The sequence below is a fragment of the Pelophylax lessonae genome (assembly GCF_965119305.1).
Source record: "Pelophylax lessonae genome assembly, chromosome: 9".
In the NCBI taxonomy this organism is placed as follows: domain Eukaryota; kingdom Metazoa; phylum Chordata; class Amphibia; order Anura; family Ranidae; genus Pelophylax; species Pelophylax lessonae.
The window spans coordinates 203,244,030-203,388,208 of NC_138776.1; the positions used below are offsets into that span (position 1 = coordinate 203,244,030).

At 44.5% G+C, this 144,179-nt stretch overlaps 1 protein-coding gene across 1 annotated transcript; it reads left to right on the plus strand.

Annotated features, from left to right (window-relative positions):
• The first annotated feature begins 14,605 nt into the window (after positions 1-14,605).
• On the plus strand, positions 14,606-104,884 carry PRXL2A (peroxiredoxin like 2A). Its single transcript, XM_082268022.1, has 6 exons — positions 14,606-14,690; positions 51,382-51,561; positions 70,861-70,952; positions 79,247-79,387; positions 100,691-100,855; positions 104,387-104,884. Exons 2-6 carry the CDS (start codon positions 51,384-51,386, stop codon positions 104,486-104,488), a joined length of 678 nt encoding a protein of 225 aa, XP_082124148.1. The 5' UTR covers positions 14,606-14,690; positions 51,382-51,383; the 3' UTR covers positions 104,489-104,884.
• The last annotated feature ends 39,295 nt before the right edge of the window (positions 104,885-144,179 follow it).

Below are 144,179 nucleotides of genomic sequence, written 5' to 3' on the forward strand. Positions count from 1 at the left end.
TGGACATACCGTATACTTAAAGGAATTTGCCTTGTTACTTCTTTTTTTACCTATCCTGTACAAAATCCACTAAAAAACCGAAAATAATTCAGCAACCAAAAAAAGCAGCTTTATCAACAAACTATTCTGTGTAGAAATATGGACCTTGATGTTAGCATAAAAAGCTTAACACCTGAAATTATACCTAGAAAATGAACACTGCAGGAAAGTATCAAAGCATACCTTAAGGCAAAAATGCAAGTGCTTCATTTAGGCAATGAGTCACAGCATGTAAGTCATGTAATGATACCTACACCCATCATTACATTGCAAAAAAATGACAGTATTCGTAAAAATTCGATTTTGGAAACAGTTGAGATTTGTAGTCAAAACAACTACAGTTTAGAATTAAATACATAGGTGTAATTGAATAAACTGATTTTCAATAATGCTCTTCTTTATATTCTACGAAGTGCATTAGTCATGTTTCATTCTTGAGTATTGGTACCTCCAAAGGAGCTGCTGAGTATTATGGTTCCTCCTAGCTTGTTTAGGGGTAAATGTTCAACAAATGCTCTACAACACTCAATGACCATCCAGCAGCAACCAATATATGGATCTCCACTCCATTCATCCTCACTCAATCAAAACTTTATTTACACAACTCTGGAGGGAGCAAAGATTAGGGTGTAATGGATAATCAGTAGGTTCAAGAAGAAATCCTTCCATGACTAAAGCCCCGTACACACGATAAGAAATTCGGCTGGGAAATTTCGTCCGACGACCGATCTGCCGATTTTCGGATTGTTAGTATGGTGCTTTCGACAGCCGACTCCGACTTTTCGGCTGACAAAATCCTGATGTGCAGGCATTAGAATTTTTGTCCTCCGTCAACACACATCCGATTTTCGTCTCATTAGTACAGATTTCGACGAGGAAAAATCTTATGAGCAAGACTAGGCTTGCTCAGAGATGAAAGAACACATAGAAAGCAATCCAACACATGACATCACTTCTAAAATAGAATTCTGTCGTACGGGAAAATTTGTGTGCAGTCTAGAGCACATTCCAACCAACAGACACCACTCTGGACAAAAGATGGATGACCGGTCGGTGGAAATTCGTTGCGTGTGTACGAGGCTTAAGACTGGCCATAGAACAGATGATACAATTTTCTTTGGCGGAAGGAAAGAAAATCACTCGATTCCCCCATCAACACAGAATGCCACCCACTGCGCTATTATATTCTGCATGCGGGGGGCATAAAGAGCATTCCTGGCTGGTAGAATACAATGGTTACTGCTAGTGGCTATAGTCGCTGGCAGTAACCGTTTGTAGAAAAATCTGACATGCTGCTATCCAAGTTGATTGATCAGCCTGCCCATACATGGTTTGAATCTTTGCCAGTCCTTGCTGAACCAGCCGAGAATCAAATCAACTATGGCTGGCTTAACTCAAGTGCAGTAAACAACTCCAGTCCTCTCACACGCTGGAAGATGACCTCAACGTCCCTTGCAGACTGGTTTGTTGTGCCTTGAAAAAAAATTGTACGAAAAATCAAGAGGTGTTGGCAGCATTTTGCCATTTTGGCAAAATACATTAGTCAATGGGGCAAGCAGAATTAGGGTGTTTTGTTTGTTTTTTTTAGAGATAGAATGGGCTTTAAATTCTTCATGGGGTTTGTAGAAGCTCATTTCAACTTTTCTTGACCTGTTCCAAGGACCTGGTGATTGTGCCGATTCACAGGCCTTCCTCTCACAGGGTGGCAATGGAATTAGGCCTTCAATGAAATCACTACAGTGTTGTCCCCCCGTACTGCTCCGTCACTATGCACACTGAGTCATTCCTAATAACCCCCCTTTCAACCAATGAAGGACATGTATCCATTGGGATACCCTGCTTTTGGAAATTAGCCCACCAAGATTTGGTTTGGTTTATTTGCTCCTACAGCTCAGAAAGTAAAAAAATGAATAGCTATTAAAGCAAAACATGGGGCTTCCTGAGCACCTCCTATAATGAGAAAGTACAATATATTTGCACTTCCCCAGAGCTGTGTTCATCCTTGCTGCTGTTGCCATCTCCTCTGCTGCTTCTTACAAATCCAATGTCTTCCTTCATGAAGGTCCAATATCCAAGCACCTGGCTTCACTCTCTGCATCATCCCATGTCAAACTGGATTATTCAAGTCAATGGGGCCGCACCGCAACCATGAGCCAAGTGTCAGGATCACCTCCTGACTGCATGACAGCGGCTGCTTAGCCACATTCCACATTCAATTGCAGAATGCTAGATAGAGATTAAGCAGGTGTGAAGTCCGATCAAAACCTAACTAAGCTTAAACTTCCTCCCACCCCCATTCTAAACCCTATAATAACTACTCTGGAAAGGAAAGATGTGTAAAGGCGCTCCTGTCTGGTCACATGATCAGTTCCCAGCGCTGGCTGCAGGAGAGAGGGGGGACAGTGTAGGCAGGGCCAGATTAATGTAGGGGCTATTGGAGCTGCAGGTCCAGGCCCCTACCTTTATATAGGCCCCGGGTTGGCCATATTCACTGTTACCGCTCTTCTGTCACTTGTAAACACAGAAGTCTGGCTTCTATGCTCGCTTCCCCAGGCAGCTCCCTCAGAACCTCCCCACACAGCACGAAGGCCGGACAAGGAGGGACAGTTGCCGATGCATGGATGTGTTTATGGGCTTCAGAGACAGCATCCCATGTGGAATTAGGCATGCATGGCTGCACCCTTCCTCCTCTGGGTGCATGGCAAGGCACGGCCCTTAAGGCCCTTCAAAATCCTCAGCACCAAGCCCATGATGCTCTTAATCCGGCCCTGAGTGTAGGACCCATAGTAAGTTTATGGGTGACGTCACTGCCCAGGCTCTGTAGCCATTGTTGCTGCTTTCTCCTCTCCCCTGAAGCTGGCCACTGGGGAGATCACATGACCGGACCGAACAGAAAAGATATACAAAGGGACTGATTTACTAAAAGGTGAAAAAAAAGATTCAATGAATTCATCCAATCACGTGAAAAGCATATTATGGCTTACTTAGAATACCCAATAGTGTGTAGATGTTTCACATGATTTGATCAGCAAGGAATTTTTCCACTGTTTATTGGATTATTGCTGGGGTTTTTACCTTCCTCTGGATCAACTATGGGTATAGGATTGTGTATATAAGATTCTATAATTCTTATTTTTTTTCCGTTTTATTGGTTGAACTGGATGGACTTTTTTCAGCCAGTAACTACTGTATGTAGCACCCTCCTAGGTAGGTGCTAGGTAAAGTATAGTTTGCTTTGCTTGCTTCACAGGGGAGCCTGATCAGTAGTTAAGCCTGTTGCATGTGTCCATGTGTGATTCACTTGGTCTGAGGGAGTGTCCCCACTGTGTCCAATAGGGGAGCCTGTTGGACAGTGGAGGAAACCCAGCCAGTGACACACAGGCTTTTATGAATGCCCCAGTGGGTAGGCACAAACAGTGGTGCATCCTGGGATACGTTATAAAAGCCACGGGCACATGTGACAGGGTGTCTTTGGGCGGCAAGCCAGGTCCCAAGAGGAGGGTGATGGCTGTCTCTCCTCCTGCTGAGGAAGGTGGTCACATGTGGTCGGCCTAGTGGACCAGAAGTGTGGTGCTGAACGAAGAGGTCCGGTGGATACTGACAGTGGAGCAAGTGGCAGAGCGACCTGAGGAAAAACAGTGTCCGTGAGTACCAGGAAGCTTGCCAGGGGTCTGCCCAGAACGGAACCACTCCAGGAAGGTGTCAGTGGACAGAAGGTCAGCACACACAGTCAGTGAGAAAGGGGGTGCCAAGTTAGACTCTGAAGAGTAATTAAAGTGAGAGTCCATATTCTTTATCTTCACTTCAGTGGCAAGGTGAAGCAGCAGCCTTGTCGCATTCAGCAGTCAGTTGTCCTCAGGAATTGTGCATAGTTCAAGTAGGAGTATCCCACTCATTCCCTTCTCCCATCCAAGTTCTAAAATAAAATACCAAAAACCACATCCCCTGGACTACAAAGAAGCAAAAATAATGTTCCAAAGATGGCCTTACTAACAACCCACAGTGGGGAATTTTAACAGATCCCTAAATGTTAATGGTAATAAAGTCTCGCACAGTGACCGTTGGACAGACCCAATGCATATCAAAAAAAGAAGTGAGATGAAAGACCGTAGTCGATCAACCACACAAGAGACCAACTAAGGGCACTGAGGACACAAAATTATATAAAAGAATAAATTTTATTAGGCACGTATGACTGAAAAGGGGGACAGGGTGATGCAGATGACACTAGGCGGCACAACAAATTAAAAAACAGTAAAATTCACAAATACACATGTGCTAGATAGCTAAGGACTAAATACCCATGAACACTGAAGGGTGTCAATGTGTGCAGATAGGGCTAGACCGGTCTATAGCATAAGGTCTCCAAGCACAGCTGATTGCACAGTGACCCAGTGTATGGAGAATTGTGTCTAATGACCAATCATGCACAGACACAAAATAGTGAGCTAATTGCCGTGCTAGGTGATACACAAGAACCTCCAAATGGTACTTATTGCTCAATGTCCCGATAAATGATGAAATGTAGCTGCTTCCTAGATCAATGCTCATGAATAGTATATGAACTGATGAAAATAACTCCGGTTAAGGGAACATTGTATTGCTCAGTCCTGATGGAAAAGAACATATAATGTGGATATGAACATAATGTCACAATGGTAATTAGCTGTGGTATACGGACCCGTATATTCAGATCATGGAACAGAATGGGGAACGAAGTTCCTGTTCAAGACCTCAGGAAAGATGATGTGGCTGCAGTATAATCATCAAATAAAATAAATCCGATACTCGCCGTGCTTCAGATCGCAAGCTGGATATCCAGTATGGAGACAATAGTAGTCGTTATGGTTGTTCTCAGCAAGGTTGTTGAAGTCACGGATTACCGCTGCATGCCGCAATGGTCACAGGGTGAAGCAATTGGATCCAGCTACTAGATCAGGGACAGAGGCTGTGTGTGTGTCCCTAGCTCCGTCTGGTTGCCTAGATCTGCAGGTCGGTGGTATCTCTAGTGTGGCGTTCGACCCATGCACTTACTTCGCCGGTATCCTGTGGCGGACGTACAGGTCAGAGGTATCGGCCTGACGTCATGTCCGGTTCACCGAGTGCATAAGCACCATATAGAGATCCATGGGTTGCGGAGCAGGCAATTGCACAGTGTATAGATGGTAGACGCTAACGCTGTTCATTGTCTGAGCCAAGAACTGTTAATGCCGTGTATCTGCTATCAGTTGCCAATGGTAACCCAGGGGACCCATGAAAGTGTAATTCTCAGCAGCTACCTAGGGGGCAGTGCTACATGTATGTAAATGAATAGTCACACAATACATTCAGTGAAAAATCTCAACTCCTTTAGTAATGTAGCCTCATTGTCTCCTCCAGGCTAGGTGCACACACATCTGCATCTTGATGCATTTTTATGTGTATTTTAACAAGTGTTAACGGGTTTTCATTAGGTTAGTTAGACTGGGTTCACACTTATGCAATGCCAGACATTGCACGTGATTCGCACCGCATTGCTGTGCACATCACATTCGATGTCTATGCAATGCATATTTAGCCAGACAGTTTGCATTGTTGAAATTGCATTGCAATTGCACCAAAATGGTGCAGGACCTTTTTTCTGGTCTGCACTGGAATCAGATCTCATGAGTGTTCACACCCATGCAAACCAATTTCATCCGATTTCACAGTTTGCAATGTGTTCTGCAAACCAATTTAGTTTCACTAACTTTACATTGACACCCGCAGTGGTTCGCAGAGAGCAGTGTGAACTGCCTGCGAGTCAGATGCGATGCAGGATCCTGCACAGGAATTACGCTGGTTCCCAGATCGCACCAGTGTGAAACTAGACTAAATGTCGAATAGAATAGGGGGGGGGGGGGGCTGGTATGCTATGGGGGTGGAGGCTTGTTGTCATCTTCTAAAATGCACAAATGCACCATGCGTTTTTAGTGCATTGCCATAGGGCAAAAACAGGTGCTGAAGTAAAAAACAAAGCACCTGTACTTCTTATTCCAGTGCACAGCAGTGCAGTGTACAGCTGTTAATGGGCCCCATAGAAAAGAATGACAATCTCTTAACAAGCAATGCATGTTAAACCGCACAGGTCTGAATGGGGCTTTACCGATCAATTTTTCCTCCTGGCCAGTGGCGGCCTGTCTATAGGGGGCGCAGGGGCGCCGCCCCCCCCCCCCCAAAGAAAAAAGAAAAAAAAAGATTAAAAAAAGAAAAAAAAAAGATTAAAATAAAAATTCAAATTTTAGCCCACTAGGGGCGCCAGACTTAGTGGTGGCTATGGGGGGGGGGGGGGGTTTCCACCTGGCAGAGGCGCCGATTGGTGGCCTTCTGGGGGGTCACCTGGGCGCAGAGCACTGCGCTCCGACACTCCCCACTTTTGTGATGTCCTAGCGGTGATTGGTCCAGACTCCAGCCTGGACCAATCATCATTCAGGATATCCTGACCCTGCTGACTTCGTTGGGGGCGGTGCGGTGTGCCGCCGTCAGCCGAAGAGGAGGAGAGGAGCAGCGCTCACCATCCCGCCGGTTCCCGGCCAGCCGACAGAAGAGAAGAATGGAGAGGAGCAGCGCTCACCTTCCCGCCGCCAGCCGACTCAGCCCAGCCTTCAAGAATGAAGAGGACAAGGAAGAGAGGAGAGGAGCAGCGCTCACCTTCCCGCCGCCAGCCGACTCAGCCCAGCCTTCAAGAATGAAGAGGACAAGGAAGAGAGGAGAGGAGCAGCGCTCACCTTCCCGCCGCCAGCCGACTCAGCCCAGCCTTCAGAAGATGAAGAGGAGGAGAGGAGAGGAGCAGCGCTCACCTTCCCGCCAGTTCCCGGCGCCGTCAGAAGAGGACTCGAGGAGAGAGAGGAGCAGCGCCAGTGTCACGGTCGAGTCAGGAGAGGAGAGCAGGTAAGTGATTGAAGCCGCTGCAGCACGATGCCATGACCTGTGACATGACAGGTGACATGCCTGTGACATGACCTGTGACATGCCTGTACCATGACCTGTGACATGACTTGTGACATGCCTGTGACATGACCTGTGACATGCCTGTACCATGACCTGTGACATAACCTGTGACATGCCTGTGACATGCCTGTACCATGACCTGTGACATGACTTGTGACATGACCTGTGACATGACCTGTGACATGCCTGTGACATGACCTGTGACATGACCTGTGACATGCCTGTGACATGACCTGTGACATGCCTGTGACATGACCTGTGACATGCCTGTGATATGACCTGTGACATGCCTGTGACATGACCTGTGACATGCCTGTTACATGACATGTGACATGCCTGTACATGACATGTGACATGACCTGTGACATGACCTTTGACATGACCTGTGACATGACCTGGGACATGACCTGGGACATGACCTGTGACATGACCTGTGACATGCCTGTGACATGACCTGTGACATAGCCTGTGACATGACCTGTGACATGCCTGTGACATGCCTGTGACATGACCTGTGACATGCCTGTACCATGACCTGTGACATGACATGTGACATGCCTGTGACATGCCTGTACCATGACCTGTGACATGACCTGTGACATGCCTGTGATATGACCTGTGACATGCCTGTACCATGACCTGTGACATGACCTGTGACATGACCTGTGACATGCCTGTGACATGACATGTGACATGCCTGTACCATGACATGTGACATGACCTGTGACATGACCTTTGACATGACCTGTGACATGACCTGTGACATGACCTGTGACATGACCTGTGACATGCCTGTGACATGACCTGTGACATGACCTGTGACATGCCTGTACCATGACCTGTGACATGACCTGTGACATGCCTGTGATATGACCTGTGACATGCCTGTACCATGACCTGTGACATGACCTGTGACATGCCTGTGACATGACCTGTGACATGCCTGTGACATGACTTGTGACATGACCTGTGACATGACCTATGACATGCATGTGACATTAACTGTGACATGACCTGTGACATGACCTGTGACATGCCTGTACCATGACCTGTGACATGGCCTGTGACATGGCCTGTGACATGACCTGTGACATGCCTGTGACATGACCTGTGACATAAATGTGCCATGACCTGTGACATGCCTGTACCATGACCTGTGACATGGCCTGTGACATGACCTGTGACATGGCATGTGACATGCCTGTACCATGACCTGTGACATGACCTGTGACATACATGTGCTATGACCTGTGACATGCCTGTACCATGACCTGTGACATGCCTGTACCATGACCTGTGACATAACCTGTGACATGCCTGTGACATGACCTGTGACATGACCTGTGACATGACCTGTGCCATGGCCTGTGCCATGACCTGTGACATGACCTGTGCCATGGCCTGTAACATGACCTGTGCAATGACCTGTGCCATGACCTGTGACATGACCTGTGCCATGCCTGTACCATGACCTGTGACATGACCTGTGACATGCCTGTGACATGACCTGTGACATGCCTGTACCATGACCTGTGACATGACCTGTGACATGCCTGTGACATGCCTGTGCCATGACCTGTGACATGCCTGTGCCATGACCTGTGACATGCCTGTACCATGGGCACTAAAAGCAGCACTGACTGGCATCACTGGTGGGCACTGATTGGTGTCATTAATAGACACTGCTAGGGCTGCACTGATCATCAGGGCACAGACGATTGGTGCCCTGATTACCTATACAGGTCTCCCCTGCAAGGAGATGCTGCTGATCGGCTCTCCTCGCCCCACACTCTGTCAGTGTGAGGCGAGCAGAACCGATAAATGGCCCCGATTTATCCATGCTAATGTCCCTGACCTGATGGGAGCATTACTTTGAGTATTATTACGCCCCTTAACCCCTGTAGGGGTACCACTTTCTGGTGAGTGTGGTTTCTACAGAGAGGAGAGCACTAGTGATTCCTCACTTGCACCAGTCACCTTTTGGTTTGCTTCAAGATCCACACTAATTTATTCACTATATGGACGTTTTCCTATTGTGCACTTGGTCACTTATGCACCAGTCACTTTAATTTACCTATTGCCTTCCTATTCAGTCACTATATCACATACCATTTGATTTGATTAATATTGTATACTGTATTATTTATTTATATATTTTTATCCGTTGTATTTTTCACAGTGATTTATGTATTGCTCTCTTCTTTATGCACATTGTGTCACTTTTATTATATTTAGTGACACTACACTTTGCACTAGCCACTTTGTTAATCATATGTGCATCTAGTCACTTTAATCTAATTACTGTATCTGGTGATCCTACACCCTTTGTGAAGTTATATGACCTCTATATAATATAGTGTATTTCTGGCAGAGCCACATACCTTCATTTTTCCTTTCATCTATTCTGTATACCCCCTCGGGGGTTATATTCAGAAGGTAGGCCACAGCCAAACTATTTTTATCCTGAGCGCGGATTTCCCTTCTTACAAATGGCACTTCCATGTTTACATGTGATCGCAGATGATCACAAGGGTAAAGAGCCGCGCCATCGGCTCTATGCACCCCCCGCGCTTTGCGCCCCCCGTGGGTGGGCGAGAGTGGTAACACTGGGGTGACATCATATGAAGTCATTTTACTATACAGCGGATGGGAGGTGGTTGATGTGTTTTAGGCTCGATTCACATTTGTGCGATGCTTGAACCAGTGCGATTTCAGTGCAGGTTCCCGCATGGCATCTCACTCACAGGTACTGTAGTTCACACTGCCCTCTTCAAACCGCTGCAAGTGTCAATGTAAAGGTAATGACACCCCCAAATCGGTTCGCAGATCGCAGTGCAAACTGTGAAATCGGACAGGAATCAGATTGCATGGGTGTGAACACCCATGTGATCCAATTCCAGTGCGGACCCAAAAAAGGGTCCTGCACCATTTTGGTCCGAATGCGATGCGAATTCAGCCATACAAACTGTATAGCTGACTTCGCATCGCACCGACATTGCATGTGATGTCCACAGCAATGCAATGCCAATAACATGCGATGTCTGGCATTGCACAGGTGTGAACCACGCCTTAGGGCTCTTTCACACGGGCGGTCCGATCAGATCCGCCTGTCAGTTTTTTAGGTGGATCTGATCGGATCCTCCATGCAGCTCTATGGGGCAGCGGATGTCAGCGGAGACACCTCCACTGACACCCGCTGCCACCCGCATCCGATCCTGTCCGTGAAATCTGGACGGATGGAAACCCTATTTTTCCATCCGTTCAGGGATCGGATCGGATCTGATGAGAGCGGACAGGCATGTCCCCCATAGAGAGCAGCGGGAGCTGTGACACCTCCCTCTCCGCACTGCAAGCGGAGACGGAGCGGATCGATCCTTGCTGAGCAGCACTGATCTGCCTACGGAGGCGGACCGTGTGAAAAGAGCACTTAAAGCGGTAGTATACCGCTTTTTTTTACTTTTAACTACAGGTAAGCCTATAATAAGGCTTACCTGTAGGTACAATTAATATCTCCTAAACCTGCACGGTTTAGGAGATATTACCACTGCATGCAGCCGCTGACGTGTGCGGCGCATGCGCTCTCAAGGTCCGGCGGACCTTCAGAGTTCCTTGCCGGGAATTGCCGGAAAATTACATCATCGCGGCTCCGGCCACTCACAGCGCCGGAGCCGCGGAACCCGGAAGAGACGCCGAGGGATCATGTCCGCTCCCACAGCGGTGTCCGGGGGTCCGTGTCGGGGCTTCGTTCTAAGGTAAGTAATTCATAATAAGCTAGTATGCGATGCATACTGTCACTTCGTGGGACCGCTCATTTGCCCATTCGCCACAGGGGAACCTGATCAGCGGGTCCGGCGGCCGCGATTGCCACAGGGCACCCTCGATCTCCCCGTGGAGACAGAACGGCAGTCTGCTTTTGTAAACATGGCAGACCGCTGTTCTGTCAGTTATGAACACAGGTAACCTGTGTTCCTCTTATTTAGGAACACAGGACAGTGTTCATGCAGCAAGCCCATACCCCCCCACAGTTAGAAAGCACCCCCTAGGGACACATTTATCCCTTTGATTGCCCCTGGTGTTAACCCCTTCCCTGCCAGTATCATTATTACAGTAACAGTGCATATATTTAGCACTGATTAGTGTAGTAATGTCACTGGTCCACCCAAAAATGTCAGTTAGGGATGCGATCTGTCCACCGAAATGTCACAGTTCCACTAAAAATCGCTGATCGCCACCATTACTAGTAAAATAAATAAATAAATAAAAATGACATAAATCTTTTCCCTAGTTTGTAGACGAGATAACTTTTGCGCAAACCAATCAATATACACTTATTGGGATTTTTTTTTTTACCAAAAATATGTAGCAGAATACATATTGGCCAAAAAATGTGATTTTTATTTTTTTTTTATTGGGGATGTTATATAGCAGAAAGTAAAAAATATTGTTTTTTTTTATCAGAACTTTCGCTATTTTTTTGTTCATAGCGCAAAAAATAAAAATCGCAAAGGGGCTCAAATACCACCAAAAGAAAGCTCTATTTGTGCGGGAAAAAAGGACATTGATTGTATTTGGGTACAGTGTCGCACGACCGCGCATTTGTCAGTTAACCGCTTGCCGTCCACCCGCCGCAGTTTTACTGCGGTAGGCTGCCTCGGCTGCGCGAAACGACGTAGGGCTATGTTGGGTGGTCATGCTCCCGCCCCCAATAGGCAGTGGGGATGCCGATCCACGGGACCGGCGGCTGCGATTGCCGCTGGGCACCCGTGATCACTCCCCGCTGAGAGAGGAGTACGGTCAGCCGTTGTAAACACAGCTGATCGTTCTCTCTGAAATTATCACAGAGCTCCTGTGATCCTTCTATATAGGATCACAGATCTCTGTGGTCATTTCACAAGCCCATACAGTTAGAAAACACTCCCCCTAGGCCAGGGATCCTCATACTTCGGCCCTCCAGATGTTGCGGAACTACACATCCCATGAGGCATTGTAAAACTGACATTCATACACATGACTAGGCATGATGGGAATTGTAGTTCCTGAACAACTGGAGGGCCATAGTTTGAAGACCCCTGCCCTAGGCTCACACTTAACCCTTTGAGCACCACTGTGTAAACCCCTTCCCTGCCAATGGCATTATCACAGTAATAGTGCATATTTCTAGCACTGATTACTGTAGTAATGTCACTGGTCCCCCCAAAAGTGTCAAAAATGTCAGTTAGGGGTCCGATCTGTCCATCGTCGTGTCGCAGTCCCGCTAAAAATCGCAGATCGCCGCCATTATTAGTAAAAAAAAAAACAATAAAAGTGACATAAATCTTTCCCGTAGTTAGTAGACACAATAACTTTTGTGCAAACCAATCAAAATACGCTTATTGCGATTTTTTTTTACCAAAAATATGTAGCAGAAAACAAATTGGCCTAAAATGTTAAAAAATTTAGATTTTTACATTTTTTTGTTGAGAATTTTATATAGCAGAATATGAAAAATATTGTTTTTTTTTTCAGCATTGTCGCACTTTTTTGTTTATAGCGCAAAAAATAAAAATTGCACAGGTGATCAAATACCACCAAAAAAAGGTCTATTTGTGGGGAAAAAGGACGTCAATTATATTTGGGTTCAGCGTCGCAGGGCTGCGCAATTGTCAGTTAACTGATTGCCGACCGGCTGGCTCAACTGCGCAATACGACTTAGGGATACGTTGGTCGCCCAAGTGGTGCTAGGGCGCCCAGTTACATCACTAATCTGGTCTCAAAATACCAACCAACTTGTTCTCTTCGTTCCTCCCAGGACCTCCTGCTCTCTAGCTCCCTTGTAACCACTTCCCATGCTCGCCTCCAGGACTTCTCCCGTGCTTCTCCCATCCTCTGGAATGCTCTACCCCCATCTGTCCGATTTTCTCCTACTTTGTCTACTTTCAGACGATCCCTGAAAACACATCTCCTCAGAGAAACCTATCTGGCAACCACCTAACAACTGTACTTTTATTTTCTTTATCAGCCCAATCCCCAGTTATTACCTCTTGACTCTTAGATTGTAAGCTCTAACAAGCAGGGCCCTCTGATTTCTACTGTATTAACCACTTGCCGACCACAGCAAGTACATATACTGCGGCGGTCAGCCCCGGCAAGGCAAAGTGAGGTATCGGTACGTCACTAACCTGTGAGCCAATAGCGGGCGAGCGCGCGCCCCCGAAGGCACGCTCACGCCCAGGCTCGTTCCCTAACAAGTCCGCACGTGTGACCGGCGGACCCGATGTCTGCCGGTCACTCGCGATTGTCCGCTGTGAAGGGAGAAAGGCAGGCGGCTAGTGTAAACAAGCCGCCTGTCATTCACCCCCTGTGTAAAAATGGAGATCATATGGTTCTGCTATGTAGGACCGTTGATCTCTGCTGTTACACACACAGCCACATCCAATCACAGTAAGAAACACGCCTCCAGGGACACACTTAACCCCCCCTTCTCCAATAAAGTTAACCCCTTCCCTGCCAGTGTCATTTTTACAGTAACAGTGTATATGTATAGCACTGATTACTGTAGTAATGTCACTGGTACCCCCAAAAGTGTCAAAAATGTCAGTCAAGGGTCCGATCTGTCCGCTGCAATGTCGCAGTCCCGCAAAAAAAATCGCAGATCGCCGCCATTACTCGTTAAAAAAAAAACCACAAAAATGACAAAAATCTTTCCCTTAGTTAGTAAACGCATTAACTTTTGCGCAAACCAATCAAAATACGCTTATTGCGATTTTTTATTACCAAACATATGTAACAGAGAACAAATTGGCCGAAAATGTTAAAACATTTTGATTTTTACATTTTGGGGGGGGGGGGGGGGATTTCATATAAAAAAATGTGAAAAATATTATTTTTGCAAAATTGTCGCTCTTTTTTTGTTTATAGCGCATGATAAAAAAATCGCACAGGTGATCAAATACCACCAAAAGAAAGCACTGTTTGTGGGAAAAAAAGGACGTCAAATTCGTTTAGGTACAGCGTTGCACGACCGCGCAATTGTCCATTAAAGTCACGCAGTGCCGAATCGCAAAATAGGCCCTGGTCAGGAAGGGGGTAAAATCTTACGGGGCTTAAGTGGTTAAAGTGTATTGTATTTGTACTGTCTACCCTCAAGTTGTAAAGCACTGCGTAAACTGTATATATATATATATACGCTATATAAATACTATATAATAATAATAATTTTATATATATATATTTCATAAATATGGAACATACATATTTATTTTTAATATTGAATACTTAAATAAATATTTGTTTTACTCCAATGGGTTATCTGAGATTATGTGCCAGTAAAGTTCATATTATTTAGTTTCTTTTTTTCCCCTCACATCCACAGTGCACAGTGGATTTGCTTTTAGTAAATAAAGCCCATTGTGTTGTATAAGGGCCACACAGCTCTTATATAAGCAGCTGTGATGGTGTGCAGGGTGACACCGATGTGCTCTCTCTCTCTCCCCTGCACACACCATGTAATGTATACATTTCAATTCATGGAAGGAACTTCCGGATCACGTGAGTGTCAGTGTGGAGTGTGGCCCCGCCCCCTGAATATGCTCTATTAAGTACAGGGAGGGTGCCAGGTGCTGGGAGAGGAAGGTGAACCTCCACACACTGACAGCTCTGATCACAGGACATGCAGCTCTGCTCTTCTACAGAAGATCATTTGTGTAAGTAGATTACATAGGAGGATCTGTTTTCATTGCTGTGTGTTCTCCCCTCTCCCAGGCAGAGGGAGATTGTGTGTTCTATGCACAGGGATCTGCAGTGTGGATGATCCATAGAAATCTCCCCTGATCATCCAGGGGGGTTCAAAGATCACTCTGCTTGTCAGTAATCCTCTATGGAGAGCACTGTACTGTGGATCAGACTATGGATTATGGAGGGGGGGGGGGGGACAGGTCATACAATAATGTCTGGGGGGGGGGGGGACAGATCATACAATAATGTCTGGGGGGGGGGGACAGATCATACAATAATGTCTGGGGGGGGGACAGATCATACAATAATGTCTGGGGGGGGGGGGACAGATCATACAATAATGTCTGGGGGGGGGACAGATCATACAATAATGTCTGGGGGGGGACAAATCATACAATAATGTCTTTTCCTATAGAGGATGAGTGATCTTTACCTCCATAGACACAGAGATCAGCGTTTATATTGTGAAGGAGCGCAGGCAGTCCTAATAATGTGTAGAGGTGAAATCTTAGAGGAAGAATCCAATCTCTGTGTATAGCTGGATTCCAGCCTTGTGATAAAATATGGGGTTTGTGCGTTGATGCTTATTTCTCTGTTTCCCTGCATGTGCTTTCCATGTTCTCATCTGTCTGCAGGTTGTCCGGTTCCATGGTATACTGTGTTAGAGCCGGTTCACACGTATGTGATGTCAGACATCGCATGTGATTCGCAGCGCGCTGCTCTGAAAATCGCATGTGCTGTCGGTATTGTATGGTTGAATTTGCATCGCATTCAAACCAAAGTCGCACAGGACCCTGTTTTGGTCCGCACAAGAATCGGATCTCATGGGTGTTCACATCTGTGCGATCTGATTCATGTCCGAACTGACAGTTCACACTGCGATATGCGAACTGATCTGGGGGGGTGTTGTTAAATTTGTATTGACACCCCCAGCGACTCGCATATGGCAATGTGAACTGCCTGCGAGTCGAGTGCGATGCAGGAACCTGCAGTGGATTCGCAGGGTTCCCGCATTGCATATGTGTGAACTGGCATTAAAGTGTTACTAAACCCACAACAGTAAAATCAGTCTGTATATGCAGTAAAGTGTGCTTGTTATACTCACTTTGGAACCTAAGGGGTTAATTCTTTGCATTGTGTAAAAAGCTGTTTGATCCTGTTTTCTCTGATCCTCCCCTTCTTCCACTGTCCCCAATCTATCTGCATCTAGAACAGGGCAAGCTGCACGCGCTCAGTTTGGTGTGTATTGCTAGGGAGTTTTCTTTATTCCTTGGGAGGGTGCAGGGCATCAGCACAGGGCCAATCAGCACTGTTCAGACAGAGGGTCAGGGGTCATGTAGGCCTCATAGGACAGTCAGAGGAGAATGAAAACTCCTCCTACAAGCTTTACCCAGACACTGATAGAAGTCACAAGGCTGTTATATACTGCTGATGAGAAAAGGTATTTAGCAGTTTATATTTACTATTGCATTTAAAGTGTTACTAAACCCACAACAGTAAACTCAGTCTGTATATGCTGTAAAGCATGCTTGTTATACTCACTGTGGAACCGAAGGAGTTAATCCTCTGCATTGCGTAAAAGGCTGTTTGATCCTGTCTGCTCTGATCCTCCCCTTCTTCCGCTGTCCCCAACCCATCTCCTGATAAGACAGAGCCTTTGGAGTCACTCTGCACACGCTCAGTTTAGTATGTATTGCTAGAGAGTTTTTTTTTTTTCCTTGGGAGGGTGCATGTGATCAGCACAGAGCCAATCAGCACTGTTCAGACAGAGGGTCAGGGGGGTCATGTAGCCTCTGTGGGAGACCAGATATAGTCAATGCAGAGTCCTTGGTTAAGTAACACTTTTTTTTTTAATGAAACATTTTATTGAAAATTTTTATAGGCATACAAGTAAGGTTACATTGAATGGATTTAGTAACACTTTAAGGTGACACTAAACTTTGGTTCAGAAAAAAAAAAAAAGCTGTGTAACTGTGGGTGCAAGAATCGCAGCGATTCCTGAAGCCACCCGTAGTGAAAAGTCACTGCTCTGCGGAATCGAGCGGGGTTGCCATTCATTCTGAATGGCATCAACACGCATGTAAAATCGCAGTGCTAGTGTGGGAACTGCCTGGGAAATTGCTTGGTCATTAAAAAAAAAAACAAAACACATGCGATTTCCCTGTGAGGTGTGTTTTTGAAAAGGTGCGTGCACCTTTTTTTTGGTGGAAATGCAGGCAGGGCAGCCCACAAAAACCCTAACATAGGGTGAACCTAGCATAAGGGCTCATACACTGGGCATTTCCTGGCCTTACACAGTGCAGATTGGTGTAGTTCTACAACAGGTACAGCCAGGTGTTTCTGATTGGCTGTGGACAGTAAGTGTACGTTCACACTGGAGGCGGGTTAGTTCAGCTCAAACCTGCATTTCATTGCAGCTTCACTGCACAGATGTCTATTGAAATCGCCCCCAAAGTCGCCAAAAGGAAATCGGTGCAGTGTCGCACCGATTCGAACGTTGCCGGCAGTAGGCTGCGATTTGGCATGCCATTTGACATGTCAAATCGCATGTAAAATCGCCTCAATGTGAACGGGGGCTTATGCCCCTTTCACACAGGTGGACTGATTGGGTCTGCCTGTCAATTTTTCAGGTGGACCCAATCGGATTATCCATTGCCCTCTATGGAGAAGCAGATGTTAACCACTTGCCAACCAGCCGCCGGCAGGTTCCCGCGAATCGCTGTACCTGTACGGCGGTTCGCGGGAGCGATTCTGTGGGCACGTGCGCGTCGCCGGAGGTGGAAGCCCACGCCCACTCGCCAGTGGGGAAGCCGGGGCATGGAGCCAGCGGTCACCATTGCCGCCAGGCATCTACGATCGTTCCCTGTGAAGAGGGAACAGTGGTCTGCTGTTGTTCTCTCTGTTATCAACACAGAGTGCCTGAGTTCCTGCTATTTAGGATCACAGGTCTCTGTGTTGATATTACAAGCCCATCCCCACACAGTTAGAAAGCACCCCCTAGTCTCACACTTAACCCTTTGATCGCCCCTGGGTTAACCCCTTCCCTGCCGGTGTCATTATTACAGTAACAGTGCATATTTGTGGCACTGATTACTGTAGTAATGTCACTGGTCCCCCCAAAAGTGTCAAAAATGTCAGTTAGGGGTCCGATCTGTCCCCCGCAATGTCGCAGTCCCGCAAAAAATCGCTGATCGCCACCATTACTAGTAAAAAAAAAAATTACAATCTTTCCTGTAGTTAGTAGACGCGATAACTTGTTGAATTTTTAAAATTTTCAAAATTGTCGCTCTTTTGTTTATAGCGCAAAAAATAAAAAATTCACAGGTGATCAAATACCACCAAAAGAAAGCTCTATTAGGGCGAAAAAAAGGACGTCAATTTTATTTGGGTACAGCGTCGCACGACAGCGGAATTATATGTTAAACTAACGCAAAAAATGGCCTGGTCATTAAGGGGGAAAATTTTCCGGTCCTGAAGTGGACATGTGTCCGTTTACACCAAACGACATCCGACCCGTTTCTATTCCACCAAAAACAGACGGGTGGAGGATTCGTTTGCCATCCATCTGGCGGATTGGTTCAGATGACAGTTGGTCTGTTTACATCCGACCGCCCCATAGAGGAAAACTGGCTGTGTCCATGTCTGCTCTGCATAAGTAGAAGGGACATGGACCTGTCATCCACCTGCTCAGCGGGGATCAGCGGACAAATCCCCCCCCCCCCCCCCCCCCGCTGACCAGGGGGATCCTTTGATGGAGTCTGCTTGTGTGAAAGAGCCCGTTGGCCTCTTTCACACAGGTGGACCGTTCAACTCCGCCTGTCCGATTTTTTGGCGGATCTGAACAACCCCCCATGCATCCCTATGGGGCATCGGATGTCAGCGGAGACATGTCTGCTGACATCCGATCCGTCAAATCTGGACGGATGGAAACCCTATTCCGACGGTCCGTTCCCATCCGATTTCCCCCATAGAGATGCATGGGGGACTGACAGCTGTGTCTCCGCACACAGCACAGAGACACAGCTGTCATCCTCCTGCTCAGCGGGGGATCAGCGGATCGATCCCCCGCTAAGAAAAATGGAATCTGTCCGACGGACTCCATGTGTGAAAGAGCCCTTAGGCTGGACAAGTCAGTGACAGGTTCTACAGCTGTCCACATGAGCAATTGTTCAAGAAGTGATTAGACGCGGATACAGACAGATGATTGGCTCTGTTCTTTTCATCCATAGACACTCCTATGTTCCTACCTGCAGGCAGTCGCTCCATGTGCAATTACATGGGGACAGCTGGGGGCTCCACCAGTCTGTCATTAATTTGAAGAAATTGAGCAGTCGCAGCTAATATGGAAACCAGGCCATACCCACCACAGGAAAACTCTGATATGGGGGGGCTACATGAATGAACCGTAAATTAGACCTTTACCAGTCTGCATTATTAACCACTTCAATACCGGCACGTTCACCCTCTTCCTGCCCAGGCCAATTTTTAGCTTTAAGTGCTGTCACACTTTGAATGAAAATTGTGCTGTCATGTAACGCTTTACCCAAATAACATTTTTATCATTTTTTTTTTTTTTTTTTTACACAAATAGAACTTTCTTTTAGTGGTAATTAGTCACTGCTGTTTTTTATTTTTTGCTAAAAAAAAAAAAAAACGAAAAAAAGAAAAAAAGAAATTTTTCCCTAAGTACGTTTTCCTCCTTTACTGATGTGCACTGATGAGACGGCACTTATGGGCACTGATGAGATGGCATGAGACAGCACTTATGGGCACTGATGAGACAGCACTTATGGGCACTGATGAGACGGCACTTATGGGCACTAATGAGATGGCATGCCATATATGGGCACTGATGGGGTGGCACTTATGGGCACTGATGGGACAGTACTTATGGGCACTGATGAGACGGCACTTATGGGGGCACTGATGAGACAGCACTTATGGGGGCACTGATGAGACGCCACTTATGGGCACTGATGGGACGGCACTTATGGGCACTGATGGGACGGCACTTATGGGTACAGATGAGACGGCACTTATGGGTACAGATGAGACGGCACTTATGGGCACTGATGAGACAGCACTTATGGGCACTGATGAGACAGCTCTTATGGGCACTGATGGGGCGGCACTTATGGGCGCTGATGAGACAACACTTATCGGCACTGATGAGACGGCACTTATGGGAACAGATGAGGTGGCACTTATGGGCACAGATGAGACGCCGCTTATGGGCACAGATGAGACGCTGCTTATGGGCACTGATGGGGCGGCACTTATGGGCACTGATGGGACGCCACTTATGGGCACAGATGAGACGCCGCTTATGGGCACTGATGGGGCGGCACTTATGGGCACAGATGAGATGCCACTTATGGGCACAGATGAGACGCCGCTTATGGGCACTGATGGGGCGGCACTTATGGGCATTGATGGGGCGGCACTTATGGGCACTGATGAGACGGCACTTATGGGCACTGATGAGACAGCACTTATGGGCACTGATGGGGCGGCACTTATGGGCAGTGATGAGACGACACTTATGGGCACTGATGAGACGGCACTGATGAGACAGCACTTATGGGCACTAATGAGATGCCATGCCATATATGGGCACTGATGAGACGGCACTTATGGGCACTGATGAGACAGCACTTATGGGCACTAATGAGATGGCATGCCATATATGGGCACTGATGAGACGGCACTTATGGGCACTGATGGGGTGGCACTTATGGGCACTGATGGGACAGTACTTATGGGCACTGATGAGACGGCATTTATGGGGGCACTGATGAGACGGCACTTATGGGGGGCACTGATGAGACGCCACTTATGGGCACTGATGGGACGACACTTATGGGCACTGATGGGACGGCACTTATGGGCACTGATGAGACAGCACTTATGGGTACTGATGAGACGGCACTTATGGGCACTGATGAGACAGCACTTATGGGCACTGATGAGACAGCTCTTATGGGCACTAATGGGGCGGCACTTATGGGCGCTGATGAGACAACACTTATGGGCACTGATGAGACGGCACTTATGGGAACAGATGAGGTGGCACTTATGGGCACCGATGAGACGCCACTTATGGGCACAGATGAGACGCCGCTTATGGGCACTGATGGGGCGGCACTTATGGGCACTGATGAGACGCCACTTATGGGCACAGATGAGACGCCGCTTATGGGCACTGATGGGGCGGCACTTATGGGCACAGATGAGATGCCACTTATGGGCACAGATGAGACGCCGCTTATGGGCACTGATGGGGCGGCACTTATGGGCACTGATGGGGGCGGCACTTATGGGCACTGATGAGACGGCATTTATGGGCACTGATGAGACGGCACTTATGGGCACTGATGATACGGCACTTATGGGGGCACTGATGAGACAGCACTTATGGGGCACTGATGAGACGGCACCTATGGGCACTGATTAAAGACGGCATTTATGGGGGCACTGATGAGACGGCACTTATGGGGGCACTGATGAGACGGCACTTATGGGCACTGATGGGACGGTACTTATGGGCACTGATGAGACGGCACTTATGGGGGCACTGATGAGACGGCACTTATGGGGGCACTGATGAGACGGCACTTATGGGGGCACTGATGAGACGGCACTTATGGGGGCACTAATGAGACGGCACTTATGGGGGCACTGATGAGAAGGCACTGATGGGGCTGCACTGAAAGGCAGCAATTTTGATCACAAATTTGCATCAGATTGGCATCACAAATGGGCATTGTTGGGGCTGCACCTATGATCAGTGCCCTGATTACCTGTACAGGTCTCACCTGCGAGGAGATGCCACTGATTGGCTCTCCTCATACTCTGTCAGTGTGAGGCGAGGAGAGACGATAAACAGCACTTCTGTGTTTACATGTGACCGGCTCTGATTGGACACAGCTGATCACATGTGTAAAGTGCCACCTCATCAGGTCTTTATCGAGAGATACGCATGAGAGGGGTGACACTGGGGCGACGTCATATGACTTTGTCCCAGAATGAGAGGGGGATCCCGCCTGCCTTCATTTCACTAGTGGTTAAAGCTGAACTCAAGGCTAGAGAAAAGCTCCCCATATATTTTTTAATTTAGGAGCTCCAGTCTCCCCCAAAAAAAGACTAAAAATACTGTGTTGGGGGGGGGGGGGGGGGGGAGGGAGGGGGCTACCAAGAGAAAGGCGATTGGAGGAACTGGGAAAACACCAGTGTGCATGAGGCCTTAGATTTCAGCATTCTCTGATTGGACGAGGTGGAGAGCGTGACTTTACCACCCCCCCTGTCCACCTCTTCTAATTTCAGAATTCTTTGCATTTATTGAGAAAAAAAGGTGCCCATTCCTGAAGGCTAGGTTTACACCTACGCACGCTGCGGTCAAATCTTTTTCCCCCGTATGTTTTTTTACACGCGTATTTGACACATTTTTAATTTAGGAAATGTCTGTTTCCTTGGGGGAGAAGCCAGCAAAAACGCAGCAGGAATGTAGAAAAAATGCAAGAACTGCGTTTTTCATGTGTTTCCATTGAAGTCTATGGAATAAAAAATGCAACCTGCTGCGTGTAAGAGTCCCTGACCCTTTCCAAAAAACACACTGGTTAAAAACGCCCAGATGTGAACGTGACCCATCAGAAATCATGCTAAATGGACTGTAGTGTGTTTCTACAAAATTGAAAATGCACTAATAGGTGTGAACCTAGCCGAATGGTATGAATATTGGCAAGCATTAAAAAGGGGATTCCTTCCAGAGATAAAACAATATTTCTCCCAATCTACAAGACTCTGGTCCGGCCACATCTGGAGTATGCTGTCCAGTTCTGGGCACCGGTCCTCAGGAAGGATGTGCTGGAACTGGAGAGAGTCCAAAGAAGGGCAACAAAGCTAATAAAGGGACTGGAGGATCTCCGCTATGAGGAAAGACTACAAGCACTGAACTCTCTCTAGAGAGGAGATGCTTGAGAGGGGATATGATAGCGATGTGCAAATACCATACTGGTGACCTTGGTATAGGGGAGAAAACTTTTCAGTGAAGGGGAGTTTAACCTCTTCCTGCCGCGCTATAGCTGAAAGACGGCTACAGTGTGGTGCCTAAACTGCCGGGGGGGGGGGGGCGTCCATGTATGTCCTCCTGTGCATGTGCTGCCTGCGTGCCTCCTGTGGGGTGCGGGAGGCACGCACTGTCATCAGCGAGTCCAAGAGACTCGGCTGATCAAAGATCGGTGTAAGGGGCCAATCCGGGCCCTGTACCACGTGATCAGCTGTCAGTTCACAGTGTGAGGAGGAAAAAAAAGCCAATTACTAGCTTGTGTAAATGGGACATCGGTCACGCACACAGATACCCACTGCTGCTAAGCTTTGCCTACTACAAGTGCATATCAGTACTGATAAGCAGTGCCCTCTACTAGTGCCCACCAGTGCCATCTATCAATGCCCACCAGCGCCCATCTGTACCACCTATCAGTGTCTATCCAATCCATGCTACCTATCAGTGCAGCCTCATCAGTCCTCATCCGTGCAGCCTCATCAGTGCATCCTGATCAGTGCCCATCAGTGCAGCCTATCCATGAAGGAAAATTTTTTTTAGCAAACTATGAAAACTGTTTTTTTTACCAACATTTTCAGTCTTTTTTTTGTTTGTTTAGCAAAAATAAAAACTCCAGTAGTGATTAAATACCACCAAAGGAAAGCTCTATTTGTGTGAAAAAAATGATAAAAATGTCATATGTGTACAGTGTAGCATAACCGAGCAATTGTCATTCAAAGAGTGACAGCGCTGAAAGCTGAAAATTGGCCTTGGCAGGAACGTGGTTTAAGTGCCGAAAAGGCAAGAGGTATAAAAAGACACATGGCCATTCACTGAAATTGGGGGGGGGAAAGTGGTTTAATCTTGAACTGCGTAGAGGGTTCTTTACTGTCCGAGCAGTAAGGATGTGGAAATCTCTTCCAAAGCAGTGGTATCCGCAGGGAGCGTCAATAGTTTCAAAAAACTTTTAGATGAGCATCTTAATGAGCACAACATACAGGGATATATAATGTACCTTTGACATAAACACCGACACACACACACACACACACACTCACTCTAGGTTGAACTAGATGGACTGATGTATTTTTTCAACCTCACCAACTAATGTAGCTACCCCAATGATCCATATTGGGGTAGCTACAATATGTTCTGGGTCCTGTGCCAAGCGACTGCTCTCACAAATATGGTATATGCAAGCTGGCCCAATGTAACTATGTAAAAAATGCCATTCCTTAAATTCTTCTCTAACATATAGAATTTTATATGAAGTGCGAATACAGCATCCAAATCGGAGAATGCTTGTTGATCCGTATAAACCACAGCAACAAATCTGACACAACCTCCTAAATCTGAGCATTACTGCATACCAACTCATTAAATCCCACTTGTGGTTTAGCCATAAAAGTAAATCCGGTTGGAAGGAAAAGGAAAGTGCTAATTGTCTTATTATTTATTTTGAATGTTACACTCGGCCCCACCAGAAAACTCCCATGGCTGGCAGGTATGGTTGGCACAGCGTCTGATCCACCCACAGCCTTGTCATTACTAGTACTGTGCAGGGAGTGGAAGCTGTGATGATGATAAGGCACAGGGTGTGTCAGACCTGTACACAGACTACTATCATTAGCTGCACGCTCCTGCTGCTCATGGGAGTCTTTTTCTGGGGCTGGGGACATCTAAAGTAAAAGTACAGTTTAGATATTTCACGTCACCTATGCATTAGGTTGCAAGCAGATCTATGAGTCTCATTAGCTTGTGGCTGGCATGCCAAAAACTCCATTGCAGGATGCTGGAGAGGAACACTTGAGCCCTGGTCACAGGTTCACTTTTAGCACATGCAATGTACAGTAAAGCCAAGTAGGGATGCACCGATCCGATATTCGGATCGGATATCTGCGCCGATATGGCCATTTTTGATGGATCGGGGGATCGGTAACATTGACCGATCCACCGGCCGATCCGGTTTTTGCTGAGTAACGGCTCAGCCATCCCTTACTAGGTGCAGTAGTAGTATGGGATGGGAGCCGCTACTTCCTGTATAGGTCCGGCTCACAGGCGGAGTGATATCAGATGCACTCCGCCTGTGAATGGAGGAGCCGCACACATGAAGCAGCGGCTTTGCTCTGTACTGCAGCCGATTGCTTTGTGTGTAGCTCCGGATCGGTTCCGGTATCGGTATCGGCGATTTCACAACGCCAGATATCGATATCGGATCCAAAAAAGTCGGATCGGTGCATCCCTAAAGCCAAGTAACGCGCATGCCTTATCCTCAAAAAACAAAAACAAACCCTGAAGGACAAAGGCATAATGAGCTAATATGCATACTAACTCATTATGAAATACTTACCTTAGAACAAAGCCGCGACACGGTCGCCCGGACACCACTGAGGCAGCCGACATCTTCGCTCAGCGTCTTTTCCAGGTTCGGCGCAGTGAGTGGCCGGAGCCGCGATGACGTCACTCCCGCACATGCGCGCGGGAGTTCACTTTCCGGCAAGGAATCCTAAAGGTCCGCCGGTCCATCAGAGCGCAGTGCAGGTTTAGGAGATAATAATTTTACCTACAGGTAAGCCTTCTTATACACAACCACTTTAAGAAGCAATGTTATTCAATGAGGCTGTTCAGATTTGTGTGGTGCGCCAAGCTGCGGTTTGAAAAAAAGGGGCCACGTTCATTTTCCCTGTACATTTTCACCTGCAAATCCCAATAGAATACTGAAAAAGTGTATAAACACGCTACAACACACTAACGCCTCATACACGCTTTAGGATAATCGGACGACTTATCGTTCGCATTTTGTTGCATGATACTAGTATCGAATTCAACAATGCGTACTAAACGTATGATTTACCGCATTTTTCTGGTACGAAAAGCTTCCTGGTTGCGTAGCTACGTATCAGATGGCAGCCAGGCTTTTTCTGGGTTATTTTCATGTTTCTGATCATGCGTGGTCTTTGTCTATTGATTTTTATTGAACGCATACTGTACTGATTAAACGATTGTTGTTCGCTAGGCTATCATACGACATAAGTTTTCCTGTTTGACCCTTCGGATTTTGTTGGACGAAATGTCGTGATTGGCTGTCGAAAGCTGTGTACTAGTGATCAGGTTATTGTGCAATCAATTGGAAAGCGATTTTTTTTTCGTACGATTATCTGATCGTAAAAATGTACATATATTATGATTGTGTCATTCATTTTGTAGAAATTTACCTAATCCCAAATATCTACTACATGACGGTAAAAATGTATTTCCTGCAACCACGGATTGCAGGAAATAAATTTGCATGACTACCCCATCAACACAGACAGTGCTGACATGGGAATTCCTCCTGCTGAGCAATTGTCGTCTCCCAGCGGGGGGCAGGAGCAGACGGGGGAAGCCGTCCCCACCAGGAGAAGGCAGTAATTATTGCTAGCAGCTAAAGCAGCTGCTAGCAATAATCGCAAGCAAATCCGACAGGCTGGTTGTACCCAAGTTACATAGTTACATAGTAGGTGAGGTTGAATAAAGACCATCCAGTTCAACCTGTGTGGGTGTGTGTGGCTGTAATCATCTCACATACCCCTGAATGTTCTGATCCTTGAGATGTACGTCTAATAGTCTTTTGAAAGCCACCATACTTCCCGCAGAAACCGCCTCTTGTGGTAGAGAATTCCACAATCTTGTAGCCCTTACAGTTAATGCACCCCTTGCGTTGCCTGAGCAATCGAATACAGCGGGAGCGAGCCTCCGGCGGCGCGCGCACCCCGCCGAGAGAGGTGAATGTCTGGTGACGTAAGTCTACGTCGCCAGACGATAACGAACCACTTTGCCGCAGTACAGTCAACGTGACTGGTCGGCAAGTGGTTAATTGTGTTCTGGAGGCAAGGAAGGCATCCCACCAGCAGAGCACAATAATGCTGCAGGAAGAATCCCCCTATCAACACACTCAGTGTTGTCCACCTGTGGTGGAAGGAAAGAAAATGACTTAATTTATGGCCTGCTTCAGTTTTTAGATTGTTGGTGAATACTTGGAACATCTGGAGAGTGGGAAGAATATATAAACTCTGCGTTAAAATTGTCGCATTATAAATATTTATACACAACTGCATTTTTTTATCCACCTGGAGTTCAGTCTGTCTGTACTGTACACATATTATACATAAGGATGTCCTAGCTGCATTCTGTGGACAAGGGAGAAGGACAAGCGCCGCTGAGTGTAGCAAAACTTTTATTACATGACAATATATAATAGTGACTCACATAGAGGTATCCTTGAGTCCATGTTCCATGTCCTGGATCACTTCCTGTATGCAGTCTCTCCGCAACCCGACTGGCCCGCAGCCGGGTGATGACAGAACAGGAAGGATCATGGAGGAGCTGGTTCAAGTGAAGGCAGCGGTGAACCCTCCGTAAGTGACGTAACATGTTTCGGAGCATGCACACTTGGCTCCTTCATCAGACGCCTGTCCTTCGCCCTTGTTGCCAGCGGGATTTCCGTTTTTTTGCCTGCCAGAGCTGCCCTGAGCTACAGCATCATCAGTGAAGCCAAGTTTACAACAGCCCTTGACCACCTGGTTGTTTACACTGGGGTCTTTTCCTTTGGCACAAGCGCCCAACACCCCTCTGCCCTAGCTGCATTCTGTGAGCCTGAGTAGAAGCAGCATGTTGTGCAGTAATGCTGGCCTGAACACCAGATACCTGGAGACCCATTTCTGGTGTGGTGGACATTTGAGTAACATGTCCAGAGAGCTTCCCTATTTGTAGTCAGATTGCAGTGAACATGGACTGCAATCATCCATATCCATACATATCCCTATAAGAGTAAGACTATTGGCCCTAGTCATCAGGCATTACTAGGTAATATGGACTAAAAACACCGAGACACATAGTATGGAGGTCAACTCTTGAAAACGAGCAGAACATGTGCCCACATCTCTGTTCAAAAAATATAGCAAAAGTATAAAAAAAAACTCGTAACATTTCTAAAACTCTGCACCTGGTGGGTTTATATACAATACAGCCTTAGGGAAAAAAACGATACTTCAAACGATTAGTGTGCGTTTCAAGTTTATTATCTTTTCCGAGACAGCAACAGGACAAACATGCTGTAACCTGGATGGGTTACAGTGGGACTGGAAAAGGACATTGGCTTGTTATATTCAGTCTAGAGTAGACCGAGGTCGCGATCTACTTGTTGACCTCGGGCAGGTGACAGGTAGATTGTGAAAATGTCCCTGCTTTGCCGACCTCCGCCATTTTGGTGCCGCTTCTTCCCCCCCCAGCCTCCGCCACCGTCATCCTCATGGCAGAGAGCGGGAGGCAGCACAGCTCAAGATGGAGGGTGGGAGCAGGAGCTGGCCAAGTTAACTTTTAAAGTTAACCAGTAGGTGGTTCAAGGTGACAGGGCTGTCCTAGCAACCAAACACCAGCTTGTTAATATGGGGCCCTGGGGGGAGTGCCCAAGAAAGTGCTGGAGCTGGTCCTGTAGTTCCTGAGCTCTACTTCTGCCCTGGGGATCTGCTTTTCAGGCACATTCCACCTTGCGGTTACTCTTCCACAGGCTCCTGAAACCCCTTCTGACACCCTGGGTGTCTCAGGGTGCTCCTGTAGTGATCTTTCCTGGTAGGCAGAGAGGAACAAACGTTCCTCTGGAGCACAAAACAGAGCCGGCCATATTATTACAGGGCTGCTCTTCCTTTCCTAATACCTGCTTTACAGGCACCCTGAGCTCTTCCTACTGCCTTTCCACTAACTGCCACTGCTCCCCGCTGCCTGGGGATGTCCAAAGGTAGGCTGTCAGCACCACAGAAAGGGCCAAAGGACACTGCTATGGGGGGGCAGAGGACATTGCTATGGTCCGGGCTGGCGCCAGCATAAGGCTGCTTACACAGCTCTGAAGAAAAGGGGATACCCTTGAAACGTGTCAGTTATTTTTGGGGGTCTTCATTCCAGGACTGTCCTTAACCATTAAGACCATGCTGAATGGAGAATTTGGTGGACTTGGACATTTTACCTTTCTTGGTTTGTGAGTATGATGCACATACTTGTTGAATAATAAATTGTTGCAAAGGATAATGCGCTAGACTGATGCACCCTCTATTTTTCCTTTCTTTTTACTGCTTACACAGCCGCCAGAGGCCCATGGATTGGGGGTGTTGGCAGTGAAATCCCACTCCCAAGCTACTTCCTGGGGATTCAGATTTTTAAAATACCGGTCTTACAACTAGTGATCGATCGATATCAGTTTTTTATTGCCGATACCGATATTTTGGTCATCGCATATCAGTATCAGCCAATTGACCGATATTTTTGTACATTAAAAAAATATATATATATTTTTTACAGGTATTGTTGTGGAGGGATCTGGGGGTCTAAAAGACTTCAAACCCCTCCTCTGCACTTAAAAGCATTCAAAACGCCAAGTTTGGCTGTTTTGAATGCTGTATTTTTTTTTTAATTTGGCGCCTAGTACCCGGAAGTGATGTCATGACATCACTTCTGGGTTTTTTACATGGAGACCCGATCAGAATCGAATGCGGCTTTGATTGGGTCTTCTCTTCGGCGGCCGTGCAGGATAGTTGCCGGGTCTCCCGGTGGGACGGGAGACCCGGGCGAGCCGCAGAAGGAGGCGGGAGGGGGGGTTGTCCCCTCCCGTTCCTTGTAATGACAGCCAAGTGGCTTCTCAGCCTCATCGGTTGTCATTACAAGACAGCCGACTGTCGGCTATGGACTCCGATACCGGGGTGATGCCTCTAGCTGCAGGCATCACTCCAGTATAAGCACTTTCCCGAAATATCGGCAATATCGGTAACCTCAGGGGCCGATTCCGATATATCGGGGAAAGTGCAGATCGGCCCTCGATATATCGGCTTTGCCAATAATCGGTCAATCTCTACCTTCAATGATCTCCTGTATTTTCTTCCTGCAGCAGCTGAAAGTCAGCTTCTCCTCCCCTCCCTCTCACCAGCATTCAGCTAATGCAGGAGGAAAATCCAGGGGAGCTGTTTCAGTAAATGTTCCCCTCACTGCCACTCCTGTCCTTGTTCCTTTTTTCTGCTGCCCATCTTCTACGCTATGGACACATCGCACACCTAAGGTCTCATTCACAGAGGGCATATTATAGCATACGGGTCTGCAGGCGCCCATTTACCCGCACCTGTGCATCCCCGTGTGGGTAAGCTGAGCCCTGCAGGTAGTTCTATTAATGTTAATAGGGACGCTGCTCCTAATTTGGCATCTGTGCAGGTGCGATTTCACACCCCCCCATCGCATCCCCACAGATGTCAGATCTGTGTCCGTGCAGCTGCTGTGTTCCAGTTGACATCGATGGGACTGGCTACACGAGGATGCACAGAACACCCGTCCATTCCCCTCCATTCCCGTCCATTCCCGTCTTTGCCAGCATAGCATGGATTCTTGCTTGGAATCTTCTGCGTCTGCTGAGTTGTACATATTAGTGCATACAGAGCCACTAGAAAAGTGAGAAAGCCAAGCACATTGTTGGTTGTGTACACTGACATCACTGATAACGGTGAGATCCATCTGCACATTTTCACAGAACACATGTATATTGTTATATCAGGCTCCTTTGTGTCCAAAGAAATAACATTTGCATATCTATGAATGTAACTTTATTTTCAATTGTGAGTTAGTTGACAGCATGCAAAACTTATTCACAGATGTTCTAACAGAAGTTTGTAATAAATATCTTGTAAACATGACCCGGAAGCCCAAGGCTTTAAAAATAAAAAATAAAAAAAGGGCGTAGATAGTCTTTTTCATGTGGCTCTGAAGAAGAGGAACTCCTCGAAACGCGTCAGCCCACGGGGTCTTTAGTGTCTTTTGTATCTATACATGTTGATGACGTATCGCAAAAAATTACCTGGTCATTAAGGGGGGTTTAAAGCACCAAGAAAGTGACATAGGGCATCATTTTTAACCACTTGCTGACCGCTCACATGGAGCGTACTGCGGCAAAGTGGCTCGATTCCGTCCAGCGACGTAGACCTACGTCGTTGGACTCCTCCCCTTGTGGGCGGCGCGCGCATGCCCACAAGGCATATTCAGACACAGCGGGACTCGGGCCAGGGGAGGAGCAGCGGTGATCACCGCCGCTCTTCCCCGATCGTCGGGGATCAAGTGAGAAGATCCGCCCGCTTGTGTAAACAAAGCGGGTGGATCTCCTCTGTGACAGGCAGGGACAGATTACAGGATTCAGCATAGCTAAACCTGTGATCTGTGTCTGTGTCACATAGTCACCTCCCCCCACATACGTCAGTAAGCACCAGGCATACATTTACCCCTTGATCACCAATAAAGTTAACCCCTTCCCTGCCAGTGTCATTATTACAGTAACAGTGCATATTTATAGCACTGATTACTGTAGTAATGTCACTGGTACCCCCAAAAGTGTCAAAAATGTCAGTTATTGGTCCGATCTGTCCGCCGCAATGTCGCAGTCCCGCAAAAAAATCGCAGATTGCCGCCAGATCGCCGCCATTACTAGTTAAAAAAAACAATAAAAATGACATAAATTTCCCGTAGTTAGCAGCTGCGATAACTTTTGCGCAAACCAATCAAAATATGCTTATTGCGATTTTTTTTTTTTTTTTTTTTTTTTTTTTACCAAACATATGTAGCAGAAAACAAATTGGCCTAAAATGTTAAACAATTTTGATTTTTACATTTTTTTGGGGGGTAATAAAAAAATGTGAAAAATATTGTTATTTTTTCAAAATTGTCGCATTTTTTTTATTATCGCAAAAAATGAAAAGCGCAGAGGTGATCAAATACCACCAAAAGAAAGCTCTGTTTGTGGGGAAAAAAAGACGTAAATTTCGTTTGGGTACGGCGTTGTATGACCGCGCAATTGTCAGTTAAAGTCGCACAGTGCCAAGTTGCAAAAAGTGGCCTGGACGTAAAGCAGGAAAATCCTCCGGGGCTAAAGTGGTTAAAGAAAAGCAAATGCAACATGTGACTAGGAATGTACAATAGGTTTACCATTTTATTTAGTGACAGGTGCAATAAAAACTGAAAGTTGTTCTAATCCCTCTCCACTCTAAAACCCCCAAAAAAATGTTTTGCCTTTAGTTACAGTTTTAGGCTTCATTCACACGGCCGTAAAAAACGCATACAGTATACAGTTGTTGTTGTTTTAATTAAGGATCTGAACACCGTTAAAAAAAAATACCATACTTTTTACCTTCTGCTCTAAAACATTCCCAATAAAAAAATTTAAAAATCCATTTTTTTTTACCAGTTTATGCCAATTTGTATTCTGCTACGTATTTTTGGTAAAACACAATCCCAAAAAAATTTTTTTTTTAATTGGTTTGCACAAAAGTTATTGCGTTTACAAACTACGGGATAGAGTTTTGGACTTTTTTATTTATTTATTTTTATTAGTAATGGCGGCTATCAGCGATTTTTAGCGGGACTGTGACATTGCGGCAGACAGATCGGACCCCTAACTGACATTTTTGACACTTTTTGGGGACCAGTGACATTAATACAGTAATCAGTGCTAAATAATTTGCACTGTTACTGTATAAATGACACTGGCAGGGAAGGGGTTAACACTGGGGGGTGATCAAAGGGGTTAATGTATGCCTGTTGGTGCTTACTAACTGAGGGGGGGGGGGGGGGTTGGGCTCTGTGACAGGCACAGAGATCAGGGTTTCAGCTTAGCTGAAACTCCTGATCTCTCCCTGCCTGTCTGACAGAAGACTCGCCTGCTTTGTTTACATAAGCAGGCAGGTCTTCTGTCAGTTTCTCTGATGATCGCGGGAGGCCAGCGGCAATCTAAACGCAGCGGGAGCGCGGCTCCGGAAGGCGCGTGCGCCGCCGAGACTGTGTGCACAAAATCACGTAGATCTTGATTTTGCGCAGCCGAGCCGCCCTGCCGCAGTATATCTGCGTCAGAAGAAGGGCAGAAGTCACATCGTGGCCTCCGCCTCCCATCAGCCCGCCCAGAAGACACTTAGTGCCATGTCCCTCATCGTCTCCTGCTACCATACTGGGCCCCGTGGTCTCAGTGTGAGTTACACCACTATATTGGATGTCACTACATGTGCTACGGTTTTAACCTCTATGTGAGTTACTACTGTTTAATTTGTTTATATTAAATACGATTGCACTCAGAGGCGCTCTCCTCTCCTTCTTTTATCTGCTTATCCAGAGTTGGCTTCACTCTACCGGGAGAGCTTTTGCCCTTTGCTGCTGATCCTCCACCTGGAACCTTCATGGACCATGCAAATGGACTCTGATACAGTCCCCTAAATATGTCCCTTATTTATGTCCCATATGTATGCACATGGACATTGATACACCCTTTGTTTTATATATGACCACTTCTCATGTCCCTTATGTATTGCCTTGTTCTGATCCATTTTGCATATACCTTAAGCGCCAACACCATGTGTCTTTTTTTACGTCACTTCCTGGTAGGGATGCTAGGACATAATGGCGACGCGTTGCGGAGCATGCGCTCCTTCTTCAGGCTGTAGACTGCCTGCAGCAGGGGTGGACGCTGCACCTGTCTATGCCGGGTGCACTGCAGCTGGATGGCCCCATGTACAAGAGGACTAGGATATCTATCCTCTTTTCAGGGTGTGTAGCAACTGTCAGGCATTCAGGAGATGATCCATCTGACTCCCAACTGCCTTTTTTTTTCTAAATGGCAGTTTTCAATGGAAATAGCTGAAACTACAAATCAACTGCTTGGCTTGTGGTTGCGGTGAGGCCCCATGGACCTGAATGGCCAAGCTTGACAGGTGGTGCCGCTACCTGTCAGCTCTACATGCTGCATTCTATTTGCTGCATATTTTAGTGTGTTAATAGCCCTCTCCAGCTGAATTGTAGGCCTTAGGTGGGTGGGGTAAAACTGCAGCTAAGCTGCATGTTTTGTGGGAGGGGGAAGTTTGCTTTAATATTGGAATATTTCAGCAGTAGCCTATGGTTTTTTTGAGGTAGGTGGCTGCAATGTACAATAGCTTGTGTAACACAAATCTGCGTGTGAGTAGAAGAAAGTTGGTTAGGCCTTCAGATTATTGGCTGTCATCCAACCACCATCCGAAGTCTACCCTGGCAGACACAACGTAACATCTGGAAAGGTGGGTTTTTTGACCGTTGTGTGCATGCCTATTTCTGCTGTAACTGAAGCACATTGCTGGAATTATGATTTGTTGTGTGAGACTTTTCCCACACATTATTGACTGTAACAAGAATGTCCGCATTCTATCAAAGACGTTAATTCATTGGAATGCTCTAGTGACCTGTATTCCAGTGACAGTTGGTAAAGTCTGTACTGTGATCATGACTCATTGCCAGGCCCCTAGAGTTTTGTAGGAATTAATAGGATTAACCACTTTAAAACCGGAAGATTTTGCTTGCTTAATGGCCAGGCCCTATTTTGCGATTTGGCACTGCGTGACTTTAATGGGCAATTGCGCGGTCGTGCGATGCTGTACCCAAACAAAATTGACATCCTTTTTTTCCCACAAATAGAGCTTTCTTTTGGTGGTATTTGATCACCTCTACGATTTTTATTTTTTGCGCTATAAACAAAGAAAAAGCGACAATTTTGAAAAAAAAAACAATATTTTTCACATTCTGCTATATAACCTTCCAAAAAAAAATGTAAAAATCAAAATTATTTAACATTTTAGTCCAATTTGTTTTCTGCTACATATTTTTGGTAAAAAAACCTATGGGAAAGATTTGTGTCATTTTTATTGTTTGATTTTTTTTTTTTTTTTTTTTATACTAGTAGTGGGGGCGATCTGCGATTTTTAGCAGGACTGCGACATTGCGGCCGACAGATCGGACCCCTAACTGACATTTTTGACACTTTTGGGGGTACCAGTGACATTACTACAGTTATCAGTGCTAAAAATATGCACTGTTACTGTAATGACACTGGCAGGGAAGGGGTTAACCCTGTGGGTGATCACGGGTTAAATGTAAGCCTAGGGGATTGATTATAACTGTGGGGGGGGGGGGGGGGGTTGGGCTTGTGAGATGACCATAGAGACATGTGATCCTATATAGCAGGATCACATGAGCTCTGTGATCATCACAGGGAGAAGGACAGACGGCTGTGTTTACATCAGCCGTCCGTCCTCTGTCAGCGGGGAGAGATTGCGAGTGGCCGGCGGCCATCAGAGCCACCTGACAGTCACGCCAGCTTCTACGCTGACGAGCGGGGGCGCGCCACCGCTAGCTCGCCCCCTAGCTCCTCCCAGGCGAGCGCCTTACATGTACTGGACTTTGCCTGTGAGAGCCAGCCTGCCACAGTACATCTGCGGCGGCTGGATGTAAAGTGGTTACGTTTTATTTTTTAATAAATTGCACACCTTTTATCCGGCTTTAAACTTCTCCACAACAGTATCTCGGACCTGCCTGGTGTGTTCCTTGTTCTTCATGATGCTCTCTGCGCTTTAAACGGACCTCTAAGACTATCACAGTGCAGGTGCATTTATACGGAGACTTGATTACACACAGGTGGATTCTATTTATCATCATTAGTCATTTAGGTCAACATTGGATCATTCAGAGATCCTCACTGAACTTCTAGAGAGAGTTTGCTGCACTGAAAGAAAAGGGGCTGAATAATTTTGCACGCCCAATTTTTCAGTTTTTTATTTGTTAAAAAAGTTTGAAATATCCAATAAATTTCATTCCACTCCATGATTGTGTCCCACTTGTTGTTGATTCTTCACAAAAAATTACAGTTTTATATCTTCATGTTTTGAAGCCTGAAATGTGGCAAAAGGTCGCAAAGTTCAAGGGGGCCGAATACTTTCGCAAGGCACTGTATATACAGTATGCAGTCGGCAAGTGGTTAAAAGTGCTCGTGCTTCCTCCACCACATAAAGATGGCCTCTCACCACAAGGTCTCATCAGCTGTTCCCCTAAAGGGAAAAAATAAGCCGCACAGCCGTATCTGGAATCATTCCTTTAAACTACTTTGTATGCAAAGCTAATCTCCACTTACACATTCATATATGCTTTGAAAAAAGAGGGAGATATCTAGTGCTCTCTGCTTGTAATCAATTTATTGTAATACAAATAAGAATGGTACACTCACAAAATGAGCACATATAGCTGTGCGGGCTTTCCTCGTGTATCTGTGTCTCAGTTAGGAGCTGCCTGCCGAGTCTCATCTCACTGGAAGTCTCCGCCCCTATACACGTTACGTCATACGTGCGACACGATCGACTTCTTCAATAGGGGTGGTTTCGGTAGGGGTGGCGTTTCCTGTATATAAATTTGTGGATATGCAGTGATAAGCATAGGTTGTTATAGCAGCTACTTGTATTCACAGTATTTGTTTTTTCAGTTAAGGAGATGCATTTAGTTGCGCAGATTTTATATTTATTTATTTTTGATTTATCACACAGCCATCAATGTCTAAACCGCTGGCAACAAAAGTGAGTACACCCCTAAGTGAAAATGCCCAAATTGGGCCCAATTAGCCATTTTCCCTCCCCGGTGTCATGTGACTCATTAGTGTTACAAGGTCTCAGGTGTGAATGAGGAGCAGGTGTGTTAAATTTGATGTTATCGCTCTCACTCTCTCATACTGGTCACTGGAAGTTTAACATGGCACCTCCATGGCAAAGAACTCTCTGAGGATCTGAAATAAAGAATTGTAGCTCTACATAAAGATGGCCTAGGCTATAAGAAGATTGCCAAGACCCTGAAACTGAGCTGCAGCACAGTGGCCAAGACCATACAGCGGTTTAACAGGACAGGTTCCACTCAGAACAGGCCTTCGCTTGGTTGACTAAAGAAGTTGAGTGCTCAGTCATATCCAGAGGTTGTCTTTGGGAAATAGACGTTTGAGTGCTGCCAGCATTGCTGCAGAGGTTAAAGGGGTGGCCAGTCAGCCTGTCAGTGCTCAGACCATACGCCGCACACTACGTCCAATTGGTCTGCATGGCTGTCGTCCCAGAAGGAAGCCTCTTCTAAGGATGATGTACAAGTAAGCCCGCAAACAGTTTGCTGAAGACAAGCAGATTAAGGATATGGATTACAGGAACCATGTCCTGTGGTCTGGTGAGACCAAGATAAACTTATTTGGTACAGATGGAGTACAAAGACAAGGTTGTCTTGCCTACAGTCAAGCATTATGGTGGGAGTGTCATGGTCTGGAGCTGCATGAGTGCTGCCAGCACTGTCAAGCTACAGTTCATTGAGGGAACCATGAATGCCAACATGTACTGTGACATACTGAAACAGAGCATGATCCCCTCCCTTCAGAGACTGGGCCGCAGGGCGGTATTCTAACATAACAACCCCAAACACACCTCCAAGCCAACCACTGCCTAGCTAAAGAAGCTGAGGGTAAAGGTGATGGACTGTCCAAGCATGTTTCCAGACATAAACCCTTTAGGGCATCGGTGAGGCATCCTCAAATGGAAGGTGGAGGAGCGCAAGGTCTCTAACATCCACCAGCTCCTTGATGTCATCATGAAGGAGTAGAAGAGGACTCCAGTGGCAACCTGTGAAGCTCTGGTGAACTCCATGCCCAAGAGGGTTAAGGCAGTGCTGGAAAATAGAGGGCCCAATTTGGACATTTTCACTTAGGGGTGTGCTCACTTTTGTTGCCAGTGGTTTAGACATTAATGGCTGTGTGTTGAGTTATTTTGAGGGGACAGCAAATGTACACTGCTATACAAGCTGTACACTCTCTACTTTACATTGTAGCAAAGTGTCATTTCTTCAGTGTTGTCACATGAAAAGATAGAATAACATTTTTACAAAAAATGTGAGGGGTGTACTCACTTTTGTGAGATACTGTAAATCAAAAATCTGTTGGTACATGTTATATGCTTTTTGCTTCTTTGCTAATTACTTTGAGCTTGAGGAAAGACAAATGTTCTCTGATGCAAGCCATGTTTATATCAGTACAAATAAGGCGGATTACGCTTGACCTCTAAGGCGTGTTCTTCTGTTAAAGTGCATGCAGATGGAAATTATTTGGCAGCTGATATGGCATCATCATTGTTTGCTTTGTTCCAGCAGCATAACCTTGTTCTTCTGAAATAGAAATCATTTTATTATTGGCAAACAAAAGGGGAGGGGGGCATAGGCAGAATGTACATTATTTGTATGTTTTTTTTTTTACTGTCGTCTTGATTTTCTTGACTACAATACTTTGTGTAGCCAGATCTCCTAATTGGTACGCGTTTCTTTTATAGCCCATCTGAACTCTCTCCATTATATTTCGCCCCCAGCAGCATAACCTTGTTCTTCAGAAATAGAAATAATTTTATTATTGGCAAACAAAAGGGGGGGGGGGGCAGAGGCAGAATGTACATTATATTTTTTATTTTTTTTATTTTTACTGTGCCATCTTGATTTTCTGGCTACAATACTTTGTGTAGCCAGATCTCCTAATTGGTACGCGTTTCTTTTATAGCCCATCTGAACTCTCTCTCTCCATTATATTTTGCCCCCCCCCCCCCCCCCAGGATACTTCTAGAGCATTGTTTGCTAGATCCCCAAATTTTCCCAATCTGGAATGGGCAAATAAATAAATAAATAAATTTGAATTGGGTTTCAAAGTGACACTTAATTTTGCTTTAAAAACAAATTTTATTCAAGTATGTATTCTTAAAGCCCAACTCTGGGAAATCCAAAAATTCTCCCTTGCAGTGGGGCTGCGCCCGCATTACATGGGTTAACTGCTCATTTAGTCTAGGGGAAAACAAAAGTATTTTTGCACACGATCTTCTTCTACCTCAGCCGACGACCCCCCCCCCCCATGCTCCGCCAGTGGACGACCCCCCCATGCTCCCCCCGTGGACTGCCCTCACTTTCAATATGGGGCTTTTAACCAGACATTGGTCTTGACGACATCAAGGCCTTAGACCTATGGAGCATGGGGGAGAAGACACTGCGGGGATCAGTCTAGCAGCATGAAGGAGCTAAGGACCAGGTAAGTAAAACTAGTGTTACTGTAAGATAAGTTACCAGTGAAAGCTCCCATATAAGTACTTGAACAGGCTTATTTTGAAATATAATTCGAAAAATGTTTGCTCATTTATGAACATTGAGTAATGATAGGACTGGACATGGGTTTCTCTATAAAGGCAGAAGAAAACAAACAGCAGGGGTGTCCGTTTACAACCGGCCACTCGCAGAGCAGAGCAGGGCTGTTCATGACCGCTCTGTTGAAAATTAGCAAACATAGACCTGTCATCTGCCCAGCTCTGCTCTGGTCAGCAGAGGATCAGCTCACAGACCCCCTGCTGATCGGAATGGAAGGCGCTCATGTTAAAGGGCCTTTAAATAGAATCCAAAAAGTGTACATTGATCAAATAAAATAAGCACATTGAAGCTAGCATGAAACAACATGGATGGGGAACATCTGAGACCAAGCAGCTGTGATCAGTGTGAGGCTGTAGGCGTCACTGAGCAAACAGGAGCCAAAGACGACAGGGCACCAGCCAGCTCAAGGTATGGATAGTAGCAGCAGCGTCCTCAAGAGAGGGAACATGCGTGACATGTTTTCAGGGACTTCACCCTCTTTTTCAATGTATTTGAAAAAGAGAAGGAAGTCCTTGGAAACGCGTCATGTGCACTTCCTCTCCTGACATTAACCAGGCATTTTGACAGCTGTCATCTTCATGTGCGGCTGAGAATGCCGCCGCTACTATCCATACCTTGAGCTGGTTGGCGCCCTGTCATCCCCTGTCTCTGTTTGCTCAGTGATGCCTACTGCCTCACACTGATCACAGCTGCTTGGTCTCAGATGTTCCCCATCCTTGCTGTTTCATGCTAACTTCAATGTAAGTGTGCTTCTTTTTTAAAGTGATTGTAAAGTCTATTTTTTTTTTTTTTTAAATACCAAACATGTTATACTTCCTAATTCTGTGCAGTTGGTTTTGCACAGGGCAGCCCAGATCCTCCTATTCTCGGGTCCCTCTTTGCTGCCCCTTCCTCCTATTGAGTGCCCCTACAGCAAGTAGCTTGCTATGGGGGCACCCGAGTCGAGCTGCAGCTCTGTGTGTCCATTCAGACACAGAGCTGCCATTCAGCCCTGCCCCCTTGCTCTCCTGATTGGCTCACTAACTTTGACAGCTGTGGGAGCCAATGGCCCCGCAGCTGTATGTCAGCCAATAAGAAGGGAGAGTCCCAGGACGGCCGAGGAAATCGCAGACATCACTGGACAGAGAGGGGGCACAGGTAAGTATTAGGGGTGCTGGAGGGGCTGCTGCACACAGAAGGCTTTTTATCTTAATGCATAAAATGCATTAAGATAAAAAACCTTCCTGACTTTACGACTCCTTTTTAAAAAAAGGGATTTTTATTTGATACTGCCCTTAGCGCCCTACTATTTGTTTTGTTCTGCGTTGAGTTAAGCCTACTCAGATTTTCTGCGGGAGGCAGAGGTTCTAGTCTCGGTCCCTTCTCCTGCTTAGACATCCAGCCATCGATTACTCTTTCTTTTATTCATCCAGTTGCCTCATCCTTTCCTCTACCCTGTTGATGATTTACAGATACAGATGAAGGTTTAATGGACTACATGTCTCTACACTAAACTATCGTTCGATTTTCATGTGTACACAACTTTTGACATCAGGCTTTTCAAAGGGACAAACTACAAAATGTTTCTTGTACGTGAACAGAACAAACGATTTTCACGTAATGTGTACGGTTTCTGTATGAGAAAAATTGGATAGGAAAGTCTGCGCATGATCAGAAACAATAAACAACAAAAAAAAGCCTTTGTCGTTCGAGAATTTTCGTACCAATCCTCGGTTTGGACCTGCTGTGAAATATCGTTCATTCAATTTTTTTATAGTCTACTGGGCTTAAGGCTTACCAAGACTCAATTTTTTTTCAATTTATATTTTGAACATCAGTGTGTGGCTTCTATATTGTTTGATGACCGGAAATCAGTAGGAGGAATTGATTTTTAAACAAATCTGCTGTCTGTTAAATCTTGAGGTTTTTCTACCTTCAGAATAAACCCAGATGGTCTTTTTTGTTTGTATGACGTTATCTTTATTTATACTCCGTAGACTGTCTACAGACATGTTTTAATAATTGACAACGCTTACTAATTCTTAAAGCAGACCTTCACTCTCCTTTTTATAGATGCATAACCCTCAACCTCCCCCTTCTGTTAACACATTTGGAAAGTCTTCTTTTTGAGTAACAAGTACCTTTTCCATCAGGTACTTGCTCCCATTTTTTTACTCCTTTCCTAGGCTATGATGTTTGTCCAGTGACACATGATGGAGACACATTAGTCAGGTACAGTCTGATGTGGTCACTATCTGAAAGCCCACCCTCGTCTGATGTGGTTACTATCTGGAAGCCCACCCTAGTCTGATGCGGTCACTATCTGAAAGCCCACCCTCGTCTGATGTGGTTACTATCTGGAAGCCCACCATAGTCTGATGTGGTCACTATCTGGAAGCCCACCCTAGTCTGATGTGGTCACTATCTGGAAGCCCACCCTAGTCTGATGTGGTCACTATCTGGAAGCCCACCCTAGTCTGATGTGGTCACTATCTGGAAGCCCACCCTAGTCTGATGTGGTCACTATCTGGAAGCCCACCCTCGTCTGATGTGGTTACTATCTGGAAGCCCACCCTAGTCTGATGTGGTCACTATCTGGAAGCCCACCCTAGTCTGATGTGGTCACTATCTGGAAGCCCACCCTAGTCTGATGTGGTCACTATCTGGAAGCCCACCCTAGTCTGATGTGGTCACTATCTGGAAGCCCACCCTCGTCTGATGTGGTTACTATCTGGAAGCCCATCATAGTCTGATGTGGTCACTATCTGGAAGCCCACCCTAGTCTGATGTGGTCACTATCTGGAAGCCCACCCTAGTCTGATGTGGTCACTATCTGGAAGCCCACCCTAGTCTGATGTGGTCACTATCTGGAAGCCCACCCTCGTCTGATGTGGTCACTATCTGGAAGCCCATCATAGTCTGATGTGGTCACTATCTGGAAGCCCACCCTAGTCTGATGTGGTCACTATCTGGAAGCCCACCCTAGTCTGATGTGGTCACTATCTGGAAGCCCACCCTAGTCTGATGTGGTCACTATCTGGAAGCCCACCCTAGTCTTATGTGGTCACTATCTGGAAGCCCACCCTAGTCTGGTGCGGTCACTATGTGAAAGCCCACCCTAGTCTGATATGGTCACTATCTGGAAGCCCATCCTAGTCTGATGTGGTCACTATCTGGAAGCCCACCCTAGTCTGATGTGATCACTATGTGAAGCCCACCCTAGTCTGGTGCGGTCACTATGTGAAGCCCACCCTAGTCTGGTGCGGTCACTATGTTAAAGCCCACCCTACTCTGATGTGTTCACTATCTGGAAGCCCACCCTATTATATGCCATGTAGGAATCAGTGGAGTGCATGCATGGAAAAAAGGTAATGCAGGAGATCAACAGCACTGAGATGCAACAAAATATGAAAAAGGCGAAAAGTATTTTATTAAAAAAATGTTTTAACGCACAGCTTTAAAAGTCAAATTTGATCCTTGTATGGGCAGCTTTATTTGTATGTTCAGCCTTCATCATCACATATCTGATTGCATAGTTTGATCAATGCTTGAGGAGATCGTAGCCATATTAGTGCACTTGCGATAGAAACAATTGAATACTGTCCTAATACTTTTTTTTTTTTGCAGTTTATCTCCTGCAGTACCTTTTTTCCCATGCATGCACTCCACTGATTCCTACATGACATTTACAAGGGTGGGTTTCAAGATAAAGACCACATCAGACTAGGCCTGACTAATGTGTCTCCATCATGTGTCACCGAGCAAACATCATCACCCTGGCAAGGAGTTATTTGCACTAACATACAATTTTTCAGGACAAGCTTTCAGGGTATGTCCCTTTTTGATCCAGCTCCCCTGTGTCAGCCAGTGGTGACTGCAGGGGAGAAGAGGGACTGCCGACAATGGCTACACCATGGGAGCCTCTGGTTGACATCATCACTTCTGGTTTCCCCAGCTGTTGTTGGGCGCCCTCTCTATTCTTCTGCAGCTGCCGCTGGCTGACACAGGGGATCACTTGACCGTACCGGAGCAGGCTAAGAATAGATAAGCTCATCAGTATAAATAGTATCATGGACAGTACTCAATAGTTTGATCAAAGTTCTACAATAAGGCGAAACTTTCTGATTATGCCCAGATGCAGTGTTTGCCAGTCAGTAGAGATGGGCTCAGCCATGTTCGGTATCCTAGTCCTAACCCACCTGCCCGATCCCACCAGGAAGGAAAAACTGCACACCACTAATCACAGGCATTGAGACACTTCTCGGTCTGCAGCTGCACAGACTGGGAGTGATCTCAATGCCTGTGTTTAGCAGTATGCAGTGTCGGCTTCATGGCAGGATCGGGCAAGTGGGTTGGGACTAGGAGCCGAACACGCCTGAGCCCATCTCTACCAGTCAGCACTAAAAGCGTTTTGCCTAGAAACACTTTAAAAATAGATCCTATTGTTTAAATGAAGCTTCATATTCCTTGTCCTATTCAGTAATATAACAGATCTGGCTATCATAATTCACTATTGTGCTGTTAGATAACAAGGAATAAATGGCTAACAGGAGCAAAACTCAGTTGCCCACATCCTTGAAACTTTCTTTTGGATAATCCTCAAAACATCAAGAGGAAGATTGATCAAGTCATCAATTTACTTTGTGGTTGTTTCAGGTGGATGCCGAGCATTCCAAGGATGATGTCATCAAGGATCTTACTTCATTAGAAGTGGTGAACGTGCCCATATAGAGACACGTTTACTATATTCTAGTTTAATGATTTGAAAATTAGAATCTTGTATAAACTAGTGTGTACAGAACATTATCAGTCATTCTCATCAGCCATGAATCACATGTGATGCTGCTTCTTCAGTAATAAGATTTTGCATAGCACTTTCTCCTAACTTCCCTGTTTACCCAAAAATCAATTTAAAAGTAGAATTCCAGCTAAAGTTATAAAAATGCCCCCTCGGCCTCCTAACGCCTATACTAACTTTTATAAAAAAAAAAAAAAAAAAAAAGATCTATATATGTATCTGTTTTCAGCCCTCTTTGGTTCGGTCATGAGATCCAGCTCCCTCGTGCCAGCCAGTGGTGGCTGCAGGGGAGAGGAGGGACCGCCGAGAACGGCTGCATCATGGGTGCTTCTGGTGCACATCATTGCTTCTGGTTTTCCCTGGCATTGTTGGGCATCCTCTCCATTATTCCCCTGCAGCTGCTGCTGGCTGACACAAGGGATCACTTAACTGTACCGGAGCAGGCTAAAAATTGGTGAGCTCATCACAAAAGTCATGCATTATTTATCCCACAGAGTCTTACATGTAAAGATCTATGATAGGGAAACAGGTTCACTATGTCCACCAGCAAGAAGACATTCCCTGGTACCCCCCACTCACAGGGCTGCAAGGCTCTTCTCCCCCTTTTTTGAGCTGACCTGTAAGTATTAGGGCTACATGCCCACATTTTTTCCCCTGTTTTTCGGAGTTACCCATTTTGTATATGTTAATACTCCGGTATTTTCTTATCATCTTTTCAGATTATTTTTTGCATCTATTCCTGAGGAAGTGGGCATGGATCCACGAAACGTGTAGAGTTTTAGGATGCCTAGAAATGTGTGTATCGCTATGTAATTTGCAATCATGCATTTCTATCTGTCAACATCGTGTATTTCCATCAAAACATCATGTATACAAACATCAATAGATATTTTTTATGAAATTATAGTGTCTATGATGATAACGTATTATGGATCAGCTCAAACTTGCTTTTTAACTTGCCTTTTATTACGTCTATAGAATTGTTACTATGAAATTTGCTATTATGCAATAAATTTGTAATCACGTGTACTACTGAGTTTTGAAGTGATTTGCCTCATTTAAAGTCCCCCTATTTGTGTATATATATTTGGGATAGAGGCTTATCACTCATGGTGCTACAGACAACGTCTATTTCTCTAGTTTAAGAGAAAAGCAGACTGTGTGCAATAAGATCCTTTACTTATGCAAATAAATTGTGAAAGTAATACAAAATAATCTATTGAGATAAGAGCACATGATTTGGCTGTTCTGCTCTTATTTCAAAATATGGAAAATAGGTCACTACAGAGGCTCAAGTTAGTAGCATATGGTGTAATCTTATGACACTGGAAGTAGATTTGCTCTGCTAAACACTTATTAGGCAGGACACACGGAACTATTTTGCTATGAATCAGCCTGAATGGATGGAGGGAATAGTGGAGAGCGAGAGTTGTCACTTGAGGGTTCCAACTTTAGTGTGCCTCTCGAGTCATGGTGGCACTGGAAGTGACATTTAGTAGAAGTAAGGATTGCTACAAATTAAAGTAAAATTTGCCATGACTTCTGCTTTAACCACCTCCCACCTGGGCCATTGTACATATATGGCCGGGTGGGAGTCTCGTCCTTCTGATCGGACGTTCCGGAACGTCCTTCAGAAGGAGAGAGATCGCGCCGCCGCGGGCACGCGCAGCGGCGCGATCTCGATGTGCCTGTGTCCCTAGGACACAGAGCAACAAGATGCGGCAGGAGGGCCCTGTGATTGGCCCTCCTGATCACATGACGGCTGTGTCCAATCACAGCCGTCATGTAATGTCAATACAGCCGGTGCAGCCCTGGTGGAAGGGGGTGCCACTAGAGCCACCAGAGATGACCACCATGGATGTCCACCATGGCCACCAGGGATGGCAAACAGGGCTCAGAGAGCCTGCCAGTGGTGCCCCCCCTATCAGTGCTGCCCACCAATGCCATCTATCAGTGCTGCCCACCAGTGCCCGTTATTGCCATCTATCAGTGCCGCCCACCAGTGCCCATTATTGCCCACCAGTGCTGCCTATCAGTGCCCATCAGTGCCGCCCATCAGTGCCACCTATCAGTGCCCATCAGTGCCGCCTAACAGTGCCCACCAATGCTGCATATAAGTGCTATCTATCAGTGCCACATATCAGTGCTACCTATCAGTGCCACCCCATCAGTGCCACCCCATCAGTATCTCCTCATCAGTGCCTGTCAGTGCGGCGTCATCAGTGCTCATCAGTGCAGGAAAAAGCATATCTATTTACAAAATTTTATAACCTAAACAAAAAAAACGTTTTTTTTTTTTTTTCAAACTTTTCTGTCTTTTTTTATTTGTGCACCAAGAAAGAAAAAACCTGGCGGTGATCAAATACCACCAAAAGAAAGCTCTATTTGTGGGGAAAAAAATACATAAATTTGGTTTAGGTACAGTGTTGCATGACCGCGCAATTGTCATTCAAAATGCAACAGCGCTAAAAGCTGAAAATTTGGTCTGGGAAGGAAGGGGGTTTAAGTGCCCAGTATTGAGGTAGTTAAATATAAGAACCACCTTGGACCAAAATGGTAATTCTGGGAACCAGTTTGAGGTTTAAACCCATCTCTGCAATATTATATCTATATAGGTTCTGGCCGTATTTTTCACTGTTCAGACAGTTTTGTTAATATACACTGAAAACATAGTGCCAGTGCAGATGATTTAGTGGTGACCAAGAGTATGGTGAGATTTCAGAACTTTCTTGTATAAAAATCATCCCAGAACAAAGGCCCTTTAAGCCCCGTACACACGTACCGATGGTCGGCTTACAAATGTTCCTCTTTTCTCCCCGGGATGTCGGTGTCTGCTGAAAAGTGCAAAGACAGCACAAGGACAGCACAAGAATTTTGTCCGCCGACTGCAGAAGTGATGTCATGTAATGGTTAACTTTCCCTGTGTATTCTATTTTCTGAGCATGCCCAGTCTTGCAAATCTGCGGTCTGTCGGCCGAATTGTGTACTGACAGGCGAACAATCGTCCGTTCTGGTGTCGGCATACAAAAATTTTCATGTTTGCAAGAAAGACTTTTGTCCGCGGATTGTGCGCAGACATCTGTCGGAGGCACCATACTAACACGCGTACAATCGGCAGATCCTTCGTCCACCGACGTTTGTATGCCGACGATCGGTACGTGTGTACGGGCCTTTAGTTCCAGTTGGACAGAATGTAGAATTTGTTCAAGGTGTAAGAACTGACATGCTTTTAGTTCCATTCAATGGGCACAATTCACTAAAGCTTAAAGCCCCGTACACACGCGTCGAAAATTGGCAGGGAATTTTCGGCCAACGTCCGAGCTGCCGATTTTCGGCTTGTTAGTATGATGCTTCCGACAACCAACTCCGACTTTTCGGCCGAAAAAAATCTGGTGTGCAGACTATAAAATTTTTGTTGGCCGTCAACACAATGGCCGATTTTCGTGCAGTCAGTACAGATTTCGACAGACAAAAATCTGATGAGCAAGTCTGGGCATGCTCAGTGAAGAAAAAACACAAAGAAAACAAACCAACACATGACATCACTTCTGAAGTAGAATTTTGTTGGCCAAAAAAAATTTGTGTGCAGTCTAGGCACATTCCAACCAACAACACACAACTTGGACAAAAGTCGGACGATCGGTCGGCCGATAATCGTTGCGTGTGTACGGGGCTTTACTCATGCGTTATGTCGGTCACGTGATCACTTAACGCTTGCGATAACGAAAATGTCAATTTACTATCGCTCTTATGCGGTAATGAACAGAAACACCAAAAATGGTCAGTAAATAGCGCATAAAAAGGCATTAAAGTCAATTTACTAAAGGAAATAAATACATACGGTAATTAAGTACTCCTCCAAGCTTGCGATAACTATGCGGTAACAAGGGCAATGGTCAGACCCCCCCCCCCCTTCTCCAGTGAATGTTTTAAAAACAAAAAAGGGCTTATATGCAAGTAACTGGCCATAAAAGGGATATGGGGGTCTGGGTAATGCCCCGGGGGACATGTATTAATGCAAAAAAAAGTTTTAAAAATTATCGTTTTTTCGGGAGCAGTGATTTTAATGATGCTTAACTACATCCCATCCGCGCTACAGCCTATATACGGCTGCAGCGCGGACTCTAATTTTCGGGAGGCCGTTTTTAAACGGCCTCCCAGAAGCAGGCTCCCCGCGCGCTCCCGCGAGCGCGCATCGGGGAGAATCTGTGTCGGCCGTGTCCCTTGGACACGGCCGATCACAGATCGTGGTGAATGGCCAATCACAGCGGCCATTCACCCTGTGATCGGACCATCCAATGAGAGATGATCTCATATGTAAACATATGAGATCATCTCTCATCGCCGGCGCTCCTTCCTCACACGGAGCCTGCAGTGTGAGGAAGGAGGGGGAGCCTCACAGCGCTGGGGACACAGAGACATGTAATCAGGGCACTGATCACCAGTGCCCTGATTACTGCAAGGTAAAAAAACATACACACATTGCCCCCAACAGTGCCCACAGTGCCCGCCATCAGTGTCCCCCATCAGTGCCCACAATCAGTGCCCATAGTGCTGCCAGTCAGTGCCCATCAGTGCCTGCTCATCTAGGCACTGATGAGCACTGACTGGCAGCACTATGGGCACTGAGTGTGGGCACTGATGGCGCTGCCCACCAGTGCTCATCAGTGCCGCCCATCAGTGCTCATCAGTGCCACCCGTCAGTGTCCATCAGTGCCATCCGCCAGTGCCCATCAGTGCCGCCTCTCAGTCCCCATCAGTGACGCCCGTCAGTGGCGCCTCTCAGTGCCCAGCAGTGCCGCCTCTCAGTGCCCAGCGTGCCACCTCTCAGTGCCACCTCTCAGTGCCCAGCAGTGCCGCCTATCAGTGCTCATCAGTGCCGCCTATCAGTGCCGCCTATCAGTGCCGCCTATCAGTGCCGCCTATCAGTGCTCATCAGTGCGGCATATTAGTACCTCCTCATCAGTGCCCATAAGTGCCACCTCATCAGTGCCCATAAGTGCCACCTCATCAGTGCCCATCAGTGCCACCTCATCAGTGCCCATCAGTGCCGCCTCATCAGCGCACATCAGTGAAGGAGAAAAATTTATTTTCAAAATTTACTCGCAGAAAATAAGAAAAACTTTTTTTTTTTTCAAAATTTTTTGTCTTTATTCTTTTTTTTTGTAAAAAATAAAAAACCCAGAGATGATTAAATACCACCAAAAGAAAGCTCTATTTGTGTGAAAAAAATGATAAAAATTTCATATGGGTACAGTGTAGCATGACCGCGCAATTGTCAGTCAAAGTGTGAGAGCGCTGAAAGCTGAAAATTGGCCTGGATGGGAAGGGTGTTTAAGTGCATAGAAGGCAAGTGGTTAAAGTGCAACAATAAAAATGAAATATTCCTTTAAATATAGTGCCTGGGGGGGTCCCCTTAGTCTGCTTGTAAAGTGGTGCATCTGTAGCATATACAGAACATGCTACAGGAAAACTGAGGTTTATAAAGAAAATAAAACGAGTCAAATCACATTTAAAATGACCTGTGATTATAATTGCCGACACAAGTCTTTTGACATTTTTAAAAAGAAGAAAACAGCGTGGGATCCTCCCAAAATCCATACCAGACCCTTATACGAGCATGCAGCCTGGCAGGTCAGGAAGCGGGGAGGGAGACGAGCGAGTGCCTCCCCCTCCTGAACCATACCAGGCCACATGCACTCAACATGGGTGGGGGGGGAGGGTGGGTCTTTCTGCCCCCCCCCCACCCCAAAGCACCATGTCCCCATGTTGATGGGGACAACTGCCTCTTCCTGACAACCCTGGCCTGTGGTTGTCGGGGTTTGTGGGTGGGGGGTTTATCGGAATCTGGAAGCCCCCAGATCCCACCCTCCCCATTCACCAAAAAAGTGTACAAAAAATATACAGGAGACAAGTTTTTGACACATCCTTTATTGAAAAATTAAAAAATAGTGTACCCCAATGTAAATCCATCGTCAATCACGCTGCCCGCCGACCCGAAAAATAAAACAAAAAACACTATGCCTTCTGGGTCAGCCGCCGGCCAAATGCCTCCTCTCCGCTTTGACAGTTGTTATATAGGTAAGGGCGGGGCGACCTGGCAATGTCACCCGATGGCTCGGCCCCTTGTGATATCACTGACCCAGCATGCACTGGTCCATGACGTTCCAAGGGGGACAGGGCCCAGAAGGCGGAGCATTTTTTTTCGGGTTGGTGGGTGGCGTGATTGAAGATGGATTTACATTGGGGGGCACTATTTTTTTATTTTTTAATAAAGGATATGTCAAAAATTCGTCTCCTGTTTTTTATTTTTTTGTACACATTTTTTTTTTTTGGTGAATGAGTAGGGGTACTAATGCACTAGAACTGCACAATTCTGGATAAAATGAGAATAATCATTTTTTTACTTAGAATAAAGATCACGATTCTCGGCGTAACATCATCTTTTACATAATACAAAAAAATTGGGCTAACTTTACTGTTTATTTTTTTTTTTAATTCATTAAAGTGTATTTTTCCCCCCAAAAAAAACTGAGTTTGAAAGACTTCTGCGCAAATACAGTGTTATATAGAAGATTGCAACGATCGCTATTTTATTCTCTAGGGTCTCTGCTAAAAAAAAATATATTTATAATGTTTGGGGGTTCTAAGTAATTTTCTAGCAAAAAATACTGATTTTAACTTGTAACCAACAAGTGTCAGAAAAAGGCTTAGTCTTTAAGAGGTTAAACTGCCCTCACTTTCAGACGGAAGTTCATTCCTTTGATCTAAAAGAATGAAATGATACATTGTAAAACATTGTGTTTATAGTTATCTAGCAGCATTATCAATGTTAATAAACATTTGCTAGGGCTCTTTTTTTTTTTTTTTGACAGCTGTGGGTGAGCAGAGAACAGCTCTGTAAGAATCGAGGACATGCAGTTTTAAGATCGTGGGGGGGGGGGGGGTAAATCGAGATTGCGTTTTTTTTTTTTTTTTTTTTTTTTTTTTTTACGATTAATCTTGCAGCTCTCATATGTACCCAATACCAATTCACATGGGGGGGGGGGGGGATCTGGGGGTCTCCTTGTTAAAGGAGGCTTCCAGATTCCGATAAGCCCCCTGCCCGCAGACCCCAACAACCACAGCCCAGGGTTGTCCGGAAGAGGCCCTTGTCCCCATCAGCATGAGGACGAAACAATACATTGTAAAACATGTTTATAGTTATCTCCCAGAGATGAACAATGTTGATAAACATTGGCTCTTTTTTTTTTCTTACAAAACGGCTCCGCTCTGTATGAATCGTGGAAATGCGGAATTGTGAGGGGGGTGGAATCGAGATTGCAATTTTTTTTAATGAATAATCTTGCAGCTCCAGTTTGCAGTGATATAAAGAATAGTTGTTCTTAAAGCCAAAACTTTTTTCTTCATTTTGCAATGGGATTGGTTAAAACCACTGCCATTTGTGCCCCATTATGAAGATTTCCCTTCATTTTTTTTGTCCTTTTAGACAAAACAGGAAGTGAGAGAAAATCACTCTAAAGTAAAGTGTCTCCAAAACAAGTGCCCCTAGTGAAAGATTTTCCCTAATTTTTAGTCTGGGGGACTTTGGTCACCGAAACAAAAAGAGGGGGGTCAATTTCCACATTGGGGATACAGCAGTAAAAACCTTATTGGAGTTCTAACTCTTTACCGCTCTAACACTGCTGTGTATATAAACAAAAAATTGTCATTAGATACACTTTATTTACTTAAACTCTCTTGTTTCCAGGCCTACGTTTTTATTTGTCTAAGCTTAGTAACAAATTTCATGTTTCAGAGATGTGGATTTTTCCGGAATCTGAAATCTTCAGCATGGGATTGTGGTCCGTCAGCATCGGAGCCCTGGGAGCAGCAGTAGCTGGAATAATACTGGCCAACACCGATTATTTCCTTTCTAAAACTGAGAAAGCCACTCTACAATATCTAGGAGACGCCGACCTACAGACTATATCAGATGGTAATGTTAATGAATGTTAATGGACACTGTCCACTGTCTCGATTTTTCCCTTGCTTTTCAAATGTTTGTAATTCACACGGGCTTTCCGTATGTCCGCAAATCATCCTATTTTTTTGCGGATGATTTGCGGACATAATGTAAGTCTATGGCATTGCGGATGTCAGCGGAATACCATCCGCTGACATCCGATTTCCTTCCTTTCAGTTCTGTTCCGTTTTTTCGAACGGAACAGAACCCTATTTTTGTTCCGTTCAAAAAACGGAAAGGAAGGAAAATCGGATGTCCGCGGTGTCATCCGCTGACATCCGCAATCCCCATAGACTTACATTAGGTCCGCATATCATCCGCAAACGGATGGGGTGATATGCAGCCCTACGGAGCGGATTACAGAAATGTCATCCGCTCCGTGAAAAAAAAAAAAAAAAAGGACTGCAGCGGACCTTTCACACGGAAAGCCCGTGTGAAAGAGCCCTAAGTGCTAGAAAACGGTTTCATTGCTTCTGAATATTCCATCACAAACACACCATACCAGTGACATACTGTATTAGACCTACTGGATTTTATTTATAACCGTGCCAGAAGAACGATTGTCACAGACCGTCTGTATTGCGCATAGCAATCAATTTGATTTTCACACCCATTCCCATACTTCATAAAAAAAAAAAGAAAAGTAATGTTTGCTGTTAGCATTGGGACCTCCATTATTCTTACTCACAGGGAAGGGTGGTATAGAGTATTGCTTTTCATAGTTCACTCCAATGCAGGGGTCTCCAAACATTCTAAACTAAGTGCCAGTTTAATGTCCTTAGGACTTTATGAGGCCCATTGGGAATACAAATTGTCCTAGTGGCAGTAAAAATAAACAATGCATCTTTTGTGCCAGCGGGAGGAATAGTGCCCCAACATTTATATCAGTGAGAGAAATAGTGCCCATAATTCAGGGATCTTCAAACTACGGCCCTCCAGCTGTTGCGGAACTACACATCCCATGAGGCACTGTAAAACTCAGACATGACTAGGCATGATGGGAATTGTAGTTCCTGAACAACTGGAGGGCCATATTTTGGAAACCCCTGCCATAATTGGTATCAGCGGGAGGAATAGTGCCCATAATTAGTATCAGCGGGAGGAATAATGACACGTCATTTGTATCAGTGGGAGGAATAATGTCCCAATATTGGTATCAGCGGGAGGAATAGTGCCCATAATTGGTATCAGCGGGAGGAATAGTGACACATCATTAGTATCAGAGGGGAGGAATAGTGTCCTCTGATTGGTATCATTGGGAGGAATAATGTCCCATTATTGGTGTCAGTGGGAGGAATAGTGTCCCATCATTCAGCTTCGGGTGTGGCTGCTGGAAGGTTCTCTGGCTGTGTGTCTGTTGCTGCTGCAGGTGATCTGTGTAAGAGGGTGTGAGGTGAAATCCCTCCCAGCTCTCCTGGCCCCCTTCTGGGGAAGCCATGGAGGCCAGCAGGGCCTCTCCTGCTGGAGGCTCTCAGACATCCCCTGGGCGGATGGATGGCACCCCTGCTCCTGTGCAGCCCGTGGTTGGTGATCTCTCTGCACCTGGTGAGGATGAAGATGCTGGATCCATTCGGGAGCGAGTGGTGGCCGGGATCAAAGTCCTCAATAAGGAGAGAGACAAGCTCTACAAGCTTAGAGCGGATTTAAAGCGCCTGAGAAAGCAGCGTGAAGGCTTGTTCAGCAAGAACCGTGGATCAATGGATTCAGAGGTCCAATTAGCGAAAGTCCGTGTGGATCATCAAGAAACTATTGTGGCCATGATGGAAGGCAGGGATGGTCCCTTCAGGGAGAAGTTTTGCAATGAACGGAGGTTTGCAAAGATGGAGGTGGAGGAGGAGACCCCCGGTTCTGACCCCCTTCCCCCTCAAGGTGAGGTAAGCAGCCCATTGCCATCTCAGGGCTCAGGAGGCATGTTGAAAGTTATACAGGTAATGGAGTCTCCAATGCAGGAAGATCAGCTGGTGTTTGGTGATGTGGAGGACTTACCTGAGAGTGTGCCTGATAAAGTAAAGTATATAAAGCCCCAGCTTACAGATAAAACAGTTTTTGTGCCTTTTAGCACCTTGCCTAATGATGGGTTTCCTAATGACACTCCGGGTGATTCCCCTATGCTCAGCAATGTTGTGCCTGCTGCTGATGTCTCTAAACAGGAAAAGTTGTGTTTAAAAAATGACATTTCTGCTGAAGAACCACAAAACCCAGAAGAGCCGATTAACCCCCCTTCTGCTGAGCTTAAAACTATTTCAGTCACTGTTGAACAGGACTCTACAGCGCAGCAGCAGGAAACATCTGGTACTGCATCAGAAACAGTTATCCCTAATAACATTGCAGGCATGGTGGATCCCACCATTATATGTGGAACTGATAATGCTGCTTGTTTAGGCCAAGCTGGTAAAAATAATAATAGTAGTGTACCTGATAATGTGACATCAGTGTGGGGTCTTGGCCCTAATAAGCCTACATTTGCACAGGTGGTAAGCTGTGCTCCTGGCAATATCACCAAGCCAGGGTTACAATCAAGGAGGAGCTCTGCTTCTAATCAGGGTTTTCCCTCGCGGGCTGCCACTATGAGCACCATTGGATCTGGTATTGGATCTATGGCTTCTGCTGGGGGTCCAAGGCGGAACGTAGTCCTCCTTAAATGGGAAGGTGGTGCAGTCCCTCTAGCAAGGCGTATGGTGGTGGACCTGATCTTAGATATGGGTTTTGGGGCTAATGACCTATATGCCCTGATACATGTGGCTGGAAGCCGGGAATACACAGTTAGTTTCACCAGACCAGAGGGTCTTGACTTGTTCTGGGAACGATATATGGCTCGGTGCAGGTCAAGACCCGAATGGGAAGGTCTGGTGCCAGTGGCAGTTTCCCAAAGGTCAACAGTGAAGAAAATTACTATTGTCCTTACAAATGAGAGTGTTCCTGCTCGGGACTTAGAGGTCTGGTTGAGAAATTATGGGGATGTTTTGACCAGGCCGGATAAAATTCATGATGAGCGTGGCATCTGGACCGGGGGTTGGTCGGTAACGGTCAGGTTGGCTAGGGATGGGAATGTTGTCCGTCACCTGCCCTCCTCTGCCTTTATAGGGAGGGATAGGATGACCATTTTTTATCCCGGTCAGCCAAAACTGTGTCACCGCTGTGGAGAAAAGGGGCATTTTAGCTCCTCTTGTTCAGCTCTGATCTGTTCAGTGTGTCGGGGGCAGGGTCATGTGGCCAGGGACTGCACCCAGGCGATAAGGTGCAACCTGTGCCTGCGCCTTGGCCACCCCTACAGCCGATGTCCTGAAGCCTGGCATAATATGGATAGAGAGGTGATAGATGATCTGTTAAGGCTGGACAGGATGGAGGATGAGGCCCCTGTTGTACCACCCTCCTCTGCGGTGACTGACCCCCCTGGTCTTGTGCAGGATCCCTCCCTAGTCCCTGTGCCCACCCCTCCTGTATCTGTAAGTTTTCCTTCTGTGTCTGTCCCTGTGTCCCCCCAGCCTACTGTACCGGCTCCTCTTGTGTCAGAATCTGCCAAGTCTGTGCCCCCCAAGTCAGTTATTCCCGATAAAGCTTCCCTTCCTAAGTGTGACCTTAAAGAAGCCCCCCACCCACCAGGAGTGGTAGAGGGTACCAAAAAGGGTGCTGCTGCGGCTTCCTCTGTAAAGAAGTCTTCTGTGAAGACTTCAAAGAAGAAGAAGAAAACAAGAGATGAAAGCATCTCTGAATCTGACCTTCAGTACCTGGAGGAGAGAAGGAAGGTTGTGAGGCGGAAGAGACAGACGGTGAGGACGGAACAGGGACAGGATGCCTCAGTGACTGTCTCCAACCGTTCTAGGGCTTCTGCTTGGGATATCTCCTCATCTGGGGATTCTTCTGAGCAGAATTCAGAAATTGAAATGGAGTTGGAGGAGGCTTCAAGAAAGAGAGAGGCTTCTGGTGATGAGCAGCAGAGGGGAGCTAAGAAGCAATCCACCCAATAACCCAAATGGCGGTTCCCCCTCCGTTAAAAGTGGTGACAATAAATGTCGCCAGCATTAAGTCGATAAGAGCTCGTTCTATGGCCTTCTTTTTGTTCAGCCAATTAGATGCTGAAATTTTATTTTTGCAGGAGACTAGGCTCACCTCCTTGGCAGATATTCATATGGCCAAGAGAGAGTGGAGGTATGGTCCATCTTACTGGTCTCTTGCGGCCGAGCCTTACGGCGGGGTGGCGGTGTTGTTTAAAACCGGCATGGTAACTGTCCGGCGGGTTATTGAGGTGGAGATTGGGAGATGTATGGTCTTAGACGTTCTTGTGGGAGGGCAGGACCTGCGCCTAATTAATATCTATGGGCCGCACACAAAGTGGGACAGGAAATGCCTTTTTACAAGGATCAAGCCATTTCTTTTTACATCCCGGCAAGTGGTTTTTGGAGGTGACTTTAATACTGTGACTAGGCCCAAGGACAGGAAGGACTTCAATGACCGGCTGGGATATGATAGCGTTTTTTTAAATAGTATGGTTAGGGATGCTGGTCTTGTGGATGTGCACATTAAGCACCTCCCGGATGACACAGGGTTCACCTTTCATCGAGGTAATAGTCAGAGTAGGATAGATAGGTTTTTTTTGAAGGAGGCCTCTGCTTTCTCACCCCCAGTGGTGCAGGCGGTGGAGTTCTCTGATCACTGTATGCTATCTGTGGTCTTGAATGCTTCAGATTTCCCTCAGAGGGGCAAAGGCATCTGGAGATTAAATTCGACTCTCCTTGAGGAAGAACATGTTAGACAATCCTTTGAGGAATTCTTTCAGGCACAGGTGACCATCCTGGACTTTTGTAGCAGCAAGGCTGAGTGGTGGGAGCTGACCAAAAAGAGGATTGCTGGATTCTTCAGGGGCCTAGCCAATAAAAAACAGTTTAATAGATACATGACCTACCAACGTTTGCGGAGGAAGCTGGATATTCTTGTCTCGAGAGGAGGAGATCCTGGGGCAATCTCTGAAGTGAAAATCCTCCTCAGGAAGTGTCAATATGACCGGCATACCTCTTTGGTTCTGGAGCGGGACTATGGGAAATACCACTCGCCTGACCCTTACCAGAACTGCAAACAGGGTGTAGCTGTTAAGATGGTCGTTGGCCTTAAGGATAGTACAGGTTCCTTGACAAAGTCCAGGTCAGGGATCCTGGAGGTCGTGAGGTCTTTTTATGCTGAACTTCTTGGGAGGAAGGAGCTTGACCGAGACAAGATGGAAAGCTTTTTGGACTCTATTCCAGGTCTAAATGGTGGAGATGTCCCTTTGATGAATTTGACAGAAGAGATCACAGTTGAAGAGGTGACGAGGGCAATTGAACAGCTTGCCATCAAGAAGTCACCTGGACCGGATGGTCTGACGGCTGAGTTTTACAAAGCCTTTAAGTCTATTCTGGCCCCACATTTGGTAGAGATTTTTAACAGTTGTCTTGCTGAGGGGGTGCTTCCCCCTTCCATGAGACACTCAGCTGTGATTCTTCTTTCAAAAGGTAAAGATCCTTCGATGATTGAGAATTGGCGCCCCATCAGCCTTCTCAATGTCGATAGAAAGGTGCTGGCGAAGATACTTTTCTGGCGCCTATCGGCAGTAGCAGAGTCTTTGCTTTCTCGCCATCAGCACTGTTCGATCCAGGGTAGGAGCACCTTCACAGCGGTTTTAGCTGTCCGGGAGGCCTTGGAGCAGTGCAGGGCTGCAGGCTGGGGAAAGTATCTACTGGCATTGGATCAGGCAAAGGCTTTCGATCGTGTCAACCATGAGTACCTGTGGTTGCTCTTTAGTAAGTACGGTCTGCCGGGTGGTTTTGTCGATTGGTTAAAAGTTTTGTATAAGGGGGCAGAAAGCTTCCCTCTTGTTAATGGTTGGGTTGGACAGTCCTTTGAGGTTGGTTCTGGGGTGCGCCAGGGTTGTCCGCTGAGTCCCCTGCTCTATGTGTTTGCAATCGACCCCTTCATCAGGAGGCTAGAGAGCAGCATGTTGTGTGGGGTACCAGTGGGAATCCCGGGTGAGCCGCCTTTGAGGGTTGTTGCCTATGCGGATGATGTGTCAGTGATTGTCACTGGGACAGATGAAGCGGAGGAGGTGGTCTCTCTGACATCACGGTACTCTGAAGCATCAGGCTCCAAGATCAATCAGGAAAAGAGTGAAGTTTTTTGGATGGGAAAGGAAGGTGAGGGGTTTGATCTCCCGGACACTTTTCCAGTGCCCCAGGAAAAAATTAAGATATTAGGCATTGAATTTGGACCTGGCGATTATGGCCTCAAAAACTGGGAGGGCAGGCTGGAAGTTGCCAATACTAAGGTGGTCAGCTGGAAGAGATGGAAGTTATCTCTGAGGGAAAGGGTTGATCTGATTAAGACTTACCTGATACCGATCTTCTTGTATGTCAGCCCTGTCTGCATCTTGCCAGTGTCTCTCTATGCTAGGATCTATAGTGTGTTCTTCCAGATGCTGTGGGGGAACAGACTGAACCCCATCAAGAGGAATGTCACCTATCTATCCAGGAGGGAGGGTGGCTTAGGTATGGTCAACCCCGTTCTTTTCTTTTCACTGCTATTTCTCAAGTTTAACATTGGTAGTATGCTTGCAGTGGAACCTCCTGGATGGGCAGGCATGTTTAGATCTTGGTTTAGGCCTTTTCTGCGACTTTGGGAAGAAGGTGGCCAAGTGAAGAATCTCAGGGGTCATCGTGGTCAGCTCCCAGCCTATGTCGCTCCGTGTCTGAAGTTGCTGCGGCAGTGGCGACTGTCGGCTGAAGATCTCAGATCCGCTCCGAGGAAAGTCCTTATGAGCCGAGTCTTGAGTGAAGTCTTTCATGACCCACTGGCCTTAAGGGATTGCCCAGGCCCAATTTTGAGGGAAGGGTTAAGATTGATTAATTTGGCTAGAGTCCCCCTTAAATTCAGGGATCTGGCCTGGTTGTGCTTCCACGGGAGGCTCTATGTTCGGGGCAATTTGAAATTCCGCAGTGGGATGGATCGTGGTTGTCCTCGGGAGGAATGTGCAGGTGAGGAGGAGACTATGGACCATTTTCTGCTTCGTTGCCCTTTTAACATAGAGGTATACAAACAGGTTGGGCGGGCCCTCGGTGTTCCTTTCCTCTCCAGGCTGGGTTATGCTGAGTGGGTGTACGGAGCATTCAATACTGGTGGGGGCTTTTGTTTGGATACACTTTTTTTAGTTAGTTTAGTAGTCCGTTATTACACATGGAACGCACGGTGTCAGGTCACCCTTCGGCGTAAAATCCTTCCTGTTCAGGTGGTGGTGTGTGACATTCTGCATGAGGTGGGGAAGATTCGGGCGCTTGAGAGAGACAAGTGGGGTCAGAGGGCTTGGCTGAAGGCGTGGAGGGGTTTCAAGCCTCCCTGACTGCCAGGAGTCTCTTTCCCGGGTGTGGCTTTCTGTCTCTTATCACCCTAGATTTTTTCTTAATGCTCAGTTTTTGATAAATGGCTGCATACATAGGTGATGGGTTGTGCCTCTTAGGCCCTCTCTGCTGCTTTATGTAAATAGTTTTCTAAGAATGTTGGAAGTGGATTATGTATATATTGTATATATTCTGCACATGGATGTGAATTCCTTTGTTTTTTTTTTTTGTTGGAATATTGTACTATAGTTCTGTTTTTTACTTTTGTATAAAATATGTTGCTTGATTCTTTTCAATAAAAGATCAATAGTGTCCCATCATTGGTATCAGTGGGAAGAATAGTGCTCCATCTATGGTGTCAGTGAGAAGAATAGTGCTCCATCATTGGTGTCAGTGAAGGAATAGTGCTCCATCTATGGTGTCAGTGAGAAGAATAGTGCTCCATCATTGGTGTCAGTGGAGGAATAGTGCTCCATCATTGGTGTCAGTGAGAAGAATAGTACTCCATCATTGGTGTCAGTGAAGGAATAGTGCTCCATCATTGGTGTCAGTGAGAAGAATAGTACTCCATCATTGGTGTCAGTGGAGGAATAGTGCTCCATCTATGGTGTCAGTGAGAAGAATTATGCTCCATCATTGGTGTCAGTGAAGGAATAGTGCTCCATCATTGGTGTCAGTGGAGGAATAGTGCTCCATCTATGGTGTCAGTGAGAAGAATAGTGCTCCATCATTGGTGTCAGTGGAGGAATAGTGCTCCATCATTGGTATCACTGGGAGGAATAGCTCCCCATCGCCGATGTCAGTTTGAGGAATAGTGCCCCATTGTTGGTGTCAATGGAGGAATATTGTCTTGTATAAGTAGGAGGAATAGTGACCCAAAGGCCAGATAAAGGTAAGCAAAAGGCCACAGTTTGTTGAACATTTCTCTAATGCTTAAAAAATCTTCTTGTGAGATAACCAGTACCTCTTATTTTTGGTGGTGCTCATTATTGCACTCTAAAAGAGGAAAAGCAAACCAAATTTTACAAGTGATTCTCAAGTTTAGTAATGAGCTCAGACATGTTTGACTAGGATCTGAATTCTCATGTTTGAGCCTGAAAGGAAGCAGTCACCTGTACATGCCAATCATCTGTGTCCAGGACATCGTAACCCTGCTACCGCACAAATGCAAGGGTCATGCATACCTGTGGCTGCAGGGTAGGAGATACCCTAGTCGCAGATGATTGGCGTGTACAGGTGACCACTACCTGGTAGGCTTGCACATGTAGGTTTGGATCCGAGTCAAAACTCGCCTGAGCACATCACTTCAATTGATCAATCATTCATGGACAGTCATAATACAGATTATCTGTTACAATTTTTCCCTAGATATCTTCAGAAATGCGGCACCTTATCTTTATACGTAAATCTGCATTCAACCCCCCCCCACTCCCCTCCCTGTGCTTTTTTCCCACCTGTAGGTCTCTTCAAAGCACATATTTACCTGCACAGTAGAGCAAACATTGTCCCGCTGCAATCTGTTGTTCTTGTATCACACAACAGATCCTGTACCACCATCTTTCTCTTCTTCCACTGGCTGCCTCTTCCGGGTGCAAGCAGCTGGCTCCCTTGACATGCTGAATCTGCCCCCTGGCCGCTCTGTGTGTCAATCCTGCAACCTCCTGGGAGATGTGATGTATGTATCCCAGGAGGCTGCAGGTCCAGGTACATGCTAGACCAAAATGGTGGCAGAGCTGGGGCTAAGAATTAAAAAATGACCAAAAACATATTCCCGCAATTCTGCTTGGGGAAGGGAAGAGTGTTAAAGCAGAACTAACTTCCTTTTGGGAGTTAATTTCTGCTCTAAGTAAGAATAATGCTGGCCATACACTAGCCGAAAAATAGTTAAAAAATCTGTCATTTGATCCGATCGTTCGTTTTTCGTCCAGTTAATGGGCACAAATAGAAAAACGTTTTTAACTTTTCAGAGCCAAAAAATCGAAGAACCAGTTTGGAAAATTCTGCCAAACAAAAGATAAATTGAAAGGTTAAAGCGGTGTTCCGGCCTCGGGGGTCAAATTTAGATAAAAATACACCCGGGACAGTCAGGGCTAGTACATTCCACAATGGATAGCCTCTGAACTGTCCCGGGTCACACTTACCTGTAAGAAGAAATACTTACCTTGAAAAGTTCTTCTCCAGCGCCGCCATCTCAGGTGTGGGCAGCTGAAGCCAGCGTGTCCTCTTCTGCGGCCTCTTCGTGATGTCAGAGTCCCACAATGCACTGCACCGGCCCGGCTCGTGCCCAAAAGCTGTTTAGCAGGGAATGCCGCGCCTGCACCGAATTTGACGAGCGGGGCCGGTGCAGGCGCATTGACTCCTGGGAGCGATGGCGTTCAGCTCCCAGGAGTCATCGCAAACCGGTGTAACGTGAGAAAAACCTACCCCGTGAGAAATGCATACCCACGTCACTTCCTGTTAGAAACTAAATGGAACAGCTGAGGAGCAGACTAGTGCGCATGCTCGGAGGGTATGAAATTATCACGGTAGTGTGTGTAACTTTACACCGATGCAGCGGTTACATTAAAAGAGCTCGGCTGCAACATGAATCATCTCGCTCCCACCACTGTCACTTCCCTGATCTTGGCTAATAAATGTAAAAGCGGTGGCGGGTGTATGAAATCTAAATCATGGAGATCTCGGCTCTGTGATCCGCTTTTACATTTAGTAGCCGACATCAGGGAAGTGACAGGGATAGGAGCGGAGATGATTGACGTTGCAGTGGAGATGTTTTAATGTACCCGCCGCAACAGCTGATGCGGTGTAACGTTATAACACACATTCCATACCCTCTGAGCATGCGCACTATTAAGCTCCTCAGCTGTTCGCTGACCGGAAGTGACGAGGGTATGAAATTTTCACGGGTAGGTTTTTTTCACGGAACACCGGAAGAGACGGTGCGGCCGCAGAGGGAGGAAGTGGAAGGAAGGTGAGTATATTTTCTTTAAGATCAAGGTAAGTGATCAAAAAAAAAAAATTGGGAGCATATATTTCTTTTTCAGGTGGCCCTCAGCAAGCCGATGGCCCAAAATCGATTTTGAGGCCGGAACTCCGCTTTAATGTGTTTCTCAGGCCAAACTGTTTGCACTAGGTATATGTGACAAACTGAATGAAAAACATCCATTGAACAATTTATCGTTCGAAATTCGGTCATTGCAAGATGGCACGATCGTCTGCTCTCACGGCCAATTTTTCGTTTTTCGAAAATGTGTTCAAATGATATTTCAGCTAGTATATGGCCAGTTTTAGTATATACCGTATGTGTTTTATTATTTATTTTTATTATTACAGGTATTATTTTTTAAAAATGTGTGTGTGTGTGTATATATAGCCAAAACTTTTTTGTAATTAAACAAAAACATTCACATGTAGTTTTGTGACTATCCACCATAAATTATCTCACATTATTAAGTGCACCCTGTGCCACCAAAGGTAAAGGAATGTTTCAAAAATTAAAAGTTCAATGTAAAAAAATCTTGTGTCTAATGTGATATCTACAAAAATTTTTGGACAAACACACCCATGCTTCAGTGCTCCACCTCTCCCAACAGGCAGAAATTCACAGAAACGTTATGCCTCTTGTACCTGTACTCCATATAATGATACTGCAGGTTTTTAATATCTCCCAGTCACCATCTTTCAACTTTCTTCTACACAAATGGCACTTTTCCACTGCAAGTACCGTCTCGTACCGGCTCGGCTCTACTCGGCCCTGCTTGGCCCGGTTTGCTTTTCCACTGCTGGTACCGCATGGTATAGTGTCGGAACGGTTCGGTACGGTACGGTATAGGTTTGCTTTTCCACTAAAGTAGTACTAAGTTAAGTGGGTGGGATAACAACGGGGTGGGTGGGATTCTCTGACCAATCAGTGGCTAGTAGTGACTGCATGCAAAGGATTGTGGGATATGGCACCAGTTTGGTACCTGTTGGAACCACAATCAAGTAGGTACTGTTTTTTCAGAGCCGTACCGTACCGTACCGTTCGGTTCCATGCAGTGGAAAAGCAAACCTATACCGTACCGTACCGAACCGTTCCGACACTATACCATGCGGTACCAGCAGTGGAAAAGCACAAAAGCGTGCTGAACCGGTACGTTTCCATGCAGTGGAAAAGCGCCAATATAACACAAATATAATATGGGATAATGCATAGCTAATCACAGCACTACATTTTTTTTATGTTTTTGTTAATATTTTAATGTTAATTATTGCAGCGGATTTACAGACAAAGAGTATTATTTTTCATTTTTTTTTTCTTCACGACGTGGCATAAAGGTTGTTATATTTTAAACCTTTTTTGTAGTTTTAGATATAGTAGGGAAGGATTAAATCCCTGTGTCAGGTTTTTTTTTTTTTTTACCTTTTTAGTTTTTGTCCCAAAAACCCAACAGGAGGTGAGAGGAAATATCCCAAAGTGAGGAGAATTCCCTTCTTGAATAGTTGCCCCTTACATTTTGTTTTGGGGACTACACTAAAATTTTGCATTTCCCATCACTTTCTTTCTCCTTGACAATGGTCACCAATATAAACAGAATGTTGCAATCCCCTCTGATAGCAATAAAAAAAAAAAAAAAAAGATTACCTGGCTCTTCTCCACTCCTAGCAAAAAGGTAAAAGAAAAAAAAAAAAAAGCGCCTGGAGTGACTGCAGAGTCTTGTGTAGCAACCCACCACACCCAGGAAGTTCTTCAAGTTAGTCATTTATTGTAATTCGTCTAATAAAAATGATTTCTGATATTTGCTAATGGACTTTTGTATTTAATAAACTAGTCAGTAGTTAATTAGAAATATTGTAAAAAAAAAAAGCATGAAATCATTTTAAATTTTACATTTTTAAGTTTATTCAGCCATAGTCTATTCATTAATAATTTAAAAGTTTAATATATTCAAAGTCTACCTCTGACTCAGTAGTGGAAAGCTGCATTTTGATAGGAATCCAGAAAACTGCAGATTCATCATTGCTGCAGGCGGAGTGAAGTTTGTATTAAATATTAACAATGATTCAGTCAGTGACTGACTCAGCAAAAACTTGTTATTCTACCCGATTATTGGACTGCTGCATGCCCAAGCACTCTTTTTTTACATTGAAACAAATTCCCTTTAGAGGCCCTTTTGTGTAGAAAATTAGAATTGCCATCTGTTTAGTATATATTGTATGCCTTATCCATGACTGGATAGGCTGTGTGATCTGTAGATCCTAGTTATGTTTTTGCTAACTGGAAAGTACCGTACTTCCATTATATAGAGCCTACTTCAACACTGGCTCTGTACTAAAAAAAGAACGAGCCCTAAAACAGAATATTTAATATACAAATAAAAAAAGTATATTACACTGTAATATAATACTATATTATAAGTATAGTATATAATATTAGTGCATACTAGATTTAACACATAGCATGGCACAATCCTGAACTTGCACTATTGCAGTAGTCTTGTGGGTATATTGCTCCACAATTATATTTTATTGGATAGGGTGAACCTGTAGAGAGAGGCCAGTGTCCCCGTTGTGTAGATCTCTTCGGATTTCTGGTCTTGTCACTGAGATAGGAAATAAGAAAGAAAGTCACCATCAGGAACAAAGATGGACATATAGCTGCTGTGATGATTTCCTCTGCCTTTGTGTCCCATTATCAGGTGTCACCAGGATAGGAAATAAGGGAAAATGTCTCTGGTTGGGGCACAATAGCAATAAAATTGACGTAGATCACATAATCACGTGAATCCCATTATGTTCGTAGAAGTCTTTATGTTCTTGGCTGTATGTACTGTGATATGGGGTTGTTAGATCTGGTGGTAAACGCGATTATGCAATGAGTTTACTCCGTGCCAGAAGTACATTTCAGGGCTTTTCCTGCCCACTATTATTTAAAAGTAAGCAAAAAGTTCACAAATATCTTCCCACGCAGGGGGTTCTCACCATCAATACGACAAAACAATATTCAAACCTCCTGGCTCTCTTTATCAGCCCTGTAGCTTAGGCCTCATGCCTTGGTTTTCTAGACCGTCTAGCACCTGTGCCCAGTGCTAGTACACAAACGCTACACCTCTTCCAGCTCTGTGTCTTTCTGTTACAGCTCCCAGCTGTTTCGTCTCTCATAGACTCTCTCTCTGACTCCGGTCTCTGACTCGGGCCTCTGACCCCTGGGTGAGACCCTGTCTCTCGGCTTCTTTCTGTCCGATTCAGGCCTTTGGCTTGAGGCACCTCTGACCCCTGGGTGAGACCCTGTCTCTTGGGTTCTTGCTCTCTGACTCAGGCCTCTGGTTTTGGGCACTCCTGACCGCCTGATGAGACATTGTCTCTTGGCTTCTTTCTCTTAGACTCGGGCCTCTGGTTTGGGGCATCTCTGGCCCCTGGATGAGACCTTGTCTCTCGGCTTCTTTCTCTCAGACTCAAGCCTCTGGTTTGGGGCATCTCTGGCCCCTGGGTGAGACCCTGTCTCTTGGCTTCTTTCTCTCCGACTCAGGCCTCTGGTTTGGGGCACCTCTGGCCCCTGGGTGAGACCCTGTCTCTCGGTTTCCTTCTCTCTGACCTGGGCCTCTGGCTTGGAGCAGCCCTAACTGCCTGGTGAGACCCGGTCTCTCGGTTTCTTTCTCTCAGACTTGGGCCTCTGGTTTGGGGCACTCTTGACCGACTGATGAGACCTTGTCTCTTGGCTTCTTTCTCTCAGACTCGGGCCTCTGGTTTGGGGCATCTCTGGCCCCTGGGTGAGACCCTGTCTCTTGGCTTCTTTCTCTCCGACTCAGGCCTCTGGTTTGGGGCACCTCTGGCCCCTGGGTGAGACCCTGTCTCTCGGTTTCCTTCTCTCTGACCTGGGCCTCTGGCTTGGAGCAGCCCTAACTGCCTGGTGAGATCCGGTCTCTCGGTTTCTTTCTCTCAGACTCGGGCCTCTGGTTTGGGGCACTCCTGACCGCCTGATGAGACCTTGTCTCTTGGCTTCTTTCTCTCAGACTCGGGCCTCTGGTTTGGGGCATCTCTGGCCCCTGGATGAGACCTTGTCTCTCGGCTTCTTTCTCTCAGACTCAAGCCTCTGGTTTGGGGCATCTCTGGCCCCTGGATGAGACCTTGTCTCTTGGCTTCTTTCTCTCCAACATAGGCCTCTGGTTTGGGGCACCTCTGGCCCCTGGGTGAGACCCTGTCTCTCGGTTTCCTTCTCTCTGACCTTGGCCTCTGGCTTGGGGCAGCCCTAACTGCCTGGTGAGACCCTGTCTCTCGGTTTCTTTCTCTCAGACTCCTGCCTCTGGTTTGCGACACCTTTGGCCCCTGGGTGAGACCCTGTCTCTTGGTTTCTTTCTCTCTGACCTAGGCCTCTGGTTTGGGGCACCTCTGACCCCTGGGTGAGACCCTACCTCGCAGCTTTTTTGCCTGTTCCCCCCTGAACAGTATGGTGCAGATGTGTACCTTTCGTCTCTCTTACAATCAATGACCCCTTCGGGAGGATGGGGCACTGACCTTTAATCCTCATACTATTAAAAGAACAGTACACACCTGTGCTATTAGTGGGCCTGTTTTCTCCAAAACCTGGCCCAGACAGCCTTATCATATAGTGACATGGCCTAATCCAGCCACAATACACAGTAGGTTTGGTTTACTAAGGCAGCCCAAAGATTAAAGCGAGTTAAACAAAGAAAACTGACTTGATTCCCTTATCCCAACACTCAATGTGGACGGGGAAATCCTCCCCAGTGAGATATTATATTCTTACAGTGGGTATACTTCCCCGCCATCAAAATACACTGATATAGCCACTGACATTGTGGTTGTATAGAAGTCGATCGGTAGATCGACTTCTATACAACCTCCGTTCCCATACCTTAATCGAAATGCAGCTGATATGGCAGGCTTAAAAACCCAAAGAGTATGGACTTCATACATTTCCAGCGCTTTCTATTTTCCACACCCAGCAAAAAACAAAATGTCAGGGTTCTCTACTCCAGTGGTTCTCAATTCCGGTCCTCGGGACCCACCAACAGGCCAGGTTTGCAAGATAACTAAATTACATCACAGGTGATTTCATTTGCTGCTCAGTGATTGCAGTATTCTAGTCTGCATCCCCCAAGGTAATACTTAAAATCTGGCCTGTTAGTGGGTCCCGAGGACCGGAATTGAGAACCACTGCTCTACTCTACCCCAGACTTTGCAAATGGTTCAAAATATAGACTTCATAGTTTGGGCCCAAGCTCCCGCTTTTGCTAAGTGTTGTTCTTTTGAAGGATCTTTTGAAGAAGGCACATTTATAAGATGTCCTAGCACATAACTTAACCACTTAAGCCCCGGAAGATTTTACCCCCTTCCTGACCGGACCCTATTTTGCGATTCGGCACTGCGTGACTTTAATGGACAATTGCGCGGTCGTGCGACGCTGTACCTAAACGAATTTGACGTCCTTTTTTTTCCCACAAACAGAGCTTTCTTTTGGTGGTATTTGATCACCTGTGCGATTTTTTTTTTTTTTTTTTTTTTTTTTTTTTTTTTTTTTTTTTTTTTTTTATCATGTGCTATAAACAAAAAAAGAGCGACAATTTTGCAAAAATAACAATATTTTTCACATTTTTTTATATGAAATTCCCCCAAAAAAATTTAAAAATCAAAATTTTTGAACATTTTTGGCCAATTTGTTTTCTGCTACATAAGTTTGGTAAAAAAAATCACAATAAGCGTATTTTGATTAGTTTGCGCAAAAGTTATTGCTTTTACTAACTAAGGGAAAAATTTTTGTCATTTTTGTTGTTTTTTTTTAACGAGTAATGGCGGCAATCTGCGATTTTTTTTTTTTTTTTTTTTTTTTTTTTTTTTTTTTTTTTTTTTTTTTTTGCGGGACTGCGACATTACGGCGGACAGATCAGACCCTTGACTGACATTTTTGACACTTTTGGGGTTACCAGTGACATTACTACAGTAATCAGTGCTATATGATATGCCTTATGATCTGTGCTGTTACACAGAAAAGAATGACAGGCCTGCCTTTCTCCCTTCACAGCGGAAGATCGCAAGTGACTGGCGGACATCGGGTCCGCCGGTTACACGCACGGAGGTGTCCGTGAATGAGCCGCGGCGGGAGCGCGCCTCCGGGGGCACGCGCTCGCCCCCTATTGGCTTACAGGCTAGTGACGTACCCATACGTCACTTTGCCTGGCCGGGGCTGACCGCCGCAGTATATGTACTTGCGGCGGTCGGCAACCGGTTAAAGTGTTACTAAACCCAGGAGCCTGCATTCACTATATCTGGTCTCCCACAGTACACAGAACATGGAGATGCAATTATTTTTAGTAAATATAAACTTCTAAATACCTTTTCTCATCAGCAGTTAGAGCAATCTTGCGACTTCTATCAGTGTCTGGTTAAAGCTTGTAGGAGGAGTTTTCATTCTACTCTGACTGTCTGTCTTATGAGGCTGCAGGACCCTTGACTTTCTGTCTGAACAGTGCTGATTGGCCCTGTGCTGATCACATGCACTCTGCCAAGGAAAAAAAACTCTCTAGCAATACACACCAAACTGAGCACGTGCAGCTTGCCCTCAAGGCTCTATTCTAGAAGCAGATAGATTGGGGACTGTGGAAGAAGGGGGGGGGGGGTCAAGGAAGACAGGATCAAACAGCCATTTTTTACAATGCAGAGGATTAACCCCTTAGGTTCCACAGTGAGTATAACAAGGATGCTTTACTGCATATATACACTGATTTTACAGTTGTGGGTTTAGTAACACTTTAAATGCAATGTTATATACAAAAAAGTCATGATGTGTATATACATTATAGTATATGTAATACATTTTATACGATCAAAAGGAATAGCAAAATATGAGATAATAAAAATTAGAATATAATAAAAATACAAAAAAATATTAATAGAGTATAAATAAATACAGTTTATGCTATAAATAGAAGTTGATAAAATGTATGGATAAATATAAATAATAGTTGATAAAATGTATGGATAAATAAAATGATTAGCAGAACTCAGGATATAAAATTGTCATAATTCAAAACTATATGATTACTAATGCAATGAGTTTAATAAATAAAAAGTGTGAATAGGTGCACCACATTATAATATGCAGTTAGATGGTTATAATATCCAAGATCACAGTTGCACTTCATAAGAACTCTAAATGTTCCTATAACTAGTAGTAAAATGATTTGCTCTGTAACTTAGATGCTGATAGTATATAGGCTGGGGAATTGAGAAAGAGGATCTATAACACTCTATAAAATCCTGTTGTGTCTCTGCATGACACATATTGGTCAGAGGCATGGTGGGGGTGGCACTGAGGTTAGAATGTTTAAAGTGGAGTTCCGGCCTATTTTTCAACTTTAGTATTTCCTGCAGTGCTCGCTATGCTGATCAACAATTGAGCATTTTCAATTTTTTTCGGGGGTCCCTTACCTTATTTTCAGGGCATTTTTGATTGTACTTCTTCCTTCTCCCACCTCTGTGGCCACGGCCACCGACATCACTTCCACCTTTGCATTGCATCCTGGGAGCTGTTTGTCATCACTCCCAGGAGGCTGGAATCAGGAAGAACTCCCAGAACACTCCCTGGAATCAGGAAGAAGGACACAGCAGATTACACTGCGGCTTCAGATGCCCACGTCTAAGATGGCCGCACTCAGACAGCTTTTTTAAAAGTAAGATTTGACTAAAATCCAATACTGTACACCTTGTAAGTATGAGAATAGCGGTTCTGTAAAGGGCGATGGATTAGTATTATAGGGGTATTTTTAGTTAAAAAAGGTATTTGAGGCCGGAACTCCGCTTTAATCGCAGGCACTCTTGTCTACCATGCATGTGCATGCAATCAGGGTCGGCAAGGACTCTCTGTTTCTACTCACTTTGCCTGACCCTGCAAAACAAGAGTCCTTCCATGTGGATAGAGGAGGCAACCAGGTGAAGACAAATAAAATGTTCTCTTTATTTCTTCCAAGGAGTAGTTTGTTCCAAACAGAGCCAACACTAACGCATTTCAGCCTATCAAGGCCTTACTCATAGTTCTACACGGAAGGACTTTGTGAAATGTTTGACACAGCAGTGCCTACTCACAGGGCATAGTGAATATGTGTCGCAGAATTCAAGAAAGTATATGTGTGGGGATCTTCCAGGGTAAATAAAAATCAATGATTTTTTTTTTTTTTTTTTTATAATTCTTTTTATTTAAATCTGATTTTTTTTTTTTTTTTTTTTATTCAACCTATTTTAATAAAATGCTTTTGGAGTTAAAATCTATCTAAAGATAGTTTTCCATTTAAGATACATTATTAATTTAGTTTATTCAGCATGAAATGGAGCTTAGTTATGTAGCGTGAGGCTGTATATTCTGCAATGTTTACATTTTTGGTAAACTCATTCAATGAATCCAAGCTCTGCATGCTCAGATACCATGCACTGCATTGATGCCTTCACACAATTTTACACTAACTACCATCAAGAATGAGTCCTTATATTTAAAGAGGACCTGTCATTTCAGATCTATCATGGCAGCGCCTGTTAGCGGGCATCCACTCACCTGCTGCCGCCATGTCCCTCACCTTGTTGTGTCACTGCCGCATCACCAGCCATCCCATTAAAGTGAATGGGACTATCAGTGAGTGAACAGTGGCTCAGAGGAGGAGCTGCTGCGGGACAGAGATGACAGTTGCTCTTTAAAAATTATAATTTAAATCTTGTTGATTTCAATAAAACCTTTTTACTAGTGAGTTAATTCATGATTTAAATCAAATCCACCGTGGGATATTCACAAAGTAAGTTTAAAACCTTCAAGATCAGTCAGAATATTAGGAGTAGGATGATATGAATATATGATTTTATATTTTGTCTATAGATACGCTTTATAAATGATAGACAATGGAACCTAAACTTGCCCATTCCTCTGCAGAATCAAGGACTTTCAAAGCTAAAGAATTGTGGGAGAGGAATGGAGCCGTGATAATGGCTGTACGAAGACCTGGATGTTTTTTGTGCAGAGAGGTAAATGACTAGTAACAAGTTACGTATCGTACTTTTGTTTTCATTACTAGGGCCCCTTTCACACTTCAAAGTCGCACAATTTTACCGCAATTTTGATGCGAGTTTGACTGAGCTTGAATGTCTTTGGACCTCAAAACGCATCAAAATCATGCCAAAGTAGCGCAGGGACTACTTTGAAGTTAGTGCGACTTCAAGTCGCACAGATATGAATGGTACTCATTGGAAATAATGAAGAACGACTTGCCATGCAATGTTGCAGTCCCAAATCGCATGAAAAGTCGCACAAGTGTGAAAGGGGCCTTACCTGTGTTCATTATAAGCCAGCCCTTTGCCCGGCTTATATTGCCCCCCATTGCTCTATTCACTTGCAAAGCAAAAAAAAAAAAAAACCCATGTAAGCGTCAAATCGCTCTGGCTAGAGCTTACACACGTAAAAGAATTGCATCCCCACTGGCATGTGACAGGGCTGTTCAGGCACCCAGCACTCCTTGGTGAGAAGTGATGAGAGTCGCATGCTCCAGAGGAGTGATAACAAGGAGAGCACATACATACACGGAGAAGGGGAGAGGAGCACAGAAGTGAGCCCTTCACAAGCAAAGCTTGGTTTCTCCTTAACAGCAATAGAGGAACTTCATTATTTACTGTAGTCAAATTCATGACTTCTGTAAGCTTAACCACTTCTGGACCAGAAGGTTTTCCCCCTTAATGATGCCATTTTTTCGATATGGCACTGCGTTACTTTAACTGACAATTGCGCGGTCGTGCGACACTGTACCCAAATAAAATTGATGTCCTTTTTTTTCCCCCACATATAGAGCTTTCTTTTGGTGGTATTTGATCACCTTTGCGGTTTTTATTATTTTATTTTTTGCGCTATAAACAAAAAAATAGCGACAATTCTGAAAAAAAAAAACAATATTTTTACGCATTCAGCTATTTAGCATTCCCAATATAAAATCATTTTAGGCCAATATGTATTCTGTTACATATTTTTGGTAAAAAAAAATTCCAATAAGCATACATTGATTGGTTTTCACAAAAGTTATTGCGTCTACAAACTAGGGGAAAGATTTATGTAATTTTTATTTATTTTTATTTTTTTTTACTAGTAATGGCGGTGATCAGCGATTTTTAGTGGGACTGCAACGTTGTGGAGGACAGATCAGACACCTAACTGACATTTTTGGGGGACCAGTGACATTACTACAGTAATCTGTGCTAAAAATATGCACTGTTACTGTATTAATGACACTGGCAGGGAAGGGGTTAACACCATGGGTGATCAAAGGGTTAAATGTTTCCTAGGGGGTGTGCTTTCTAACTGTGGGGGGGGGGGGCTTGCTGCATGAACACAGAGACATGTGTTCCTAAATAAGAGGAACAAAGGATCCCTGTGTTCATAACTGGCAGAACAGCGGTCTGCCGTGTTTACAACAGCAGACCGCCGTTCAGTCTCCACGTGGAGCGATTGCAGGTGCCTGGCGGAAATCACGGCTGTCAGACCCGCTGATTGGCTCCCCCTGTAGCCAATTGGCATGTGCGCGCCCCCACTAGCTATCCCGCCAAACGACGTACAGTTACGTTGTTTCACGGGACAGAGCCGACCTGCCGCAGTATATGTACTGCTGGCGGTCCGCAAGTGGTTAACTGAGAGTCCTAGGTAAATATGTAATACAGGTATCAAAAACCATAAAAGTTATGCACTATTGTGCAATATTACACAATGCACACAGTTGCGGCGGTGTGGATCAGTATTTTAAAGGATTAAAGCCTCCTCGCCACCTGTAAAATGCCCTCTGAAAACCCCCACTCTAACTTGGACTGCACTAAAATCGCATAGCAGCATTGTCACACTGATGGGATAATCATTGCTGGACATTTAGTTTAACCACATCCCGCCCGCCCTATAGCAGAATGACGCCGGGAATGTGGTTGTATTATCTTGACCGTACGTCATATGACGGCGGCAGGATAATACGCTCTGCGCGCCCCCGGGGGGCGCGCAGAGCGGCGATCAGTGATGCGAGGTGTCAGTCTGACTCCCTGCATCTCCGATCTCGGTAAAGAGCCTACTGACGTCATATAGTAAACAGGAAGAGCCGTTGATCGGCTTTCCTCAGTATGTGCCTGACAGGCACGAGTAAAGGAGTGCCGATCGGCGGCTCCCCTGACTTGGGGGGGGTCGGCACTGGTAATCAGATAATTGAATACCAGTGCAGACCCTCGGGGGGCTGCCACTAGAACCACCAGGGATGTCCACCCATGACCCCAGTGCCGCTTATCAGTGCCCACCAATGCTGCATATCAGTGCTACCTATCAGTGCCACCCCATCAGTGCCTCCTCATCAGTGCCTGTCAGTGCAATCTCATCAGTGCAGGAAAAAACTTATTTATTTACAAAATTGTATAACATAAACAAAAAAACGTTTCGGTCTTTTTTTAATTTGTTTAGCAAAAAAGAAAAAACCTTGCGGTGATCAAATACCACCAAAAGAAAGCTCTATTTGTTGGGGGGGGGGGGAAATGACATAAATTTGGTTTAGGGTACAGTGTTGCATGACCGCGCAATTGTCATTCAAAATGCAACAGCGCTAAAAGGGGAAAATTGGCCTGGGCAGGAAGGGGGTTAAAGTGCCCTGTATTGAAGTGGTTAAATTTGACTTTATTTTTTTAATGTTAGAAATGTTATTTTGTTTTTTTGTTTTTCTCCCCAAATAAAAACAATTTTCACAATCATTCACAAGGTTTCTTTGGCCTCACATCACACAGTATAAGCTGCTATATTACATACAATTATTACAGCCGCCAAACTTAGGTTATCCACTTATGCCCTCTATTATCCGTTTTGTCTTTTCTTATGGGGAATATCCTCCAACATTCACTTCCACAAAAAAAAGACGAAAGGGAAAAAAGAAAAATTTCCTCTGCACTAAGAGAGATGATCCCCCACCCCCCAATATCTGCTAGTACAACACTTTTTTTCCTATGCAAAGCTTATAATTTTAACAACTCCCTAAATTTATAAGATGTACAGAAAGATCTCCACAGGGGCCACACTTCCAGAAATTTGGGATACTTATTTAGGGTAGCTGATAATTCCTCCATTTTTTCCAGATATTGCATTTCATCCACCCACTCCCTCAAGCTAGGAGGGATAGGAGACCTCCAATGTGTTGGTATAATCGCATTGGCAGCCATCAGAAAAAAATGTTTCTTAGATTCTTTCATAAAATCCGGGAAAATTGACAATAACGCTATTTGAAGGACACAGGTTATTTGAGACCCTGAAGTGGACTTTAAAGTGGAACTAGACTCCCCAGTATACTCACCTCTGCTCTCCAGCGGTGCAGCGGTTACATCCCTGACCAGCCACTGGCATGTTCTCACCGGGTGCCAGCTAGGTTTCTGGCCTTGTGATTGGCCGGCAAGAGAGGACGTCATCCTGCGCATGTGCACAGGAGTCAGTGGCTCCATCTGCGTGTGTGCAGCTCAGTGTACATTTGGTAGAATGTCTCTTCTGCAACAAAAACTGCCTGCTCACAGTTTTCTGAAAGTTAGATTTAGTTCCATGATAAGTAGGGGACAAAAATAAAGCCCATCTCTAACACTTTTTAGACCGCATGCCACGCTCTAATGCAGCTGCTGGTGTGAACGGCCCCTCCACTTTCACGGGGAAAGAAATCGGCAAATAAAGAAAAAACAATATAGCGTATACAATTGCGGTACCAGTCATATTGTAATTTAATGTTATTAAAAATTACCTTTCCTTTTCAATCTGCAGCTGTTTACCTTTCCTTTTCAATCTGCAGCTGTTTTTTTGTTAATTTTTAAACATTTTCTGAAATTGCAATGCAATATGGCTACCTGGAGCTGTTCTGTACACAGAATGTATACTGACCACACCCCAGAAACATCATTTCCTGTGTGTGTGATTGGCTCACCAATTTTGCCAGAAGTCTGCTTAAGATACAAGTCAGATTTCTGGCATCCCCTGCAACACAAATGTCATTTTTGGTGAGCTACTCCCAATAAGAACACGTCTAAAGGGATGCAGGCTCTGTAGCTTTCCTCATTAGAGCCCTGCAGATGCCACAGCTGATAGATAAAAAACAAGGTATGCAGCGCTTAATACGATAAATAGACAAAGGCTAAACCAATGAATGAATACAATTCCATGCAAACTATGGCATCATGTGTGAAAACCTAAAAAGTCCAAAAACAAAGGGACCTCCAAGACAGTCCCATACACCAAATACTGAAGTGATGATGAAACCTCCACCAGACACCAGTGAGTGTGGCTTCTTACCAGAGGCAGTTGATCCCCATTACAGGGATCCACATACGCTTCAAATGGCAATCTTCACGGCTGCAAATAGGTGGACAGATGGATGATACCTCTTGCTGATCAGACCTCAATACACTCAAGGAGAACAGACTCTCATAGATAATAGTGACAGCTCAAAAAATACCATGGATTGCAAAAAGGAAAAAAGTCCTCAGTGCAGTAAGTTTGAACATGTAACTTTAATGGCTTAAAAAAACAAATTCAACACTCACATTTTGCCAAAGCTATAAAAGGCGTCAATAAAACAGGGTCCTCCAGGGGTGCATTCAGGCAAGTAGTGTGGAAAACAGCAGCCAGCAGCATCAATCCTGTATGGGAAGACGCTGGGGAGATGTATGCGGTGCAAACGATGCCGGTCCCCTACTGGTTTCGTCAGACACTGACGTCATCAGGGGGCGTGGTCTGATAGTTATGAAACCCCTCCCATTTGACCCACTCAGCACAGAAGAACAAACAGTGATTTATTTAGAATCACAAAAGGTAGGAATCTGCAACAAAGTTTGTTAAAATCCTTGCAATGTACAGAGATGACCCAGAGGAGAATGTTTTTTTTCTCAACAAAAGTGGAGTTACGCTTTAAGTCTTGCTTTTTTTACCTACTGATCATGAATTTGCTCATGTCATTTGTACCCCAAAGGGCTTCAAATGATGCCCAAAGTGGGTCGTAACATGAAAAATATTTTCCACGCAGCTTCAAAAAAAAATGTACATCCAGATAAAAATGGCTCAAACTCTGCTGAACCTAACAATTCATACCATAGCAATTTGTTTGGGTTATCCTACTAGCAGTTGATTTCCTTGAGTGACATCAAGAACAGGTACTATGAGTTCCATTTATAGCTTACATACCAAAAAAATGACATTCTGCAACAGATTTATTTTAAGAACTGTGCAAGACATTACCGGCGTTTCTCTATTATTACTCTAAAGACCCGAGATTATGACAACAAAAAGGCATGTCAGTAAAAAGCATGTCAGAAATCTGCTTGTTCAGAGGGAACTTGCTAAATAATCCAGTAATAAATTCTTAACTTAGTAACCTGGGGTGAACTTCTCAGATATAATTCTGTGAGGGTAGCTGAAACCAAGGAGTCTTGTTTTGTAGGCTTTGTAGGTGTATTTAAACAAATAAGCAATAAAAAGCATTCAAAGCAAAAAAATATTAAACATCGTTTATGTATAGTAAGTGACACAAAATAGTAATTCAGTAAAACATAAAGCGGTGTTCCAGCTGTGGAAACAAAATATGAAAAGTCAGCAGCTACAAATACTGTAGCTGCTGACTTTTAATATATAGACTCTTTCCTGTCCAGGGAGCCGCGATGTCAGCACCCCAGCTGATTTTTGGATTGGCTGCCGCCGCCATTCACCCTAAGGCCCCTTTCACACAGGGGAGTCCGTCGGTGGACTCAGTTTTTCTCAGCGGGGGATCGATCCGCTGATCCCCCACTGAGCATGCGGATGGCTGCTCTGTCTGCGTGTTGTGTGCGGAGAAAGAGCTGTCGGGTCCCCGCTGTCCTCTATGGGGGGAATCCGATGGGAATGGGCCGTCTGTCCATTCTTATCCGATCCGATCCCGCTGGACGGATAGAAAATAGGGTTTCCATCCTTCCAGATTTGATGGATCGGATGTCAGCAGACATGTCTCCACTGACATCCAATGCCCCATAGAGATGCATGCGTTCAGCCCCGCCTTTAAAACGGACAGGCGGATCTGAAAGGGGCCTAAGGCCCCTTTCACACATATGGATCGTTTATCCGTTTTTCATCCATCCGTTGGAAAAAAATGGACATCAATGCATTCCTATGGAAAAATGGATGACAACGGATGATCATCTGTTTACATCTGTTTTCATCCGCTTCCCTCAATATCTATTTTTTTGAACGGATGAAAGCCCTATTTTTCTTCCATTAAAATAACGGACTGGACAAAAAACAGATGTAAACAGGCAAACAGTCCTTTTTTTTACCCGTTTTTGCTTTGGTACTAGATGTAAAAAAAAAAAACGGATGAAAAACGGACAAAAAACTGATGAATACTTCATCCATTTTGACGTGACTGAACTGATGAAATGAATGGTCCATATGTGTGAAAGGGACCTAAGAGAAACTGTCAATGAAGACTTCCAGCTTCACAGCCGGTTCCCTACTGCGCATGAGCGAGGCACGGTGCGCATTCTCATTGGCTTGGCGGCGGGGGAAGGAGGAGGGGGACGCAACTTCCATGGGACAGCGCCGTGGCACTGTCTTCCGGAAGTGGGAAAGGGTACCTGTCAAAAACAGGGAGGAAGCAGATTAGTGGAAAACAGGGAGGAAGCAGATGAGTGGAAGTTCCAGTTTTGGGTGGAACTCCGCTTTAATGTACTTGAAAAAAGTCTGTCTCTTGTAATAGATTATACATGTAAAGATTTTGGGGTTAATTTACTAAAAACAAAAAATGTCCAAAAAAATATTGTAGCGCTCAACCCAGGGAAGGGTCTTCCAATGCACTTTTTTCCAAAAATGCCCATCAAGGGGCGGAGCCCTCCTCCGACCGGGAAATCCTCAGAACCAACTGCAAAAAAACACACAGGAGGGTGCAACCACCTTGTGCGATACCATAAGTAATCTTTATTTATTCACATCAACAAATGGATAATCGCATGCAAGTGAAAACATCAAGGAACACATATCCACTCCAACTGGAACACAATGCAATACTGCATTATGTTCCAGCTGGAGCAGGTATTTTTTGCTTGATGTTTTTACTTGCATGTGAGAATCCATTTGTCTATGTAAATAAATTAAAATTACTTATGGTATCGCACAAGGTGGTTGCGACCTTCTGTGTGTTTTTAATTTTCTTTGCATGTAATTGGCTATTCTTTGTAAAATGAAGTTCTGCAGTTGATTTACTAAAGACAAATAAACTGTGCACTTTTGCAAGTACAGTTGCACTGTGGAAAGTGCAATTGCTCCAGAGCTTATAAAATGAGATAAAGGGGTTGATTTACCAAAGAGAAATAGACTGTGCACTTTGTAAAGTGCAATTACACTCTGCAAGAGCATTTGCTCCAGAGCTTATTAAATGAGCAGAAACTCTTCTGACTTCCGCCATCCAATCATGTGCAAGCAAAAATGCCATTTTTTTTTTCTTACATGTGATTGGGTACTCTTTGCAAATTGGAAGCTTTACCTCCTTTACCAAATTCTGGAGCAACTGCACTTGCATGGAGAAACTGCACTTTGCAAAGTGCACAGTCTATTTGCCTTTAGTAAATCAACCCCAAAGCTTCACTTTACAAAGAATAGCCAATTGCATGTAAAGAAAAACAGAATGTTTGTTTGCACATGATTGGATGATGGACATCAGCAGAGCTTTTTCTCATTTACTAAGCTCTGGAGCAACTGCACTTACAAAAGTGCACAGTCTTTTTTTTTTTTTGCCTTTAGTATATCAACCTCAAAACTTCATTTTACAAAGAATAGACAATTTCATGCAAAGAAAAAAAAAAAAACAGAATGTTTGCTTGCACATGATTGGATTGGATGATGGACATCAGCATAGCTTTCCCTCATTTACTAAGCTCTGGAGCAATTGCACTTACAAAAGTGCACAGTCTTCTTTGCCTTTAGTAAATCAACCCCAAAAACGTAATTTTACAAAGAATAGCCAATTACATGCAAAGAAAAATAAAAAAAAAAAAACAGAATGTTTGCTTGCACATAATTGGATGATGGACATCAGCAGAGTTTTCCCTCATTTAGTAAGCTCTGGAAAAACTGCACTTGCGAAAGTGCTTAGTCTTTTTGCCTTTAGTAAATCAACCCCAATATGTCATAGTTTAGTTGAGGAATGTGTAATTATTTGTCATGCAGGATGGAAAGCGTTATAGTTTATTATCATAATGCCTTAGTAAGTTTTGTTCATGTACCTTTATTAAAAATAAATTCTTTTGTGTCATTACAGGAGGCTGCAGGGTTGTCGTCACTTAAGTCAGAGCTTGACCAGCTTGAAATCCCGCTATATGCTGTGGTGAAGGAAAAGATTGGAAACGAAGTAGAAGATTTTCAGCCCTACTTTAAAGGGGAGATTTTCCTTGATGACAAGGTACATGTATGGCAGAGTTTTGTTCAATATCCTAGATCAGTGTTTCTCAACTCCAGACCTCAGGGCACACTAACAGGCCAGATTTTAAGTATTACCTTGGGGAGATTAAGGGCTCTTTCACACATCTTGTCCGTCTGACAGACTCCGTTTATCTAAGCGGGGGATCGATCTGCCGATCCCCTGCTGAGCAGGATGATGACAGCTGTTCTCCGCACTGTGTGCAGAGACACAGCTCTCAGTTCCCCATACATCTCTATGGGGGAAATCGGATGGGAACGGACCGTCGGTCCATTCTCATCCGATCCCATCCGATCCGATCCGCTGGATGGATGGAAAAAATGGATTCCATCCGTCCAGATTTGACGGATCGGGTCGGATGTCACCGGACATGTCTCCGCTGACATTCGATGCCCCATAGGGATGCATGGGGGGACCATTCAGATCTGCCAAAAAAACGGACAGGCGGATCTGAACGGTCCGCCTGTGTGAAAGGGGCCTTAGACTAGAATACTGCAATCACTGAGCAGCAAATTATATCACCTGTGATGCATTTCCGTTTTCTTGCAAACCTGGCCTGTTAGTGTGCCCTGAGGACCAGAGTTGAGAAAAACTGTCCTAGATTACTTTGCTGGATCTATACTGGGAACCATGGACAATGATAATAGTCCCTTTATCTTCACTTTACCTTGTACTGATCAGCAAGGTGTGTCCCTGACCTGTGATGTAACCTTTTCTGATAGTGATGATGAGGCCTCAAGGCCTAAAGCTTACCATACTTAGCTGGATTTCTGCTGACTCAGTCAATTCCAGCTGTGGGTGATCTTGTTGGCACCACCCGGGCTTGACAAAACTTGATTGAAAATTCAAAGGAGACAGCTGGAAAATTGTTGGCGTGGATGTTTGAATGTCCGAACAGTAACTGAATCTGACTGGATGCAGCCACTGTTTAAGCATTTAAGTAACCACAGGTTCCCCAGTAAACTGTGGGGTTGATTTACTAAAGGCAAATAGACTATGCACTTTGTAAAGTACAGTTGCACTCTGCAAGTGCAGTTGCTCCAGAGCTCAGTAAATGAGGGAAAGCGTCACTTTACAAATATAATGTGCAAGGAAAATAAAAATGAGCATCGTTTTTGCTTGCACGTGATTGGATGAAGGTAGTCAACAGAGGTTCCACTCATTTAATAAGCTCTGGAGCAATGGCTTTTGCAGAGTGCAACTGCACTTTGCAAAGTGCAGTCTATTTGCCTTTAGTAAATCATCTCTATGTGTTAAAATGTTTTACTCCAGTACTTGCAGTTTACAACTTTATGCTCCTGGCTCTCAGTGCTGCTTTCCTGAACTTACGATCTTCACAGAAAAGAGTAAACAGTGGACAGTGCAGTCTGTTGCTTGGGGGACAGAGAAGGGCCTTGCCATCCCAGGCTAAAGGGCTGTGTGTTTCTACTGTTGCCCACCATGTAGGGAGACACAACTCTAGTCCCATAGCTCCATAGGATGCTGCAAGAAAAAAGAGCCATCCAAAAACCACAAACCTGGGGCAGTGGTTATGGCAGCAGCTTAAATTGAAACACGACCAAGGATTAAATGATAAAGAAGCTGCATATTCAGTAAGTGATTAAAGAGGTTGTATACCATCCTGTGGCGATTGTACCTATAGGTAAGCCTATAACAAGGCTTACCTATAGGTACTGTAAATATCTCCTAAACTTAGGAAATCTTTACATTTGCATGCAGCCGGTGACGTCATCAGCGCATGCACTCTGAAGGAACGGCCGCCCGTGCCATTTCTTCTGAGCCATGACAAGCGGCTCACGCTCGCATGCGCGGGAGTGACGTCACATGGCTCCAGCCAGTAGCACAGCCGGAGTCGGCAGACCCGTAAGGAAGACAGGCGAAGATGGATAGAGCCTCCAGTGGGGACGACGCAGGCTTCATTTGCAGGTAAGTGTCACATAATGTGCTAGTATGCATTGCATACTAGCACATTATGCATTTACTTTGCAGGTAACTAAAAAATATATATTTTTTTTTACAGGCTTTACTTCCTCTTTAAATCAGCTGCTGAAAGTGCTTTAAAAATGAGCGTTTAAGATCAAAATGTAACTTGGCTAACCTCCAAAAAGTTTTGCAATCAACAGAAAACTGCTATGCAGATGTAATGCTGATAACATCAATAATATAGGATGGAAATGTTTGTGCACCAAAGTGCATCACTCCCAACAATCTGTCATCTGGCCTAGAACAAATGATCAGAAGCTACACCATTGATGGAACAGGTTCATTATTCATTTTTGGTGCTTCTCATTTAGCCTTGAGAAATAGGGACTGTTATGAGAAGTATAGGGTGTATGTGCTGTATGAGAAGTATAGGGTGTATGTGCTGTATGAGAAGTATAGGGTGTATGTGCTGTATGAGAAGTATAGGGTGTATGTGCTGTATGAGAAGTATAGGGTGTAGGTGCTGTATGAGAAGTATAGGGTGTAGGTGCTGTATGAGAAGTATAGGGTGTATGTGCTGTATGAGAAGTATAGGGTGTATGTGCTGTATGAGAAGTATAGGGTGTATGTGCTGTATGAAAAATACAGAGTAGAGTGTATGTGCTGTATGAGAAGTATAGGGTGTATGTGCTGTATGAGAAGTATAGGGTGTAGGTGCTGTATGAGAAGTATAGGGTGTAGGTGCTGTATGAGAAGTATAGGGTGTATGTGCTGTATGAGAAGTATAGGGTGTATGTGCTGTATGAGAAGTATAGGGTGTAGGTGCTGTATGAGAAGTATAGGGTGTAGGTGCTGTATGAGAAGTATAGGGTGTAGGTGCTGTATGAGAAGTATAGGGTGTAGGTGCTGTATGAGAAGTATAGGGTGTATGTGCTGTATGAGAAGTATAGGGTGTATGTGCTGTATGAAAAATACAGAGTAGAGTGTATGTGCTGTATGAGAAGTATAGGGTGTATGTGCTGTATGAGAAGTATAGGGTGTAGGTGCTGTATGAGAAGTATAGGGTGTATGTGCTGTATGAAAAATACAGTGTGTATGTGCTGTATGAAAAGTACAGGGTGTATGTGCTGTAAACCCAAAATCTATTTTCCAGTATGCCTCACTGTGCAGAGCTTGCTTTTTGTGAATCTGTTGAAATGTTTTTTAGCTGGAGATCCTGACAGTAACAGCACTTCCTGTTGCAGGCTGACAACACTAAGCCGCCTTTTCACAATTAGCAACAGCGTTGTCAGGCTTTCATGTAAAGGAAAAGGAATTGGCAGCACTCCAGGTTGAGTCAAAATCCAGATATATTGACTGGACATCCAAATATGACAATCGTGATAAGGTAGACACGTTTCACACACTGACAGTGTGCTTAATCATTAACAATGATTAAGCACTTAGTCAATGATTGAAAAGCGTCTACCTTGTCACGATTGTCATATTTGGATGTCCAGTCAATAAATCTGGATTTTGACTCAACCTGGAGTGCTGCCAATTCCTTTTCCTATATCAAGTTTTCATGGAGGCGAGCCGGGGCATGCACCGGTGTGAGTCATCAGGCAATCACACCACCTTGAGCAGTGAGTTCTTGTCTCTTCAGCCTTTCATGTACACCTTCAGTTGGCTTTGGCCTGCCTATCTGACCAACCTGATAACAAATAAAACTAACAAAGCTCTAAGACTTCTTACAGACAGGCGGCTTTCTTTTTACATTTTTTTTCTTAATTTTAAAAAGGGCATTTTTACATTTCATGGCCGCTGCAACTGTGCACCAAGCATTAGGCTCGTTGTAAAATGAAACCTAAATAAATTGCATTTTTGAATCAGCAATAAAAACCTGACATAATTACATAATAGGTAAGGTTAAAAAAGAAAATAGTCCATCTAGTTCAACCTGTGTAGGTGTATGTGTGTCAGTGTCGGTAATTATTGCCATATCCCTGGATGTTGTGTTCTTTAAGATGCACATCAAATAATCTTTTAAAAATATCAATACTCCTTGCAGCCACCACCAATTGTGGAAAAGATCTCCACATCCTTATCGCCCTGACAGTGAAACCCCCCCCCCCCCCCCCTGCGCAGTTTAAGGTTAAACTGCTTCTCTTCCAATCTCATTGTGTGGCCCCATTTCTTCTTACACTCCCTAAAACTGAATCATTTTTTTCCTACATTGGAACTACTTTTGAGGTATTTGTAAATCACTATCATGTCCCCTCTCAAGCGTCTATTCTTGAGCGAGAACAAATTTAGTGCCTGTAGTCATTCCTCCTAATTGAGGTCCTCCAGTCCCCTTATTAATTTTGCTGCCCTTCTCTGGGGACCCTCTCCAGCTCCAGCACATCCCTCCTGATTCATTCTACGGGTTTGTGCAACCAACAATATGATGCAACATGTAGGTTAAACAAAGGAACTGGTTCAAGATTACTTTTATAAATGGGTATGGAAGTTTAAGCTATAATCAATGGTTCCTAAGAGGTGGATGAGCGTTTGGGAATCAGATATAGCGTGGCTCAGGTCTATCGCTGGTGTGGGACTCGTAGTGGGTCAGTCTTATATGGGGTACGGTGAGATAAATTTGTAAGGGTGTATGCATGGGGGGATTGATGGTGGTCGTTTCATTCTTCCCTCAGCTGCAAATCAGGTGTGCATAACTTCAAAGAGTTTTATGTGTGGTTCAGAGGGGGGTGACCCATAAAGGAGTAGGGTTGGTAGGGATCAGGTTAGATGATAGATATAAAATATCATGGATTTTGAAAATCAAATTATAGGGCAGAGTTGTTCTATTAACGACTGGGTGTAATACTCAAACAGGAGAATTCAGTGGTCGACTGGAATTGTTTCCAGCACTTCCACTTGGTCCCAAATGTTGTAGGGTTGTCTCGTGCAACGTGGATTATTTCTTCCATTTCAGCAACTTTGTTTATTCTATTAAACCATTCCTTGATTGAAGGAGGATTGGGAGAGCCCCAATGTATCGGGATGCATTGTTTTGCTGCGTTAATCAGGTGCATGGCTAATTATTTGTGGTATGTTTTCTGTGGTAAGGGTGAATGGTGTAGTAGAAAGTCATAGAATGTCGCATGCTGATGCGGCATACCGCCTTCCAGAATTTCTGAATGTGTGGGCAACACCAGATATGTAGTAATGTGCCACAATCTGTTTGACATCTCCAGCAGGTTTCTGGAATGGTGGGTTTAAATTTGTGTAAAAGGGATGGGGTATGATACCAGTGAGATTGGATTTTGTATCCATTTTCTTGAGTGGAAACATTTATTGAACCCTAATGAATGTTGAGGTATATTTGTTCCCAATCTTCCTGTGAAAGTGAAACAGATAGGTCTCTTTCCCATGTCTTGCACGCTTTACTATCATTAGAAAGTTGATCCACAAAGAGAAGGGAGTGCATGGTGGAAATAAGGTGATATTGTGGGGACTTTCATGTGCAAAGCATTTCAAAAGGTGTGAGTCTTCTGGAGCAGGTGGAGTTTTTATGTCTAGTGTTTTTTAGATATAAGTATGTCCAGGAGGGATCAGGTGGTTTATCCATTTGGGTAGAAAGGCGGGAAATCGATAGGTATTTACTATTTTCCATGCTCAAAAAAGTGGTGGGCCAGGATTTGATCATTCGACCAATATTCTTTCAGGAATTGGTGATGTGGGCCTGGGGGTAAATCGGGGTTCATTCTTATCAGAGTTAGTGGGCCTGGCATGGTTGGCAATGAGGTATATGCACAAACCTTGCGAAAGCATTGTATAGTGGGTCCAGTTAATGGGTAAGAGGGTATTTCGGATGAGGTATGGCGTTCTAGTGTCCATGGTAAGGACTAAGGGAGAGGGTCGTAAAAGATGCTTCTAGAGATATCCAGTCTTTGTAAGAGTTATGGAGGTTCCAGTCAAGTATCTGGTGAGATGGGTAGCCTTTTAGTAGTTTAAATAGGTCTGGTGGACCCATCCCACCTGTTTTAGTAGGGCACATTTTTTTATTTCTTTTATTTAATATAATTTTATTGAAAGAAAAAGTGCAATACAAAACATAAGCAATAAACATGGCTTAAAAAACATATTGAGGAAAAATATATGGGGAGGGAGATAAGAAAAAAAAAAAGGGGGGGGGTGGCGAGGGGTGAAGTTGGGTAGAGAGTGATAAAGTAAAAAAATGGGTGGATGGGATCTAACAAGGTAAGGGTTTTGTGATTAAAAAAAGGGGAAAAGGGGAGGGTGCTGTGAATTTTAGGAGTATATGGGTGTAGGAAGTTTATTGGTTAAAAAGAATCCGGGTGTGGGTATATGCCTGCAATCCCACTCTATTGAGGGGAGTCCGGAATGGGTCAGTGGTGGCTACCAGAGGCTGCTGTGGGTCAGGATGGAAGGTGGCGGTGGAAGGAAACAGTCTCATGCTCCTATGAGGTCAGTGGGGCAAAGTGGGATGTTAGGGAGGGGGCAGGTGGGATGTGATGGGTAGTTACCCCTTCCCGACCTTTCTCCTCTCCATCTGCTAGAATAAGTGATTATGTGTTGTAGGGAGGTATTATACCCCTAAGATAAAGGATGATAATTGTGAGTAGTATAAAATATCTTCAGTTTAAGTTTACCAAGGAAATGTTAAGTAAAGTCTAAAATACAGTAACAGTCCAGGATTTAAACAAACACAAAAAAAAAAAAAAAAATGAAAAGTTTTACCTGGTGTATTCGGTGCGTCAGAAAACAGTTTCAAACATTTTAACTGGTGTGTTACATGACACGTATTCAATACCAACAGTAGCAACATTTAGGTTACTTTGTATGTTAAATGGATTCCAGGGCGATATATGCATGTGTGTTTCAGTGGATAAATGCATAGATAGCAGGTAGTTATTTCAGAGTGGGAATTGGCTGTTTTGATATAAGATAGGTGGTATGGCTATGTTCACGTGGGTTAATAGGGGGTTAAGTTGAGACACTCTGGGGAAACTTGCATTGTTTTAGTGTCAGATCTAACATATATCACCCTCGGCTGTTTAATACATGTTTACCATAGGAGCATATTAGAACAAATAGAAAAAAGCCTTAGTTTAGCCCACAGCGAGTATGTAACTAGATTTCTCTAGAGGAACAGTGGGTTATCTTTGCGAATATTAGCCATTTAGTCATGTGTGAAAGGTACATTTCCTTGATATGAGATATGGGCATGTGATGAAATGATGAAATACATTTGAATAAGGAACAGGCTTACATGGGGAGTATTAAGGGTTTAGGGTGAGGAAGGACGGGGTGGAGGGTAAAAGTAGGGAGGGATGGATGGGAGGGATGGGGAGAAGATCGTGGGTAAAGGGGGGGGGGGTTTGGGCGAGGAAGGTGCGGGACAGTATAAAACAATACGTATTAAGGGTCTATAGGGAAAAGTCAGAAATCAGGCAAGGGCCATCATGCTACCTGGTTATATAGTTCATTAGAGATTGTGTGGTAGTCACGTTGCTTTTCCTATGTTGGGGTGGGGGTGCATCATCCTGTGATGTGAGGACAGTCAGTGAGCTGCTGTCATTCTCCCCAATAGTGTTTGGGATTCCATTGGTGCTTTCTGGATTTGAGAGTTTGGAAGGTTTAAAATTCTACTGCAGGGAGAATAGGGATTGTTGCTTTCCGGATAAAGCTATGTGCAGCGATGCTGATCTGAGTTGGGGATCTTGTTTGTCCGAGGTTGAGCATTTGGTGTCTCTGTGTGATTCATCTTTTGTTGACGATGGATTGTCAAAGTTCTGTCACATAGCCTCCTGTGTATTATGCCCCGTACACACGTGCAGATAGTCGGCCGAACGATCAGCCGTCTTTTGTCCCCGGGCTGTCGTGTCTGTTGAAAAGTGCAAAAGACTGCACAAGAATTTTGTCCGCCGATTACAGCCGACCGCAGAAGTGATGTCATGTGATGGTTAACTTTCCCTGTGTTTTTCCTTTTCTGAGCATGCCCAGTCTTGCAAATCTGCTGTCTGTCGGCCGAATTCTGTATTGACTGGCGAACAATCGGCCGTTCTGGTGTCGGCATACAAAAATTTTAATGCTTGCACGACAGATTCTTTTTGGCCGAAAGTGCGCTGTCGGAAGCATCATACTAACAAGCCGAAAATCGGCCGATCGTTCGGCGGCCGAACATTTTCGGCCGACAATCTGCACGTGTGTAGGGGGCATTAGTTCCTGTGTTTGGTTTGTCTTTTTGAATTATAGGCCAGAGGATTTATCTTCCCTTCAGCATGTGGATAGAATGTCAGGAGTCACTCATTTAGGTTTGCATTTGGATAAAGTTCATTGGTCCACTCACTGTTTTGAATTGAAGCTAAGGACCAGATAGATCAGAAGTAGGAGATCTTTGTGGTATTGGGCTAATGGGGCAGTAGAATGGAGCGTATGAAGATGGCAGGGGAATGACATCACTTGGGAGTGGGCGATAGGGAGTTTTGTCTGAGTCTATTTACAGCCTTTGATTATTTTAGTAGTAGGGTTTCTTGTCCATCTCTCAGTTGTAGGCTGGGTTCTTGGGGGAGGGCTAATTGTTGTGATCCGTGTAGTATCCAGTTTCATGGTGTAGGTATTTCACACAGGACAGTGGGTTGGTTTGCTCCGTGATGTCGGGGGAGATTACCGTGTGTATCTAAACTCCAATTTTCCTATGTAAAGGTATAGATGAAACAACCTGTGGCATTCTTCTTGGGTAGAAGTGGAAGTTCTTGATTTGTGTCATATAAAGAAAAGAACTATAGAGGGAAAAAACAAAACAAAAACAGTACCTTGTTATGAGTGGCACGCTTTGCGTTGCACTGGCAAGGCAGTGGGGCTGCTGTTTTTTTTGTGCAGCGGAGGCCTTTGTGGGTGAGGATGGTCAAGGTTGTGTATGGCAACGTTGGATACTGAAGTTGCCTGCTTCAGTGATGCCTTCCATGGAGGTGGCTTATCTCAGCGGTAGTAAGCGAAAGTCGCTGTACCAGTTAGACAGGTCAATTAGTGGGATGGCTAAAGGGGTGCAGAAGTGCTCTAAGTCTTCAGGCACACTCAGCTTGGCTGTGCGGCCTTGGGCTGTTGCAGAAAGGGATTTTTCATTGATATGCTATGGATCTGGCTCATAATTCATCAAGTAGAGGTCCTAATTCCCTTCTGCACTGTAAGGTGATGTTTGAGAGATCTTGATAGATCTTTACTTCCGTGCCTTGGAATTATAGATGGTTACGGCTTCTGGCTTTGGGAAGGATTTCTTCTTTTAATGGAAAGTCAATAAGACAACAGATCACATCCCACGGGGGGCCGTGTCTCACCGCCTTGGACACAGTGCACTGTGGATGCGCTCCATGACAATCGGGGTGGCAGGGGGTCTTCCAAAGAGGTAATTGAATATGGCAATGACCGATTGTGAGAGTTGGTGGAAATCAATGGTTTCTGGGAGGCCTCTTACCCTAGGATCGCGGCGTCTTCCATGATTGTCCAGGTTATCTATGTAACAGTTAAGTTCTCCTAGATGAATAGCATGCGATTCGATTCTGTCACTTGCTGTACTTGGCAAAGCGAGGCATCATGGCGGGCTTGTGTCGATTCGACTACTTCCACCCTCAGCGCTATAGCCTGAATGTCTAAGCGAAGATCATATATGAAAATGTTAGCCTTAACAGTAAGGCTAGCTACAGCGCTTGCTGAATGTACCCCTAGTGGTAAAATCAAGTAGTGGTTCACTAACAAATTGTTAAAATAGGCAAATAATAAATGACAAATGATAAATGTCCCAATTTACATCAGTGACTTTTTAAATAAAAGGTATTACAAATGAATCAGTAATTAGTAGTAAAAAGACATATAGTGAATAATAAAATATAAATATATCAAGTCCAAATAAGTGACTGTTGTGCCCAAACAGTTCAGATAATAAAAGTCCTTGAGTGATTGTGTTTATCCAGTAGGTTCAAAAGTGCAGGTGCTCAAAAGTGATCATATATGACTGCAGACAGGGTGTTCTCTATGTCTGCTGCTACGTTGCCCGGGTCATCTAGGTTCAATGTCGGAGCCTATTGTGCTTCTGAAGAGAGAGGGCTCCGTGCTGTTGGCTTCGGCTGGGTGAGCAGGATTGGCGAGAGGCAGCCTGGTATGGGCATGGTATCCTTAGGCCTTGTCCGGAATATTTTGGGTATACAGCAGCTTAGCTGTGTGTCTGGGTCACAGGGAGACCAGAATCTTGTTGCTGAGACACTCCGGGATGTCCTCCCCATGTTAGACTTGTTAGTATCTATGGTTAGGCAGATTGCTGGACCTCAGGGAATGGGAGCACTGAGACTAAGCATCCATCTTAAATTGGGACCAAGCCACTCCAAGCTGCAGTTTTTTAACACTCGTTCTTTGGATACACGTTAAAGTGGTTGTAAAGTCAAAGAAAGATTACTGCAAGCCCCTCTGTTTTACCAAGCCATCCTACACTATGTAAATGTTTGTATAAATGATGCCTCTAAGTTCCTTATTTCAGATCATTTCTGTTCAATCTTGTGACCTCCTGCCACTCTCCTCCCTGATCTAATGGCTACAGTGGGAGGGGCCGAGATCCATCTCTGGGGTCACCCGGGAGGTCACGTGACCACTGGGCTGTCTGCTCAGCCTCTCCCGTTGTAGCCCTTAGATCAGGGGAGGAGAGTGGCCGGAGGTCAGAAGTCCGAACAGAAACAATCTGATATAAGGTATTTAGAGACTTTGTTTTATACAAACATTTATACTATGTAATATAGCTTGGTAGAACAGAGAGGCTGGCAGTAACCCTTCTTTGACTTTACTGCCAGCTCTTTATAATGGCAGGAGGGGAGGGGCGGGAAAGAGATCGCTCACACACAGAAGCAGACAGGCGGGGAGGGAGGGGGAGAGAGGAGAGCAGTAACGGAGGCACCTAAACTGATCACGGTATTGTGGATTAACAGCCATGATAAACTATGGTCAGTTTACATAGGGGGGCACAGCCAGAATAAACCAGGTATTTTACAGCATAGAAAGGGACAGATTATACAGACCAAGCACCATGCTGCTTAATCTGCTATAATAGAACAGGATCTCCTTTTTTTTTTTTTTTTTTTTTTTTTTTTTTTTTTTTTTTTTTTTTTTTTAGGGTTACAGCCACTTTAAGTCAGCCCTGTAGCTTCTAATATACTGACCGTTCTACAAACCACACTCTGATGAGGCCCAGTAGACTGAAATAGTATAGTACATGGTTAAGTACTTTGATTCAGCAATAGCCTGCGGTGATGATAAAACCTTTGGGGCCTGCCATGGCTTTTATTTTGGCTTCCTCTTTGCTTGCTTGGCAGAGAGGACAGCTGACACAGCTCTAATTATAAAAGCAGTGATAAGACAAAGAAGCCAAATGTGCTCTTAATGCTGGCTTATCAGGGCAGTCTGCCTCTCTCTCTTTTGTAGTAAAGCACGAAGTCCTTGAAGGTACAGAAAATCTGTATTTGCTTTATACTTTGAGGCTGAGTTCACACTTGTGCAATCACAGACATCGCATGTGATTCGTACCGCATTGCTGCGCAGATCACATACGTTGTCTATGCGATGCAAATTCAGCCGTACAAACTGTATGGCCAAAATCCCATCGCATTCGCACCAAAATGGTGCAGGACCTTTTTTTTGGTCCGCACTGGAATTGATCATATGCGATCTGATTCCTGCACCATTTGACAGTTCGCACTATGATCTGCGAACCGATCTGGGGTTGTCATTATCTTTACATTGATACCCCCAGCGGTCCGCAGATGTCAGTGTGAACCAGTTTGCGATTCAGGTGCAAAGCGGGAACCTGCACTTAATCGCAGGGTTTCCCGCATCGCACAAGTGTGAACCGGGACTAATGTCCAATCAAAACTTTCCTTTTAGTTTTTGTTGTAGTAGAAACATGGGTCTAAACTGTATCAGCTTTGTTTTGCTGTCTGTAACCCCAATGGGGTTATTTCCCCTGCTGAAACAGCGAGACAAGAAATGAAAGGAAATGATTGTGGCAGAGAGACACAGCAATATAATATGACTGTAGGCCTTCCCCACTCTACTAAAAAATGTTTTGGTAGCTGCCTCTGCTCTAATTAGATAAATTTCCCCTTATTTTCCATCCCTGGAACACACCCTGTCTTTAGGACAGAAACAGGGAAGCGAAGCGGAATCCAGGATGCAATAAATGCCTGAAAGAAGCTCTTGTCCTTTCCCATTCTGTGGGGTTTTTTTTTTTTTTTTACCCGTCTCTTGAGGATTGACCACAAGTTCTCAAGGGGATTAAGGTCTGGGGAGTTTCTTGGCTATGGACCCAAAATTTTGATGTTTTGTTCCCTAAGCCACTTAGTTATCACCTTTTGTCTTATGGAAAGGTTCTCCATCATGCTGGAAAAGGCATTGTTCGTCACCCAACTGTTGGATGGTTGGGAGAAGTTGCTCTCGGAGGATGTTTTTGTACCCTTCCTTATTCATAGTGTTCTTAGGCAAAATATGAGTAAGGCCACTCCCTTGGCAACCCCACACATGAATGGTCTTAGGATGCTTTACTGTTGGCATGGCACAGGACCGATGGTAGTGCTCAGTGGCGTAACTAGATTTCTCAGGGCCCCGGTGCAAGAAATCATGAAGGGCCCCCCACCCCCCGAAAAAGCATATTTTTGACACTTTTTTTTTTCCAATGTATAACAAAGTAAAACATTTGTTTCTGGTTTCAACGGCGGCAATGGTGGTGGGGGTGGTATCAGTGGCAGCAATGGTGGTGAGGGGGGTGGTATCAGTGGCAGCAATGGTGGTGAGGGGGGGGTGGGATCCGTGGCAGCAATGGTTGTGAGGGGGGGTGGGATCCATGGCGGCAATGGTGGTGAGGGGGTGTGGGATCAGTGGCGCCAATGGTGGGGAGGGGGTGGGTTCAGTGGCAGCTATGGTGGTGAGGGGGGGTGGGATCAGTGGCGGCGGTGGTGGGGAGGGGGGAATGGGAACAGTAATAATGCTGGTGGACTAAAGAAACACCTCCAAATTCACCCATAAAAGGAAAACAATTGCAGAGTGACCCTATGCACTCAGGAGTATAGGACACATATAACACAATGCTGCTACTTATATACAAGTAATTATAGGTAATGAAATTGTGTATAAATGTTGTAATATGAATTAGATCACACAATACAAAATAGAAAAATTTCAGTAGCGCAGGAATGGTGGTACCTCCTAGCCACCTGAAGGGCCCTTTCACACGGGCGCTCCGTATGTCCGCAAATCATCCTATTTTTTTGCGGATGATTTACGGACATAATGTAAGTCAATGGCATTGCGGATGTCAGTGGAATACCATCCTCTGACATCCGATTTTTCTTCCTTTCAGTTCTGTTCCGTTTTTTGGAACGGAACAGAACCATATTTTTCTTCCGTTTAAAAAACGGAAAGGAAGCAAAATCGGATGTCAGCGGTGTCATCCGCAATGCCCATAGACTTACATTATGTCCGCATATCATCCGCAAACGGATGGGATGATATGCGGACATACGGACCGGATGATACAAATGTCATCCGCTACGTGGAAAAAAAAAAAAAGAGCCCTTACGTGTTTAAAGTAAATTGAGAAAACTGACTATTATATAATAACTGAATTACTGCACACTTCAGCTTAAAATCATTTCATTTAAAAGTCCATAAACTCAAATGGGCAATAACTTGAAGCACACACACGTACATATATCCACACACATATAAATACATGCACACACATACATATATAGATGCACGCACATACATACATACACACACATACAGTACACACACATACATTACACACACATACAGTACACACACATACAGTACACACACATACACACACATACAGTACACACACATACAGTACACACACATACAGTACACACACATGCACACACATACAGTACACACACATACATTACACACACATACAGTACACACACATACATTACACACACATACAGTACACACACATACAGTACACACACATACAGTACACACACATGCACACACATACATTACACACACATACACACACATACAGTACACACACATACAGTACACACACATGCACACACATACAGTACACACACATACAGTACACACACATACAGTACACACACATACAGTACACACACATGCACACACATACAGTACACACACATACATTACACACACATACACACACATACAGTACACACACATGCACACACATACAGTACACACACATACAGTACACACATACAGTACACACACATACAGTACACACACATACACACACATACAGTACACACACACACACACACACACACACACATACATACACACAGAAAGCCTTTTTAAAAAATGTTAGAGAGAGGTCTGTAACTTCCTGCCGACCGGGTATTGCACTGTAGGGGGAGGCAGAGAGCACAGCACACACTCTGCTTTCAGTTTGCTATACGAGACCAGCTCCTTCAGTGCCGATTTATCGGGGAGCTCCGGTCTCAGCTGCGGTTGCCGCTCCTCATCTCTATACATACAGGGGGCCCTCTAAGGCCCCCTGCAGCATGGGGCCCGGTCGCCATGGCGACCCCTGCGACCCCTGTACGTCCGCCCCTGGTAGTGCTCACCTTTTCTTATGAGGACAAGGTTTTTTTCTGGATACCCCAAACAATCGGAAAGGGGATTCATCAGAGAAAATGACTTTACCCCAGTCCTCCGCAGTCCAATCCCTGTACCTTTTGCAGAATATCAGTCTGTCCCTGGTGTTTTTCCTGGAGAGAAGTGGCTTCTTTGCTGCTCTTCTGGACACCAGGCCATCCTCCAAAAGTCTTTGCCTCACTGTGCATGCAGATCCACTCACATCTGCCTGCTGCCATTCCTGAGCAAGCTCTGCACTGGTGGTGCCCGATCCCGCAGCTAAATCAACTGTAGGAGACGGTCCTGGTGCTTGCTGGACTTTCTAAGGCGCCCTGAAGCCTTCTTTACAAATGCAGTGGAATTTTTTTATGGAATTAAGTTCATATTCATGGCAAAGAGGGACTTCGCAATTAATTGCTATGCATCTGATCTCTCTTCATAAAATTCTGGAGGATATGCAAATTGCCATTATAAAAACTGAGGCAGCAGGCTTTGTGAAAATTATATATTTGTGTAATTCTCAAAACTTTTGGCCACGGCTGTAGCTGCTGCCTCTAGGAGGTTGGACACTAGGTTTTACCTTGTCTTTACGAAGATCAAAAGGTGATGAAGGCTGTTCTTCATTACCACCACCCATCAGAAAATGCAACGGAAGTGACGTTGAGAACACAATTGCTTACTGCGCATGCGTTCCACGTTCCAACATGGCCACTATGCGTTTCAATAGGTTTCCTAATCTGACAGAAGATGAAGGTGGCAGCGGACATCTTTTTACACCCAAGCAAGTTTTAAATTTCACACTAATGAGAGGAATATGCCTTCAGATAGCAACAATCTGAGCATATATGCTGTGTATCACTGATGCCAAATCCTTAAAATACTATTTAGAACAGGAAGGATTGGGAGAAAAGGATTTTTTGGCACAACAACTTAATAAAATTCAATTTTTATTTAAATTCATATAAAAACAGGGGAAAAAATGGTATTTGATATAAAAGACTGATATAAATGACTTGAAAACAAGCCCTAGAATATATACAACTATGTAGCAGTTGTTAGAGTATCAATTCCATACAGAAATACAGAAAATTCATAAAAATTCTTATAAGAACAAAAATACTTGACATCAGAGGAATCTTGCCGACGGATTGCAGAGGAAACAATGACCGTCCAACCAGACCAGCTGATGCTGTATTCAATACGTTTTATACATATGTTCAATATTGCTCAACATGTTTCGCCTTTTTCAAAGCTTCATCTGGAGCATTTTAAAGGAATACTCTGTATGATTTTATAGAGCGAGACGTATGTCTCAAAATTACTTGTAAGTAACGAAAAGGATGTCGTGGGTTTATCGAAGCCTCATGAAGTTGGTAAGTAAGTAAAAAACCTTGGACATGTAGCAACCAAGGAATGGTAGGTGCCTGGCTGTCATCAAGAGAGCCAGCACTGATATAAAGCTCTGGCTATGAGTTCCCAATGTGGACCCATAGATTAGGAGCTTTCATGAGCTTCAGACAAGTATCCAGACAATTTAAGATGGTGGCGGTACCGGATGGGGTACCGCCACCATCTTAAATTTCACACTGATTTCACACTCATTTCAGTGAATGTAAATGATCACCTTGTAAAAGAACCCATTCAGTTTAAAATAGAAATGAAAGGAAAAAAATGTTGTGTTAAGATTTGGAAAAAAAATAAAAAAACGTCTACATACCCTTTTTCCCTTTTTTATAAGTGATCACATTCCCTCTGTCCAAATCATTTGGTAGAGGGGGAACTCAGTCAGCATACCAATACATTTTGGACAATTTCATGCTCCCAACTTTGTGAGAACAGTTTGGGGATGGCCCTCTTGTTCCAACATGACTGCGCACCAGTGCACAAAGCAAGGTCCATAACATGGATGAGCGAGTTTGGAGTGGAGGAAATTGACTGGCCTGCACCTCAACCTGACAGAACACTATTGGGATGAATTAGAGCAGACACTGCGAGCCAGGCATTCTTGTCCAACATCAGTGCCTGACCTCACAAATGCACTTCTGAAAGAATGGTCAAACATTCCCATAGACACACTCCTAAACCTTGTGGACAGTCTTCCCAGAAGAGTTGAACCTTTTATAGCTGCAAAGGGTGGGCCAACTCAAAATTGAACCCTACAGACTAAGACCAGGATGACATTAAAAGGCTTGTGAGGGCAGGCATCCCAATACTTTTGGTAATATAGTGTGTGTGTATATACACTGCTCAAAAAAATTAAAGGAAGACTTTGAAAACACATCAGATCAGATCTCAATGGGGAAAAATCTCATGCTGGATATCTATACTGATATGGACTGGGTAATGTGTTAGGAACAAAAGGATGCCACATTCTTTGATGAAAATGGAAAATGATCAACCCACAGAGAGCTGAATTCAAAGATACCCCGAAAACCCATTTTGCTGAAATTTCATTGCAGCAACTCAAAATGATACTCAGTAGTTTGTATGGCCCCCACGTTCTTGTATACACGCCTGACAATGTCAGGGCATGTTCCTTATGAGATGAAGGATGGTGTCCTGGGGTATTTCCTCCCAGATCTGGACCAGGGCATCACTGAGCTCCTGAACAGACTGAGGTGCAACCTGGCCGCGTCTGAAACATAATGTCCCAGAGGTGTTCTATTGGATTTAGGTCAGGTGAGTGTGGAGGCTTTTTAATGGTGTCAATTCTGTCGTCCTTAAAGAACTAGCTGCATACTCTCACCACATAAGACCGGGCATTGTCATGCACCAGGGGGAACCTAGGACCCACTGCACCAGTGTAGGGTCTAACAATAGGTCCAAAGATTTCATCCCGATACCTAATGGCAGTCAGGGTGCCATTGTCTAGTCTGTAGAGGTCTTTGCATCCCTCCATGGCTATGCCTCCCCAGATCATCACTGACCCACCACCAAACCTGTCATGCTGAACAATGTTACAGGCAGCATAATTTTCTCCACGACTTCTCCAGACAATTTCACGTCTGTCACATGTGCTCAGGGTGAACCTGCTCTCATCTGTGAAAGGCACAGGGCGCCAGTGGCGGACCTGACAATTCTGGTGTTTAATGGCAAATGCCAATCGAGCTCCACGGCCTTGGGCAATGAGCACAGGGCCCACTAGAGGACATCGGGCCTTTTGTTGTTGTTTGTTCAGAGACATTCACACCAGTGGCCTGTTGGAGGTCATTTTGTAGGGCTCTGGCAGTGCTCATCCTGTTCCTCCTTGCACCAAGGAGCAGATATGGTTTCTGTTGATGGGTTAAGGACCTTCTATGGCCCTGTCCAGCTCTCCTAGAGTAACTGCCTGTCTCTTGGAATCTCCTCCATGCTCTTGAGACTGTGCTGGGAGACACAGCAAACTTTCTGGCAATGGCACATATTGATGTGCCATCCTGGAGGAGTTGGACTGCCTGTACAGCCTTTATAGGGCCCAGATATCGCCTCATGTTACCAGTAATGACACTGACCCTAACCAAAAGCAAAACGAATGAAAAACAGTCCGAAAAAATGAGTAGAGAAAAAAAATGTCAGTGACCTTACCTGTAAAACCATTCCTGTTTTGGAGGTTGTCTCATTGTTGCCCATCTAGTGCACCTTTTGTTCATTTCATTACCACCAAAGCAGCTGAAACTGATTAACAACCCCCTCTGCTACTTAACTGACCAGATCAATATCCCAGGAGTTTAATTGACTTGATGCTATAATCTGATTAAAAAGTGTACCTTAAATTTATTAGTGCAGTGTGTGTGTATGTGTGTGTGTGTGTGTGTATGTGTGTGTGTATATATATAAAAAAATATATATGTAGCACGTATGTATGTATATATGTATATATATATATATATATATATATATATATATATATGTAGCACAGATGATAACATATTTGGATCTTTGATCTGATATGATTGCTGTGCATTAGGGTTCAGTTGATTGAGGCCCCTTTCACACGGGCGCACTACCCGACGGAGTCCGTTCTGCTCGGGGGGGGGTCGATCCACTGATCTCTGCTGAGCAGGCGGATGACAGCTCCGTCTCCACTCTGTGTGCAGAGATGGAGCTGTCAGATCCCCGCTGTCCTTTATGGGGAGATCGGATGAGAACGGACCGCCTGTCCATTCTCATCCGATCCGATCCTCCAGAAGGATGGAAATTAGGGTTTCCATCTGTCCGGATTTCATGGACAGGATCGGAATCGGATAGAAGCAGGTGTCAGCAGAGATGTCTCCGCTGACACCCGCTGCCCCATAGAGATGCATGGAGCACCCGATCAGGTCTGCCTGAAAAACTGACAGGCGGATTTGACCGGATCGGATAGGCGGTGTGAAATCTTTGCTCTGATATGATGGGTAGATTTCTTCACTTTCCTTGTTTTTAGATGTCTTCCTGCAGACAATGAATGAATCACATCTAACAAATCCCTTCAAATGTTCATGTTTCCTAATGTCCCTGTGTTTAACTGTTGGAGCAATTTCCAGCCTCTTTGCAACTTTATCCTGTTTGTGCTATAAGGAAAATCAATTTCAAATCTGAATACACTGTACAGAGGGCTAGTAAATTGTCCCCAATCATCACTTTCTGCATTAAAATGCGCGTGTCAAAGTCCCTGTGCTCTGCATTCCTGTGCTTCTCTGCTATCTCTATGTAATTATATTGTATATGATAAATGTCATTTGAGCTTTTCTATATAACTGGAATGCTACAGTACACAGCTGTCAAAGCAGATCCAGAAACCTTACAAATAGAAACACAGTTGGTTGAAATCATTGAACACAACCTTTTCCCCACAATAACAGATTTGTTTCTAGGAAATTGTAGCTAGAACATGGACTGATTAAGTTGTGGCAAAAGCGTTCTTCCTGGCGTTAAATACTTTGTAACAAACTCTTCGTTGTAAAAACATGTCTTACGTGATTAGTTTGTAATATTCAAGTTACAATAACTTTGTACAATAATGATCATAGATAACCTTGGTAAAACTAAAATCAGCCGTACAATTTTTGCAACCAATCTGACCTTTTCTAGTGTCATTTTTGACAGTAATGCCAAGAAACAATCAGTCTTTGTGATTGGCGGACGTGTTTATTATCACCTGGAAACATGTTCCAACCTTGGAAAATCTTTGCGGTTGCTCAAAGAATGTTTCATTTTTTCTGTAGAAAAAGGAACTGCACAGATCTGATCGCCGGCCAAGATGGGTAGATAAGTATAGGTAGGTCACAACAAAATTTGCCTTCTAAAGCAGAACCAAACTTTTACAATCAACATTAACTTTTTTTAATTCTAATGCCCCTAGCATTAGTAAATAGACAGGAAGGTATATTAAAGTGGAACTTTACCAATAACCACATAAAAAATAATGTTCTTTAGCGAAAAGCATACATTTCACATTAATAATTATTCTACCAAAATTTGCGTGTTCTGTAAATTGTCTCCAGCATTGCTCCCTGAGCAGCAGAAAATCTTTAGGCTGTCAGCAGATCAGCCTCTAAAAATTCAGCACAGTGCCTAAAAATAGGGAGAAACAGAGCATGTGCAGAGCAGGGTGAGACCAGAGTGTAGTACTGGATTTTTAACAGTATAAGGCACTTATTTTTAATTTTTTTCATAGCTACCGTATTTTTCGCTCCATAAGACGTACTCCCCCCCCCCCCCCAAAAAAAATGGGGGGAAATGTATGTGCGTCTTATGGAGCGAATACTGACTAAATCCCTACATGTTGGGTACCAGGCAGTATCCCCGAGGGTCTCCGTGGTGTCCCCGAGTCTCCCGGCAGTGCAGTGTCCCCACTCCCGGCTCAGCTGTCTAGAACGGAGCCGATACTTCCTGTATAGGCCCGGCTCACAGGCAGAGTGATATCAGATGTACTCCGCCTGTGAATGGAGGAAGCAGCGGCTTTGCTCTTTACTGCAGCCGCATGCTTCCCGGGCTCAGCCACAGACAGACAGAGCCACTTCCTACAAGCAAATCTCTGCAAGTACCCCCACTAATATTGCTATTACCGTATACGGTGTGTGTGTGTGTGTGTGTGTGTGTGTGTGTGTATGTGTGTATATATATATATATATATATATATATATTTGGCTCAGAATATTTTTTTTTCTTGTTCTCCTCCTCTAAAAGCTAGGGGCGTCTTATGGTCAGGTGCGTCTTATGGAGCGAAAAATACGGTATATGTGCAAAAAAGGGCCAGCCCGAAGTGATCTAGCGGCATCTCATTTTTAATTTTAAAGTTCCGCTTTGAATTTACTTGTGCGGAACTTTTTTGTTACATTTCTTCTTTTTCTTCCTGGTTTCTGGCCTAGGCCAAAATGATGTCATATATCCCAAGAGTCTTGCTGGGCATTTTTTGTTTCTTTCATCTGGATGATTGATATTCCTAGCTAAGCACACCCTCCTGCATGCATAGTCTAAGGTACACCTTCAGAGTTCCCTTCACTGGAACTAAGGTGCCAAGCCCAACCACTGGACAAAAAAAAAAAAAAAAAACAGCGGTTTCGTACTGCTTTAACTGTTGTATGTTGGTATGTCTGTGAAGATTCTCAAATTGGTTGGCAAGACTGATCCCACCAGCTGGCTACTAAATACTTAAATTGATTCTGTGTTCTGCTGGATAGAGAAGCAACACATATCTGTTTTTCTTTGAATTTAAGAACTTAAGATTTTTTTCCTGGTGTTCTTCAGAAAAGATTCTATGGACCTCAGAAGAGGAAGATGATGTTCCTGGGATTGATCCGATTGGGAGTTTGGCAGAATTTCCGCAGAGCCTGGAAAGCTGGATTTGAAGGGAACCTTGAAGGGGAAGGTCTAATCCTCGGGGGTGTGTTTGTGATTGGCTCTGGAAATCAGGTGACTAACTACTATTTACTATGTAAATAAATAATAACGATGAACTGTTAATTATTTAATTATTATAAAATGAAAATATTTGTTTATTCTCATGTTTTGCTGTGTGCAGTAGTCAAAACCTGAAAGCCCTCCCACAATGACTTATGGCACTTTTCCACTGCATGTACCGGCTCGGCTCTACTCGGCCCTACTTGGCCCGGTTTGCTTTTACACTGCTGGTACTGCATGGTACGGTGTTGGAACGGTTCGGTACGGTACGGTATGGTTTGCTTTTCTACTAAAGTAGTACTAAAGTTAAGTGGGTGGGATAACAACGATTCTCTGACCAATCAGTGGCTAGTAGTGACTGCATGCAAAGGATTGTGGGATATGGTACCGGTATGGTACCTCTTGGAACCACAATCGAGGTGGTACTGTTTTAGAGAGCCGTACCGTTCGGTCGCATGTAGTGGAAAAGCGCCACCGTACCGTACCGAACTGTTCCTACACTGTACCATGCGGTACCAGCAGTGGAAAAGCACAAAAGCGAGCCGAACCGTTCGGTTCCATGCAGTGGAAAAGCGCCATTAGTATGTCAGTGCATGGTGAATATGCCTGTTCAAATGTTTAGCATGAAGATTGTGCCAGCTTCTCAACTCTTGACCAAAAGTAATAGGTGGCTTTATAGTGAGCACTTTTGCTTCTGATGAAGGGGACAGAGAAGCAACACTGGGCTAAAGACTGGTGCAGCTCTTGGTCAATACTAATGAACATAGCATTACATAGAAATGAGTTATGTTATTTAATAATTGAAAGAAAAAAGAGCCCCAGGGTAACCTTTGTTAAAAGAAAATTCTACCATGATGTAATTATTAAAGTTATAATATTGTGTTATGGGCCATTTCTCGTTTGTTCAAGAGCAAATAGGGGCTGGCAATGCTGGCCTTCTGGAAATGCTAGTTGTCTCGCTGTGTTTAGTTTCAGTACTTGTGCCTCACAGACCCAGAACAAGCAAGCAGCAAAACAGTTGGAGATTGCTTATCTGTATACTAGTCCGGGGTCGTTCTGGAGATGCAGCAGTAGTGAGGCAAAAATCAGTATGACAGCCAGTTAATTAGCATTTCTTGAAGGAGAGAGCAGGAATATCCATCTTTGACTCTGATCCATCAAGCTTCAATATTAGTTAAGATGTACTAAATATCATTTAACTACTTGGCTTCTGTAATCTGTACAGTAATCTGCTGTTTTATTGTATTCTGACGGGGGACTCCCCCAACACAAATCAGCCATTGGCTGCAAGCGCCGATCGAATGCTGGTTTTCGGGCAGGACCATTTATCAGAAATTGGATGCTACTCCATCTTCATTTGCAGATGGCGCACATACTGAAATTTGGTTCCTGCTGAACTGGCCACATTTCAGCACGTGTGCACTGGGCTTTAGTTGGTATACAGAGACAGGCAGAGTGCCATTTTTGCCACCACTACCCTCCCCACCTGTCACTTGTAAAGTATGCTTTCGGCTTCACAGCCAACAGCCTCCTAGCACCCAGTAATACTGGCAGTGGGTGGAGCCTGATGGGAAAGACACATTTGTTCCCATCAGACCCTCTCTCTCCTGATTGACCGCATGCATTGGGCAGATTTTATAGCCAATAACAGGTATTGACTATGGATTTGTCAACTGCCTGCCGCCAGTCACAAGGGAAGCAGACCTGATGGGGAATTAGGGTCTGTGAATTCGCCCACAAGCTTTTAAGATCCTTAGTGCTACGCTGTGTATGGGATAGTACCAGCAGAGGGAGGGTACGCAGCTGCACTGAGGATAGTGTCTATATGGACATTCTGGCCTCAGTATGCCTCTGCATATTGTACATACCCCAGATTCATGTGCCTGTTTACAACAGATACACAAATTTGTCACCTGCACCAACATTTGTCATGTGGACGCACATTGGATTTCTAATGGGTGTCTTAGATAGATGTTGATAGTAATGTCTTACATAGAGATCACTAATACAACCAGAACCAAAAAATCATTGTTTTTTGTTTAATTACAATACTATGGGTTTATTTTACTAAAATTAGAGTGCAAAATCTGGTACAGCTCTGCACAGAAACCAATTCGCTTCCAGGTTTATTGTGGAAGCCTAATTGAACAAGCTGAAGTTAGAAGCTGATTGGCCACCATGCAGAGCTGCACCAGATTTTGCACTCTCCAGTTTTAGTAAATAAACCCCATGTTAAATCAAGTGAAAAATCTGAAAATCAAGTTAATATGACTTTGTTCTCTTTAAAATATCAACCTAAAGAGGAGCCCAAAAGGGGAGGTTCCGCTTGTCTGCCCCCCCCCCCTTTCTTCCAGTGCCACATTTGGCACCTTTTGGGGGGGAATGGTTACCTGGTTTTAAAAGGTACCTTCTCCCACTTCCAGCACCCCTTTCTCTTTCCCCCACATCTGGCCCAATGAAAGAGCGCAGCACACTTCACATATGCACAGTAGGGAACTGGCTGTGAAGCCGCAAGACTTCACTGCCGGTTTCCCTTAGTGGAAATGGTGGCAGCAGCCCCCAGGAGCCGATTGAAAAATCAGGTCGGGTGAAGACAATGCTGATAATATTAAAAGTCAGCAGCTACAGTATTTTTCTGCAGGGGCCTGGAGCTCCTCTTTAGGTTGAGCACTTACCGAAAATAGTTTCAAATTCCTGTGTGGTGCTGTAATTAGACCTGAGGCTTTTCAGTACTGGGGTCCTGAATTCAAGTCCCAAAAGGAACTTGGAGTCTGGACATAGTCTGTATATTTTCTTTTTGATTTGTTGTTTCTGGGCACAGTACAGGACATTTAATAAGCTACTATCAATGGGGGCACCTTGTTAGACCTGTGTGTATGGTAGGGGTATATTGTAAGCCACTTCTGTATGGGTCTGGGTACTGTCAAGCCATGGTGACTGACAATAAAATAATAAATATAGTACTGGGAGTTGTCAGCTAGAAGTTCCTAATAGCTCATGGAACAAACGTTATGGTGGAACTGTAGGCTGACTAAAAGCACCTGATGCAATGGGGTGGGTGGGGGTTACAAAAATATCATTTGGAAATTGCTTTTCTTATTTTTTAAAGCTTGCTCAAACAAGTGTGTATTAGTTTAGTTTTTCATTTTCTGTTTGGTTTTATAAACTCGGTAGATGGAAAGTTGTGCTCATCAAGATGTAGTAAAGCCCTACCTACTCAATTGTGCATTCACATCATTATTGGTGGTAACAAAAAAAAGAAATGAGATACGTTAGATACTGTTGCTACAACAGTTCCATTTAGGTTGGGTTCAGACTATTTTCAGAAAGATCACCCACAAACATCCCATGCTTTCCTTGTCCTCACATCTTCTTTACCAAAAGCGTTGAAACCCGCTCTAACAAAAAGATCCTTGGTGACTAATTTCTTCTTTAGCTTATTATTGTCATTTCAATGCAACCGATGGAGTGTACGGCTCCAAAGAAAAATACTTGAAAGGGCACGATTGTGATTCTTATAACATTCTGTTTCACAATTTCCAGGGAATCCTTCTGGAGCATCGTGAGAAGGAATTTGGAGATAAGGCAAACTTGACGGCTATACTTGAAGCTGCTAAGAAGATCAAGCAGTCTGAATCCCATTAAATGTGTGGAAGCTGCCACGAAGAGCAGCAGTCGTTCAACTCTGGGCCCCTGGCCTGTCTCTACATGATGTCCTGTGTGGAACAATAATTTACAGATGTTATTTATTTTTATGCTGACATTCATTTTTTATTTTTTTCCCAGACTTATTCATTAGGCGGTATAGAGAACAATGATGATGTGAAAAATGCAAAAACCCATATTAACCATATTAATCAGATTTCTGTTTGCTATAGTCCTGTTAAATGATTTCTGATTGGCTGCTGATGAAAAAGACTGTTTTTGCATTATTGTCTTTCTTTGTATTTGCCTACTGAATGTTGCTGTTTGTGGAATGCATGTTATACTTTGAATGAGGTTAATTTATGGAAGCTGAACAAGAGGCTTTTGTCCACTGCATCTCATCCGTTTCCAGCTGTGTGTCTATTTTATGACAAAACAAAAAAGATTAATAACTTGGGGGAATTTTTTTTAACTGATGGGGAAGATGGGTTTGGAGGGCATGTGCAAACACTACCTATTTTATCTACTACTGCTGAAATTTACAGCCAAGCACACTTCCACATATATTTACAAACCAGGCAAGCTGCATGAGATCTGAAGATGGAAGTGATGGCTATTTATAATATAGAGCAGTGGTGGCGAACCTTGGCATCCCAGATGTTTTGGAACTATATTTCCCATGATCAACTACACTGCAGAGTGCATGAGCATCATGGGAGATGTAGTTCCAAAACATCTGGGGTGCCAAGGTTTGCCATCACTGATATAGAGTATAAAAAGTCATGCCACTCCGGGCCCTTATGCAAGGGTATAGATGTAATGCCGTATCAGCAGCCCTGGAGTCTGAACCGGATTTCTCCAAAGAATAATCCAAAACATGGCAAAGTTACATAATCTTCTGCTGCAACGTTATTTGTTGTACAGCGCACATCAAAAGTCAGGTTACAGAGCCTTGACGTTTTCATGATTAAGCACGAAATTTTTATTGCAGGCTTTTTGAATAACATGTATGCCAGGGCAATATACAAAAATATATGTAGTACATCTCAGCAAGACAAGCACATTTCCCTTTGTTTTATGAACCGCAACTACAGAACATACCTGTTGATCTGCCAGACATGTAGGTTTTGGGGGGGCTTGGCAAAACTTTTATAGACTGAATAATGCCAGCCTTGCCCCAGTTGTCTTTTGATTAAAGCGTTTGTTACCCCAACACTTTATATTCCTGATGTGAGCCTGCTGTACCATGTACTTGTATAAAAAAAGTATCCTGATCTCTGTGTATTGCTTGTTGTGTGTGAAATCCCTGGTGTTCCTGCCAGTCCCCTTGCTTTCCTATTAATAAATGACCACACTAAGCAGAAGAACAAATTGTGGTCAGTTCTCTAGCTATGCTGGGAACTCAGTATGCTCTCCTCCAATTATCAGACTTGTTCTGACACGCCCCTGCTGTACAGCCATTCACTGGGAAGCTTAGTGTGCTGCTGCTTCTCCTCCTCCACAGCTCTTATGCAACTGAGAATAGAAGGATTGTGATCACTTATAAAAAGGAAAAAAAAAATATTTATAATATCTATACAAAAATGTTTTTCATTTCTATTTTAAACTGAATGGATTGTTTTACTAGGTGATCGTTTACAATCACTTTAAATTCTGAATACCCCCCCCCCCTCTTATTTCCACAACATAGGTAATAATTGTTCTGTAGTCCAAGATAAAGAACTAAGAAGCCTAATTGGACTCATTGAGATAACCCAGAAATTGTGCACCAGGCACAGGACAGGTCTGAATTTCCGACACAGCCAACGGGTATTTTTGCACCCATTAAACATATAATGCAGTGCTTTTAATGGTATATTTAAATTTCCAAAATCAAGCAACAAGTTGATTGTTAGGGTTTGGATACAGATTTAAAGTGATTATAAAGGCATATTTTTTATTTTTTTTAAATAAACACGTAATAGGTATGTGCTCTGTGCAATGGTTTTGCACAGAGCAGCCTTGATCCTCCTCTTTCATCCCCTGCCAGAGCTCCCAGCCCCTTCTCCTTGCCTTGTGCCCCCATGCATGCTTGCTCCCAACTGGCTCTGTGTGTCCACTGAAAAACAGAGCATGGCTTGCCCCCCCCCCCCCCTCTCCTCACGGCTTGTAATTAACAACAGCAGAAGCTAATGGTTCCTGCTTCCTCTCTGTCCAATGAGAGGGAGAGCAGAGAGAGCCTTTGCTCTTGTGCACATTACTGGATTAAGATCAGGCTTCGGCAAGTATTTGTGGGGGGCTGGGGGGGGGGGAGCTCCATGCAGACAGTGTTTTATCTTAATACATAGAATGCATTGAAGTGTTACTAACCTCAGGACCCTGCCTTCACTATATCAGGTCTCCCACAGTACACAGAACAATTATTGTAGTAAATATAAACTACTAAATACCTTTTCTCATCAGCAGTATATAGCAGTCTTGTGACTTCAGTGGCCTACCTAGCACTGGTTATAGCTTGTAGAAGGAATTTTCATTCTCCTCTGACTTTCCCATGAGGCTGCCTGACACTGAACAGTGCTCATTGGCCCTGTGCTGATCACATGCACCCTCTGTAGCAATACACACCAAACTGAGCATGTGCAGAGTGCCCCCAAGGCTCTGTACTATCAGCAGATGGATTGGGGACAGTAAAAGAAGAGGAGGGTCACAGAAGAAGAGGATCAAGCAGCCTTTTTACACAATGCAGATGATTAACACTTTAGGTTCCACAGTGAATATAACAAGCATGCTTTACTGCATATACACACAGATTTTACTGTTGTGGGTTTAGTGACATTTTAAGATGGGAGAAAGAAATATTTTAATTTAATAATAAATCATGAAACTTAACACGGCTGTGCTGTTCTGGAATTTGATGTGAGCTTTGCAACAAACACAGTTGCAGCAGAGGATTGTATAGATTTACCCAACTTTTACATCGACCATTTGCTGTATCGGAATTACAGTGGTAAAACAGTGGCTATTAAAAGTCAACTGAATTTGTTCTGTAATGTTGAGTCATGGGTCTGGGTGACAGATGGTGTCACAGACCCCTATGCCTGTTCAGAAATGGTTAATCCAGTTTAAAGGCCCTTGTCCATGACTCTCCCAGACTTCATGGCATCACGGGTTTGGATTGTTGAAATAAGAACAAGGTGAATTCACAAACCTTCTTACCTTCCATTATGTTTTTGAACAATCAACCATATTGTTTGAATTAAGATGAATGAGTTACTAGTGTGGATTAAAATGCTGGAGTATGGTCCTAACACTCATTAGAACTAAAGAAGGGATTTGGATAAGCAGTGAAACGTCTTCAGCAATATAGGTCAAGTCCAGTTGAATGTGTCTAGCTATACAATAACCTGGATAAGAGAGAACCCGCACAGACAGCGGTATGTAATTATACCAAACTGACTTCACGTTACCTTACCCCCAACCAGAATATCTGTATAGTCTTCCATTTAAACCATTTTTTCAAATTCTAGAAACCCTTTTGTTGATGGACAAACAATTCTCATGAGGTGAACTGTATACGTTTTATTATTGATAACTTTATTCTTAAACTTAAAGTGAAATTTTTATTAATGGACAAACAATTACTTTCAGGGGAACTGTGTACATTTCAAGAATTTTAGCAAACTGTTTTGCAGATTCTTATTGGTTGCTTTTCTAAAGATATTGATTCAGGCTTTATGGCTTTTCTCAAGCTGACTGCCAATTGGGAGGATCGACCTCTGTCTATGTTGCAATAAGAAAAGCAACAGTTCAAAATGAGATGACATATGCAGGCACTCCACCAAAAAATGAAACTCGTATTGCAGGGGATGCCTGTAATTTGTCCTCACACTGCAAGGAAAAGTGGTTAACCAATCACAATTCAATTTATTGAGGCATTTCATACAAGCAGTATACAAAATGCTCCTAGGTCACTGTAGGTACACTTGAATTTATGGGTGGTATTGGAGAAATATAGTCGATGCAGACTGATATAAAAAGGTAATTTATAATAAAATGTAATTACAACGAGGCTTATGCAATTAGCAATTGTATGTGCTTTACCAATGTTTAAATAAACACAGTTTTCCTGTAAAAAAATGTCAGTGATATTGCAATAAAGAGAAAATTTGACACTATATTAGTAGATGTCTGTGAATACACTCGCGCCAAGGACTGTATATTATAAAAAGTGATTATCCCCGTGAAGCTGCTGAAATTTGATAGAAAATCTATAAGTATGAATATACTACTGCAAAAAAGATATACTTAGTCCCATCAACAGCGCTAGCTATTCCACAGTAAATGTGCAAATTTGCAATAATCCCCCACACCCTTTACATCAATTACAATACGTGCTACTAAAAATAAAAATAAATATATAAAGTGCTTGTACAAAGCAAAAGACAGCAGTGCTAATTACTTCACAACGAATACACCAATGACTCTTTTGCATCTAATGTGATATGTGCTAATAATGATATACTGTAAACATATACTGTGTGTGTGTGTGTATATATATATATATATATATATTAGGGATCGACCGATTATCGGAGGGCCAATATTCACTTTTGCGGATATATCTGTATCGGCCCCGGAACTGGCCAATATTACCGATATTCCAAATATTGCTCATGTAAGGGTAAAATTATGTCACATAGCATAATTCCGTTTACAAATGTTATTGAATATGCCACTCACATATGTACAAAAGATATAAGCAATTCCACATTAGCTTATGCTATGTAACATCATTTTACCCTTAAGTGAGCATCACCACCTAATGGTTGGAGGAGGAGAAGACTAGTCTCGGATCCTGACATAGGATGTACAAAATATCAGCCCATATTGGCCGATACCGATACGTTGTGACCCATATCGGTCTATCCCTAATATATATATATATATATAAAGTGCTCGTGCAAAAGAAAGAAAAAAAATGTAACCCCGTAAAACCATTGTGCTCAAACAAATATATATATGAATATAAAAATACGTATATATACAAAAATTCCAGTGAAAATAGTCCAACAATAAATCAATATTCCTTAAGAAGATACAGTATATCCGATGCATGGTCAGGATCAATCTTGAATATAGTGGTGACAACACCCTCTGTGCAAACTGTGGAAGAATTTCCCACTCACCAGACAATGTTGATCCCTCCTACCTTACGACAAGTGGTATCGGGAGTCGGGACAGGCTTTAGTGGTCACCGTGACTTAGGTTCAGCTTCCCGAGTGGTCTCTCCTATTAGAATTCCTTCACTAGGTAGGTAACGCTTCAAAGTGGTCCCAGAGAGAGGGAAAAAAACAGGCTCCTCATAGCGTAAAAACGTTGAGACTTTATTGTCTAAAGGTGTTCCCCCAAAGGGGATAAGCATACAGATGATAAAAAGCAGTAATAAAAAGTATAAGGCAATAGGGATGTTCCCGTGTGGCTTCCCGCACTGAGCAAGGGAACAGTGCAAGTGCCGTGGAAGCTGTGATAACTTTATTAGTATAATCTGTAAGTTTAAACATATGGGTGGCATGTTATATAATTGAGGTTCCACAACGTCTACATGTACAGGGGTCAATGAAGGCTTGTTTTGAAGCTAATTTTACTGCATGTTGGGAATTTGTTGCATGTCCATATTTACACTATAAAGACTAAAGTTGAGTTGGCCCAATGTTAGAGCCATTTTATGTAGTATCATGACTGTGATATGGGGAATTGTTAGCACAGTGTTGGTGAGCGTTTTAATTAATCATGCCAGTCTAAATTGTGGCTAAAGGCTTTCGGCCCACTTTTATTAAACATATGAAAGGAAAAGTACAACACAACAGTTGCTTATGCAAAGTCAACTAAAAATGCTAAGCCACCGGGCTCTCCTGCCAGCAGTTCTGCTGCTCTTGGCACTGGTCCCTAAAACCCAGCTCTCTGCCTCTCCTGGCTCATTTAGCCCTATTTACAGCACCACATTGCACAGGCCCACTCCTGGTCTCTAGATAGGGGATCTCCTGGCACACTGGGCTCTATCATTCTTCTGAGATATACAGACTACCTGCATTCCCCTGAACTTGCTAGTTGCCTCAACTTTTCCAGGCTCGGTTCACACTGCTCTGACTTTGGATCGGACTTGCGAGACACCAAGTAGCGTTACATGTAAAATTCCATGTTAGTCAATGAGAGCTGTCTTAACTGGCACTACTGAAGTTGCTCCAACTTTAGAAAAGGTTCCTATACTACTTCTAGGCAACTTCTATTATATACTTCTATCAAAGTAGTACTCAAGTTGTACTACTCAGGTCGCAGTAGTGTAACCTTAGCCTCACTTCTGCAGACTCACTCAGATGTCTCAACTCTCCAATTTTTCAGGTAGGGAATCTCTCCCACATGGGGTCTTGTCTCCTGAGTGATTCACCTCTCCTTCCCCTAAATAGGAGCCCTGTACTATGGTTAGGCCTGTCTAATGCACTCACAGGGCCTGCAGGTCTCCAGCAAGACTCAGACATAGGATTTAAGGCATCATCCCACCCAACACACTATGAAGCCTTCAAGCTCCAGGCCCCATTTCAGGATTACAAAAACCAGAGAACACTGACAATCCAGTCTTCTCCACTCAAACTAAAATCTGCAACTTCGCACTCTGCCCTAATGAGAATCCTGTGTGTCTTTTCCCTACAATTATATGGTGACAGGGCCTAGCACTGTCACACTACCCATTCATATTGTATATAACTGGATGGAAAACTGGTTACAAGAGCATGTCCAGAGGGTGGTGATTCATGGAAAATAAGTGAGGTACCCCAGGGCTCGGTCCTGGGACCGAATTCTGTGTAATTGGAATAAATAGTTCAATCTTAATATTTGCTAATGATACAAAACTAAGTAGTACAATAACTTCACAACATGCTATAGAAGCTTTACAAGAAGACCTAGTTTTAATTGAGGATTTGGGAAGCTAAATGACAGATGAGGTTTAAAAGAGAAGTTTGGGTTTCTCTCTTTTTTTTTTCAATGTATACTTACCTAGGTGGATGCAGCATTGGTCTGATGCTGCACCTATCCCCCACCGTCTGTGCACTGAGAACCGAGCGATCGAACACTGCGGATCACTTGGTTCTAACAGCTCCCTGAGCAGAGAGCGGCTGCTGACTGTCAGTCATCAGCTCTCTGCTCTGCCCCCTTCTCACTTACTGGAGCGCTGCGCTGTGTAGGAGCAGGGATCAGCCAGCTAAGGCTCTCAGCGGCTCGTTGAGAGGCTGAGCCGAGTGTCGGTCCAGGCACCTGGCAGATCCTGACTCCATGGTCGTGATGACGTGGTGTCTGGACCGACTTCTGTGACGTCAGCAGAGAGCGTACTTCAGCCTGCTCTCTGCTGAAAATGGGGCACAGGAGTGCAGAATGTACTGCACTCCTGTGATCCATAGGAGATGTACAGCCAAACGAGCTTTGGCTGCACATCTCCTTTAATATAGAAAAATGTAAAGAAGTGCACTTGAGTGTTTAAAATGTGAATCCTCACTAGGAGGAGAAACTCTGGGGAAATAGAGTAGGGAAGATCAAAGTAGATTGCAGTATCCTGCAATGCCAAGCTGACCCAAGCAAGGCCAGCAGACCTTTGACATGCATTGAAAAGGGTATTGAATATAGATTATACTACCACTGTATATACTCTGCTATTGGCCACATGCTGAGTATGCCATCCAGTTCTGTTTACCAATCCTCAGGAAGAATGTCTATGAGAGGGTTCAGGGAAGGGGACAAAGCTAAAAGGAGGGCTGGAGGACCTCAGTTTTGGGAAACCACTAAAAATATTAAACTTATTCTCCCTGAAAAGGAGACGCTTAAGAGGGGATATGATTAAAATATACAAATCCTTGAATGGTAACTCTAGCATCTATAGGAAACTAATTTTAATCTAGGTCTGTAAAGCAGACACTAAAGCTGGGTACACACTATCCAACTTTTGTGGTTAGATTTCCTTCAGATTTACCTTTTCTATGTAGTGCAAGGGCCTGCCAGATTGCATACAAATTGAAAGTGTTTAAGTTTGACCTCATATTATATGGTTTTGGTAAGTCTAATGCCCCATACACACGTGCAGATTATCTGCAGACTTTTGTCTGCAGACTTACCAAAAACATATAATATGAGGTCAAACCTAAACACTTTCAATTTGTATGCAATCCGGCAGGCCCTTGCACTACATAGAAAAGGTAAGTCTGCAGACAAAAGTCTGCAGATAATCTGCACGTGTGTACGGGGCATTAAGGAAAAAGTCTTCAGAAAATCTTATAGTGTGTATGGCCCATTAGCCACACAATAAAGTTGGATGAGAAGCAGTTTGATCTTAAACAGCATAAGGGGTTCTTTGATGTTAGAGTAGTGAGGATGTGGAACTCCCTTCCACAGTTTGTGTTGTCAGCAGGTAGTGTATATAAATTACATAAAATTTTTAGATGTGTTTCTTAGTGAACACAATGTGTGGGATTATTGAAAATGGTAGCGGCACGTAGAAACACACACACTAAAGATGAACTGGATGGACTGACGTCTTTATGTAACCTTACCAACTTGTTAACGCATCACAGGGTCTACAAGAAAAATACTGTGTTGTTAGGCTCGGTTCACACTATTGCGATGCGGGAAGGCTGCGAATTCGCAGCCTTTTCCCGCATCGCACACGCACCCCCGGCAGTTCACACTGCCATATGCGATACGCTGGGGGTGTCAATGTAATCTTAACGACACCCCCAGTTTGATCGCATATCGCAGTGCGATCGTGCAGTTCGCACAGGATGGGATCGCACAAGTGTGAACCGCTGTGCGATCCGATCCTGATGCGGCTGCAAAAATGCCTCCTGTGCGTGTTTGCACCGGGTGCGATGCGAATTTAGCCATACAAACTGTATGGCTAAACTCGCACCGCACAGCTGATCGCATGTAATGTCGGAGCAGTGCGCTCCGACATTACATGCGAACCCGGCACTCGCATCAGTGTGAACCGGGTCTTAATGTTCCTATGGAGTTCAGAAGTACAAAATCAGTGACTAATATTGGGGAATGTGGCCCTGAAAATTCATAAAGGTGAAGGTTTGCTTATTAAATGTACAGTATTTGGTACAACTACACAAGTGTGTATTGAAAGGGTAACCTAACTTTAGGTAGCTGCAATACTTTTCATTTTTACGGTTTAGAACATGTTCAACAAGTACAGAAAATAAAGGAGAAAATGTCTGAAAATAAAATTGATGCAACCACCAAATCTAAGGACTGGTAAGCTGCAATTTACTACATAAAGTAAACCTGAGAAATTCAAATTGAGCATATTTTAAATTGCCCGGGTTTGTGGAAATAACACTTTAACACCGTTATTGGCCTAGAGCACCACATTAGTAAAAGCAGCTGCCACAATATACTCGTTGCGAATAAATAGCTGCCAGAAGGGGATTATCATTTGAGTAAATGCGGTTTTGTTAGGAAAATTTGCGCATATTTGTTTAGGTGAAAGCAAATCCTATTTTTATCCTAAATAACTATTAGCATGCAAGGGATTTAAAAGTAGCCAATCCTCATTTATTTTAAATGACACACTGAAAGGATTGCCGAATTAATCCTGTTGAAAGGTTGACATCCAGGTAGGTTATATAACAAAGCGAAAACTTCACTGATACCGGTGAGACACTTGAGAATTCATCTTCAATTACTTCTTGCTCTGGGCTGTTTACCATTGCTGAGTGTACCTGACATGCCTAGGCAAAACAATTTTCTCCATTCCTGTACATGAATAGTTAGCTAAGATTAAACAAATAGTTCTCCTTTTCCCTTTTGAATTGTGGACCTCCAGTATTGATTTTGATCTTGGAAACAAACATAGTAACCTAAACCGGCTATTATCTAGTCCAAAATCAAGCATGAAGTGATTAAAATTCTACTGGAGACAGATGGGCTACTCTGCTGGCATCGAGAACCGTTTTTCAGATTATATGTAATATCTGCCTGTGTTATGTTTCCAGGTAATAAAATAATAGATGAATCATGTAAACGGTAATTGAATTTTTACTTCATTTTTCTTGGTGATAATTTATAGCTTCAACATATTGTGCAGTGCTTTCTAGAGTGCACCTAGCCATACACATTAGCCAAGGCCAGCCATTTACTTACATTTTTAGAGGAAAAAAGTCTGAAACAAAAATACAAGAATATTAATCGTAACATTCTTACAACATGACATAACATTTCTCACTAATATTTTAGAAATCTAGAGTGGAAGGAGGATCTTTTAACCTTAGACTAGAATTTATAGAATCAGCAATCATTATGAAATTTTCCAAAGAAGAGGTCTTCAAACTTTCTAAACAAAGGGCCAGTTTACTGTCCTGTAGACGTTAGGGGGGCCGGACTGTGGCCAGTGGGAGAAGAAATCGTCGTAGCATCCGTGGGGGCAAACAAGGCCCTGTCATTGGTATTAGGGGGAGTAATAGTGCCCCATAATTTGCATCAATGGGAGGAATAGTGCCCCATTATTGGGGTCACTGGAAATAATAGTGCCCCATTATTGGTGTCATTGGGCATACTAGTGCTCTATCATTGGGAGAAATAGTGCCCAGTCATTGGTATCAGTGGGAGGAATAGTGCCCCATCAATTGTATCAATAGGAGGAATACTGGCCCATCACTGGTATCAGTGGGAGGAATAGTGTCCCATAATTGGTATCAGTGGGAGGAATAATGTCCCATTATTGGTATCAGTGGGAAGAATAGTGCCCCATAATTGGTATCAGTGGAAGGAAAAGTGCCCCATCATTGGTGTCAGTGGGAGGAATAGTGCCCCGTCATTGGTATCAGTTGGAGGAATAGTAGCCCATCATTGGTATCAATAGGAGGGAAAGTGCCTCATCAGTGGGAGGAAAAGGGCCCCATAAATGGTATAAGTGGGAGAAATAGTGTCCCATCATTGGTATCAATAGAAAAAATAGTGCTGCATCATTGGTATCAGTGGCAGAAATAGTGCTCCATCATTGGTCTTAATAGGAGGAATAGCACCCCATCATTGGTATCAATGGTAGGATTAGTGCCCCATCATTGGGGTCAGTCAGAGGACTAGTACCCTATTGTCCGTGTCAGTGGCAAGAACTATGCCCCACTGGTGCTGACAGTGGGAGGAATAATGCCCCAAGGGCCGGATAAAAGCAAGCAAAGGGATACAGTTTGGAGACCACTGTTCTAAACCATAAATAAAATTGCATTTGCCACATGCCCCATTTTTGAACATGAGTTCTCTTTACTAATATAACAAAGCACCCCCCCCCCCCACTATTATAATAAAGAAGAAAATTGTCTTAAAAACATTTGAAGCAACGCCTTCAGAAATAAAGGGACTTTTGAGACACCATACAAGTCAACAACACAAATAAATAAAACAATGTATTTATTCAATTTCAAAAAAATATTGGGGTGTTGCTATGTTGGATATTTGGGGGCCCAGCTACAGGGGGAGTTTGTTACTTCCCATGTTGGGTGGGCTTGCCTTTGTTGCACCAGTGTGGCTGGCTTGGTTAGTGGCCTGCTGGCGTACGGCGGCCACTGCTGGGAGGGGTGGGGGCGGTTATTGGCGCCCGCGCTGGATGTGGTGTCAGATGGCAGCTTTTGCGCCATATGATGTCAGACACCAGCTGGTCGAGGCCTTTTCCGGTGGGACTATATAGGGGGGGGGGGCGATGGCTGCAAGTTGTGCCGCTGCTTTTTTGCCTGGCTGGACATATTACTGCACCAATGCACATTGGTATATGTATACCATATGAGTTTTTATGTGGGTGATTTTTGAAGTTAGCTCTTTACAATTGGAACCTTTTTTTAGTAGATTGTACATTTGGGGATGCCTTGGTGGCTTTATGCTAGTCATGGTGTTGCACTTCTGAGGCATATGGGGGTATTCAGCGAGCTATAGACAGACATATTTATGGTCAAGAGCTCCCTGGATGGCACTGCTCAATAGCCTTCCCAGGAGGCCACTGGGAGGCTCTGGCCTTCATCACCAGTGCCTGAAGATATGCAGAAGGGGTAATATTTGAAGTGTTGTTTTAGGAGTAAGTTATTTTGAAAAAAAATAAAAGGATGTGTATACATATCTGTTTAGAGCTCTACGATAATGTACCATTTTGTATCTGAGGACAAAAGATCCCCTATTAGGAAGCCCCAAATTACTGACAATCAAAAAACTTCAAATGTTTCACATCTACCTTGTTATTAATATACAGCACATCTTGTAACACTCCAAGCTTTTCTTCTATCTCAACTCTTTCCGTCTAATGCCGATATGCACTTAGGACTTAGGACCAGATCACAAAACATCCCTTTACCGAGGTAAGCTGATAAAATGACAGTGTGAAGGTTTCTAGAGCTGAATGTTCCCTGTAAAGCACAGCAGGGGAAAGGAACACATAGTAGCTGACAGGGCGACATGACCTGAGAATGGTTACAGCTTGTGCTAAACAATAAATTCTTTATACAATCATCACTTTCCTATTGAAGCGAAGCTAATATTCAAGTGTATCCAAACCCATAACCAAATATGTAATAGATTGCAGTCTACCAGTCCCCGGTGTTTTTTTTAATTTAACTTCTTAAGCTTTATTTTCCCCTGATAATTCTGCAAACAATGCACCTCCCATCCCCGGGTGGCTACATCACCCATCCACTGTATATTTGGGGGGAGCAATGGTTGTCACCTTAGGCTGCTCCCCTGATGTGGGCTACAAGCATATCCTTGTCTTTACATCTTCATTATGGGGAGGGGGGGGGGGGGGGTAGTCAAGCAAAAACTAATTTAGAAAGGAAGACAACTTTTGGTGCAGTTCATAGCAGGTGGCAAGGACACCAGCTTTTTGGCAAGGTCCACCAGTGTTTTCTGTACTTGTTGAAAATGTTCTTAGCCTAATTAAAAGGGAATGCAGCCACCAGATCTAAGGAATATAAGCTGCAAGATATTACATGTAGTGCTCACCCCCCAAGGAACCGCTTGGTAAATGAGTTTCCCACTCCTGCACAGCCAGGCAACAAGTATTTTCCACACGTTCTCCAGACACAAGGGAGCTTGGTTTTTTGTTTTATAAGGGGTAACAACTTGGATGGGGAATAGGATTTATGGGATGCCCACCTTGATAGCAACAAAACCAGGGACAACTTGCTCCCTATGTACAACTCTGATTTGTCTCTTCTTCTTCTCTATGTACAACTCTGATTTGTCTCTTCTTCTTCTCTATGTACAACTCTGATTTGTCTCTTCTTCCTCCCTATGTACAACTCTGATTTGTCTCTTCTTCTTCTCTATGTACAACTCTGATTTGTCTCTTCTTCTCTATGTACAACTCTGATTTGTCTCTTCTTCTTCTCTATGTACAACTCTGATTTGTCTCTTCTTCTTCTCTTTGTACAACTCTGATTTGTCTCTTCTTCCTCCCTATGTACAACTCTGATTAGTCTCTTCTTCTTCTCTATGTACAACTCTGATTTGTCTCTTCTTCTTCTCTATGTACAACTCTGATTTGTCTCTTCTTCTTCTCTATGTACAACTCTGATTTGTCTCTTCTTCTTCTCTATGTACAACTCTGATTTGTTTCTTCTTCCTCCCTATGTACAACTCTGATTTATCTCTTCTTCTTCTCTATGTACAACTCTGATTTGTCTCTTCTTCTTCTCTATGTACAACTCTGATTTGTCTCTTCTTCTTCTCTATGTACAACTCTGATTTGTCTCTTCTTCCTCCCTATGTACAACTCTGATTTGTCTCTTCTTCTTCTCTATGTACAACTCTGATTTGTCTCTTCTTCCTCCCTATGTACAACTCTGATTTGTCTCCTCTTCTTCTCTATATACAACTCTGATTTGTCTCTTCTTCTTCTCTATGTACAACTCTGATTTGTTTCTTCTTCCTCTCTATGTACAACTCTGATTTGTCTCTTCTTCTTCTCTATGTACAACTCTGATTTGTCTCTTCTTCTTCTCTATGTACAACTCTGATTTGTCTCTTCTTCTTCTCTATGTACAACTCTGATTTGTCTCTTCTTCCTCCCTATGTACAACTCTGATTTGTCTCTTCTTCTTCTCTATGTACAACTCTGATTTGTCTCTTCTTCCTCCCTATGTACAACTCTGATTTGTCTCTTCTTCTTCTCTATTTACAACTCTGATTTGTCTCTTCTTCTCTATGTATAACTCTTATTTGTCTCTTCTTCTTCTTCTCTATGTACAACTCTGATTTGTCTCTTCTTCTCTATGTACAACTCTGATTTGTCTCTTCTTCTTCTCTATGTACAACTCTGATTTGTTTCTATTTCTTCTCTATGTACAACTCTGATTTGTCTCTTCTTCTTCTCTATGTACAACTCTGATTTGTCTCTTCTTCCTCCCTATGTACAACTCTGATTTGTCTCTTCTTTTTCTCTATGTACAACTCTGATTTGTCTCTTCTTCTTCTTCTCTATGTACAACTCTGATTTGTCTCTTCTTCTTCTCTATGTACAACTCTGATTTGTCTCTTCTTCTTCTTCTCTATGTACAACTCTGATTTGTCTCTTCTTCTTCTCTATGTACAACTCTGATTTGTCTCTTCTTCTCTATGTACAACTCTGATTTGTCTCTTCTTCTTCTTCTCTATGTACAACTCTGATTTGTCTCTTCTTCTTCTCTATGTTCAATTCCGATTTGTCTCTTCTTCTCTATGTACAACTCTTATTTGTCTCTTCTTCTCTATGTACAACTCTGATTTGTCTCTTCTTCTTCTCTATGTACAACTCTGATTTGTCTCTTCTTCTCTATGTACAACTCTGATTTGTCTCTTCTTCTTCTTCTCTATGTACAACTCTGATTTGTCTATTCTTCTTCTCTATGTACAACTCTGATTTGTCTCTTCTTCTCTATGTACAACTCTGATTTGTCTCTTGTTCTTCTTCTCTATGTACAACTCTGATTTGTCTCTTCTTCTTCTCTATGTACAATTCTGATTTGTCTCTTCTTCTCTATGTACAACTCTGATTTGTCTCTTCTTCTTCTCTATGTACAACTCTGATTTGTCTCTTCTTCTCTATGTACAACTCTGATTTGTCTCTTCTTCTCTATGTACAACTCTGATTTGTCTCTTCTTCTTCTCTATGTACAACTCTGATTTGTCTCTTCTTCTCTATGTACAACTCTGATTTGTCTCTTCTTCTTCTTCTCTATGTACAACTCTGATTTGTCTCTTCTTCTTCTCTATGTACAACCATGATTTGTCTCTTCTTCCTCCCTATGTACAACTCTGATTTGTCTCTTCTTCCTCCCTATGTACAACTCTGATTTGTCTCTTCTTCTCTATGTACAACTCTGATTTGTCTCTTCTTCTTCTCTATGTACAACTCTGATTTGTCTCACTCCCGGCAGCTTACAGTTTACATAGTTACATAGTTAGTGAGGTTGAAAAAAGACACAAGTCCATCCAGTTCAACCCATGATGCGTGTGTGTTTGCTTTTAACCGTACATTGTGTACCCCTGTATGTTGTGGTCTTTAAGGTGTACATCTAATAGTTTTTTGAAACTATCTATGCTCCCCGCTGATACGACTGCTTGTGGAAGAGAATTCCACATCCTTACCGCTCTTACAGTGAAGAACCCCTTACGCACTTTAAGGTTAAACCGCCTTTCCTCAAGTTTTAGTGAGTGGCCACGTGTCTTATTGTATTCCCTTTCTCTGAATAGTTTGTTCCTTATGCTAGGGTCGCCAGTACAGTATTTGTACATTGATATCATATCCCCCCTCAATCGTCTCTTCTCCAGAGAGAATAGGTTCAGTGCTTGTAGTCTTTCCTCATAGCCGATGTCCTCCATTCCCCTAATTATTTTTGTTGCCCTCCTCTGGACTTTCTCCAGTTCCAGCACATCCTTCCTGCGGACCGGTGCCCAGAACTGGACAGCATACTCCAGATGTGGCCGGACCAGAGTCTTGTAGAGCGGGAGAATAATCTCTTTATTTCTGGAGTGAATCCCCCTTTTTATACATCCCAGTATTCTGTTGGCTTTGCTTGCGGCGGCTTGGCATTGCATGCCACTGCCAAGCCTGTTGTCTACCAGTACCCCCAAGTCCTTTTCCATCCTAGACTCACCCAGAGGTTCACCCCCTAGTGAATAGCTTGCTTTCTGGTTTCTGGCACCCAAGTGCATTACTTTACATTTTTCTACATTAAACCTCATCTGCCATGTGGTTGCCCACCCCGTTATTTTGTTCAGGTCTGCTTGCAAGATTTCCACATCCTGCATAGAAGATATTGGCATGCCTAATTTAGTATCATCTGCAAATACTGAGATTGTACTAGATATCCCCTCCTCTAGATCATTTATGAATAAATTAAACAGGATTGGTCCCAGGACAGAACCCTGGGGGACCCCACTTTCCACACCCGCCCAATCCGAGTACTCCCCATTAATCACCACCCTCTGGACTCTCCCCTGGAGCCAGGTCTCTATCCAGGTACTCACCTTATGATCCATACCTACCTTCCTTAGTTTGTACAGTAAGCGTTTGTGGGGAACGGTGTCAAAGGCCTTTGCGAAGTCCAGATACACCACATCCACAGGCTTACCTTTATCTAGGTGGCAGCTCACTTCATCGTAGAAGGTTAACAGATTGGTTTGGCACGAACGATTTTTCATGAATCCATGCTGATTTCTACTTATAATACCATTTTCATTACTAAAGTCTTGTATGTGGTCCCTTATCATCCCCTCCAAAATTTTGCAGACTACTGATGTTAGGCTGACCGGCCTATAGTTACCCGGGATATATCTCGGCCCCTTTTTAAATATTGGTACCACGTTGGCTTTTTTCCAATCAGCTGGCACCATACCCGTCTGTAAACTATCCTTAAAGATCAAGAATAATGGTCTGGCAATCACCTGGCTGAGCTCATTAAGAACCCTCGGGTGCAAGCCATCCGGTCCCGGGGATTTATTTAGTTTCTGATAGAAAAGCAAAAGCCCCTTAACCACTGACCTACCAGCTGTCGCAGATATATGGTGGCAGGTTGGCAGGTTCCCGTGAAACGCTGTACCTGTACGGCACTTCGCAGGAGCGATCGTGGGGATGCACACACGCGCCCTTTTGCCAGCGGGGAAGCTGATCTGTGGGGCCGGTGGCTGCTATTGCCGCCGGGCATCCGTGATCGCTCCCCGTGGAAAAAGAAAGGCGGTCTGCTGTTGTAAACACGGCAGACTACGGTTCTGTCAGCAATCAACACAAGGCTCCTTTGTTCCTCCTATTTAGGAACACAGGTCCTTATGTTGATTCAATAAGCCCATCCCCCCACAGTTAGAAAACACCCTCTAGGCATACATGTAACCCTTTGATCTTCCCTGGTGTTAACCCCTTCCCTGCCAGTGTCATTAGTACAGTGACAATGCATATTTTTAGCACTGAATACGGTATTAATGTCACTGGTCCCCCAAAAATGTCAGTTAGGTCTCCTATCTGTCCATACAATGTTGCAGTCATGCTAAAAAAATCGCTGATGGCCGCCATTACTAGTAAAAAAATAAAAATAAAATAAAAATGACACATAAATGCTTCCCTTAGTTTGTAGGCACGATAACTTTTGCGCAAACCAATCAAAATACGCTTATTGGGGGTTTTTTTATACCAAAAATATGTAGCAGAATACAAATTGGCCTAAAATGATTAAAAAATTAGATTGGAAAAACACTTTTTATTGGGAATGTTATATAGCAGAAATGGAAAAATATTTTTTTTTTTTTTTTTTTTTTAGAATTGTCGCTATTTTTTTATTTAGAGCGCAAAAAATAAAAAACGCAAAGGGAATCAAATACCACCAAAAGAAAGCTCTATTTGTGGGGAAAAAACAACATAACTTTTATTTGGATACAGCATTGCACGACCGCGCAATTGTCAGCTAAATTAATGCAGTGCCGAATCGCATCATCATGGCCTGGTCATTAAGGGGGGGAAACCTTCCAGTCCAGAAGTGGTTAAGTGGTAGTAAACTCTTTTTTTTTTTTTTACCCTCAGGTAAGTTTATAATAAAGCTTAGCTGTAGATAAAATCAATATCTCCTAAATGTGAACGGTTTAAGAGATATTCTAGTGAGCAGCCGCCGGTGACGTCACCTGCGCATGCGCTCTGAAGAAATGGCATACCTGTGATGTTCCTTCAGAGCTGTGTGATGCAGCTGAAACTCCCGCAGTGACGGCATCACTTCTCATCCAGTCAGGCGACCACAAGGAAGACCAGGTGAAGATGGAAGCCTCTGCAGCGTAGGATTGCCATCTCATCCCTTTAAACCAGGACACATATTAATTACACAGGTTCTGCGGCTGATTAAGGTGGCAATTATTCTTAGTTAGTGCCTTATGTGCATTATATCCGTTTCAGAACCCGTGTAATTAATGTGTCCTGGTTGAAAGGGATGAGGTGGCAACCCTATTGCAGCGGTGACAGCACGCCGCTGGAGGGCTTCGTTCTAAGGTAAGTCTTTCATAATGTGCTAGTAGGCAGTGCATACTAGCACATTATGATATTGCCTTGTAGGTGGAAACCTTTATTTATTTTTTTGTTATAAAAGAGTTTACTACCACTGTAGGGACTAGTTACTTTCTGTTCCTTTTGAAAGTAGCACATAAGTTGTATGTTGCATCCAACTCTACTGTAGACACTGATCCCAGTTCCACTGACTGCATGAACTACCAGCCCACCTGACTGCTTCTTCATTAGCCCACCTGGCTGCTACTGAAGATTTCCCAGGCCAAGGCAAAGAAAAGATAATGTATAATGCTGTCTTCCAGAAAGGCTTGCTATATGTGACAGTCTTTCCCTTTGTAAGTTCCTGACTGTGCTGCTGTACTCACTCTGTCCTCTTTGCTCTCGCTGCTTCCTAGGCAAGATCCCTTCTAGACTGTGATGTCAGAATCATCCTGAAAGCACTCAGCCCTCCCCTCACACCTGTATGCACTCATCCCCCCCCCCAACCTATATACATTCAGCCCCCTCACACCTGTACATACTTAGCCCTCCTACTTTCAGCCCCTTAACATCTGTATGCATTCACCCCCCCCCCCCACACACACACCTGTAAATACTTAGCCCTCCTACCTATAAACATTCAGGCCCCTCACACCTGTATGCATTCACCCCCCCCCCCCACACACACACCTGTACATACTTAGCCCCCCACCTATAAACATTCAGGCCCCTCACACCTGTATGCATTCACCCTCCCCCCCCACACACACCTGTAAATACTTAGCCCCCCACCTATAAACATTCAGGCCCCTCACACCTGTATGCATTCACCCTCCCCCCCACACACACACCTGTACATACTTAGCCCCCCACCTATAAACATTCAGGCCCCTCACACCTGTATGCATTCACCCTCCCCCCCCCCCACACACACACCTGTACATACTTAGCCCCCCACCTATAAACATTCAGGCCCCTCACACCTGTATGCATTCACCCTCCGCCCCCCCACACACACCTGTAAATACTTAGCCCTCCTACCCATATACATTCAGCCCCCTCACACCTGTATGCATTCACCCTCCCCCCCCACACACACACCTGTACATACTTAGCCCCCCACCTATAAACATTCAGGCCCCTCACACCTGTATGCATTCACCCTCCCCCCCCCCACACACACCTGTAAATACTTAGCCCCCCACCCATATACATTCAGCCCCCTCACACCTGTATGCATTCACCCTCCCCCCCCCACACACACACACCTGTACATACTTAGCCCCCCACCTGTAAACATTCAGGCCCCTCACACCTGTATGCATTCACCCTCCCCCCCCCACACACACCTGTAAATACTTAGCCCCCCACCCATATACATTCAGCCCCCTCACACCTGTATGCATTCACCCTCCCCCCCCACACACACACACCTGTACATACTTAGCCCCCCACCTATAAACATTCAGGCCCCTCACACCTGTATGCATTCACCCTCCCCCCCCCCACACACACCTGTAAATACTTAGCCCCCCACCTATAAACATTCAGGCCCCTCACACCTGTATGCATTCACCCTCCCCCCCACACACACACACCTGTACATACTTAGCCCCCCACCTATAAACATTCAGGCCCCTCACACCTGTATGCATTCACCCTCCCCCCCCCACACACACCTGTAAATACTTAGCCCCCCACCCATATACATTCAGCCCCCTCACACCTGTATGCATTCACCCTCCCCCCCCACACACACACACCTGTACATACTTAGCCCCCCACCTATAAACATTCAGGCCCCTCACACCTGTATGCATTCACCCTCCCCCCCCCCACACACACCTGTAAATACTTAGCCCCCCACCTATAAACATTCAGGCCCCTCACACCTGTATGCATTCACCCTCCCCCCCACACACACACACCTGTACATACTTAGCCCCCCACCTATAAACATTCAGGCCCCTCACACCTGTATGCATTCACCCTCCCCCCCCCACACACACCTGTAAATACTTAGCCCTCCTACCCATATACATTCAGCCCCCTCACACCTGTATGCATTCACCCCCCCCCCCCCACACACACACACCTGTACATACTTAGCCCCCCACCTATAAACATTCAGGCCCCTCACACCTGTATGCATTCACCCTCCCCCCCCACACACACCTGTAAATACTTAGCCCCCCACCTATAAACATTCAGGCCCCTCACACCTGTATGCATTCACCCTCCCCCCCACACACACACACACCTGTACATACTTAGCCCCCCACCTATAAACATTCAGGCCCCTCACACCTGTATGCATTCACCCTCCCCCCCCCCACACACACCTGTAAATACTTAGCCCTCCTACCCATATACATTCAGCCCCCTCACACCTGTATGCATTCACCCTCCCCCCCCCACACACACACACCTGTACATACTTAGCCCCCCACCTATAAACATTCAGGCCCCTCACACCTGTATGCATTCACCCTCCCCCCCCCCCCCACACACACCTGTAAATACTTAGCCCCCCACCCATATACATTCAGCCCCCTCACACCTGTATGCATTCACCCTCCCCCCCCACACACACACACCTGTACATACTTAGCCCCCCACCTATAAACATTCAGGCCCCTCACACCTGTATGCATTCACCCTCCCCCCCCCCACACACACCTGTAAATACTTAGCCCCCCACCTATAAACATTCAGGCCCCTCACACCTGTATGCATTCACCCTCCCCCCCACACACACACACCTGTACATACTTAGCCCCCCACCTATAAACATTCAGGCCCCTCACACCTGTATGCATTCACCCTCCCCCCCCACACACACCTGTAAATACTTAGCCCTCCTACCCATATACATTCAGCCCCCTCACACCTGTATGCATTCACCCTCCCCCCCCCACACACACACACCTGTACATACTTAGCCCCCCCACCTATAAACATTCAGGCCCCTCACACCTGTATGCATTCACCCTCCCCCCCCCACACACACCTGTAAATACTTAGCCCCCCACCTATAAACATTCAGGCCCCTCACACCTGTATGCATTCACCCCCCCCCCCACACACACACCTGTACATACTTAGCCCCCCACCTATAAACATTCAGGCCCCTCACACCTGTATGCATTCACCCTCCCCCCCCCACACACACACCTGTACATACTTAGCCCCCCACCTATAAACATTCAGGCCCCTCACACCTGTATGCATTCACCCTCCCCCCCCACACACACACCTGTACATACTTAGCCCCCCACCTATAAACATTCAGGCCCCTCACACCTGTATGCATTCACCCTCCCCCCCCACACACACACCTGTACATACTTAGCCCCCCACCTATAAACATTCAGGCCCCTCACACCTGTATGCATTCACCCTCCCCCCCCACACACACACACCTGTACATACTTAGCCCCCCACCTATAAACATTCAGGCCCCTCACACCTGTATGCATTCACCCTCCCCCCCCCACACACACACACCTGTACATACTTAGCCCCCCACCTATAAACATTCAGGCCCCTCACACCTGTATGCATTCACCCTCCCCCCCCCCCACACACACCTGTAAATACTTAGCCCCCCACCTATAAACATTCAGGCCCCTCACACCTGTATGCATTCACCCTCCCCCCCCCACACACACCTGTAAATACTTAGCCCCCCACCTATAAACATTCAGGCCCCTCACACCTGTATGCATTCACCCTCCCCCCCCACACACACACCTGTACATACTTAGCCCCCCACCTATAAACATTCAGGCCCCTCACACCTGTATGCATTCACCCTCCCCCCCCACACACACACCTGTACATACTTAGCCCCCCACCTATAAACATTCAGGCCCCTCACACCTGTATGCATTCACCCTCCCCCCCCACACACACACCTGTACATACTTAGCCCCCCACCTATAAACATTCAGGCCCCTCACACCTGTATGCATTCACCCTCCCACACTCCTTGCTCACCACTATTACTTAGTCCAGCTTCTGTGTTTACAAGTGACAGCTGGTCTCCCAACTGCTCCCACAGATCTGATCACCTGAGTGGCACCCACTGAGTGCATGATGGGGAAATGGGAGATGAAGGTGCCTGGGGTGCAGTGCAGATGCCGACTCCCCCACTGGATAATCTCCCCAAAAGTGAGAAAGGCGGAGCTAACTACAGTGTGTGGGGAGGTACTAGAGCTGGCTGGGTGCTTCAGTTTAATACAACAGCATAAGTAAGACATGTGCAAGATGGTGGAGCTTTTAAGGAAGTGGGAAGAAGATGGGGGCAGTAAAGGGAAGGGGGGGGGGGGGGGGGTTGCATGCAGAGGTCAAATCTGAAGAGGTTTAAAAGTGAGATGTGGATGGGGGGCAATTCCCCCCCCCTCCCCCTTGAGAAAATAGTACAGATTTAAGTTTCCAGAGGCATTATCTAAATGCAGCTGCAGGGACTTTATTTCTGCTTCCCCCAGCTCCCAGGAGGCCTAAAATATAAACCCTGAACCCCATCAGTTCATTTAGATTTTTTAATTCCCTGCTCAGGTGGATTAATACCATCAGGAGCTGCATTTTCCGACAATAAAATGAAGGTTTCGGCCAGGCGGAGTGATATGAGTCAGCAGCCTCATCACTTCCTGACTCCTTCAGCCAATGGGTGCAGAGAGGAGAGGGCGGGCTCAGGCTGAGGGGGAATTAGCAGCGTGTGTCTGTGTGTGTGAACACACTGAGAGCGACAGGCTTCCCACAGCAGGCTAGGCCGGGAGGAAAGCAGAAAACATCAAATCTGCAATGAATTACTTTATCTCTAAAAAGGTACAGTAACACCCTTCACCTATAACCTATGCCATGTCCTTGCTGCTGCCCAGCCACCATGAGGCATTATACAGCAGCTAAATGTGTTTCATCATCATTATCATCATCATGATAATCACACAGTACAGATGCATTGGGCCATAGTACCTGTATTGTGTAATTGTCATGATGATAATGATGATATAGAATGACAGTGAAAATAATCTTTCTGCCTCCTTTACACCGGGCATGCTGCAGACATGAGTCTAACATGCAGGACATATATCCCTGTGTCGGCATCCCATTTATTTCTACTGAGACACACAGCCACTGTGTCCCAATATGTCATGCTTCCGGGTGTGAGTCCCAGAATGCATGGACCGGCACCAGCATGTCATATCAGGACAGTGCAGCCATGTGTCAGAATACATGGTATTAACCACTTGCCGACCAGCCGCCTCAGTTATATGGCGGCAGGTTCCCGCAAATCGCCGTACCTGTATGGCAGTTTGCAGGAGCGATCCTGGGGGCGCACGCACCCACGCCCACTTGCCAGCAGGGAAGCCGAGGCGCAGGGCCAGCAGCTGCGATTGGTGCCGGGCACCCGCGATCGCTCCCTGTGAAGAGAGAACAATGGTCTGCAGTTGTAAACGCAGCAGACCGTTAGTAACTCAGGTCTCTGTGTTGATATTACAAGCCCACCCCCCCCCACACACAGTTAGAAAGCAACCCCTAGGCTCATACTTAACCCTTTGATCGCCTCTGGGTTAACCCATTCCCTGCCAGTGTCATTATTACAGTAACAGTGCATATTTATAGCACTGATTACTGTAGTAATGTCACTGGTCCCCCCAAAAGTGTCAAAAATGTCAGTTAGGTGTCCAATCTGTATGCTGCAATGTCACAGTCCCACTAAAAATCGCTGATCGCCGCCATTACTAGTAAAAAAATAAAAATGACATAAATCTTTGCCAGGGCTGGCCCAAGACATTGTGCTGCTTGGGTCCAAGAATAAGATGCTGCCCCCCCTCCCCCGCAAAAAAAAATAAAACTAAAATCACACCCAACAAAATGCCCCCCACATCCATTATTTTATATAAATATAACATTTTGAAAATATTATATATACAGTACTGTTATCTTCTTCCATAACTCACCACCGGACCAGTCCACCAAACACCCACCGTCTGTCTTCAGTCCTCCTGTCACTACTGTGTCTGCCACCACCCTAGAAGATCCAGCCTGCCCTGAATGAGATGGAGCACACTGATGTCTGACGTCATTGTGCACACCACGATCACGTGGGGGACGTTCCCCGGAGGAGAGGCTCCGCCTCCTCATACTCATCAGTTTGCACTACAGGGGGCAGTATGAGATGGGGAAATGCCACCCATAAAACGCTGAAAACTGATGACACACAAAACTGCTGGGAAAAAAAATCTTGGGAGACAATTTGCTGCCCCTCTCCAAGTGCTGCCTGGGTCCAATGGACCCAGTGGGACCCATGGTAGGGCCGGCCCTGATCTTTCCCCTAGTTTGTAGACTCGATAACTTTTGCACAAACCATTCAATATACGCTTATTGGGATTTTTTTTTACCAAAAATATGTAGCAGAATACAAATTGGCCTAAAATGATGAAAAATTTGATTTTTACATTTTTTTGGGAATGTTATATAGCAGAAAGTAAAAAAAAATATTGTTTTTTTTTTTCAGAATTGTCGCCTTTTTTATTTCGTTTATAAACAAAATAAAAAAATAAAAATCGCAGAGGTGATCAAATACCACCAAAAGAAAGTTCTATTTGTGGGAGAATGGACAGCAAATTTATTAGGGTACAGCGTTGCACAACCGCGCAATTGTCTGTTAAAGTAACGCAGTGCCAAATTGCAAAAAATGGCCTGGTGTTTATGGGGGATAAAACCTTCCAGTCCAGAACTGGTTAAACAAGGTTAGGACTGTATGATACGTTAAAGGGAAATTCCACTTTCTTGGGGAAAAAGAAATAGCAAATAAAGAAAAACAATATAGCGTATACAATTGCGGCACAAATCATATTGTAATTGAATGTTATTAAAAATGACCTTTCCTTTTCAATTTGTAATTTTCTGAAAATGCAATATGGCTACCTGGAGCTGTTCTGTACACAGAATGTATACTGACCACACCCCAGAAACATCATTTACTGCTTATGTGATTGGCTTACCATTTTCCCCAGAAGTCTGCTTAACCACTTTACCCCCAGCCCTATTTCGGACACTTTTTGTTCACAAGTTAAAACCAGTATCTTTTCCTAGAAAACTACTTAGAACCCCCAAACATTATATATATTTTTTTAGCAAAGACTCTGGAGAATAAAATGTCGGTCATTGCAAATTTTTTTGTCACGCGGTATTTGCGCAGCGGTCTTTAAAACGCCATTTTTTTGGAAAAAATTTGAAAAATCACATTTCACTAATTTTAAAAAATACTAAACAGTAAAGTTAGCCCATTTTTTTTGTATATTGTGAAAGAACATGTCACACCAAGTAAATAGATACCAAACATGTTACGGTTTAAAATTGCGCCCCCCCGTGGGATAGCGACAAACTACGGTCAATAGAGATCTCAATCTGCGACGCTTTAAATTTATTTAACGGTTACCAGTTTTGAGTTAGAGTGTAGCTCTTTTTTTTAAATTATTGCCCACGCTCTGGCGATCGCGGCGATACCTCACATGTGTGGTTTGAACAGCGATTTCATTTGCGGCTCGACTTGCGTATACGTTTTTTTTTGTGCGCGAGCTAACGGTGACGGGGGCGGCTAAATTTTTTTTTTTTTTTTCCTATTTATTTTTTCTTTTTTTTTAACTTTATTACAGGTTTTTTTAAAAAAAAAAAAAATCTGATCACTTTTATTGCTGTCACAAGCAATGTAAACATTGTGACAGCAATATGTGTGACAGGTACACTTTATGGAGGGATCGAGGGTCTAAAAGACCCTAGACCCCTCCACTACACTTCCCTGTATGCAAAACGCCAAAAACGGCATTTTTGCATACAGCCGTTTTTTAAATCTGCCGCCTTTTGCGGCACAGTAACCCGGATGTGACGTCATGGACGCCGCCTCCGGGTTACGTCATCGGAGACCCGATCGATGCCGTTTCCGGCATTCATCGGGACTCCATCCAGCCGGCGGATGTGCCGGCTGGGTGCTCGGGGCTCCCGGTGGGACGGGAGCCCCGAGCAAAGCCACAGAAGGCGGCGGGAGGGGGGGGGACGTCCCCTCCCGCCCCCCCGGGTAACGATCGAGCGGCTCCCGAGCCGCATCGATCGTTACCGACGGAAAGCCGACCGCCGGCTTCAAACAACGGTACTGGGATGATGCCTCTAGCTAGAGGCATCATCCCGGTATAACCACTCAAAGTCAGCCGACGTAGATCTACGTGGCTGGTCGTTAAGTGGTTAAGATACAAGTCAGATTTCTGGCATCCCCTGCAACAAAAATTTCATTTTTGGTGAGATACTTCCAATAGGAACACGTCTAAAGGGATGCAGGTCCAGCGGATTTCCTCATTAGAGCCCTGCAGCTGCCACAGCTGATCGATAATTACAAAACCACTCCCATTAGAGACCCACTCAGTACAGAAGAACACAGTGATTTCTTCAGAATAACAAAAGGTAGGAATCTGCAACAAAGGTTGTTATAATCCTTGCAATGTACAGAGATCACCCAGAGGGGAATGTTTTTTTCTCAACAAAAGTGGCGTTACGCTTTAAGCCCCAGAAGATTTTACCCCCTTCCTGACCAGGGGGTATTTTGCGATTCGGCACTGCGTGACTTTAACGGACAATTGCGCGGTCGTGCAATGCTGTAACCAAATGAAATTAACGTCCTTTTTTTCCCACAAAGAGAGCTTTCTTTTGGTGGTATTTGATCACCTGTGCGATTTTTTGATCATGCGCTATAAACAAAAAAAGAGCGACAATTTTGCAAAAATATCAATATTTTTCACATTTTTTATATGAAATTCCCACAAAAAAAATGTAAAAATCTAAATTTTTTAACATTTTAGGCCAATTTGTTTTCTGCTACATATGTTTGGTAAAAAAAATTGCAAAAAGTGTATTTTGATTGGTTTGCGCAAAAGTTATTGCGTTTACTAACTAAGGGAAAGATTTTTGTAATTTTTGCTGTTTTTTTTTTTTTTTAACGAGTAATGGCGGTGATCTGCGATTTTTTTTTTTTGCAGTACTGCGACATTGTGGCAGACAGATCGGACCCTTGACTGACATTTTTGACACTTTTGGGGGTACCAGTGACATTTCTATAGTAATCAGTGCTATACATATGCACTGTTACTGTAAAAATTACACTGGGAGGGAAGGGGTTACCTTTATTGGAGAGGGAGGGGTTAAGTGTGTCCCTAGGGGCGTGCTTCTTACTGTGCAGGGATGTGGCTTTTCATGTAACAGCAGAGATCAACGGTCCTACATAGCAGGACCGTATGATCTGTGCTGTTACACAGGGGAGAAAGACAGGCAGCTTTGTTTACATTAGCAGCCTGCCTTTCTCCCTCTGTAACCGACGATCGCGAGTGACCTGCGGACACGCGCGGGGATCAGAGTGAGCGAGCAGGGGCGGGAGCGCGCCTACGGCGGCGCGCGCTCGCTTGCCCCTATTGGCTTGCAGGCGAGTGACGTACCGGTACATCACTTTGCCTTCAGGGGCTGACCGCCGCAGTGTATGTACTTGCAGCGGTCGGCAAGTAGTTAAATACAGTTCTGTAACCAACACCTTATTTTCTGGCAGTGCCCCTCCCTAAACTAGACTCTGGATCCGCCCCTGGTCAGTGGTGATAGCTTGCCGCTGGACGGGCTTCGTCTAAGGTAAGTTTCATGTAATGTGCTAGTATGTGATGCATACTAGCACATTATGTCATTACCTTGCAGGTTCCAGAAAAAAACACACAGCAGTTTACTACCGCTTTACCCTTTGGCATGTGCTACCAATTATCTCTCATGTGGCTGTCCTGGAAGATGATTGGGGAAAAAGGAAGTACAATAAGATTCAAATTTAGGTTTAAAAAAAAAAAAACTTTTAACTACTTGCTGACGGCCCGGCGCAGATATACTGGTAGGGCACCTGCGATTGCTCCCCGCTGAGAGAGAATGGCAGTCTGCTGTTGTAAACACCGCAGACCGTTGTTCTCTCTGAAAAGAACACAGAGCGCCTGTAAACCTTCTATATAGGAAAACAGGTCTCTGTGTTCATTTCACAAGTCCCTCCCCCATACAGTTAGAAATCACTCCCCTAGGCTCACACTTAACCATTTGCTCACCCCTGCCAGTGTCATTATTACAGTAACAGTGTGTATTTTTAGCACTGATTACTGTAGTAATGTCACTGGTCCCCCCAAAAGTGTCAAAAATGTCAGTTTGGGGTCTGATCTATCCGCCACAATGTCCCGCTAAAAATCGCAGATCACTGCCATTACACGTAAATAAAAAATAAAAACGACATAAATATCTTTCCCCTAGTTTGTAGATGAGACTTTTGCGCAAACCAAAGTATTGCGATTTTTTTTCCCCCAAAAATATGTAGCAAAGTATAAATTGGTGTAGAAGGATGAAAAAATTTGATTTTTTTTGTGTGTGTGTGGGGGGGGGGGGGGGGGGGGATGTTACAGTGCATTGCGAAAGTATTCGGCCCCCTTGAACTTTTCGACCTTTTGCATCATTTCAGGCTTTAAACACACAATCATGAAGTGGAACTAAATTTATTGGATATTTCAAACTTTTTTAACAAATAAAAAACTGAAAAATTGGGCGTTCAAAATTATTCAGCCCCCTTAAGTTAATACTTTGTAGCGCCACCTTTTGGTGCGATTACAGCTGTAAGTCGCTTGGGGTATGTCTCTATCAGTTTTGCACATCAAGAGACTGAAATTTTTGCCCATTCCTCCTTGCAAAACAGCTCGAGCTCAGTGAGGTTGGATGGAGAGTGTTTGTGAACAGCAGTTTTCAGTTCTTTCCACAGATTCTCGATTGGATTCAGGTCTGGACTTTGACTTGGCCATTCTAACACCTGGATATGTTTATTTGTGAACCATTCCATTGTAGATTTTGCATTATGTTTTGGATCATTGTCTTGTTGGAAGACAAATCTCGGTCCCAGTCTCAGGTCTTTTGCAGACTCCATCAGGTTTTCTTCCAGAATGGTCCTGTATTTGGCTCCATCCATCTTCACATCAATTTTAACCATCTTCCCTGTCCCTGCTGAAGAAAAGCAGGCCCAAACCATGATGCTGCCACCACCATGTTTGACAGTGGGGATGGTGTGTTCAGGGTGATGAGCTGTGTTGCTTTTACGCCAAACATAACGTTTTGCATTGTTGCCAAAAAGTTAGATTTTGGTTTCATCTGACCAGAGCACCTTCTTCCACATGTTTGGTGTGTCTCCCAGGTGGCTTGTGGCAAACTTTAAACAACACTTTTTATGGATATCTTTAAGAAATGGCTTTCTTCTTGCCACTCTTCCATAAAGGCCAGATTTGTGCAGTATACGACTGATTGTTGTCCTATGGACAGAGTCTCCCACCTCAGCTGTAGATCTCTGCAGTTCATCCAGAGTGATCATGGGCCTCTTGGCTGCATCTCTGATCAGTCTTCTCCTTGTATGAGCTGAAAGTTTAGAGGGACGGCCAGGTCCTCGTAGATTTGCAGTGGTCTGATACTCCTTCCATTTCAATATTATCGCTTGCACAGTGCTCCTTGGGATGTTTAAAGCTTGGGAATCTTTTTGTATCCAAATCCGGCTTTAAACTTCTCCACAACAGTATCTCGGACCTGCCTGGTGTGTTCCTTGTTCTTCATGATGCTCTCTGTGCTTTAATCGCACCTCTGAGACTATCACAGTGCAGGTGCATTTATACGGAGACTTGATTATACACAGGTGGATTCTATTTATCATCATTAGTCATTCAGAGATCCTCACTGAACTTCTGGAGAGAGTTTGCTGCACTGAAAGTAAAGGGAGAAAAGGGGTAAAAAACTGCGCAAATGGTGTGAAAAATATAAATAAATTTTGAATATATAGTGGTGAAGTGGGATTTCTCCCACGCTGTCAGCTGCTACACAAATGTGGAATCGTGATAAATAGTGAACAAAGGGGATGTAGCGCTCGACAGAAATATATAAAATAAATACAAACATGTGAACCATATAAACCATATAGAATGATTCGTGCAATAAAGTCTCTGGTGTCCAAAGCAATTAGATAATTGACAGCCAATATGGAAGACACAGACTTGATAGGGTGGTTTCCTTAGCAAAGCCTTCACCTTCACACGATCACCCAGTGGAATAACTATATGAGCCGCTTACCAGATTTAATGGACCCCTTGATTATAGGGGGTCAAATGCGCTGTGTACTCCAGTAAGGAACTCTAATGCATCTTGCTCCCATAAGTAGAGGTCATCACAGCCAGAGTCAGTGCCATAATCAGAAAGCCAAGCCATATGCAGGGATGAAAAAATAGTCTCATGGTGCAGTATCTCTTAGCAATCAAGCATTTATTTAAGATAAATTGCACTTACTAGACAAAAAGCAGATAAAAGCCTTCAATAAAATCGTTTGCTGGGGATGGGAGACGCCGCTCCACGCTGCGCTCCTCAGACCTCAGACCCGGATGTGTATGGTCTCACGTTTCCGCCGTTTCGTCAGTCAAGGCTGACATCATCAGGGGATCATGTGACCATACCTTGCTACACATACTTTATGCAGATCAAGTCTGCACCTGCACCAATCACTTCCTTGATGTGTATTCCTGAACCGCCCATGCCACGTGGCTTGTAAGTTCAGCCCCTACATTGTGTTAGTCTCTATGGACATGCTGGTTTACTATGCTCCCTTACGGCTGCATATTCGATCTCTCAAACCAATCGATGCTGCATACTTATGGCCGATATGACAAAATGCAACATAGAAAGTGCTATATATTATAATCAGATTCTGGAAGTGGATGCAGGATTGGCTTTTAAAACAGAATTAAATTACAATGGCATAGTGCATATTACACGCAAAATAAATAAATATACATCTTTATTATTCTAAAGGTTAAAATAGACTAAAATTTGACTAAAATTGATTAAAATTAAGTTAAAATTACCTGGAATAAATCGGATAGTGAATAGGACTGGGAAAATTAAATTGAGTGAATGCATCTTTTGCATGGGAAAAAACCTTTTAAATCTAGAAAGGTGGCTTTTTTAGTTGGTGGATCTGGTATGTTAGGGGCCAAATTGTGCCTTAAATTTTTTTTACACATCCGGGTCTGAGGTCTGAGGAGCGCAGCGTGGAGCGGCGTCTCACATCCCCAGCAAACGATTTTTATTGAAGGCTTTTATCTGCTTTTTGTCTAGTAAGTGCAATTTATCTTAAATAAATGCTTGATTGCTAAGAGATACTGCACCATGAGACTATTTTTTCATCCCTGCATATGGCTTGGCTTTCTGATTATGGCACTGACTCTGGCTGTGATGACCTCTACTTATGGGAGCAAGATGCATTAGAGTTCCTTACTGGAGTACACAGCGCATTTGACCCCCTATAATCAAGGGGTCCATTAAATCTGGTAAGCGGCTCATATAGTTATTCCACTGGGTGATCGTGTGAAGGTGAAGGCTTTGCTAAGGAAACCACCCTATCAAGTCTGTGTCTTCCATATTGGCTGTCAATTATCTAATTGCTTTGGACACCAGAGACTTTATTGCACAAATCATTCTATATGGTTTATATGGTTCACATGTTTGTATTTATTTATATATTTCTGTCGAGCGCTACATCCCCTTTGTTCACTGAAAGTAAAGGGGCTGAATAATTTTGCACGCTCAATTTTTCAGGTTTTTTTTTTTGTTAACAAAGTTTGAAATATCCAATAAATGTCCTTCCACTTCATGATTGTGTCCCACTTGTTGTTGATTCTTCAAAAAAAAAATTACAGTTTTATATCTTTATGTTTGAAGCCTGAAATGTGGCAAAAGGTCGAAAAGTTCAAGGGGGCCGAATACTTTCGCAATGCACTGTATGTAGCAGAATGTGAAAAATATATATTTTTTTTCAGAATTGTTGCTCTTTTTTTGTGTATAGTGCACAGGTGATCAAATACCACCAAAAGAGAGGTCTATTTTTGGGGAAAAAGGACATCAATTTTATTTGGGTACAGCGTCGCACGACTGCGCAATTGTCCGTTAAGGTAGACTAGTGCCGAATCGCAGAAAATGGCTTGGTCATTAAGGGGGCAAATCCTTCCGGTCCAGAAGTGGTTAATGAAAAATCAAGGAAATACCATGTGCAATCATCGCCCTCTTCTGGTATAATCAGGAAATGCAGAAAATGTTCATGGGAGAATATACTGTATGCAACAGTATTATACATATTTCTTTTTATAATGCAATACTCTGACTCATCGAATGCATACACCCAGTATGAAAGTAGAAGTTGCTAAGAAGTACAGTGATTAAGCAAAACAAGGGTGTAAGTCATTTTCAACAAAGCCATAAATAAAGTGGTAAAAAGATACATTTCAAAAAAATTACATACGCTGTCATAAAGAGGGTAATCTGTGGCATTTTAAATACAAAAGGATTAGCAGGTTCATACTGACAGGAAGAAATAATGAACTACCACAACGCTCCACAGCTCCCCTGGTGGTTGACTGGGAGCTACAAGCCAACAGCCACAAAGGCTATCAGTACTTTTTATTTAGATTGTGACAGTGAGCGTCACAACAGGGGATCAGGGGTCGGTGCATTTGTAACATCTTATACCCTGAATATGAGTGTAACATGTAACATGTTACAAAAGGTAAACTTATCCTGTAAGCTGCTGCCATACCCATTGCCCCAGGTTTACTGTTTACTGATTGCCTAGGCAGTTGGAGTGGAAGTGGGAGAGGGTACCTGCCCCCCTGCTCCTCAAAAGTGTCAATTCTTCAAGAGGCATGGGGGACGATTCCTTAAAGCAGAACTTTCCCTTTCGGGTGGAGATCCACTTAAAGGTAGGAACACATGGATCAAATTCAGCTGGTTCTGCAGGGACAGTCTAAATTTCCATTTGTGTGTGGCCCTCCTTGTTTGACAGAAGTCGATTGGTAGATTGACTTCTGTCAAATAGGACTGTTGGAAAACTTTCATTCGATCAGTGGTTGCAGACCAGTGTATGACAGTGGAGGAGTCCTGCTGTCTGAATATAATAGCACAGCATACAGGATGGGAAATGCCTACATGCTTATGGACTGTCACTAGGGACGCCATCTTTTGGTTTACAGACAACTGAATGGGGGGGAGAGATGACATTTGATAAAGTGCACTATGGCAAAAGGTAGGTGTGGCGCAATAGGCACAGCCAAAGAGACCCTGTCACCAACTTCAAAAATGGAAGTTAAAAAATCATACAAATCAAGTAATTAAAGTACTTGCATGCAGAGTTTTTTTTTTTTTTTTTTTACCCTCCACAAATCATTTTTTATTCAGTTGCATGTGTCTTCGAACTTGCCTGAAAGAGTCAAATCCCTAGCACAGCTGTCAGGAAAGGGTTCACCTGCTGGTGTCACTGTGGCTCCCATATTAGAGGCTGCAGTTGCTTTGCATACCTGGGATGTGTTTCGTGCAATTCAGATGTATCTGGCAGCTACTGAGTCCTTTCGGAGGTCAGACTTGCTTTTTGTGGTTATGGACGGACCACGGAAAGGGCTGGCTGCTTCTTCAGCTACCATCTCCAGATGGATCAGACGGTGACTCAGGCCTATTCCATTAAAGGTCAGGTTCCATCTTTTCTTGTCACGGCACATTCTACTAGGGCGCTGAGTACGTCTTGTGTCTCCCGTCATCAGGCACAAATATCGCAAGTTTGCAAGGCGGCCACTTTGGCGTCGGTGCATACCTTCACAAATTTCTATAACCACTTTACCGCTGCTCACTAGAGCTCTACTGCGGCAAAGTGGCTCTTGTAGGTCTGACGACGTAGACCTACGTCGGGCGCGATCTCGGCTCCCAGAGCGCGCTCTCGCGCGCTGCGGGTGCCGATTCCGATCGGATTCGGTAGGGAACCGATCAGTCACCAGATACTGACCAATGGTTTTTGGTCAGTGTCTGGCGATCGGTCCCAGCCAATGGTTATCTCTCCCCTGCCTGTGTAATGTAAACACAGGCAGGGGAGGTGATGTCACTGTCCCTTCTGGAGCCCTTTCGGTTCCAGGAGAAGACAGAGACACAGCAAAAACGTGAGTTCCACCAAACAGCACACTGACACACCTCACATACGCACATTTAACCCCTTGATCAGCCCCAGTTAAACCCTTTGTGGCAAACATCGCCACTTACAGAGTATTCTGTCAGGAATAATTGTCCAACTGTATTATGTGTGTATTGTATGTGGAAACGTAACCCGTGCAGTACCTGTAGGATTTTGTATTGTGTTAGCTGCTGGCTCATGAATGTGCATTGGAAACCCCTGCTGTCCCTCTGTGGAGACCCTGTATAAGTATCTTGTTTAAAATGAAAGTCCTGTGAATAAAAGAGTGAGTTGCCCTTCAAGCCATGTGCCGTCTGGTTCTTGGGGGGTTGGGGATATTATATGCTACCAGGATTATTGTATGCTCTGCATGACTACCAGTGGACATATCGTAGATCATACTGCTACTCCGCTACAATTGGTGGCAAGCGACGGGATCTTTATCCACACAGCAAAGCAGTGTTCGGCAGTACGTAAAACTACACGAAAGGCTGGTGAATGGGAACGGATTATACACGGCTAAAGCGACAGACATTGAAAGCATTGCTGGAGGCAAGAGGCAAGATAGCCAGCAACAAAACCAAGGCAACACTGATCGAAGAGCTCATGGAGGGAGACAGAGGAAACCCTGCAGCGGGCCCACAGGAGGCAGAACGCAGCGAATTTGACAAGGAGCTACAGAGCAGACTGGCCTACTACCCAGAGCCCCACTCAAGAGAAATACTGGACCGGCTGATGGCGGACGTACAGGAATACCTGGTGGTCAAACACCAAGCAAGTCAGCGAGCCGGGGAGAGAGCTCCAACGCCTGTCCACATTACCCAGGGGAAGCCCAAAATACCGTACCAGGCATTTAAAAACTTCACGGACACGAAGGGAGAAATAGATGGGTATTTGCAAGACTTCGAGAGGCTGTGCCAGTTACATAACATTGACCCAGAGGATCAGGTACAGATGTTGGCTGGGAAATTGTCTGGCCGGGCGGCCGATGCGTATCGGGCAGTCCCTAATGCCGACATCCGGGACTACCAGAAAGTTAAGCAGGCGATTTTGACCAGGTATGCCATCACCTCCGAGGCATACCGACTCCAATTCCGGGATCTTAAAAAGCAGGACCATGATTCCCACACTGAGTTTGCCCATTGTTTTCACAGGGCGGCCACTGGATGGTTAGATGCAGCACAAGCCCCTTCACGAGAGGATGTCTTGCAATTATTATTGTTGGAGCAGTTTTTCCAGAGACTACCTCAAGAAATGCAGCTCTGGGTAAGGGACCGTAAACCTTGCACCCTTCCAGAGGCTGTCAAATTAGCAGATGAGCACCAAGACACTAGACGGGAACAACGACCACCTCCTAGGGTAGTTGCCCAGCAACCCTATCACCAACCAGCAGTCACCGAACCAGCACACCAACGTTCAGGAGGAGGTAACAGTCAGTACCCCAGGTACCAACCATGAGCCCATACCCGGTGCCATCTCTGCAACCAAATGGGGCACATACAGAGAGACTGTCCCCGGAATCGGCCTCGTCAGCCCTGGCCGAATCAGGGCTATACACCAGCACCTCGAGCCGCTGTACACTGTTACCAAGCAGCCCCTGCATTACAACCTTCCACAGCAATCCAAATGGAGGAACCCCTGGGCACCCTACACGAGGTTAACCCCATCCAAGCGGCATTGGACAATCGACAAAACCACCGACAAGCTGTGCATATGGAGGGGAGACAACAAGAAGGGTTACGTGACTCTGGGGCTACCATCACGTTGGTCCGGAATCACCTTATTGCATCCAGACAACTCACTGGGGATTCTGTAGCTGTGCGAGTAGCTGGGGGAGCCATTTTCAAAGTTCCCACTGCGAAAGTACACCTGAATTGGGGAGCTGGGTCAGGGAATGTGGAGGTGGGCATGATGCAGGATTTACCCACAGACGTTATTTTGGGCAACGACCTGGGGGAGCTGACTTCAGCTTTTGTTCTCCAATCTACCATCCACGAAGCGTATTCGGTTGTTACCCGGCAGCAGGCTCGCACCACAGGACCACTACTACCCCAGATGGGGCGAAAGTCCTCCAAACACCAGACACCCAGATACTCGTCCCGCAGTGGGGTACAGTGCCACAGGTGCAAGCAGTTTGGGCACTATCGACGAGACTGTACCCAGAGCAGGAACCAAGCTGCGTGGATCCGACCAGGGTCACCCCCTTCAGCACGGACAACGGTCCCCTACTATCCCAAAGAGGTTTCCCCAGTCGTACCCAGGTTCAAACACACCGAGGAGCAATGGGGTACCCTTCATGAAGCTAACCCGGTGCAAGCCGCTTCAGAGAACCGACAGCATCATCTACAATCGGTCCAGTTAAATGGAATGCCCGCTCAAGGTCTCCGAGACACGGGAGCCACTCTCACCTTGGTCAAGCGACACCTGGTTCCAGATGCCGCCAGAACCGGAGGCTCAGCAGTGGTACGGATGGCAGGGGGAGCAGTACACCGACTACCCACTGCGAGGGTCCACTTGAATTGGGGTGCCTGGTCAGGTCTGATTGATGTGGGGCTGATACGGGAGCTCCCCACTGACATCTTACTGGGGAACGATCTAGGCCAGTTGCCCTCATCGATCCTGCCAGTCCAGATGCCCGGCCAATATCCCGGAGACCTAATGACCTTCTGAGGTCCAGACGCTTCAATGTTTGGATTAAGAACAGTATTGAGCCTGGTTGTTGCACTGGAGTTTGCCGTTACAACCTTATGACTTTACTATCCACTACCGCCCTGGGAAACTGAATGGCAACGCTGACGGGTTATCCCGACAAACAGACCTTGAAAAGTGATCTGTGAGCGCTCCTCCGGACATCCCCAAGCCGATCCGTTGGGATCAGACTGTGTATGCCGGCTTGGTTCTGGGGGAAGCATTGTGGCAAACATCGCCACTTACCGAGTATTCTGTCAGGAATAATTGTCCAACTGTATTATGTGTGTATTGTATGTGGAAACCTAACCCGTGCAGTACCTGTAGGATTTTGTATTGTGTTAGCTGCTGGCTCATGAATGTGCATTGGAAACCCCTGCTGCCTCTCTGTGGAGACCCCGTATAAGTATCTTGCTTTTGTTAGCTGCTGGCTCATGAATGTGTATTGGAAACCCCTGCTGTCCCTCTGTGGAGACCCTGTATAAGTATCTTGTTTAAAATGAAAGTCCTGTGAATAAAAGAGTGAGTTGCCCTTCAAGCCATGTGCCGTCTGGTTCTTGGGGGGTTGGGGATATTATACGCTACCAGGATTATTGTATGCTCTGCATGACTACCAGTGGAGATATCGTGGATCATACTGCTACTCCGCTACACCCTTCACTCCCTATTACTCTGTGCACTAAATACAGTATATAGGTAAATACTGTTCACTGTATTTAGTGTCACTAGTGACCCTAATTTGCGCTTGCGCTAAGCCCAGATAGGGTTAGGGCACCCGCCATCTATTCCCTAATAAACTTTTAACCCCTTGATCTCCCCCAGTTAACCCCTTCACTCCCTATAACACAGTGCACTAATATATACAGTATATCAGATAACTACTGATCACTGTATTTAGTGTCACTTGTGACCCTAAATTTGCGCTTGCGCTAAGCCCAAATAGGTTTAGGCCACCCGCCATCTATCCCCTATAAAGGTTTAACCCCTTGATCTTCCCCAGTTAACCCCTTCACTGCCCTATCACAGTGTTCACTATATACAGTGATTACCGATCACTGTATTAGCGTCACGGGTGACACAACTTAGGCTAGTTAGCGTCAGGGTCCCACTACACCACCGTTACTTAGCGTCAGTTAGAGTCAAGTACACTAACACACATACACACACACCTCCATTACTAGTATAGTGTTTGAACAGATCAATATCTGATCTGATCAGAACTATACTAGCGTCCCCATAATTTAGTGTTCCCCAAACGCAGTGTTTGCACAATCAGCACTAATTCCTGCTAGCACCTGCATTTAGCCCCCTTGCCCAGAACACCTTACCCAGGCAAGTGTAGTAATCAATAGATTACTGTCACTTCCAAAAAACACAAATCACACAAAACCGCCTGATCTCTGTTAGCACTAGCAGTTTTTTTTTTGTAGCGACCAAATAGTCCTCGACAACCAGGTGCTTTTATTACCTAGTAGTCACACTACTGTACCGGTAAATTTAGGTACTAAAATGACCAAACGTTGGTACAGTGGTGAAGAGATCTACAGTATAATGGCCATGTCAGATGAGAGCGATGGGGAAGCCTCACTGGTAGAATCAGGGTCAATATACGAACCAGATGACAGCAGCGGCTCCCTGACAGATAGCTCTGACAGAGGGGTCCCTGCTAAGGTCAGGCGTACCCGACCCCATTCTGGAGTTGCTGATTTGCAAGAACCGGGAGTTTCTCGTATGCAGTGCCAGTACTAGTGCCGCTCACACTTCTCGTGATCTGGCAAGCACGAGCGGCCTAGTACATCCTGGACCTTCAACCAGCACTGCAGTATCACCTGGTGACGTGGCGAGTCACCTAAGTGCAGTTGAAGCTGGTGCGGTGGCTAGCACGAGTAGTGGCCCGCAGCCACCGCGTATCCGAAGACAGGCCCGTAGAGCCCATAGTGCCCTCCCTGAAGCACTGGCATTTCCTAATTGGCAGCCCACAGATTCCACAGCGCCAGTACTTCCCCCATTCACTGCCCAACCTGGAATCCACGTGGAGACAGCTGGTTTTAATCCCATTAACTTTTTTGAGCTGTTTTTCACGGAAGATCTTTTCAGATCTATTGTGGACCAATCAAATTTATATGCTCAACAATTCATCACCGCCAACCCAAATTCACCCCTTGCCAGACCATTCGCCTGGAATCCTATTACGATTCCCGATTTTAAAAAGTTTCTGGGCCTTTCCTTTAACACGGGCATTACAAGAAAGAATGAAATGCGGTTATATTGGTCCACTGACCCAATTCATCAAATGCACGTGTTCTCTGCTGTTATGTCCAGGATACGATACTAACAAATATTTTGGTTCATGCATTTCAACGACAATGAACTCGATCATCCTCGGGGAGACCCTGAATATGATCGGCTCC

Excerpts from the sequence above, each read along its gene's own strand:
- PRXL2A (XM_082268022.1), top strand. The coding sequence starts at position 51,384 with ATGTGGATTTTTCCGGAATCTGAAATCTTCAGCATGGGATTGTGGTCC. Across the intron at positions 51,562-70,860 it reads CCTACAGACTATATCAGATG|AATCAAGGACTTTCAAAGCT; the intron begins GTAATGTTAATG and ends ATTCCTCTGCAG. Across the intron at positions 100,856-104,386 it reads TGATTGGCTCTGGAAATCAG|GGAATCCTTCTGGAGCATCG; the intron begins GTGACTAACTAC and ends CACAATTTCCAG.